Below are 135429 nucleotides of genomic sequence, written 5' to 3'. Positions count from 1 at the left end.
CTGAATGTCAATACAGGATCACCATGTTCATCATTAAACCATATCCCCAGGTGCCATATCCACACACATTTTTGAGCACTTCCAGGGGTGGTGACTGCACCACTTCTCTGGGCAGCTCATTCCAATGCTTTACAACCCTTTCTGTGAAGAAATATTTCCTAATATCTAATCTAGAGAATTTTGAAACTGAATTTTCAAATCTCACTATTCCATTCCAGGACAGTGTGATTTTGGGTCCAACTGCAGATTTTCTCACATGACAGAGCAGGACCTGGAGAAGCTGAGTGCTCAGGTTCAGGGTGAGTCCTCCAGCAAGGCAATGTCTGAGGATTTCCTTGGAGGGAGAATTGCTGCAGGGGGGTGTGAGGGGTTGTGTAGGCTGTGATCCCCTGCTGCCTGCATGGAGCCAGCCAAGCATGGATCCCTCCCTCCTGCTTCCCAGTGCTGTGTGAGCCTGGAAGTGCTGCAGTTTGTCATATGCTCCCTGCTCTTGAGCTGCTGGCACAGGCACAAACCTGGAGCTGAGCAGTGCTGTTACCACTTGGCAGCAAGAGTTTGGAGTGGCCTTTGTGAGCCCTCAGGGTTTTCTTCAGTCAGGGAATAAAAACTGTCAGCAGCAGAGGGCACTGGTACATCACGTCCCCTTAAATTTATGGATTTGATTTCCCCCCACCTTGCTGCTATTACCAGGGAACTGCTGCTTCCACCCGTGGGAAGAGCTGGTGGGAAGAGCTGTCCTGCTGTCGGGCTGTGAAAGGGGTCCTGGATCCAGAAACAGCCTCTGCTTGGGTGGCTTTGGATGGAAGTGAAGTGTGGGCAGAGGGTGGATGGCAGCTGCTCCCTGCTGGGAGTCTGCAGAGCACTTTTGAACTTTCTCATTCTGGAACTACCATTCTTGGAACTACTTTTCTTTTAGGGAAAAGAGGTGGTAGCTCTGTTTTCTTCATAGGAGTCATTACTTTAGTGGTTAAAGCAAGTCATAGAATCACAGACTGGGCTGGGTGGGAAGGGATCGTCTCACTCACTGTGAGCAAGGACACCTTCCACTAGACCAGGTTACTCCAAGCCCCATCCAGGCTGGCCTTGGACACTTCCAGGGAATGGGAGTGATGTGAGAACTTGTGGAATGGTTGAAATCTCCACTGGAGATGGTCTAATCCTTACCCTGCTGAAAGCAGGGTGAACTCAAGCAGGGTGCTCAGAGCCATGTTGTATTTTGAATATCTCAAGGCTGGAGTCTCTGTGGGTGACCTGATCTCTGTTTGACTAGGTTCATAATAAAAATGTGTAATTTTTAAAATATTTAAATAGAAAATCCTGACGGGAATTCCCATATTTTGCCCATTGTCTCTGTACTGGGGAGCCCAGCACTGGGTACAGCACCCAAATGTGGCCTCAGAGTGTGGAGCAGAGAAGAAGGATTCCTTCCCCAACCTGGTGTCCCAGTGTAGCCCAGCTTGGAGCAGCTCCCATGCCCACATCCTCGCTGGAGCCAGCTGCTGTTTTGCCAAGAGTCTGGCAAAGCCAGGCTGAAGTGTTGGAAGTGTGGGATGTGAGACGGGGGATGTGCGTGGGGTAGAGCCTCTCGTGGCCCTGGGAGGGATCCCATTTGGGGAGGAAGAGCTCAGGGGAGGCAGGGGGAGGCAGCATGGAGCTATTCCAGGCCCTGCTGAATCAGTGAGAGCCCCCGAGGTGACTCTGAATCCATCTCTGAGCACCACTGGCAGTCGATAAAGCCGTGGTGGGGCTGGAGCGCCTCAGCCCCTCCCAGAGTCACCTTCCAGCCAGAGCCTCTCCCTGAGCCCTCTCTGCTGGGCTCCCAAGGGACAGGCACAGGAACCTCCAGCATTTCCAGGCACTGGCTGCTCCTGCAGGAGAAGTGGGATCTCTCTGGAGCGGAGCAGGGAAGGCTGGCAGCTCCTCTGCGCTCGGGCAGCTTTCCTTGCCAATTACACTTGTTATTGAGTATTGACTTGTGGCAAATGGGTCGGTGTAAGTGCAGGATTGGCTGGTGAGAGCCAATTCCAGGGAGATTACTGGGAAACCTTGCATTTGTGTTCTGGAGTCAAACATTTCATTTACCAATTAGCCCTGAAGGAGCGATGGCCAGGGTACAGGGGGTGCTTGGTTGGAGAGCTCACTCCTGCTCACCTCTCTCATGGTGTGGCTTCGTGCATCATCACACAGACTCCAGCTCTGATGAGAGTTTGGAGGAATTTGATGCAGAGAAAGGCTCAGCAGGATTCGCTGTAGGAGAGGGACAGCCTGTAACAGACAGGATGGAAGGATCAGACACTGTCTGGTGAGTCATGGAGACTCCAGCACTCCTTCAGCTGCCAAGCACCCGTGTCTCAGGTGCTAGGGCTGAGGGTAGAGTTGAGGGCAAGCTTGTGTGTGGCAGGGTGTGTAATTCACACAGGATCTTCCATCAGTAATGTCCCACATGCATTCCCACAAAGTCTCAGGATCGCTGAGCCATGAGCCATCCCAAGCCACAGCCAGCAGGATTGGAGCAATCTGTACCAGGCTGCCTCTCACTGAAGCAGCTGGGAGATTTCGGCAGGTTTGGAGCCAGGGGTCATCAGGGATTTGAGATGAGCCAAAAGGCTGAAAGCTCCAGAGCCTTCCCAAGCCTGGGGTGACCATGCTGGGGGTGGCCAGGCTGCTGAGGGATGCTCTCCTGGTGGGCCCACAGTGCTGCTTAACCCCCCTTTCCTCAGCTCTGGTGCAGGCAAAGCCTTGTCTGACTTTTTTTTAACCCAGCTAAACTGTGATGGCACTTTTTTTATCATGTAAATATTGAACCTGTCGCTGAGTCCCTGTGAGTGTTTGGTGTTGGTAGCTCTGTGTCCGTGAACTCACTTTGATAACGAAGCATTTTTATCACAACCAAAGGAAACATGACATTGTCCTTAACATTTGGCCTTTTCAATGCTGGGAGTTCACCCTGCAGTTTGTGTAAGTTTTGTGGGTTAAGTAGGAAAATTTCTGGATGATTCCATGTTCTAGAACAGCTTGGAGCCTGGCCTACTTTGGCGTCAGCATCTCTGCACCCTGTAGAATATCCTCATCAAGAAGCAACAGTTTACACCTTCAGCAGGGAGGGAGCTCATATTCCCAGCTGTTCTCCCATCAAAGCATTAGCCTTCTGCATCTGCTGCATCATTCATCAGCCAGACACTTCCAGGCTGTCATTTTAAGTACAGTTGTGTCAGGAAAAGTCACTGTCAAATTGCCATCTCCTTGCTCAGAGTTATTGGCTCCCCGCTAATCCGTGTCCCTGGTGCAGGCAGGATCGACCTGGCTGGGCTCTGGTGACTCCAGCCAGCCAGGGCTGCGAGAGGAGGGCACAGCTGGTGAGTGTTTGCAGGATGTCCATGATGTTGAAAGGATGTGAGGGCCCCTGCTGGGATGGCTGGAGTCCACTGGTTTAACTGGGCAGGGAGCAGCAGAAGCGCTCACACTGGGCTGCAGGGCGGTCGCTTGTTTGGCTGCTCCGATTGCAGGGGCTCCTCAGACTCATCTCAGCCATGCTCTGGTGCTGCTCTTGTGCTCTGCAGGAGATGGGGTTCCACATCGTGCCAGGGAGGCAGCTGAGGGATTGCATCTCCTTGCTGGGTGGGATCTGAAGGATTTCCTGTGCATCTCCTTGCTGGGTGACCCGCCCATACTGCGGGTTCAATCTCTCACACAGCAATGCCTTTTTCAAGAAGAAAACCCATGAGGAGAGAAGATAAATGTGGACCCACTCTGGCATCATTAGAGATACTTCACGACTACAGATGCTCTTTTAATTGGCTGTAATTAGACTTGGGAGCAAACACCACAGTGAGGAGGAGGAGGAGAGAAGCACCTTCACACCTGTCAGGCTGCACGGCCACGTGTGGGGAGCAATGGCCTTTCAGAGCTGTTTCTTGGAATAGCTGTTGGCATTCAGGGAGTATTTCCAGTCTCAGGGTCTGTTTGGTGGTCCCTGGATGGGATGTGCGTGCTCCAGAGGGACGTGGACACCATCAAGGTGAGCAGAGCTGGAGAGTTGCCTGTCCCTGCTGCTGTATTTCTGAGCCTGAGGTTTGGAGTGCTCTGGAGCAGCAGCTCCTGGAGCTGTGAGAACAGCTGGATATCTTTCTCATGTGGGTACCTGGGGGACATTGGGACATTGCAAATCCAGAGTGGTTCCACAGCATCCAGTGAACTTTCCTGGCTGGGATCATGAGTTGTGGCTGCTCCATCCCTGGTGTGGTACCGTGGGGCTCCCTGTTCTGAACAGAGAAGCTTGGGCTGTTTGTGGTCTGTTCTCTGTTGGGGCTGGGAGTTGGATGAAGAGGAAATTGCAGTGGTACAGAGAGGTGGGAGAGATTCGCTCCATTTTCTTCCCTGCCTCATCAGAGCTTCTCACAGATGCTGCTTGTCTGTCCCCTTGCCAAGGTGGGACGTGCTCAGGAGATGGAAAAACATGGAACATAGGGAAAAAAGGTGCTCAAGGTTGTCAGATGAGTCTAACCCTGAGTGTGAGCAGTGCCCAGCTTCCCAAGCTGAGCTTCTTGCCTCCCCATCCCCCTACCTGGCCAGCTGGTTGGGTTGACCCCAGGTAGCTCTGCTGGGGCTTTGCTCCCTGGGAACAGCTGTGGGAGACTGGAACATTGCTGTCCCCATGCTCCTCGGTGGGTTCAGAGCAGCAGCCGGACATCAGGACCACAGCGGGCTTTCTGTGGTGGCACTGGGCACATCGTCACCCCGCCCAGCAGCAGCAGCTGAAAAGGCTGGATGACAAATTATCCATCTGGCTGCTCATTGTGTAGCACATCCCTGCCATCCTGATTTAGTATTCAACAGGCAGATGAATAATTGGTTGCCACCAGTAGGATGAAGTGATCCTTCACTCTGCCCAAGCACTATTAATTTCACACCCTGTCTGCAAAGGTATAATATTTTCCTTAAAACGTGTGACATGTGGTGGGTGGGTGTGGAGCAGGCTCCTGAGGGGCACAGCTGCAGGTGCCTTGATCCCTAAATGGGATCAGGGATCCCCCAGAAGGATAGATGAGCAGGGCTGAGGGAATGACATGCAGCTGCCTCTGCTTCCTTTTTATTGTCACCAGTGTTTGGTTTTCTGAGTTCCCTGTTCTGTTAGGTGGGAAGTTTCCACTAGGCTGGAGATGGGATCACAGGGAGTGTGTCCTCATCCCTGCTGTGCTGGCAGGAGTGTGGCTGTGTCAGGACTCCTGCTAGACCTGTTCAGCACCAGCTGCCTCCCTGCAGCTGGGGGGGACTGGGGAGCTTTGCTAACTGGGCAGCTGTGGGTTTGTGTGGTTCTGTGCCCTTCTCCCCAGGGTGTGCCTGTGGGCTTCTGCCCCACACAGCCCTTCCAGAGTGATTGGAGGGTTAAAATCTTGATTCAGTAAACAGCAGAGATTTCCTACTGGTTTCCTTCCTTGGTCCTAACCACGACGAGAAACAGAACAAGGAGTAATGGGTTCAGACTGAAAGAGGGGACATTTAGATTAGGTACAGATTGGACTCAAAGATCTCTCTTAAACCTGATTGATTCTGTAATTCTGTGATTTATGGAAGAAATCCTTCCCTTTGACAGGATGAGGCCCTGGAACAGGGTGCCCAGAGAAGCTGTGGCTGCCTCTGAACCCCTGGAAGTGTCCAAGGCTGGGTTGGACAGAGCTTGGAGCAGCCTGGGACAGTGGAAGGTGTCTCTGCCCATGGCAGCGTGTGGGACTGGATGGGCTTTGAGGTGACTTCCAACCAAACCATTCCATGGTTCTAAATTCAAGGACTGGTTCTCTCTGCCCTGGTTCTGCCCCTGGGCTGGTGACAGCTCTGCCTGGGCTGTGCAGGGGTTGGGGACACATCAGGCAGGGAGCTTCTTAACCTGCCCTGACAGCAGCTCTGGGATCTGTCTGCCGGCTGGAACACGCACCCGGAGCTGTTCAGACTCTCCTGGGCTGCCAAGGCTGCATCGATCCGGACACTGTCCCTGTCATTCCCACCTAACAGGGCAGGGGTGGCACAGTCACTGCTGCCAGCTGGAGGGACACGGCTCTGGAAATGGCTCAGTGCCAGCGGAGGCTGTGCCAGGCGAGGATGGGGGTGATCTGCCCCGGGGGGAGATGTCAGACTCTCCTCAGTGCCCAAACTGCCACCGTGCTGGTTTAGCTCTTGTCCCCTGCTCTGCCTGGCTGCAGCTGTCACCAGGGATGACTCCAAGCTTCAGATGGCAGGAGGGCAGAGGAGGAGGAGGGGCTGCCACAGGCATGGTGCACACTCTCCACCCTGTAAAACTGTGCAGGGTAATGAGCAGCAGGTTTAATGGAGTGAAAGGACAAGGGTCTGGTGGCCCTTTCATGGCCCTCCCTCTGATCCATCCCTCTCTGATCTCAATCTTTCTCTCAAGCAGGGGAGAAGAGGCTGAAGGAGCTGCAGAGGGAGGGAGCAGATATCCCACCTGGCACCATCGAGGACTGGCTGGACAAGAGAGCCCAAAGGCTGAGCACAGCTCAGAGTAACAGGTACTGGGGATCATCCACGTGTGCATGCACAGGGGGATCCCACAGGAGGGCTGGGATAGGGGAGGGTGCAGAGCATCAGAGGTCTCAACACCCCCAGCCAGCGCTCCTGAGGGCCACGTGTGGCTCCAGCCCTGCCTGCCCCATCAGGGATGTGTGCACAGGTGTCCCCATGTGCCAGGGGACACACTTTGAGAACAAGCCACAGCACAGGGGTGCCCCTTGCTCTCTGCAGAGTGCAGACACACCTGGAAGGACAGAGCTGATGCTGTGCTGGATCATTAATGCCCAGGGTTCAGTGTCAGGAGCCTGCTTTCATCTGTTGACAGCTCCCCCATCCCCTCCTGCCAGGGAGGGTGGAATTGGCTCCTCCTCACAGTATCCGTTTGGATTCGGGCGCCGGCTGTTTCCTCGCTCACCTGACTGTGCCGCAGGCTTAATGGGATGACATTTGGGCAGGTGCCAAATCTCTCTTCTGTTCTTTCTCTGTTTGTTCCTGTCCTCTCCGTGTTTGGACTGGGCAGGATCTTCCTTCTGGTGCTTGTCTGAGCTCGTTGCTCTGGGATTGTTCTGTCCCTCAGCTTGGCTGCCCTTGGCCTTGCAGAGGTGCCCACATTCCTGTCCCCTACACTTCACTTGCCCCATTTTGTTCGTCCTGCTTGTGAATCCCTGGAACTTGGGGTAGATCAGTTCTTACAGAAGATAGCCATGACTATTCCCAGTGGAATTTCCAGACCTTCAGAACTACTTGGTCATACCCAGAGGAATGTTCAGACCTTCAGGATTTGTTCCCTGCTGCCTCCATAGATGCACAGAACAAATTTCCAGGATTATTGCTCTTTTTCCAGCCTCCCTGTAGGCTCAGAAACCATCTGCTACAGGAATTAAACACCAACATTGGAACTTCACTTTCTCTCTCCAGCCTTGCCAACGCCTCTCCCGATCATCTCTGTGCTCCCCTTGTGCCCTCCAGGCCCTCATTTCATGGGATTGATTTTTCCAAAGGAAACATAGAGTGTGGTTTTCCATCAGAAAAGGGTCCAAGGCCTCAAAGTTTCTGAGGTGCCACAAGTTCCATGTGTGTGGAAGTGGGTAGAGGAGAGGGATCCCATTAACACCTTCAAAGTGGAAATATTCTTCACCTTGCTGGCCACTGGAGAATCCCTGTGGGACTGCCACTGAGAATGCTCCAGCTGTAGGTAAACCTTTGATAGAGCACTTGTAGCTCATGAGACCCCAGGGAGTTGAGTACCCAGGCAGCATCCTGCCTATTGATCAGTTCTGCTGCTCAGGAAACAGCTCATTAGGTGATGGCTCCACCTTGCAGCATTCCCTCTGCTCCATATCCACTGTGTGCCTGAGCCACAGTGCTGGGGGAATGACACCAAATATCCCTGCCCAGAGGGGCTGGTGTGTGTCCTTATGGTCCTGCCTCATCCTGGGCTCTGGAGAATGAATCCCAGCTGAGGGGATAAACCTTGAACCGAGTGACTTTGCTCTGTGTTGGTTGCCTGGAAAACGCTCCTGGAAAACTACTCCTGTAGTTGGCTCTCGGCCATGGCCCCGCAGGGAGAGGAGGGTGCTGCTTCTCCCCGGGGTTATGTAAAGGAGTTTGATTAGATTTCTTCTGGCATAACAATTAAAAAGATTCATCAGGATCAGAGGTAGAGGCCTGAGAAGCTGCAAGGCTGCTTGCTGTCAGGGCTTGTGTGAGAGAACAAATGAGCTTCCTGCACTTGGGAATTAATGGAAAAGGTACATTTCCCATAAATTTAAACGTGCCCCGGTCAAGCTGGAGGCAAGGGAGAGATGGTTCTTGCTCCTGCCCTTCTTCACCCCAGTATGGTGTTTGCAGCAGCCTCGACCAGTAAAACTGAGGAGAAGGGCAGGGACACAGTGATTCCCAGGCCATGGGGCGGGGGAAAAGCCTCTTCCCTCTGCTGAAGGGTCCTCTGGTGCACACACCCTGCTGGTTTGGCAGCTCCTCCATTTCCGAGGGGTCCTTGTCCTTTGGGAAGTGCACAGCTGGCTTGGGATTTGGGCTGCTTGGAAAGAAACATCTGCTGGTTTTGTTTGTTCTTCTTCCAACTCAGCTGTGTGAGGAGTGGGGATGGAGGGGCTGGGACCAGCCCTACTCCCAGCACCTGGCAGCTGTGCCTGCTGAGCCCCTCTTGGGGGGTCTGTGCTGCTCCCTCCACCCCAGACCCCCTCACCTCAGTGTTCCCACCTGAGTTTTCACTGGCACACACTGTGTTAGGCTGCCTGGATATGCTGGGAATGGTCACACAACCGTTCCACTGCTGGATTTGGGATGGAGGAGTGAATGAACCCATTTGGTGATAACCAAAACCTTCCTCTGCTGGCCCCTTCTCTTTGGGGGCTACTGAAGGGGCCACAGGGAAGCCCAGCCCCCTGGTCTAGGTGTCAGACTGACACACTGCTTCTCACCTCATCCCTTTCCATCTCCCCTCAGTGCTCTTCCCGAGAAACCAGCACCATTCCAGTACCCTCCGGGCTGGCCACCAGTGCAGGAGCTGCCCCCGTCCCTGCAGGCCCCCCCACCCGGGGGGTGGCCAGTGCCCCCCAACCTGCAGTGGGGCTGAGGCAGTGGCACCCCCAGAGCCTGGCTGGGGCTGGCTGCCTGCCTCTGCTCCAGGAAAAGGACAGGATTATTTATACACACTTTGATTTCAATAAACCCTCCTCCCGCCCATTGCAGCCTCTGTGTGTCGTGTTCCTGCTCGCCCGGCAGCCTCCCGTGGGCTGAGCTGCTCCCCTGGCTCTCTCCCTGCCTCTGGAGTGGGGATCTGTGCTCAGCAGAGCTCCAGCCCTGCACAGGGGCTGTCTGTTGTCACCTGGAGCCGACATTCCCCATTTCCTGGGTAGGATCCACCCCCTCAGGTCACTGCTGTCTGCTCTGCCTGCTCTCAGTCCAGCTCCATGCTGTGATCCAGGCTGGAGAAGGACCCAGGCTTTTAGAGCTGATATTTCATTTCCTCAGGTGTTTGTGCCATGTTTGTTCCTGATAAATTCAGGGTGTGACCCTACCTGAGTCCAGGTGCTGGAGCTCCCAAAGGAGAGCCTGGGGAGCTTCCCTCAGCCCTGCTCCTGCTGTGCTGGAGGTGAAGGGCAAGAGGGAAAATATCCCAGGGTTTCTCCCCAGTGAGAGTTTGAGTCATCTCTCCTTGCTGGTAAAGCGTGGGGTGAGGGAGGTCCTTGGCTGTCTCAGGAAGGGAGCAGGGCTGCAGCTCCAGGGGCAAGGGGGGATCCTGTCCAGCAGCATCCCGGGAGGCAGCTCTGGCAGCGGGTTTGTCCAGGAGGGCTGTGCCCGCTGCCAGAGCATTCCAGGTTTGGCTGGGCAGGGAGGTGGTGGGTCCAGATTCGTGAAGAGCACAGGCAGGAGCCAGCTGCCTGTGGCCAAATCCTGCCTGGATCGCTCCAGCAGGGCAGGGCTTCCACCTCGGGATGTGATGGCAAATTGTCACAGGAGCATCAGCACCATCCTGGGACGTGGCTCTGACAGGAGCGGGGACTGGATGTGACAGCAGCCTGGAAACAGCCTTGACTGGAGCCTGGATGAGCTCTAGGTTCAACTAGAGAATGTTTTTATCCTTCCAGGCAGGAGCCCTGGGCTTGCTGGAGAGCAGGACCACAGGGCTCAGACTCAGAGGATGCAGGATCAGCCCCGTGTCCTACCCTCACTTCCACATGCAGGACAGGTGGGTTAATAAGAGCACCCAGGCGGCTCCTCTTTGGGAATGGATGGGAATCCCTGGAACAAGGGAACCCTGCCCCCAAGGAAATGGGAAGTGGGGCTCCCCCAGGGGCTGTGAGATGCTCCAGAGTGGGAGCTGGGCCTGCTCTCTCCAAGCTTGGATGTGCTTCCCTATGCCCCAGCCTGGCCCAGGGGAAGAGTCCTGGGGAATGTTGAGGGACTCCACTGACTTGGGGGGACAGTGGCTGCTCTGCTGGTGGCAGCCAGGGCACAGTCCCAGACACCTTCCAAGGCCACTGCCACCAACAGATCAAGGAACTCCCACTCCAGTCTCTTCCATGGATTTTTTTACCCAGTCAACATCAAAATCCTACCCTGTTCCTCATGTTGATTGGAGGTGTGCTCTGGTCCTGGTGCATTTTCCAGCTGATCCGGGAGAGGTTGTTTTACCGAGCACTCCCAAACTTCGAGGCTCGCCAGATCCAGCTTAAATTATATAGAGTTCTCTGGGCAAGCTCTGGAACCCAACTGTAAATGAAAATTCTGGTGTAAAACACAACAGCTGCAGCCTTTCCATGCTCTTCCTTGCTCCCAAGGAGTTGAGCTGCTCTCAAAGCAGAAATTCCTGGTGAAGGCTGAAAGGGGAGAGCAGAAGCATTCCCTACTGAGCTCCAGCCTGTCTAGGGGGAGTGAGAGGGATTGACAGGGGTGTTTGTTAAAATTGGGGTTTTCCCACAAAAACTGCAGGATATGTGGCCGATGGGCCGAGCCCAGCATCACCCGCAGGATGTCAGGGATTCACGGAGCTGTGTAAATCCCGGGGGGTGGAGGAGGCTGGGAATTGCAGGGGTTTGTGTTCCAGGCAGTGGCAGGAGGTGTGACAATGCCGTGGATCACCGGGGTGGGACACAGCCGCCCTGGGCTCATCCGTGGGAAAAGGCTGCAGGAGGAGGACACCAAAGCAGGATGGGGCTTTGGCTCCTTCCCACAGGGATGGCTGGTACCCGATCCCAGGGGATGCTGCAGGCATGGACTCACTGTCCCCGGGGCGGGGTGGAGGAGCTGCTGCCCAATAGTGAAGCCCGAGCCAAAGTGCCTTTGCTGGAGCAAGAGCTGGAGTAATTTATCGGGAAGCTTTTAGGGAAATGAGCGGCTGCTGGGCCCCTGCCAAGCGCAGCCCCACTGGGCTCTGCCCGTGTCCTCTGGCAGCTCTTGCTGGGAGAGGGGGACGGGAACAGGAGTGGGAATGGGGACAGGATGTGGACTGGGGTGAGGACAGGACAGAGAGAGGGACGGAAAAAGGGTTGGAATGGGGGTAGGGATAGGGTCAAGGATGGGGACTGGCAGAGGGGAGAGGGGCAGGGATGGAAATAAGCATGGGAATGGGCATGGGGAGCAGTCAGGGATGAGGATGGGGATGGAGATGGGGATGGAGGTGGAGATGGGATGAGGATGGGACAGCATTAGGGATGGGGAGAGGAGAAAGGGACAGAGAGAGGAATGGAAATAATGACGGGAGTGGGACTGAGGATGGGGTTGTGGATGGAGACAGAGATTGGGACAAGGACAGGGATGGAGCTGAGCCCATCCCACACCTTGCAGTGCAAGAGAGAGAAACAACCATCACCAACTTCTTTGCTTCCTGTCCCAAACACTTCCCAGGGCTGTGGAATCGCAGCCCTGCAACCCCCGCTGGGTTTGCTGCCACTTCTGCTCCGTTGTCCCCGTGTCCAGGGAACCCGTGCAGGGTCCTGCTCCCTCCCACCTGCCCTCAACCGCGGCAGCCCCCACCTCCCAGCACATTCCCTTTGTTTTTCCCTTTCCTGGCAGTCCCTTAATTGAATTATCCCGGAGCATCTCTGTTGCAGCAGCCGCAGTGATCCGTCGCCGCTGCGGCAGAGCAGGGACGCGGCTGGGACCCCGCTCCTGCATCCCGCCTGCTCCGGGATCGGGAGCTGCCATTCCAAAGCTGCCCCAAGAAATCCGTTCTGCCGATTCCCATTAAAATTAATTGAGCAGCTTTGAAACGCTGAGCTTAGGGGATGGCGTTATTCCTTTTATCTAATTTTTTCTTTTATGTTATTGTATTTTCTGGCAAATTAAATTGTCTTTTTTTTTTTTCCCTTCTCTTCTGTTTATTCACAGTGTCTATAATAGACCTGGTTAAAAATAATATATATATACATATATATATATATACACACACACACATGTCTCCAGCACCACGTGGCTCCTTTGGAAATGCCAGTCCATAAAAAATCCAAACTTTCTGCGGGGAGATGGATGAAATTTCATTACAGATGCGGAGCCTCCCTCACTTTGCAAGGCAGCCGGAATGATTTCATTGCCATGGAGCACTTCCCATTTCCATTTCTCATTTGGACGTTCGCTTCAATTTGTTTGATAAATTAGAGAAGATCAAAAAAAGGCCCCACCCAAACCCCAAATTGATAAAACACCACCAATTCCTCTTAGCACCCCAAAAATGGGGTGTTCCCCCCGTGATGCTGCAGGGAATTCCCATGCTGGTGCAAGAAAATGTGTTTTCCCCATGGGAGCAGCCAGGGAGGTGAAGGTGGGGATGTCCCAGCCCCGATGTCCTGGGATGAGCTCCTCCAGCCCCATTCCCAGTGGGAAGTGCTCCATAATGGGGGAGCAGCAGCTTTGCCTGATTCTCTCCCTGCCCCAAGCACTTCCCATTTTTATTTATTCCTTTAATCTCTTTGCCATTAAAAATGTATCGCTGGGGGCTTGGGGAGGACGATCCGTTCAGTGGCAATGGGCTCCCACAGCGCACACAGACGTGAGGCCGTGAGATTCCCCATGTCCCTCAGCTTGGGTCAGGCCCCAAAGTGGTGTAAATCAGGAGTAACAGTGGTTACACGAGTGGTGTAAATCAGGAGTAACAGTGGTTACACGAGTGGTGTAAATCAGGAGTAACAGTGGTTACACGAGTGGTGTAAATCAGGAGTAACAGTGGTTACATGAGTGGTGTAAATCAGGAGTAACAGTGGTTACACAAGTGGTGTAAATCAGGAGTAACAGTGGTTACACGAGTGGTGTAAATCAGGAGTAACAATGGTTACACGAGTGGTGTAAATCAGGAGTAACAGTGGTTACATGAGTGGTGTAAATCAGGAGTAACGGTGGTTACACGAGTGGTGTAAATCAGGAGTAACAGTGGTTACACAAGTGGTGTAAATCAGGAGTAACAGTGGTTACACGAGTGGTGTAAATCAGGAGTAACAATGGTTACACGAGTGGTGTAAATCAGGAGTAACAGTGGTTACACGAGTGGTGTAAATCAGGAGTAACAGTGGTTACATGAGTGGTGTAAATCAGGAGTAACAGTGGTTACACAAGTGGTGTAAATCAGGAGTAACAGTGGTTACACGAGTGGTGTAAATCAGGAGTAACAATGGTTACACGAGTGGTGTAAATCAGGAGTAATAGTGGTTACACGAGGGGTGTGAATCAGGAGTAACAGAGTGCTCCCTGCCACCAGCCTTGGGGCAGGATCCCCAGCTTGGTCTGGGAACCGTGGCCCTGTGGAGGCTCTCTGAGTGCCCCAGACAGATCTGGTTCCTGCTGGAATTACTGTTAATCCAGGTGAAAGCACTTCTGGGAAGGGGCTTGGGCCGAGCGCCCTCCTTGCCAAGGCAAAGGGACATGAAACATTCATCAAACCCAATATAAAATATCAGAGGCATGGAGAGGGGGATAAAACCACCGGGATCCATGGGAAAAGGCAGGACCTATAGCAGGATCCACAGCCAGAGTGGGGTGGGGGATGTGGGAGCTGCTGGGAAGGAGCCAGATCCCACTGGCCCCGAGTTTAGGGATGCTCCAGCCCCCGGAATCCTGTGGGTCTCAGCCCCCCAAAGCAGTGCCCACCTCCCGTGCCAGGAGGACTCAGCAGCACCCATTGGTGCTCCCAGAGTCCCACCCCATCACCCTCCACCCCAGCATCTCCAGGAGCCCCCGCAGCCCAGAGCGCTTCAGAAATACCAGTTTTATTTCAGATCGGAAACAACCAACCAGGAAGAACAAAAAAAAACAAAACAAAAAAACAAAACCAAAAACAAAACCACCACCCCAAAACCCCCAAAAACTCCAAAGAATGAGAAACGGCCCCAAATCCGAACCAGTCCGTGCCCAGGTGGGTGCTACATACAGGCTGGGGGGTTCCGGGGCGTGCGGGGCTCCCCGGCCTCGGGGTCGCTCCGGCTCTTCCCAAGGGGGGTCGGCTCAAAGTGCATCAAGCAGGAGGTCAGGAACGTCCCCGCACCGGGCAGGTGGGGAAACCGAGGCACGGCACGGGGCCGGGGGACAGGGAGGGGCTTTGGGGGGGAGGGTAGAATCCAGCCCTTGGCAGCCAAGTCCATGCAAACGCTCCCGGCTCTAGGAACCATCTCAGGCGCGTGTATTGCTTAGGGGATGATTTGGTTTATCCTAAATATGAGCTCTAACGCTAGATCGGAGAATCCGACGGGATCCGCCGCGGGAGGGGCTCACGGGGCTCCATGCACGTCACATGCACTCACGGGTCGGTTTGTGTCTGGCGAGGGGGGGTCGGTGTCGGTACCAGAGTCTCCTGCGAACAGCAGCGACCGCAGCGCCCGGCACGGCGGGGCCCCGGCGCGGCTCTGTCCCCTCGGCTGTCCCCCCTCCCGGGGGGGTCACGTCTCTGGGCCACACATGGATGTACATTGAGATATTTATAGATATTTATAGGTGTCTCCTCCTCGCTGGCGCTGCGGGTCCCCGGCGGCGGGGGCACCCCGTTACTTCATCCCGCTGCGCAGCACCTGGTTGGCGGCGATGAGCATCACGCTGATGATGAAGGCGATGGCGAAGGCGCAGATGAGGCTCTTCCGCACGCAGGTCTGGCGGATCTGCTGGCTGGAGCAGGCTGGGGGTGGGACAGACACCGCGTTACCCCAACCCCCAACACTCTCTCCTGGTACCGGGGGTAACCGGTGCTATCCCCGTGCTTTGGGATCCCCGGGGGGGGTTTGGCATTCCCGGTGCCCGGCACTCACTCTCCACGTCGACGGGGCACTCCTCGGCCGTGCCCATGTGGCTCTCCTCCTCCGTCATGATGATGTTCTCGATGTCCTTCATGGACAGGTGCTCGCAGAAGGTGTCGTACAGCAGCCGCTTCAGCTCGTCCACCGTCAGCTTCTGCATGTCACACTGCCGGGGACCGGGGGGCTCGGGGTGACCCCATGGCCGGCAGCACAGGGGGCTTCGGGGTCCCCCAGAACCTTTGGATGTGGTGGTTTGGGTGGATCACCCTGGAATTGTCTGGGAAAGGCCTGGTGTCCTGGTGACCCCCAGCAGAGCGAGGTTCATCCCAGCCCTCATCCTAACCCTGACTCCAACCTGAACCCTGACCCTAAACCTAGCCCTAACTCCCTTAAACCAGTGCTGATCCTGAGCCTGACCCCAAGGCTTATACTAACCCTAAATTGGTGCCTGAGCCTGATCTTGACCCTAAACTTGACCCTAACCCTAATCTTAAACCTAATCCTGACTCTTAAACCAGCTATAACCTCGTCCTTGACCGAGAGCCTGACTTTCACCCTCAACCCAACCCCAGTTCCAGCCTTGACCCTCATGCTGTCCCTGATCCCAACCCCAACCTTGGTCCTGACCCTGAGCCTTCCTTGGTGCTCTCGATGCAGGTTCTGGGGAGCTGCTCCTGGGAGGGGCCTGGGGGTGTCCCTGCCCTCCCCTGGATCTGGGGGTGTCCCTCCATTCCCATGGGGCTGGGGGTGTCCCTCCATTCCCCTGGGGCTGGGGATGTCCCTCCATTCCCCTGGGGCTGGGGATGTCCCTCCATTCCCATGGATCTGGGGGTGTCCCTACATTCCCATGGATCTGGGGGTGTCCCTCCATTCCCATGGATCTGGGGGTGTCCCTCCATTCCCCTGGGGCTGGGGGTGTCCCTCCATTCCCCTGGGGCTGGGGGTGTCCCTGCCCTCCCCTGGGGCTGGGAGTGTCCCTCCATTCCCATGGATCTGGGGGTGTCTCTCCATTCCCATGGATCTGGGGCTGTCCCTCCATTCCCGTGGGGCTGGGGGTGTCCCTACATTCCCATGGATCTGGGGGTGTCCCTCCATTCCCGTGGGGCTGGGGGTGTCCCTCCATTCCCATGGATCTGGGGGTGTCCCTACCTTCCAGAAGACGGTGTCGAAGTCGGTGCCGTGGAACTTCTCCGGGATGCCCGAGGTGGAGAGCTTGGGCCCCAGTAATGTCACAAACTCCTCAAAGTCCACCTGCCCGTCACCTGTGGGACACAGGGGTGGCTGTCACCCCCTGTCTGGGCACATGGGACACTCCCCCTCCCAGAAGGGGCCCCATGGATGGTCACAGACCCCCAAAACCAGTTGGGAACCCCAAGATCAGCTGGGAACCTCCAGCAAATTTAGGGAACTTCCAGCTTTGGCCAGGATGCCCAACATTGGATGGGATCCCCAATGCCAGCCAGGACCCCAGGGCCAACTGGGGACACCCTAAGACCACTTATTCCCCCCACAATGTGACGTGGGACCCCAGTGCTGGCTGGAGAAACCAAACATCATCCAGGACACGAGTGTGAGCTGGACCCCATTCCAGCTGCGACCTCGGTGCCACCTGGAGGCCTCCCGGGGCTACCTGGGAACCACAAATGTTGGCTGAGGACCCCCAAAACCACACAGGGCCTCCAACACTGGGTGGGGACCTCCAACAAAGTTTGGTGTCCCCAACACCAGCTGGGATGGCAACACTGGCTGGGGTCCCCAGTGCTGGCTGGGACTCTCACTGCCATGTAGGGACCCCCAGTGCCATTTGGGTCCCCTTCCAGTGGGACCTGGGGACACCCAGTGTCACCTGGAGCCCCCAGGAAAGGTCAGGGAAGCCAAACACTGTCCAGGAACCCCAGTTCCAGCAGGGACCCCAGTTCCAGCAGGGACCCCAGTTCCAGCAGGGACCCCGGTGGTGGCCCTGGCCCCGGGGGTGTTTGGTGGCCGATGTGGCCGTGTCCCCTGGCAGTGGGGGACGCTGGCCTGGGGCTGTCAGGGCAGCACTAACGATGAGTAATGAGGGGAGCGGCGCCTTGGCAGCGCTGCCGGAAAGGCTTTTAAATGGGGAAAAAAGGAAAAGCAATAAATTAAGGAGCTCTTTCCGGTCCTGATGGGCGATGGAGGGGTGGGGACAGGGTCACGGTGGCAGCGAGTGCTGGAGGGTGATGGGTGCTGAGGACACGAGCCAGGGTGCAGGATCCACCCCTGGCTGCGGGATCCAGCCTCGGCACAGCAGACCCAGCAGGTTCAGCGATCCCACACGCATCCAGGATCCTTAAATCTTCCCAAACAAAGCTGCAGTGGCCATGATGATGATGATGATGATGATGATGATGATGAATGAGGGGAAGGCTCCAGCAGGAGGCAGAGCCTGGGTCAGGCTCATCCCACATCCCGCGTGGTGTCCGGCATGTGGGGTGGAAATAAGGAATTGCGTCTTTCTCCCAGGTGGGGGTGCCGTGCCTGTCCCCAGCCCGGCTTGCTGGGGTCCTACCGTCCATGTCGAGGCGCTGGATGATGACCTCCAGCTCCACCTCGTTGGGCATGTACCCCAGGGAGCGCATGGCCGTGCCCAGCTCCTGCTTGGAGATGAACCCGTTGCCATCGCGGTCGAACACCTTGAAGGCTTCCCGGATCTCTGTGGGGGGAGCAGGAATGAATCCGGCTGAGCTTCCTGCTCCAGCACCCACAGAACGCCTGTGGGGATCCCACCTGCCCCATGGACACCCAGCCTCACCCAAAGGGTCCGACCTCCCCAAGAGACCCCGAATATCTGCTCCAATTCCAGTCACCCGCTCGCTGCACCCACCCTGCCCGTGCTACTGCCCCAGCCCAAACCGCGGCGTTCTGCCCTAAAAACACATCCCGAGTGTGCCCGAGCTTGGGGTGCCACCAGCCGGGCGCTGAGGCTGGGGACATCCCCACCGTGCTGCAGCATCCATCTGCATTCCTGAGGATCCACGGGGGCTGGGGCTGCCCCATCCCAGCGTCCCGGGACCTCGGGGTGGGGTTGTGCCCCAGCCAGTGCTGTTTGGGTGGGTCTGTGCCCCCATCCTGGGCTCCAGGGCTGGGTGCTGGAGCTGGGCCACGCTTCATCCCCCCAAAAAATTCCCAGATCTTGATGAAATTGCTGCAGTGTTCAGCCCTGTCTGGTGCAGAGGAGGATGGGAGTGGGAGGTTTGGGGGTTTCTGGCTCAAAATGAACCCTGGGATGTGGGAGATGATCCCTGCAGGGTGGCAGGAAAAGGCCGCGGGGAAACTGAGGCACAGCCTGAGTCCATTGACTCCATCCCATCTCCTGCTGCACGCAGGACTCTGCTCCTTTTCGGGGCAGTTTCTGGCTTTCTGATGCCACCTGATGTGCGAAGCTGGAACCAGGCTGATGGGAAAGAAGGAGCAGGGAATTTGCACTGCAGGACAGTGGGAAGCCAGACCAGAATATTGGTGCCTCTTCCTTCTCCATGTGGCTGCCAGTGAGATTCGTGCTGGAGGATCCCAGAAGGAGAAACGGGCTGGGAACTTTGGGTTTGGGGGAAAAAGCCCACACTGGGTCACGGTACTGCCCCAAGTGCTTGGGAACATCCCTGCCTGGATGGTGTCACACGGGTGACATCCTTAAGGTGTTTTTGGGGAGTTTTGTGAGATTTTGGCCTGTCAGTCTGAACTTCTCCATGGTCAGTGTCCCTTCCTGGACAGGGATATTCTCCGGCTTCTCCCTGTGCTCCTGGGGGGCCTCACTACACTCCTAAATTCATCCTTCAAGGATGCTCATCCCAGTGAGCTCCAAGGTGGCTCCTCACCAGATGGTTGGGGGTGTTGGGGGTGTTGGGGAACAGGCAGGGAAATGTCCTGGCAGTGGCCAGAGTGGGGTCCTGGCTGGCCACTGAGCACCCCCTGCCCCAGCTGCACCCCGAGGCTGCTCAGCCCCAGTGTGAAGCCAGGTCTGGATGTCACCGGTGTCCCCCAAACCAGGGGGGCAGAGGGAGGCAGGAGCACCTTGTGGGGTCCCCCTGGAGCTCCCAGCACTGCCATCGACCCCCACTGGGTGCTGAGGGGCACGGCACTGGGAGAACTGGGACAGCAGCAGGGACACGGGGACACCATGGAGGGGTGTGAGCACAGACAGACACACGGACAGACACACGGACACAGAGACACAGACACAGACACATGGACACATGGACAGAGACACAGAGACATGGACACAGGGACAGACAGACACACAGACACAGACATAGACACACACACATGGACAGACACATGGACACACACACACACACACACACAGACACTCAGACACACACACACACATACACAGAGACACACAGACACACACACAGACAGACACAGACACACAGACACAGACACAAACACACACACAGACACACACACACAAACACACACACAGAGCACACACACACACACACACACAGAGCACACACACACACACACAGCACACACACAGTGCACACACACACACACAGAGCACACACACACACACACAGTGCACACACACACACAGTGCACACACACACACACACACACACAGTGCACACACACAGTGCACACACACACACAGTGCACACACACACAGAGTGCACACACACACACACACAGAGTGCACACACACACAGTGCACACACACACACAGTGCACACACACACAGAGTGCACACACACACAGTGCACACACACACACAGTGCACACACACACACAGTGCACACACACACACACACACACATACAGTGCACACACACACACACAGGTGCACTCACAACCCCCTTGCAGTGGTGTGCATGTGCACGGATGCAGCGCACACTGACACCTTGCAGGGCTGCTGCACCTGTGTGCACACCCAGACACCTCACACAGATGCACCTGTGCATGGGCACCAGCACACGAACACCTTGCACCAGGTACCTGCACACACACACTTCCCTTGCGGTGGTGCTGCGCTTGTGCACACGCATGGATGCGCACAACCACGATGCAGAGGTGCTGCACCTGTGTGTGCACACACCAACACCCGGCACAGCTGCATTTGTGTGTGTGCTCACACTCACAGATGCACACACAACCCCCTGCAGTGACACCCCTGTGCCCCCCCTTGCAGCAGTGCTGCACTTGTGTGCACACACACGGACACGCACAACCACGTCCTGGTGACACCGCGCTTGTGCACACAGACACAGAAAACATGCACAGCTGCACTCGTGTGTGCACACAGACACACCAAACGTGCACAGCTGCACTCGTGTGTGCACACAGACACAACCCCACTGCAACAAAGCTGTGCTTGTGCTTGCACACACACACACACACACGCACACACACACACACACACACACACCAGGTTGCAGCCATGCTGTACTTTGCACAGGCACACAAACACCCTCTGCAGCAGGGCTGTGCGTACGAGCCCGTCCTGCTGTGACGCTGTGCGTGTGCACACTCACACAAACACCTCCTGCAGCGAGGCTGTGCATGGGCACACACACGTGCTGCAGTGACACAAACACTGGCACACACACACGGTGACACTGCCACACGCACACGGTGACACTGTCACACACACACGGTGACACTGGCACACACACACGGTGACACTGGCACTGGCACACACACAGAGCCACCCTGCAGCGAGGCCGTGCATGTGCATACAGATGTGTGAGCGCCCAGATGTGCGAGCACCCAGATGTGCGAGCACCCCGCAGCAGGGTGTGCAGGGGTGTGCCAGGGCTGTGCACACACACACGGCCCCTGCAGTGAGGCTGTGACAGGCACGTCAATGCACACGCACACCCTGCAGAGCTGCACACGCACACACACAGCCCTTGCACACCGGAGCGAGCGCCTGCTCGGGGCTCACGGATGGATTTTGGGGTTCCCCTCACCCTGCCTCAGTTTCCCCACGGGGATGCCGAGGGCTCCGGGTTTGGTGCTGGGCCAAAGGTGCTCTCCCCAGGCAGAGGGCGGACGTGTGTGGGGTCACTGCCCGTGCCTCAGTTTCCCCTCTGGTGCCGGGTCTGGAGCCGGGGGTGCTGCACCCCTTTCCCCCAGGTTCCCCAGGGACACCCCAAACCCGGACACCGCCAGTGCCCGTCCCGCCACCCCGGCAAACTTTTGGGGTGGAAAAAGCCATTCCGGTCGCAGCGAGCTGAGCTCGGCCCCTCTCATCGCACGGGTGGGCAGAGCCCCGCCGGCCGCTCCTCCCGGCCGGAGTCCGGTGACACCGGGACTGCGTGGAGCTGCCGTGACCCGGGCTGTGACACGGGTGACAGCCACCCCTCGGGTCCCCCGCGCCACCAGCCATTGTCATATTATGACAGCGGGGAGGGGGTGACCCCCCCCGCGCCGCGGAGGGGAAACCGGTCCCCCGCCACTACCGCTGGTCCCTGCTGTGTCATATTGCCACAAGCGGGGGGCCGGGACCCCCGCACGCCTCCCCGCTTCAGCTTTCCTTCTTCCCCTCCTCCTTCTCCTCCTCCTCCTCCTTCTCCATCCATCCGCATCCCGCTCGCCCTCAGCTTCCCCACGGCGCCGGGGGAACGCGCACCCCGGCTCCCCCACAGCCGCATCCCACGGGATGGACTTCCCAGTCCCCCCAAACACCCCGCAATCCCATGGGATGTCCCCCTGATCGCCCCCGATCCTCCCGCTCCCCCGCAGCCCCCCAAACCCGCTCACCCTCCAGCTCATCCTCGGGGATCTCCACGGGGCGCTGCTCAGCGAGGATGTTGGGGACGGTGTAGATCCCCCGGTACATCAACGCCGCCGTCACCGGGTGGAAAGGCATCTTCGGGGCTCCCCAAAACCCAAAGTTTAAACCCAAATCTCGTCGGGTAGAGGGGGGGCTCCCCCCGGGCGGTACCGCCGGACGCTAAACACAAGTTGCCGGTACCCGCCGCCCCCCGCCCGGTACCCACCGGCCAGGGGGGGCCGGGGCGGGCGGGCGCTCCCCGTCCTCCGGGGCCGGCGGCGGGACGGGGCTGGCGGCCGAGCCCCTCAGCGTGGAGTCAGGGCGCGGGGGGGCTCCGCTGGGGGCGGCCCGCTTCCCCCGCGCACATGCCCTCCCGAAGTGGAAGCGGGAGGTGAAAGCATCCAAGCCCCGGTTAAATCCCGGTGGAAGCGGCGGCGGCGGGGGGGACGGGGCTGGCCATGCCGCTCGGGGCTCCCCCTCCGCCCGGAGACCCCCCCCCACCTCCGCCCGGGGCCCCCCTTCCGCCGGGCCCGGGCCGCTCACAGCCCCCGGGGAGCCGCTGCCACCGGGCCACGCTCCCCGGTGGGGCCCGGCATGGCGGGGCCGAGGCTGAAGGCGGCCTCTTCGTCTTCCTCCTCCCTCCTCCTCTTCCTCTTCTTCCTCCCCGCCAAGTGTCCCGGGCAGGCCGGGGCTCGCTGCCGCCGCGGTTCAGCCCCCGCCGCGCACCCGCCGCCCCCCCGCCGCCGCCGGCAGCCGGAGCATCCTCGGCCCCGGCCCCGGGAAGCGGCGGCGGAATCCGGGGAGCGGCGGCGCCGGGCGGGTTTTGAACGGTCCCGCCCGGGAAATGGGGCTGGGGGCGGGGGGGAGGTGGGGCCTCCCCCCGGGGGGCGGCGAGGGGGGGCAGTGCGGCAGTGACGGGGGAGCGTCCCGGGCCGCAGGGAGGGGGAGTGGGAGGTGCTGGTGCCGCGGGGGGTGTTCGGGAGACACCGGGGGTCGGCAGGCAGGGCTGGGGGTCCCTGTGGCACCCTCTGTCCCGGCAGGTGTCACCCCGGGGTCCCCACACGCAGCACCCCATGCCCAGGGAATTGTCACCCCGAGGTCCCTGCGCACCCCAAGCTGCCACCGCCTCCGGGTCCCTGCACACGGTGCCCTGCTCGTGGGGCAGTCACGGTCCCAGGGTCCCTACAGGTTTCTGGGACTGTCACCATCCCGAGAGGCCATCCCCTGGATGTGGCACCCCAAACGCAGACAGTCGTCACCGTCAGGTCCCTGCGCGTGGCATCCCATGCCCGGGCAGTTGTCACCTCTGTGTCCCCACACTTGGCACCCCTGGCTGCCACCGCCCCAAAGCCCCTGCGCGGTCACCCTGGGCCAGCCGTCACCGCGATATCCCCGCGGTGCTGCGGGGTGACAGGGACCCCACGGCCAGACCTCCTGCTCCCACCGCGGGGAGAAAATGACCCATGGAAGCGGCAGGAGCGGGGCCAGGAGCGGAACCTTCCACCCGTCACCTTTTCCAATCTCCTTTTTGCCCCCAACCTTGGTCACATTTTTCACCTCTGTTTCTCACTTGGACGTTGATTGATCGCAGCTCCTGTGCCAGGGCAGGTCCCCATCGTGCCACGTCCCCACGGCATCCGTGTCCCTGTGACATCCCTGCGCTCAGGCAAGGAACGCTCCCAGCCCCGGGCACATCCCCGCTCCCAAATCCCGCTGTCCACCTGCCCTGGGCTGGGCTGTCCCAGCAGACCGTGGGTCACTGGGAGATGGGGGATCAGTGTCCCCTGTGCCCGGGTGGCATCTCTGGAGGTGGGGACGGTGGCACGGGGAGGCCGCCAAGGCTCCTGCTCCGCACATTTGGAGGTGCCGTGGTGGGAGGGAAGGGTCTGGGGGCCGGAGGAACGCGATTCCCAGAGCTGGAGCAGGGTGGGAGAGAGAAAAGGGGAACAGTCGGCACCTTCCAGCTTCTCACCGGACACCAAGGATGCCTCAGAGCGATGGGGAAACTGAGGCACAGCTGGACAAGCTCCAGATGTGCCTCTCATTTTGGCACTGTCACAAGAACCCCAAAAATCTTGGAATAGGATTCCTGCTGCTCCAAACAACTGCTTCTCTAAGCCCCCGCTCGCCTCCTGCAGTCGCAGGACACGTGCTCAGCCTCATCCAATTCACCGCTGCCGGGAATTTTGGGGCTGCTCCAACCCCGGTGTGCGGAACCTCCACCGGCCCCGGAGCATCAGCCAGGACCCGGCTCCCAGAGCCCAGCGCTGCCTCCCGACCGCTGCCGCTGCAGCCGCCCTTGGCTTTAACCAGCTGGGGTCCCCTTTAAGCTATTTTTTAGTTGGCAGAAATTTCCCTCTCTGGCAGCGGAAAAACGCCACGGCCACGCTCCGGAGAGGGGATTTCAGGGAGGAGCAAATCCCGATGCTGTGGGGTCTCAGCTCCCAGGGCAGGGTCGTTGCCCCCGCGGAGTCCTGGCTTGGGGGTGGATTTTTCCAACTCCGCTAAAATTCCCTCCTCCCCTGGAGCTCGGGATGGGGCACAGGGATCTGTCTCCAGGGTCTGATACTGCGGTTGAGATCCCAGCACTCCAAGGGGGAAGTGCTGATAATAACAAGTGGCTTTTTGGGAGAAACAACCTCCAAAAAAGCAAAGTCTGATTAAAAATCTCCTCCCTTTTTCTTTAACAGATCAATTTGCTCCTCGATGTTAACGAAGTTCCCTCCCAATTAATTCTCCAGAGGCCCTGGGGTGGAAACTCATTAATTTGTCACCACCCGAATCCCAGCAGGAATAACAGGGCCAATTTCTGGGCTTTTCCCCTCAAATCCCCAGCGGAGCTCCCTGTGCAGCCGCAGGGAAGTGTTGGAGCCTCCTTCCCCAGGGATGGGGCCGCCGGTGATCCCGGCTCCCGCTCCCCGGGGATGGGGGTGGGCGGGCGGGAGGAAAATGAAGCGGTTTAATTGCATTTAAAAACCCTGACTGGGTTTTTGTTCATCAGGGATCCCCTCTGGAGCTTTCCCGGAGCTCAGCTCAGCCGCACTGCTCTTCCTCACGGGATGAAGGCTGGGATGAGCCGTGCTGCCTCTGCCCCACGGTCCCTGTGCTGAATTCCCTCCCTGATTTTATGGGAGAAGCTCTGGAGTTTCCTCAGCGCTCAGTCCTAAGACGATGGGGGGGAGGCCAGAGATTCCAGTTTAAATCCCAGCCCCGGTCTCTGGGATGTTGGGAATGTTCCTCTCCACAATTCCCTCTTTATCTCAGCCGGGGCTCGGGCCAGTCTTGCCAGTGGGTCAGTGCCATCCCTCCCCTCTGTCCCTTTGTCCCTCTGGAGACAGCAGCATTTTCCCAACACTCCCAGGTGTTTTCCTAATTAGCTGATCCCACTAATGAGGCAGGAGAAGCTCGATCCAGGCCTGGTGTTCTGTGGTTCATTTGCAGTTTCAGAGCGATCTCACTGTCAAGGGCCCCTGCTCTGCGTTCACATCCCAACATCAACATCCTCATTTCTTTCAGGAATTTGAGGGGATGGAAAGGAAAAGGACTGAAGTGGCTCTGGCACAGGGATGAGACTGATTAATGTGAGCTTTAATTAGTCTGCTTCTTATTTATCCTTCCCGTGGCAGCGCTGAGGGGCTCCCCCCTGCCCCCCTCCCAGCCGAGGCTCCTGCGCTCCTTCCTGCCCTGAGGGATGGGATGGGAATGGGATGGGAATGGAATTGGGATTGGGATGGGATTGGGATGAGGTGGGATGGGATGAAGTAGGAATGGCAGGAGGACGAGCATTGGGATGGGATGGGGATGGAATGGAGGGAGATGGGGATGAGAATGGGATAAGATGAGGATGAGGATTGGGATGGGGATGACACAGGGACAGGGATAGAGATGGGATCATGATGGGGACAGGGCTGGAAATGGGATGGGATGAAATGGGGATGAGGATGGGATAGGGATCCCTCACAGGAATGGAAGGGGGAGGGATGGGATGGGGATGGGATTGGAGAAGGGATGGGGATGTCCCAAAGCCATGGGAAAGCTGACAGGGATGAGGAAACCTCATGGACGGTACAAACCTGTGCTGGGTGCTCTCAAATCCCTCAGGACAGCCCCAGGGACCTCCTGCCAGCCCGAGGGAGCTGGGATGGGCATTGGCACCACAGCGTCCCCCGGGCACTCCCCGGGCACCGGGAGGGGACCTGAGCGCCCCGGGGGTGTCGTTGTGACATTTTAAAGTCGCTGGCACCGAGCTCTCCGAGGCGCTGGAGGCATCAATCTCCCGGGGCCGGGCTGTCAGGTGGGTATTTAGCGAAATGTTTCCTAAATGAACGCTTGATGGGAGAAGAGGGATGGCTGCAATGTTCCGAGCCACAAGGTTATCCCGGCCGCCGGCTGCCAGCTCCCGGTGCCCGCTGGAAAGCCGGGAAGGGCAGCGGGGAGAGCCTCAGGGGAGGGGTCAGGAGCCTCCTCCCAGCGCGGCCGGGACTGTTCCACACTCAGAGCAAATCCCACCCGAAATGGGGAAACACCGGGCACAGCTCCAGGCAGCTGCAGAGGGCGGGGAGGGAAGGGGGAACGGGAAAAGCTCGGAGAGCTCTGCTGAATTTGGGTTCTGAAGGGGGGGAAGAATTCTGCCAGGAAAGGAGGCAAGAATTCTGCTTAGAGGGAATTTTTCTTTGTGGAAAAATGGCAAAAATTGAGATTGAGATGAGGCTGTTCTTAGCACCCCTCCAAGGGGATGCAGCCCAGGATGCTGAGCCCAGGTGACTCCGCTTGCTCCTGCCAGGAGATGGAGCAGGAAACAACTCCCGGAGATCTCAGTCAAAGGCCCATTAACAGCATCAGAACCGATGTTCTGGACAGTACAGCCCGCCCAGGGAGGAAACCAGAGCACGGGGAGGGATCTGGCGTTTGCCAAAGGGGAAGGTGGTGGCTCCTGGAGGGAATTTTGCCTCCGGAGCACCGGGCCTGGCTCTGCTCCCATCCCGCTGCTGGTGCAGAGCCCATGGAGTCTCTCCAGGATGCCGTGACCTGTTGCAGTGGGGTGTCCTGTGCTGCCAGGATCCGGTGGTACCCAGTGCCAGGGTGGGCAGAAAGGGGCAGCAGGCACATCCCTGCAGGGCGGTGACAATGCCCAGTGTCCCTGTGGCCGAGCAGAAGGTGATGGCAGTGGCACTCCAGCATTCCTGCTCCGCGTCTGAGCCCAGGGCCGGGATGGCAGCACCCCCTGCCTGGCCCTGCATCCCACCACGATCCCACACCCACCACACCTCACCCAAAACCCCACACCCGGCTCCAGGGATTCACCCCCTGCTCGCTGGGGGCTGGAGCAGCTCCACATCCATTTGATTCCACAGCATCCATATTTTATCCCTTCCCGGGGCTGAGTGGGCAGCTCAGGTCCCAGCCAGGGGTTCCGGCTCTGCAGCTGTGGCTTCCCTGCACAATAAATCCCTGATTAACCCGGCAAAACACCCGCAGCTTGCCAGGTCTCCGTGGGGAGCGGGGTGGCCCTGGGTGCCCAGCCCCTTCGAGGCTGCCTCTCCCCTCCCTTCTCCCTCTTAAATTCATTTCCCTCCCCTTTTTTTCTCCCTGGAAGACAAAGGTGGAGAGGCACAGCCGGCGGCGCTGTGCCAGCCCTCCCGGGGATGGTGGGGATGGGGATGGATGGGGATGGATGATGGATGGATGGATGGATGGATGGATGATGGATGATGGATGGATGATGGATGGATGGATGGATGGATGATGGATGGATGGATGATGGATGGATGGATGGATGATGGATGGATGGATGGATGGATGGATGGATGGATGATGGATGGATGGATGATGGATGGATGGATGGATGATGGATGGATGATGGATGGATGATGGATGGATGATGGATGATGGATGATGGATGGATGATGGATGGATGATGGATGGATGATGGATGGATGGATGGATGGACGATGGATGGATGATGGATGGATGGATGGATGGATGGATGGATGGATGGATGATGGATGGATGGATGGATGGATGGATGGATGGATGGATGGATGGATGGGGATGGATGGATGGATGGATGATGGATGGATGGATGATGGATGGATGATGGATGGATGATGGATGATGGATGGATGGATGGATGATGGATGATGGATGGATGGATGATGGATGGATGGATGGATGGATGGATGGATGGATGGATGGATGGATGGATGGGGATGGTGGGGATGGATGGAGACAGCCACTGGCCACTGTCAATCGAGGGGGAATGAGGTCCCCATGTCCTCAAGGCACTGTCTGAAGGGAGCAGGATCCATCTGGATGTGACCTCCGGGAACCTTCCCAGACCTGAGGTGCCCTGAGCAGCCCGGGATGTCTGGGGGCAGGGCTGGGGTGTCCCATGGGCTGCTCCCCCAGTTCCCACCCCGATGAGGGTGGGCAGAGGGTGACCCTGCAGAGCCACAACCCTGGGGTGCCCTGGTCCCCCCAGCTCCAGCCCATCCTTGTGGTGGCCCTTGGCCAGGTGCCACCGTGCCACGCTGTGTCCTCGTGCTCCCACCCTTCCCTCGTGCTCCCACCCCCCAGCACGGGCAGGAGCCCCCCAGCCCTTTGCCAGGTCCCCACAGTGACCCCCTCCCTTGTCCCCCAAGGTCCCCAGGGCCGGGCAGCACCCCGGGGTGCAGGAGCACAGAGGGAGGGAGGGAGGGATGGAGCAGCAGCCCATGGTGGTGGGGAGGCCACACCAGCAGCCCCTGGGCTGCACAGGCCATCCCTGCCTCAGTTTCCCCACTCACCCCCTCTACCCATTCCAAGCTCTTTTCCTGAAGGAGCTGCTGGCCAAAGCTGTGCACGTTTTGGGTGGGCCCTGAACGAGCACCCTGACACCCCTCCAGGGCTGCTGGCCCCAGACTTGCCACCCACAGGTCACCCTGTGTCCCCTCTGTCCCTTTCATCCCCAGCTCTCAACATTTTATTCTATTTCTGAGAGTAATTAAAAATAGAAGTTTCAGAAGTTTAGAAGTGAAATAATGTGAGCTGAGGAGACTTTGGGAACCCCAGAGTGAGGAACTGCTGCCAAAGCACTCAGGTGCGGCCTGGGATTGGCCAAATCCCCAATTTCCTTCCTCAGGAGCCTGTGGCTGAGGAAGGGGCTGGGAGAGGTGCATGGCAAAGGCTTTTTGATGCTTTCTTTTCCTTGAGCAAAGGCAGCTCACCCCAATCCACACCCACCGCTCCTGTAGAGTTCAGTTTGCTAAAAAGGGAAAAAATCGGGGTGAAACTTCCTTTGACAGGAGAGAAATGGTCTGGGATGTACCAGGGAGGGCGGGCAGGGAGATGGCACCGGGCTGGGAGTGAGAGGCAACACTGGGGGCATGCAGAACTCTGAGTGTGCAAGGCTGGGAGTGTGCAAGGCAAGGCTGGGAGTGTGCAAGGCAAGGCTGGGAGTGTGCAGTGCTTTGTGCAGAGCCCCTGGGAGCAGCAGGGATCCCTCTGCCAGAGGTGGATCCATGCTGGATCCATACCTGGCTTCATCTGGTGTATCTTCAGTGCATCCATCCCAGCCCATCCATCCCTGCACATCCATCCCTCCACATCCATCCCTGCACATCCATCCCTGCACATCCATCCCAGCCCATCCATCCCTGCACATCCATCCCTGCACATCCATCCCTGCACATCCATCCCTGCACATCCATCCCTGCACATCCATCCCTGCCCATCCATCCCTGCCCATCCATCCCTGCACATCCATCCCTGCCCATCCATCCCTGCCCATCCATCCCTGCACATCCATCCCAGCCCATCCATCCCTCCACATCCATCCCTGCACATCCATCCCTCCACATCCATCCCTGCACATCCATCCCCTATGCATTCCCAGTTTCTCCCCCTGCCCTGCTGTCCTGTGCTGGGAGAAGCTCTCCTGGATGGATTTCAGGATGCAGGCGGTGCAGGTGACACACCAGTTGAATTCCTGTCGCTGGAGGCCGCGTGGGAAATCAGGTCACCCTCCACATCCCTCACCGGCTGCTTTCAGCCTCCCCAAAATTCCCGTGGGTATCCCACTGGCATCCCTCTGCCAAAAGAAACCCCCTCCCACCCCCTCAGCCCTGCTTAAAACAACAAAAAGCGGAAAACATCCCCCAGCCGGCCCGCGGGGACGAGCTCCGGTGGGAGCTGCGGTGAATCCCCCGGGATTTTGCTGCCCGGGAGCGCAAGAGAAGCGAATCCATCGCCGATCCCGGCGGGGCCGGCGGGGCCGGGAACAGCCCCGGGGGTCGCGGCTCCCTGGGCTGGGCCGGTTTCATCAGTGATTAATTATAAAATTGAGGTCAATGCAGCACATCCTTTATTTATTCCAGGCAGGACGGGATCAGGAAGCGTCAGGGACGGCAAACAAGGGGCTCAGCCCCTCTGGGCACTCCAAAGCTCTCTTCCCTCAAGGAGGGATGAGAAGAGCCCCGAGGGATCCGGGACAGGGGGACCCTGGAGCCCTCCCGATCCCACGGGAGCTGCCGGAGGGATCCCAGCACTGCAGCTGTGCTTCCCATTAATCCCGGCACCGCCAACTGCGGCAGCCGCGCTCGGAGCAGTTTTTCCCAAAGAAAAATCAGCAAAGAAGCCTCAGCTCCCCTCTTAGTGCTGTGAATTTTTATTAAAACAGGAGAAAACAGTTATTCCTTCGGAGTACAACAGTCCAGGGAATGGGAAAGCGGCTGTGCCAGGCCACAGCCATCCGAACCGCAGCCACGTGCGGGGAATCGATCCCAGGCTTTCAATAAACGGGCTTGGGATGGGATTCACTCCACGCCAAGCCCCGGCTGAGCTTCTGCTGTGGCTGTGGGGCAGGTGAGGAATTGGGGGTCCTGAGGGGATGTGAGGGATCCCCGGGGCAGCACCGGCTTTGCTGGAGGGTAAACGCTGCTGGAAGAGGATTCCAGCTGAAAGGTGCACAGGATTTGGGATGGAGACTGGAAGGGGAGGTCAGGGCATCCCTGTTCCCCCCGCGGGGGGGTCAGAGCAAAGGCACCCGCGATGGGACAGGCAGGAGCAGGCAGCCCCGGGCCCAGCCCGGCATTCCCGGGCGGCTCCGAGGGGCTGGGATGCCCCGGGACCCAGGGAAAGCCCAGCCCGGAGCCCCTGGATCCCCCCAGCCTGAAGCTGCCCAGCTTGGTCACAGTTTGCAGGAACAATAAGGTTTCATTTGGTTGGCACTAGCTGTCCTCCCGCTCCCTGTTCCCAGCAGGGAGGAGGAGGAAGAGGAGGAGCCCTTCCTCCCACCTCCTGTCCCCAGGGAAGCAGCCCAGGATCCCCCCAGCCCCAGGTCCCTGTCCTCCCACTCCCTGCTCCTCTCCCACCGCAGCTGGGAGAGCCAGCACGACGTTCCTGATTTACAGCACTCCACTGGAACATGCTCGGGATCCTAATGGAGCTCCCGGCACCGCCGCCTGCTCGGGGCTCCGGAGCCCAGCAGAGCATCCAGGGCCGGCACCTGGAGCTCCAGACCGGCACAGGGGGCTCCAGAGCCGGCAGGAGAAGGCAATCCAGAGGGGTGACAACACCTCCCAGCAGAGGGAGACCCTCGGGCACACTCCTCTCTTGGCTGCCAGGGTGGGAAGGCACGGCCACAGCCTCGACCCCGGCTCCAGGGAAAAGCCTGGAGGGCCGAGCCTGGAAGCAATGCTAGAAAAATAAGGAAAAAAAGCTGGAAACCCAAGGAAAACGAAGTGTCAGGAGGAGGATGAGCGGCTGCTAAGCTAGAGAACATCACACAGTCCGTGGGCAGCCAGCCCCGAGTCCGTGGGTGTGCAGGGAGGCTGGAGCAGCCGGCGGGGTCCGGGGTGATCCCCGGCTGGGCAGAGCCCTTGGGAAGCAGCAGCGGTGCGGAGCAGTTGTTTCCTAGAGCTCCTCGAAGAAGGCCACACGGGACTTGGTGCTCTGCAGGGTGAGCTGGAAGAGAGCAGAGTGGGATCAGGGGGTACCCCAACCTCCCACAGGGCACCCCCAGGAGGGAGCTGCTGCCTGAATCCCTCCGAAAATGCCAGGGAGTGTCGAAGCCCAGGGGTTGCAGAAGCCGGGGTCGTGCAGCCCCCACCAGAGCAAGCACAGCCCGAGGGAAAGCAGGGGAGAGGCTCCATCAGGGTCACTGGCAGGGCTGAGGCTTCCAGGATGTGGAACATGTGGGAAGCTGGATCCAAGGAGCCAGTCCTGGGACCCCTGACAAGGACGTAGAGGGGGTCTTGGGAAGCTGCAGGAGAAACACCTCAGTGAGCTGAGGGAGAACTCAGCACTCTGACAGCCACCGGACACGTGTCCCCTCTGTCACCAAATGTCCTCTCCAGGCTCACATCCAACCCCATCCCACCACGTGTGAGCCATGCAGCCACCCTGGGACCTCACCTCATCCCACCCCGCTCCATCTGCTGTGCCAGAGGACAGAGCTGGAGAGCCCTCACTCCCAGGACTGTCCTTGCAGGCTCTGCAGGACTCAGAAACCCTTGGAAAGCTTTCCACAGCCATCCCAAAAATAATTCCCTACGGAGCAGCCGTGAGCCCATTTCCTAACGGGCCAAAGAAGATAAAAGAAATCCTCAGTGGCAGGGAAGAAATCCCAGGATTTACAGACAAGCACTCAGCAGAGTGCAGCGGGAGAGGTGCCACCTTCCAGGCAGCTGCTGGATCACCAGGAGTTTGCCAAAGCAGCCGGCTGATTGCCAGGGCTTCGTTTCAGCTGGATTAAGCACGGTGCCTTCCGCCGGGAATGCCGGTTTTGCTGAAACAGGAATCCTGGGATCACCCTACACTGAGTTAAGCCCCTCAATGGAGCTGTCAGGCACTTCTCCCCCTCCCTGCTTCTCCCCCATGGCTTTTCCTCAGTAATTCCTTCACAGCTCTAATGGCAGTCGGAAAAAAATCTGTATTGCAGAGGAAATTTCTGCAAGGGCTTAACAATCTTTCTTGGCAGCAGCTCCCAGGCCAGGGCTGGCTCTCCTCCTCCTCAGCATCCCCCTGGCTGCTCCAGTGTCCCCTCCCGAGCTGCCTGGAAGGTGGGTGAGGTGGGACAGGGATTCTGTGTGCTACAGGCAGCGTTCTTCCTCTCTAAGGCTGGAGAGGGGGGAAAAAAAGGAGCAGAGAGCCCCAGGCTGCTGCCACACCCACTGCTGGGGCCATCTGACACCGTTCCTGAGTGTGCCAGTGCCTAAAGGGGTCCAAAACAGCTGGGGAAGACACCTGGGACAAGACCTGGAGCAACAGGGTAAGGGGGAATGGCTTTCCACTGCCAGAGGACAGGGATGGATGGGATATTGGGCAGGAATTGTTCCCTGGCAGGGTGGGCAGGCCCTGGCACAGGGTGCCCAGAGCAGCTGGGGCTGCCCCTGGATCCCTGGCAGTGCCCAAGGGATGCTGGATGGGGTTTGGATCAGCCTGGGACAGTGGGAGGTTTCCCTGCCATGGGAGTGGCACTGGATGGGTTTTAAGGTCCCTTCCAATGGGGACCAGGACCAGGATTGGGGCTGCCCAGCAGCTCCAGGCAGCTGCCCCCTCACATCCCACTGCAGCCAGGCACTGGAATCACCCCAGAGGAAATCAGGGCTGCTCTTCAGTGTGCCCTGACTCTTCACTGCCTGTGCCAGGTGGGAAAACTCTCCCCTGCCCTTTTTCCTTCTTTTACTGCTGTTTTCCTCACTGTGGGGTGCAGGCAGGGCTGTCCTTGCTCCCGCTGGGAGCACCACACAGAACAGTCCGGAGGGATGCGCTGGGGGAAGATGGGAAGAGCCGAGGGGAGCTCCAGGACTGTCCTGACCCATCCCAGCGGGAGCCTTGGGGGATGTGGGAGCACTGGGCACGGGGAACTCTCTGCAGGGAAATCCCACTCCCTCAATTGGTTTTCCTTTCTTTTCTGCACTGGGATGTGAGAGCAAAGAGGAGAGCACCACCCTGTGCTGGCCTCTCCATCATCTGCTGGGGGGAAAGCCTCAAACACCTCCAAGAACTCTCCGCAGTCTCCGCATCCCCTTTTCCTGGCCAGGCAAGGAGAAATAAATATCCCTCCCCGTAGCGTAACGCTGTGCAGGGTGATTAAGAGGGAGTTACATCCTCGTCAGTGCGGAGAAAAGGAAAAAAAAATTGATTTACAAGCAGTATTATGATAATCTCCTTCCTGCAGGAGGGGAGGGTGGGCTCCCGATGCTCTACCAGAGCCATCAAGGAAAATTTAGAGGGAGAGAGAGGCAGTGCAATTAAGCGGCCTGAGCTCAAATGAATCAAGATCTGAGGAAGGGAGAGAGGGAAGAGTCCTGCTCCCTGCATCGGGGCTCCTCTGAGCCTGCTGCTACCCAGGGCTGCCGGACTGATTTGATTTAGGAAACACAAACAAACCAAAGCAACCCAATAAGTGGCTGGCAGGCACAGGCGGTTTGGAGCAGGTAACCCAATAACTGCAGGCACAGCACTGCTGGGGCTGGGCAAACCCAATCCAGGGAAATCCCCAAGGTTCCTGCAAGCCCCTGGAGCCGGGGCCGTCCCCATGCACCAGGGAGGGGAAAGGGCTGCAACTCACACCAAGCTGCCCCCAAGCCTCCCCCAGCAGGGAGAGGTTTAGGATGTCTCATTTCCTTGCTGTTTCCTTGTTTATGCTGCAGTATGGCCAGGCTGCAGGAGATGGGGACCCTCACCCTGTGCTATGCCAAGATGTTTTCCTGCTGTTGGGAAGATCCACAGCCCTTGCTAATCATCATCCAGTGCTCCACACTAAATCCCCTTTATTCCCCACTCGCTGCCCTGGTGCCTTTCTCCATCCCTGCCCGCTCCCCAGGCCCACTGGCCAGGTGGACTTTTCAATTCCCACTGTTACTTTTGAACCCAAACCCTATTTTCCTGTGATTCTTCCCATTTCCCTCCCCGCTCCTCTCTCACTCCCACGCTGCCGTTTATTCTCTCCTGAGCACAACTGTCCCCCAGCCCCCGACGCTTTGATGAGCCCATTTGAAAGGAGAAGATGACGCTCCATGTGAAGGAAACGCTTTTCAAAGGCTGCCACAGAAATAGCTGATAGGCCTGACGTTTCCTACTTTCCTCTTGTTCCTTGTAAACAAGGGAAAGAGGCTGCCGTGTCCCAGTTTAACTGCCTGGGAGTTTCACTTCCCAGCTCCGAGGAGAACCGGGAAGAAAATGAACTTGGAAGGGATGTGGTCTGTCACATGTGGGGTGTGTGGGCAACATCCACGTGGGATGAGCCTCCATCTCCTCCTGCACTTTGAAAAGGTGTTCCCAGAGCTGCTCTGCCCACTGGGTACCTCCTGGCTCCCAGGTGCCAGGCTGAGTGAGAAGCTGGCAGCCTCACTCATCTGTTCCAACCTCACAGCTCCCAGAGAAATGGGAAATGCCGGTGCTGCTGCTCCTGGGAAGTCCCTCGCTGGTGGTGTGCCCGTTCTGCCTTCCCTGTGCAGCTGGAGCTGGGTTATACAGCCCTGCAGGAGACTTCAGAGCACCTCCTCCCTGTCCCAGGATCCACAGGGCAGGATGGCAGCTCAGCCTGCTCTGTCCCACCCAGGCTCCTTCCTTTTGTCCTTCCCAGAGCATTCCTTGTGCTGGTCCCTTCTCTCTGCAAGGGGCACATCCTCCCTTTCTCAACAAACCACTAGAGCAAAACAGACCTATTCCAGGGAATCTGCAGTTCCAGAAGGGGAGATGAGGAGGGGAGTCCCCAGGAAGTGACAGGGACCCCACAGGAATTGTGAAGTCCTCAAGGGACAGTGAGTGAGTCAGTGTCAGTGATCCCTAGCACGCTGCTCACCCAGTGCAGGTGGAAAATAGAGGAGGTGTCTGCCCCAGCGCCAGCCTCCCAAAATCCTTCCACCTGTCCAGATGATGAAGGAGCCTCCTGACATTTGGGGGTGGCACATCCTGTCTGCCTGATGAGACACTCAGGCAGCAGTGCCATCACCAGCCACCAGTGTCCTCACAAGGACAGACCACAGCCTGTCCCAAAGGTGGCAGGAGGGAAGACAAGGCTGCAGAAGTTCCTCTGGCTCTGCCCCACTCACCCTTCTGTGCTTCCAGCTGGGAACTGTTCATTGCCTAAATCCAAAGGGGACCTTCAAGTTCATCCCAATCCACCCCCTGCCATGGGCAGTGACACCTTCCACTATCCCAGGCTGCTCCAAGCCCCATCCAGCCTGGCCTTGGACACTGCCAGGGATCCAGGGGCAGCCCCAGCTGCTCTGGGCACCCTGTGCCAGGGCCTGCCCACCCTGCCAGGGAACAATTCCTGCCCAATATCCCATCCATTTCTGCCCTCTGGCAGTGGGAGCCATTCCCTGTGTCCTGTCCCTCCATCCCTTGTCCCCAGTCCCTCTCCAGCTCTCATTTAGGTACTGGGAGGGGCTCTGACATCTCCCTGGAGCCTTCTCCAGCCTGAACACCCTCAGCTCAGACCTCAAAGCATCTCCACAATGATCATTATCCAAGCCAAGGGCAAACACTGCACCACATCCAGGATCAGAGCCAGCAGGATCTGCATGGTCCCCACGGGCCTCACAAGTGATCTCCTGGGATTGAGCTCAAGCCCTGGAGAAGCTGCTCTCAGCCACGTGAGAGCCTGGCAGGAGAGGCCAAGGCTGCCTGTGGAAGGACCAGAGGCTCAACGACAAAGCTGCTTGTCTGGGAACAGGCGTGGAGATTTGCTCCTTGCCTGGATACTTCAAAGGGCTTAAATCCCAGTAAATAAGCATGACTGTGCAAGAAGAAAGCAAGTGGAATCAAAGACCTGATTGTGTTTTAGCAGCCTGTCCTAGGAGCTTTCCTGCAGCAGAAGAGATGAGGAAGAAGTGAGTTTTTCACCCTCTACCACAGCCTAAGTGACAAACCCTCCTGAATCAGAGCCAGCTGGAGCCACAACACCAGCCCACGGCAGGGAGCTACGGAGAAGGGAGAGCAGCTTCCAGATGAGGTGTCTGTGCTGTGCCCACAGAGCTCATAAAAAGGGATTAGCATGTTAACCACGTAATTAAACATGAAAAACTTAGCAGGCGCCTTCAAAGGCAGGCACCAAACCCCAGAGGTCACACTGCAGCGCGCGCTGTGCAGCTGCTTTAATTATGGGGGCTCCTCCTGGGCACTGGAGCGCTCCCAGCTGCTGCAAGAGTCTTCCCACAAACTGCCAGGGCTCCATTTCACCTCCTTGTGCTGGAGATTTCCACAAGTGGATGGATTTCACCCCAAATTTACCTGCCATGGAGCTCTTCAAGCCCGGTGGGACTGGTTTCATCCATGGCCAGTCTGTCTGGAGACATCCAACACCTCCCCCAAGGTGGCCCAGATCTGCAGGGTCATCCCTTTTAGCCTCTTCCCCATGGAAGTGCTCAACAATGATTTTTGTTTTTGGGGAACACCTGCAGCTCCCCAGAGCTGGCACAAACCCCAAGCTCCAGGGATTTACAGCCCCTGGAATGGCTGGTGCAGTGAAGAGCATCACGGCCCTGTGCTAAGTTCTCCTGGGTAAAACAACCTCCTGCCTCTGCTCCCAAGCTCCAGAAGTGCTGGGGAATTGCTCAATCTTTTCCAAAAGCATTTCCCACCAGCTCTGTCATCCGTGAGTGTGGTATCCCAGTACCTCCCTGAGTGCCACCAACTCCAAGCTCCTGAAAGCCTGTGACTGTGCAAGAACCTCGCCCCAGGGCAGAGCAGGAAAGCTTCCCCAAACTCATCCTCCCAAAGGAGGGAGTGCTCAGCACATACAGCCTGTGGATCAAGGGCAAATCCTTGGAGGAAAGCAGGCTCCAGGAATAAGAGATGTGGCATTTACAGGGCAGGACCCCGCGGGCAGGAGGAGGTGAGGGACAGGCAGAGGCAGTGCAGGGAGAAGGACAACTCCTATCCCCAGGTGTGCTGGTGACCTTCCCCTGGCACAAGAGCCACCTGCAGACACCAGCTGTCCTCAATTCTCTGCTCTACCTTCCTGGGATGCTTCTCAAACAGGCAGAGCATCCTCGTGCTGCTCCGCTCCGAGACGGAGCTGTGCATTTTTAGCCTGTTTTGACAGTGTTGGCAGCACTGATGGGGTTTGGCTGTTTGTTTGGGGTATTTTTTTCTACATCCCGAATTGCTTTCTGCAACAAACAAGGGGGGAAGGTGCTGGTTTACTTCATTAAAGGAATCTTCAAAGGCTGCCCTGCACCTTCGATAGATTCCCAACTACCGGTGCAAAAACAGGCGCGCTGAATTATTTAAGTGCCTCTACCTGAACTCCTCCTCTGAGGTTGCCAACTCAACTTCTGCCAAGAATGAAGCTTCCCAGAACAGAGGATCAGGTGTAGGAACAAATGCAGGGAGGCTGGGAGTGCTCCTGAGGGTGGGAGAGCCGGGCTGGACAGGTGACCACGGTCCCGCTGGAGCGCAGGCAAGCTCATGCACGGGTTAGTGCCACAGCCAGATCCCAGCACCCCCACACAGAGTACCTTGGAAAAACCTACTTGGAATTCTCAAATGCAGATAGGTCTTCTGCCCTGGGCTTGAGGCTAAACCAGCAAAATAAAACGAACAACAAATAATAATAATAATCCTTGTATGTGTGATACAAGGGCAGGTGATTTTTGGGATCTTAGGGCTTGCCTGGAGCAATCAGCAGCTCCTGGGTGAGGCAGAGGGTTGGTGCCATTGAAGTATTGCTGGACTGATATCCCATTCCCAGTGCCCTGTGTTTCCTTGCCTTCACCACGGCAAAGACAAAAGCCCTGCTGACCTCCCTGAGCAGAGCAGGCTGTAATTTCCCTCTGATGTCTCCACTAACAGTCTATTATTTGGGAACCTTTGCTCCTTGTTGAGATGCAGCAGCCGGGCAGCCCCTGCTGCCTTCGGAAGGGAGGGGACAGGACAAGACTCCATCTTCAAAGGGAGGCAAGTGATGGCACCGTGACAAGCCCTGACAGACATGGAAATGATGGCCCAGCCACCCTCTTTAAGGAAGACAAATGGGACCATCAGATCTCTACGAACTCCTTCTGTCAGAAGTGAAAATTTAGCAGTTTCTGTTTAAACCAAGAACTTGGAACACAGAGACAAATCCTACCAAAACCTACTGGGAGCAGAAACGCCTCCAGATTCTACAATGACAAAAGGGGTTGTGAAGATTTTTATTTTCTCTGCTCTAGTGTGACAGGAACCTGAATAGCTCCAGGCCAGCACGGGGAAACTGGTGAGTGAGCCCCGCTAGATTCATTTTCCTGCCCCAATTCAGTGATCACAAACTCCCAGCCATGAAAGTTGGCAAGAACTGATATTTCCAAATCCTTTCAGATATAACTCTTAGCTGGGAGTAGTAAAGAGAGCAGGATTTGTTTTTCAAGCCTGCAGTTGTTACCACAGCCTGCATCCCATGCATTTCCGAATCCTTCCCGAGGACAGCTGCTAGCAGAAAACCAGCCAGGAAAAAGCCTTTGCAGGGAGAAAAGCCTTTGCAGGTGAGTGGGGCTGACCACCACCATCCAAATCCATTGAGGATGTGCCCCCAGCCCCTCGTTACAGAGCCCAGCACTGAGGCAAAGGGAACAGATGGGGTGTAGAAATAAAGAAGTGGGTTTGTTGTGAGATTTCAGGTGAGCCCCGGGTCAGCAGACCCAGGCAGCCTCAATTTTTGGCTGAAGTTCCTCGTGTCAGCCCCATTTCAGGAGGCAGGCGGCTCCAGGGAGCAGAGGTCTCACACCCCCTGCCAGCAAAGGCTTTGCTGTTAGTGACTGAAGCTGCACTACAGGTTTCTCTAGAGAGATTAAAAGAGAGCAAGAGCTTTTGGCTTTTTCCACTGAGAGCTCCTAAGCCAGGACTATTTCTGCCCTCATTATTCACCAGCCAAGCTCAGTGCTCGCAGGGAACGGCTGCAATAGGCAGGGAGGGCTTTTCCTGTTCACTAGGGATGCAGAGTCCCTCCAACAACATCCTTGTACAGTTTCTAAGGTTCAGCAAGACCTTCAGCCCTGGAGACCTTCACATCCCTTCCCACAGCACTGGAGAGACCAGGCTGGGAAAGGACAGCAGGTCCACCAAAAGCTGGAATTCTCTGACCAGAGCTAAGCAGCTGGGGAAGAAAGCCTAGATCAAACAATTTTATTACCAAAAGCAGGGCGACTTTAGGGTTCTTTTTAAAGAGTTTCATCAGGGGAGATACAAACTGGGACCCTCTGATACCTTTTTAATAGTGTTGTGCTTGCTGTTTCCCCGGCTGGAGTTCTCATTGTGCAAAATATCCAGAGCTGTCTCTCTCTCCTTGAGCTTCAGTGCCTCAATTTCTGTCTTCAGCTCGTTGAGCTGCTCCTGCAGGTGCTTGCTCTTCTCCATGTACTCCACCCTAACACACACACAGAACAGCCCTGGGTTAGCACTGACCAGCTGCATGTGCTGATGTGACACCTGATAACAGAATTATAACAGAAACAGCTCTTCTTCATTATTTTTAGCATGTGGAACTGATAATATCAGTTTATAGCACACAGTGAGCTACTCAGAGCAATTATTTGTTCCTTACTGAAGGGGGCCCAAACAGCCAACCCAGCAATAAAAGTGTAAGTTACATTATTATACAAAATTAACCCCAAGCTGGGTGGTATTTTAAGTCTCCCAATTTGCAAGTGAAGCTGAAAGAGGTTTACAACACACAGTGGTTTAAGCAGCTACTCAGGAGAGCTCTACATCCCTGCACCCCTTCCCAAACCTGCTCCACAACCCAAATACACAAATTTTTCCATGAGGAAGGACCCTGATGTACTGACTTGTCACGTTTTAGAGGGATTTAGCTGGTAAACTGTGTGGGAGAAAGTGCTGTCCCCAAAATATCAGGTATCTTGTAGACACAGAGCATCCCTGGCAGAGAGAAAGTCTCCCCCCCAGATAAAAAAAAAAGAAAGAAAAGTAAAAAGCCAACCCCCAAAGCCAGCTATTCCCAGGAATAGCAGTTCATATAGTTCATCCTGAACTGCCTTCCACAATGAAAAATCAACTGGAAAAATCACCCCATGAGTTTTGTACCTGTGATTAACCCCCTGAGGCAGGTCAGAGGGCCAGCAGGGTAATAGGAATCCTTTCCAGTGCCAAAATTTGTAGAGGTTTATCCCAGCACCCGAGGAAAGAGAACAGCCCCAGAGAAGACAGGAAAAGCATCCTATTGCTTTCAGCATTTGGCAGAGACAGCTCTCCCTGCTCAGGAGAGCAGGATGACCTAGATAGCAACCTGGGTACAGAACCGGGAATTATCCTGTTATTTTCAGCTTCTATCTTTTTCCTTTTGGCTTTGGGAAAAGTTTGTAAAAGTTCTTAATCTCCTGTCTGAAGGTCTGTGATTTCATAGATGGGAGAGGGCACCGAGCAGAGGCAAACCAAAGCACCCTCTGGGATCCAGGGGTGTGTCATTCCAGCCTCGGGAAGTTTTGGCCAGAGTGGGATGACAGAGCCATTGTGGCTTTGATCTACGACCCAATCGATGAACAAAGCACATCATTACTACAGAGATTAAAATCTGATCTGCTTTGATTTCTGCTCAATTGGTAATTTCAATGGCTACACTTACACCCTCAGGACAACACAAGATCAAAGCTCATAATCACATCCAAACTTGCTGGCAAACACTTTTTATCCAGGAACTTGACACAAATTCCAAGGAAAAGGGGTTCAAGCCCTAGGGCAGGACCTTAACACACCCTGGCTATCAGCACATTCCCTGGACACCTCCAGCTCAGGCCTCCAGCACTCAGCCTGCTGTTAACTCTTTCCAACACTGTGGGCAATTCCAGCCTGAGCAGGAGCCAGGAATCCCACACAGAGAGGAACTCCCTGGAGCAGGGCCCTGAGCTCACCTGTGAGCAGGTGGCAGGGACAGGTCTGTGACACCAGATCCCCACCAGGGAAAGGCTCAGCCAGGACAAACACAGAATTGTTCAGTTTGGGAAAGCCTTCTGAGGTTACCATGTCCAACCATTCTCCAGCACTGCCAAGGCCACCACTGCCCCATGTCCCCAAGTGCCACATCCACAGGGCTGTTCAACCCCTCCAGGGATGGGATCCACCCCTGCCCTGGGCAGCTGTGCCAGGCTGGACAGCTCTTTCCATGAATGTTCTCTGATATCAACCCTGAGCCTCCCCTGGCCCAGCCTGAGGCCGTTCCCTCTCCTCCTGTCCCTGTTCCCTGGGAGCAGAGCCCGACCCTCCCCGGCTGTCCCCTCCTGGCAGGGAGTTGTGCAGAGCCAGAAGGGCCCCCTGAGCCTCCTTTTCTCCAGGCTGAGCCCCTTTCCCAGCTCCCTCAGCCGCTCCTGGGGCTCCAGCCCCTTCCCCAGCTCCGTTCCCTGCCCTGGACACGCTGCAGCCCCTCCAGGTCTCTCTTGTCAGGAGGGTCCCAGAGCTGCCCCAGCACTGGAGGTGCCCCAGCAGGGCCAGCACAGGGGACGGGCCCTGCCCTGCTCCTGCTGCCCCCCAGGGCTGGGACAGCCCCGCTGCCCTTGGCCACACCTGGGCACTCCTGGCTCATGTCCAGCACAAATCCCAGCCCAGCCCTGACTGGATGTGTGCCACGTACTTCTCCTTCTCGATTTCCATGGACAGCCTCTTCATGTCTGTATCCTTGAAGTCGAAGGAGAGGCTCTCGCTGATGAGGTTGAAGCTTGGCAGGTCAGTGGGCAGTGCTGTGGTACTTGAGTTCATGGACTGCCGAAGAGAGAGTACAAATTAATCACTCTGGGCCACACAAGCGTCACTACAGCGAATGTTCTGCAATGCTGACATAAAATCAGAGCAACACTTGAGCCCAGAGTCCTGAGCACCAGATCAGCCTGGAGACCCCCTTCCTTCATTCACAATTTGCTCCTCAATTCAAAGCCATTGCTCCTCCAGGACTCTTTGCAGCCCTAAAGAGGAGACAAAACAACACCTGCCTTCAAAATCTATTGACAAAACTTGGTATAATCAAGGCTTTATCATTGCTGTGTCCCTTTAAGTTGGACAGAAGTTGCCTTTTGGGAGCCATCTCTCCGCTATTTAACATTCAATCAGGTTTATAAAGTTCAAGCTGTGAGCAGGGACAATGTAAGACCCCATGTGACAGCAGAGTGCTGCATTCCACAGCTCCCCAAAGCCTGAGCAAAGACCAATGTGACCCCAGGGATGCCATTCCAGCAAGGTCCATGGAGATGCACCGGTATATTATCTCCTCAGTAATTTACAGCTCCAAAGGTTTAGAAAGCACTTCTAGATTCAGCTGGAAATGGAGATAACACAGCAAATGACTCCTGAAACACCTGAGCAAGGATTTGGGACTTTCTTCCTCCTGCAAAATGCTTTGCTATCCCCCAGTGACACACACTGCCAGGCCCTCAGATTTTATCTTCTCCTAAAAAATGACCCTTCTTCCTCTCAGTCAAAAATTCTGTCACACCTCTAACAAATGGGCTCATTAGGAGGAGAGGAAAAGCCTGCTGGAGTCATGGCTCTACTCCTGCAGCAGGCGGGATGAGGTGGCAAACAGGGCACACGTCAAGGGTGGCACAGCGGCATCAGATGGGGCTGAGTCACAACTGCTGCCAGCCCTGCTCTGGGATATGAGAAATCCAGCCCGGCATCCCAAAAATCCCCCACCTCCCTCCTGGATGCTCCTTCTTGCTTTAAGGGATTCCTGTAAGGAAAACAATGTGCCCAAAGCTAGAAATGCACTGCTGGGTACCTGATCTAACCAACAAGAGTTTGAGCTTCCACTGGCTCTTTCATTCCCTCATTTCTCCTATTTGGGATACTCCAGGCACTGTTTTCAGTTAGCTCCTCTTCAGCAAGACCTGCAAACACTGGGTTGACAGATTTACTCTGCACAATAACCTGCCTCTTCCCTCACCACCAGCCTGGAATTCACAAACAGCCAGGAATCCTTCCCAGCTCGGACAAATCTGAGAGGGACAACATTTCATCGACCGGCGAAGCTGGAACACAAACACCTCGTACAAGCATAAACAAGGGGTACCTCAAACTGCACCTGGCCTGGCTGGAGCCTTCCAGGTGAGTTAAGACCCACATGACAAGGAAACCCAACTCCTTCCTCCCCCTTTGCTGCCAGCACGGAACAAAGCCGCATTAATTCTGGAGCAGGTGCTGGAAGGGACAGCTCAGTACCTAAATTCCAGTCTCGAAGGAAAGGGGACAGGTCTGCCAAAGCACTTAACTGATTTAAATACTTGCATCCCATTGACATTCAAGTCCCTTCCCTGTAAGGCACACAGGCATTCCCAAAGCCCTTCCCATGTGAGGTTCTCCCGTTCCTCCAAGCCAGCCTGCTGGCCTTCAAACAACCTTTAGCTTGTTTTTTTTCAGAACAAGCTTTGTTGGGTTTTGTTTTTAAAAACTCCCAACAGCAGCAGTAACACTTGAGCAGGAATTTCAGTTGCTGCAGCCATTAAGGCCTGAGCCAATTTATCAGGGTTGCTACAGCCACTACTTCCTTCTCATGCCTCGGCACTGCTCTGCCATGGAGCAAGGGAAAAATCGGTGGAGAAGTCAGAGAGCAGCAGGAGTGAGGAAAAGTATGGAAAAAGCAGAGAGTGAGCAGGTACAGGGCTCTCAAAGGCATGGGCTTGGTATCTGGAGCAAAGCATTTAACAGAATCATGGAATGGTTTGGGTGGGAAGGGACCTTAAAGCTCATCCAGTGCCACCCCCTGCCCTGGGCAGGGACACCTCCCACCATCCCAGGCTGCTCCAAGCCCTGTCCAGCCTGGCCTTGGGCACTGCCAGGGATCCAGGGGCAGCCCCAGCTGCTCTGGGCACCCTGTGCCAGGGCCTGCCCACCCTGCCAGGGAGCAATTCCTGTCCAATATCCCATCCATCCCTGCCCTCTGGCAGTGGGAAGCCATTCCCTGTGTCCTGTCCCTCCATCCCTTGTCCCCAGTCCCTCTCCAGCTCTCCTGGAGCCCCTTTAGGCCCTGCAAGGGGCTCTGAGGTGTCCCTGGAGCCTTCTATTCTCCAGGTGAGCACCCCCAGCTCTCCCAGCCTGGCTCCAGAGCAGAGGGGCTCCCTCCAGCAGCTCCAGGTCCTTCCTGTGCTGGGATCCCAGATCTGGAGGCAGCTCTGCAGGTGGGGTCTCACCTGAGCAGGGCAGAGGGGCAGAATTCCTGCTGCACATTCCCTGCCATTTGCAATAATCCTGGGCAGCTCTTGCAGCAGCTGCTGTTATTTCTAATCCAGAGCCACGGGGTGATAAAAGGGACAGGGAGCTTTTTCCATATGTGTTTCCTCACCTGGAACCAACTGCACAGCCCTGTTCCTGCATCACAGCAATTTCCTGCTGTTAACACAGGCAAGCACCAGGCTGGCAGCAGTCATCCCTTGGATCCCTCTGGAATACAGAGCGAGACAGAGGGACCTGTAGGGAGCACAGAGCAGGTCAGGAGGTTTCCCCTGCAGAGAAAACTCCTCCTGGTGCTGCCACTGCCTTTATTTTGCTGCTCAGGAATTTGGGCAAGCCCAAACCAGCCACTTACAGCTCCCACAGGTTCAGAGAGGAGGTGATTGACTTTATCTGGCACCTGAAGGGCACTGAGGGAGGCAAAGAGCTGCGGACAGGTCCGTAAGGAATGAGTTGTTCTCCAAGCCCTGACAGCCTGAGACTCAGATCCACATCTCACTTCTCTAGCAGTGACATCATAAAAGCAGCCTGGGCTTCAAGGACTAAAAAGACACTGAAACAAGCTTTAAAGAACCAGGACTGGAGACTGGAAAGTTGAAAAATAGATGTATTTAACTGTTTCTTTTGCCTTTTCTGCAGCACAGAGTTAGGTCAGGGATTGGACTCGATCTCTTAAGGGACTTTTTCAACCTAAATGATTCTACATCCATCCACTCCCTCTTTCCTCTCTTGCCCTTGTGAAGTCCTGCTGAGCTCCCAGTGTCAGGGGACAACACAGCACAAGTCTGGGACCATGGAAAAGAGCAAGCCCAATGTTACACCCTCATTCAGAAAGAGAAAAGCTGGAATCCTGCACCTTTCATCAGAGCTGAGGAACTCAAGTCTCCCAAAACCAGCTTTCAGGTTTTTTTTTTCCATATGCTGGCAATCTATGGAAGTGTAACAGAGGATGGAAGAGCCCAGCAAAGTGTTTTCACCTGGGTATGGACATGCCAGTCACACCAGCCTCCTCCTGACCTTGGGAAACAACAGCCTCCATGGTGTGACCATGTCTGTGCAGCACAGCCCTCATCCCAGGGCAGGGAGAAGGGCAGGAGGAGCAGCAGCTGCCTGAGGGGACCCTGCCACTGAAATGGGGAGGAAAAAAGCATTTCCCTTCCCACCAGGCACCGGTAACCGTGTCCAGAAGGCCAGGGCTCTTTGGGAAGGCAGAGGACATAGCCCCATGTGCCTGGAAGTGGCAGCTGGAGGGGTGGAGTTGAGCTCCACACAATTCCAAACATTCCCCTAATGAAGCTCTCATTCCTCGGGAACAGAGAGCAGAACCATCCAGCTGGTCCCCTGCACAGGGATTTCAGTACAAGGGCTTCGAGCTGGGGCTCTGCTGCTTTCACTAAGGATGGACATGGCAACACGAGGGAATATGGATGTGGAAGAGCTGCCCAAATTCCACACTGGCTGGTGTAGCCACGCAGTAGAGTTCCAGTGAGGACACACGTCTCCCTGCACACAAGTTAAAGCCAGAATTAAGGAGCTGGTGCATCCCAGAATTCTAGTGACTTGTAAAAGAAGGAGCACTCCAAAGCTGGGCTTTATCCAGCACTCACTTGACTGAGTGTCCCAGAACTGAGAGCACCTGATTATTTTCCATCACTGTTATTTTTAAGAGCTTCCAAATATTCTTGCAGTGAACTCCAGGGAATCGGGATGGAAAGTTGCTTCATCTCAACCCCCCTCCAATCTGCTCCTATAAAGTTTCAAGAGAAAGGGGGAAGGAGCCTGCAGGTACAAATTCAAACAGTGCTGGCATGTCCATAACTCCCACATCAAGCCTATTCCTGATGCTCTTCCCCTTCCCCCAGGCCAGGAAGGAACAGGTGTGAGCTGCAGGGATAGGGGCACCTGATGGGGTTTGCAGGCACAATTAGGGAAGCACAGGAAAAGAACTGCCAGGCAAGACAGAGCAATGGTCATCTAGTCTGGCTTTTCAGTGTCCAGCAGGAACCAGGACCAGATGCTTCAGAGGAAGGTGTGAAATCCTCTTAATGGACAATTATGGAATAATCTCCCTTCAAGTAAGCTTTTTTCCAGCACATAAAAGCCCAGTTTATGCCCAAAGAATGAATTTACAGGTTCTGAACAGTGTTTATCCCACCTAACAAGAAAAATGACATCTTTAACCCTATTTTAAAGGTTATTGCTAAGCTGGTGCACTCCACACGTGCTGGCAAAGTGGCTCTGACATGGCTGCTAAATTGGTTTAAAATTTGCTGCTTTAATTTCACCAGCAGCTCCTTTGCTCTCGTAGCAAGAGGTGGGTGGAAAAAAAAAAAAAGAGCATAGTGAAGTTCTGCTGGATGAGATGCAGGGATGAAAAGGGCAAGCTCTGCTCAGCACTGCTCAGGATTTCTGAGCAGCAATGAGACAGCTCAGCTCCCTTCCATGGCTGGGATGGAGAAGGAGGCTGCTCCAGACTACACAGGAGGGCAGGGAACTGGGAATTACAACACAGATCTCTCTTACTGTGTAGGAAGACTTGCTGGTGATCTCCAAGAGCTTCTGCTTCGCCCTGCGTTCCGACTCACGAGCCTCCTGCAGGTCCTGCTTGAGCTGATCAGCCTCCTTTGCCCTGTAAAGACCAACAGCAAACAGCAAATATCAGACTGGAGCCAGAAGGAAGGAGAGGATGGAGAAGCAGGATCACAGTGTGGAACAGGCAAGAAGAGATGGAGAAGGATGAGCTCATCTGAGCAGAAGGGCTCTCACACAGAGAGGGGTAATCAGCTGGAAGGAAACAAGGCTGATCTTTTACTTGCTCGCTGCCACATTCACTGTGGGACCAGGGCTTGGGTATCAGGAGGGTGAAAACACCAGTTTTAACAAGGAGCAAAGTCTCTGTTCAAGGCTAACCTGGAACAGAACTCACGGCTGGAAAGGAGAACTGAACAATTGAGAGGTAAGTAGAGGAGTAAGGAGAGAACAGGGAATGCAGATCTACCATCCAGAGGAAGAACAACCCCCAAGTGTTATTAACGGTGTTAAATACTTCAGGGAATGCAGGGGAGGGTTGCACAAGGCACCCAAAAGCAGAGCTGGCTTTTGGAGAGGGAAACCAGCTGAGCCAAAGGGCCATCTGGTCATTTGGACACACGTGGGAAGCTGAGGGAGGATAACTCAGAGGGGTAACTTGAAAGGGGTGGGAAGCAGAGCAGAAGCAGCTGCAAGATTGTACCCTCTGACCTCCTCTCTGACTCCTCGGCCATTTTCAGTGCCAACATCTCTGCCTCGAGCACTTTCTGCTCCATCAGCCTCTTCTCCTCCTCGGTCCGGATGGCCGTGGCCTTGATGCGCTGCATCTCCTGCTCAGCCTCGGCCGCCTTCTGAGCCAGGAGCTTGGCCTCCTCCTCTGTGATCTGCGCCTTCTCCGCCAGCAAATCCGCCGTCTCCTCCGACCTCATCTGACAATTCCGGGACACAAAGCCATTAAGCACAGCCAATGCCTCCCCAAATGTGCCCACAGCCCCCGGAGCAGGGCCCCAAGCTGCTCGCTCCGACATGCTCCATAGAATCCCTCCCTTCCATGAAAGCCTGCAGCCGTCTGCCGCCAAGGCTGGGATGTGCCCAGGCTCTGTCCCAAATCATCCTCTTTGTGTTCCTCCCAAGCAGCCCAGCAGGATGAAATAGCTCCATCCAGCCTGCTGCTCACTGGCCACTGGCAGCACTTTGGGAGCAGTCTTAGGGCAGTCATAGAGCGCTTCCAAAAACGCTTCCGCAGTGGAAAGAGTGAGGAGCAGCTGCAGTGCTCGGGAAACGGCCTCCCAGGGACCTACCAGAGCCTCGTTGGCCATCGTTGCCTCCTCCTTCAGCTGCATCAACCTCCTCTCCAGCTCATCCCTGGTCCTCTCAGCCTCTTCTCTCATTTGCTTCTCTCGTGCCAGGCACTGTCGTTCCATCTGGGAAAAGGGATTGGGGAAAGCGAGGACAAAAACACACATAAGGAAGGTTCTCCATGGATGAGAAAGAGCCGCAGGTGAGGTCAGAGCACTGCTGCCTCCTCTCTGCTTGGTGACAGAACATCCCTGGGCTGGGGTGACACAATCAAAGAACAGAATCATGGGATCACTTAGGTTGGAAAAGACCTCCGAGATCATCAAGTCCAACTGTTCCCCCAGCACAGCCAAGGCCACCCCTAACCCATGTCCCCAAGTGCCACATCCACACATTCTTTTAACCCTTCCAGGGATGGTGGTTCCACCACTGCCCTGGGCAGGCTGTTTGATGCTCCCTTGAGAAGCGCCAGTCCTGAGACAATCGCCACCCTCTGCTGTCACTCACAGCATGGCCACAGGAGCTGCCTGCAGGATGAAGTCCCCAGACAGTGCCCTCCTAGGCTGAGTCACAGGGCAGACCAGGACAAGTGGGTCTCAAGATCTCCATCTTAACTCTCTGGAGTTTCTTACAGCAGGACTGGGCTTAAGGACAGTCTGAGGGCATCCCCCAAACACTGCAGCACGTGGCAGGAGGCTGAAGGACAAGGATAGCTGCTCCTTTTGATCAGATATCCAACCCAGCATCCTGGAACCTTCACTTCCATTACTTCAGAGGGAGGTCACACAGAGTGCAACCAGCTCTGGCAATTCCTGGATACAACAAACCCTCTCTGTTTGCAGAGAACAGCAACACTTCTCCAGGAGGGGAAGATCCAAGCCACCAGGATCTGCCAGCTCTTCCCAGATGCTGGGAGGGTTGTTGTGCCCAGGGACTGCCTCTTCACTAGCCAAGAGCCCAAGGGAGCCATTGGGCTAATTAACACACTGAGTTTAATCCCTCCAATCCCACAGGGATGGGGCATTATAAATATCCACGCTGCAGCCAGGACAGGAGACCTGCTGGGTTTAATAAGGGAAGGAAGTGAGACAAGCCACATTTCTCCGCTCCTTGGACACCAGCTGTGCTCTGAAAGCGGGACGCCCACTGTTCCAACCGTTCTGCTTCCTTCTATTAAAGGTTCCCCTCATTAATTATCATTATGATCTGCATCCCGCTCAGGACTTCCATTAACAAGAATTCCTGATCTAAAAGGACCATCTGATATCAGTTAACGACTGTGGATGCTGGGAAGCAGGGAGCAGAGCAGACAGCAAAGTGGCTCACTCAGGACAGGGCAGCCAGCCCACACAGGAGCTTGACCTTTCCCATGGAGCCCAAGTGCTCTGGATTTGGGAGCTCACATGAAGCTGTAAGCCACTGCTCCCTCCCAGAGCCCTCACCTCTTTCAGCAGCTCAAATAAGCACAGGATCTTGGATGTGGGGTTATTCAAACACATCAAAAACTCACAGATTGTAAAACTTAAAGATTCATGGAATCGCTAAGGTTGGAAAAGCCCTCTAAGCCCAAGCCCAACCATTATCCCAGCACCACTGTGAACACCACAAAACCATATCCTGAAGTGCCACATCACTTTTGGACTCTTGCAGGGACGATGATTTCACCATTTCCCTGGGCAGCCCATTCCAATGCCTGAGGCTGTCAGCACTCGGACACCGTGCTGCTCCTTCCAAGGACCTTCTGCTCCACTAAGAACATGGCTCAGTGAACATGGTGGTGGAGGGATGATGGTTGGAGGCCTCAGAGTGCTTTTCCAATCTAATTAGTTCTATAGTGCCAACTCCTTACTGACCAGAGGAATTCCTGTAGGAAGCACAAAGTCCTTCCCTCTTCCCCAGTGGAGCTTGTGGTGACTCAAGTCCAGACCCCTCGTGCCACCCCATGAGGTTAAAATGCTTCAGGGGGTGCCTGAAGGACAAGTCACATCCCACCTCCAGCCCAGCTGAGCACCTCAATAGCACACAAGCACCTTGGGAGGTGCATGAAGCACAATTTACATCCCATTTCCCGGCCAGCTGAGCACCTCAGCATCACACAAACACCAAGAGGGGCCTGAAAAACAAGTCATGTCCTACCTACAGCGCAGCTGAGCACCTCAGCACCACACAAGGACTGAGAGAGGTGCCTGAAGGACAAACCATGTCCCATTTCCAGGCCAGCTGAGCACCTCCACCCCACACAAACACCTCTGTGGCCACACTCAAACCCAGAAACACCCAGACCCATGAGCACAAGCCCCTGCTGGGTGCAGCAACTGTTCTGGCTTCTCCTGCTTCTCTCTAGTGGCTTCCCTGCCAAAGGGCCATTTATATTCCAAGCACCAGTGCTCAGATTAGCTGTGTGGGTTTCAGTGAGTAGAAAAGGTCTACGAGCAGAAAACAATGATTCATACAATTCAATTTGCTGATCTCTGCTCGTGGGCTCCACGCCGCTGCCTCCGCCGCGCCGTGCCGGCCGCCCGGGCTGACCCACAGCACGGAGAGAGGCCAGCGTGGAATTAGCATTCCAGGCTGCACAGCCAGGAATGCCAGCGTGCATTCCATCACCCTGCAATTAGAAATGAGGCAAAGAGCTACAGCAGAGCACAGCTCCCCCTCACAGCTCCTGATTTATCAACCGTCCCACCACACATCTTGCCACGCACTTGCAGACACCCAGGGCAGCTCTTCACTCCTGTCCTCTCAGTTTTGTTCCCAAATTGGGGGCTGTACTCAGGCTGCCACCAACCTGCAGAGCCAAGCTAGATGACTGGAGAGCTGGGAGCAGGCTACTAAAAAATGTTCAGCTGGACCTTCCCTCAAAGCTGCTCTGATGTCTTTCCAGGGACCTGTCCTTCCCAAGCCCATCTGCATTTCTGATTTTGGCTCACTGCTTATGGACGTGCGGCTCACCTGCTTCCTGGCCTTCTCCTCCCTGGCCTGTGCTTTCATCTGCTGCACCTCCAACGAGTCTGCCTTCCTCCTCCTCATGAAGAGGTCGTGGTTCCCAATGCACAGCTGAAGAATCTGTTCCAGTCAGGGGTGAAGAGCGGAGAGAAACAGCTGTACATGTGATGGCAGCGAGGTGGTTTGTATTCTTGACACACAAAAACACTAGAATTGCTTTGATTTGGTGCTTGTTAGTGCTTCCACCCACTGAGCTCCAACCCTGCGAGCTCTCACAGCTGTAGGAGGGGCAGGGAGCCAGGTCCCACACCAAACACCAGCTCCTGGGTATAGCAGCTCATTGCAGAGCCCAATTTTCTGTGCCTCCAGCACAGCACGGGTGTTGTTTTACACCCATCCTAAAAAGGCAAGAGGCCAAATAATGAAATAAAAATTTCTACAGCTCTGCCCAGTTCCCTGGTTCTCATTGCCCCCTTTCTTTAGGCTCAAGATGAACTTGCACCTTCTCCCCAGTGTATGTTTAAGGCACTGAGATTAAAAAATAAATTAAAAGGAAAAAAAAAGGAAAACCACTTTCCACTCAGACAAACAGAAAGCTTATCAAAAACTTGTTTGGGCATCTCCAGATACCTTTTCTGAAGGGATTTGAGCCCCAGTGTGGTTCTCTCTCTGGTAAGGACCAGGGAGGTGGCAGTGCTAGAGGAGGGTTAGCACAAGGTGGGCACACAGAGGAGCGAAAAGATTTTTTTGGCAATAAAAGCAGGATTCTAAATTTGGATTCTTTTCTAAAGGACTGATTTACATGTGCTTCTTCCATTTCATGAAATCACAGAGTCATGGAGAGGTTTGTGTTGGAAGAGACCTTCAGGATCATCCAGTGCCACCCCCTGCCATGGGCAGGGACAGCTTCCACTATCCCAGGCTGCTCCAAGCCCTGTCCAACCTGGCCTGGAACACTTCCAGGGATCCAGGGGCAGCCACAGCCCAGGTCACAAACGGCTTCTCTGAAGATTTCAGCACTATGAACCTGATGATGCAGGGAATGAAGACACCCCATTTCCTATGGAACACGAAGCACAGCCAACAACCAGGACACCAAAGGTCCCTGTGCAACCTAACAACGGATCCAAATCCAGAGCATCAGCTAAAGCTGGTCTCCAACATGGACAGCTCAATGCAGCCCATCCTTGCCCAAGGAGAGTGTCCACAGAGGGGGAAAAGCCAGGACTCTGGTAAAGGTGCCTCCCAAAACAGGGAAGCTACGACACAGGGCAGAATGGGAAAGTTCCACATGGGAAGAAGGAGGAACTGAGCAAAGCTGGGAGTTGTATTTACCAAGTGCTTCCACTATTTAGGTCAGCTGAAAGCCAAGAGCTCCAAAAGGGAGCAGAAAAACAGGGGAGGGGAGAGGTTCTGTGGAGCAGCTTGTCTCGAGTCTCCCCCTTCCCTCCTTCAGTGAGCAGTAACATCTACACCCCACCACAAGCACACAGCAGCAGCTCCCTCTCAAAGGAAAAGCCCCAAAAGCTCGTTGTCTCACACTCCCTGCAGAACCCACTGCTGCAGGCAGTAAAAAAAGACTGTCTGTGCACTTACCAGCTTATTCACACGCAGCTTTGATGAATTGAATTTAAAAACATCAATCTTTTTGTCCAATGGCTTAATCGTAAACTGAAAAGGAAAAAATAAAGAGGGAGAGAGTTATCAGAGAGTGGTGCATTTAATAAAAACTCAGCTATAAAATTCTTCCTGAAAGCTCTGGCTCAGAGCAGGTCAGCAGGGTCAGACACACGGCTCAGAGCCGGCCCCATGGCTCCGAGCCAAGCAAGAGGACTCGCATCAAAAGCAGCCAAGGAGACAACTGTTCCTCCTGTCAGGAAAACATGGGGGCCACAGGAGCTGGTGTCCTCTGCAGAGAACACTGCAGAGGTGGGGGTTCAGTTCAGCACCTCCCCAGGCAAGGTGCTGCTCTCCTGGGAGCTGTGGGGAACATAGAAACCACAGCAGGAACTCAGGAATTTCCTCCAAAGGGAGGAAGAACCAGCTCAGCTGGAACCACAGAATCATTAAGGTTGGAAAAGCCCCCCAGGATCATAAAATTCAAGTGTCAACCCAACAGCACCATGTTCACCCTCAAACAATGTCCCCAGGGGCCACACCCACAACTTGCCTTGGCAGTCTGGGCCAGGGTTTGCCAGCTCTTCACATTAATGAAGACATTTTCCCTAACAACCAACTTAAACCTTCCCTGGAACAAATTGAGGCTGTTTTATCTCATCCTGTCGCTTGTTATCTGGGAGAAGAGCCCGACTCCCACCTGGCTGCGCTCTCCTGTCAGGGAGTTAAAAGGGCAGGAGAGCTGGATCAGGAACACAGCGAGGAGCTGCTGCCCCTCCCACTGACACCTCCACTCACAAGAGCTCCCCAGAAGAATTTTCCATGCATTTTCTTCTCCAGAACTCAGCTGTGTCCTAAGACATCCCCACCATTCAAACTGTTATTCCCTGGCTCTAACCTGTATTTACACTCCGTGTGCCAACCAACCAGCTCTGCCCATGGCCTGGCCTCACCCTCTCCAAAGCTCTCCCACAGCAGCTCTCTTGAGAGGCCAGTGGTGGCACAAATCCCTCAAGGGCTTTGGTAATGCAGCCCTTGGATGGAGAGAAGGCTCTGCACTATCAAAAGGGTACTTGAAGAGATGGAGTGCTCTGCAAGATGGCATTTTTTAGGAGACATGCACATATTCCATCACTCCCCCACACGCTACAGAAATAACGGGCTGAGGAGCTGGAGCAGACAGAGTGTGTCCATTAGAGTGGGAGATCTGTCAATGCACGGCCCTGCCTGCAAAGGGCCCTGCCCTGGCACTGTCTCGCTCTGGCAGTTTAAGAGCCAATCTTTTAAGACTTTCACAAAAGCAGACGTGCATGAACATCCCTGGATTTGGGCTCCAGCAGAGCCCCCAGCAGTCACTGAGAGCAGCAGCAGGAATGTGCTGGGAGAGGAGTTTCAGCTCTGTGTGAACAGTCAATCTTTGTTTAGGAGGGATAACCCCCAGTGTGGTGTCAGCAGAGCTGCTGTCCCCAGCTATTGGCCCTGTTTGTATCAGGTCAGACCTGCTCGTGGGCACCTGATTACACAAATGATTGAGCTGATGGAAAGGATCCGTCCTTCCCCTGGAGAGAGCTCTGCTACATTCCTGTGGCAAGGCTTGTTCATGGAGGGGTCAGTCCCTGGATTCTGGGGAGCTCCCACTGCACTGTCACAGGCAGGGAAGCTCTGGAAGTCACTCAGTGCTGTGCTTTTTGCAGTCTTGAAGCTCTTTAAGGGGTAAAGCAAGTGGAGACAATTCCAGCACGGATTTACTGCTTATAAAACTTCACAAGACATGCAATAAACGCAGCTGATGAGAAACCTTTAGCTGCTCCCCTGATCAATATCATGTTTAGATTAGAAAACCATTTTTAATTAAGAAGTTAATTCTCTTCCTTACCATGAAGGCAGCTGGTTTCTTTGAGCAGTTCTCTCAGACTTACAATGGAGCTGCTCAGTTCCATCTCCTCAGCCAATTGCACTTCTGTTCTCAATTAGGTTTGGGGGCCAACAATCCCAAAGACCCATATTTAGACTCTAGATTTAAAAAATAACTATCCAACAGCAGGCTTAAATTGCTCAACTTCCTAAAAAGATTCCAGCTGCTATGCCAAGCCCAGCAGCCTGAAACCCAAGATGATGTAATGAGATGGCAAGAGCTCTTCTCCCCAGGAATACATCTCCCTGTATTCCATAATACAGACTATATCCACAGTAATAAATTCCATAATATATGCAGTAAAGAAGAGATTTTAACTTCTGAACTCTGGTATTTGGGCTAAGCACATCAACAGCAATTTTGGGTTTTTGAAAAGATTATTACATAGAAGGTTTGAAACCAAAGAGAAGAACCAGCTCCCCAGTGACCCCTTGCACGCCCACTCCCGCACAATTTCAGGAAGGCTTGGATTAAGGTTTCAACTGGAGGAGTTGAGCTGCCCTTAGCTAAGCTGGTGAGAGCAAGCACAGCAGAGACAGAAGCCAAGAGAAATAATTTTAAATCCCAGTTGTGTTCTTACTGCTCTCAGGGAGGAGGTGAGACACATCCATACCTCTTTATCACTGTAGGAGATATTCCGGATCTCGTTCCACGGGAAGGAGATTTTAGGGGTCAACCTGTTGTCCGGGTCATAAATGTGAAGACCCAAGGCATCAACTCCAAGGAGCAGCTCTGTGCCCTTTTTATTCTGCAGGAGGAAAGGCAAGCACAGAAATTACAGGGAGGGTCAGACATGAACCGCTGTTGCCTCCTCAGTCAGCCCTGAGCAGTGACCCAGCTCTGGGTACCAGGAGCTGCTGCCTCCCCTCAGCACAGCTGGGGTCTCCAAATGCCACCTCCCAGCTCTCCTGGTTCTCCAGGATAAAGAGATTCCCCTGGCAGGAAAACAGAACCCCCAACCCACTCAACTCACCCTGATGGCGAAGTAGTTCACACCATACATCTCCAGGTCCTGGGCTATCTTCAGATACTCCATTTCAGCTTCATCTCTGTCAGGCAGGAACAGTGTTTGGGAGGATCAGAGAGGGACATGTCTGCTCCTGCTGATCCTAAGCACTCACCAGGCTTTAAAGCCTGGACTGTCTCTATCACACAGGTCAATCCTGTCTTTGCTGGCAGGATCAATAAAGTCCAAGAGCAAATCCCACTCTGCAGTTGCCAGCATCTGAGTGGCTGCTGAGATGTAGCACTCCAGGCCTGGCTTTGTTCACCTCCCAATCCCTTCAGCATAAATAGGAAATCCCTGGCTGGGATGCCACTGTTTCAGATCCATGGCTTTAGGTTTATCTCCCAAAAGGAGTATTTTTCCACCTGAGGCAGCCATATAGTTTGAATCCCTATTTCTTCTCCCAGCCCCAGAAGCCCCCTGATTCCTGATGCAGGTGAGTCTTTACTTTGCATCATTCCTAAATCCTCCTGAGGGCCCTGACAGTGACCAGGGGACAGCAGGACACAAGCAGAGCCATCAACAAAAGCTCTGAGCTCTTCCTGAGGCTGCTGCAGAGACGTGCTGGGATTAACCTGCTGGCAGAGCTCTTCCAGTGCCTGTCCAAGCTCCCCAAAGCCTGGTGACTCTCCAGGGGAGGGAACTGGCCCTGACCCAGCCCAGCAGCACAGGCTCACCTCGCTCTGCCCCGGTGCTCTGCGTACCAGGCTGTTATCCTTTCCTCCCACATCTCTGGAGTCATCTGGTACAGGTTTATTACCTGGGATAGGTGGGAGACAGAGACCAGGTCACAGTGCTGCTCCTGGCTCAGCAAGAAAGCCAGAAATACCAAGACAGGTCCCAGCAGCATGTCCAACCTCAGGATAGCTTAAACACCAGCTCTCCGACTCTGCTGAGCTCCTTACCCGCTTGGGAAGCAATTCCTCCTGTGCCAGGAAGCCTCTCTTGTGGACGTTGGGATCGTAGTCGCCGTACTGGGGAGAAGCACAGACACAGTGCCCACACCACGTGAGCAACAAGGGCAAGTGAAACTCTTCACCCTCTCACACCCAGCCCTGAGAGACAGCAAACATGGCCTGCTCACCCCTTCGCCCCACCAGCACAGAACCTGCTGCTCTCTAAGGTGAATAACCTGGGTTTGTCATTTCATTGCTAATAGAAACAAAGAGCTTCCTTCTACTACTTCCAGCAGAGCTGGGAGCAGAACAAAGCTTCCCACCATCACAGAATCACTAAGGTTGGAAAAGGTCTCCAAGATCAAGTCCAGCCTGTGACTGAACACCTCTGAGGTCCCCAAGTGCCACATGTGCTCAGTTTTTGAACATTTCCAGGGATAGTGACTCCACCACTTCCCACAATTTCATCACCAGGTCCTCCATCAGTCCAGCTGGATGGTTGTCTATTTTATTCTCATTATCATGCCCTAACTAATATTTCCCCCAGTGCACGGCAAGACTCTATAGCTGAGAGGTCCTTGCAGTTCCACAGGTAGTGGAACAAGGAAATAAGACATGGAGAAAGACCTGTCCCTGAAAATTGATGGATAGTAGTGATCCAGGTTAGGCAGATGGCAGTTCCTCTGTCGCTGCTCACCACACTAATGAATAAATATCAAAAAAATTAGAGGAGTTTGATAGATTCCTCTCAGGCAGGTGGTGGCTCTTCTGTCAGAGGGTCTGTTGCTCAACTGGGTCATGGAATCCAATTCAGATTTGTTAAGTGCATCCACTAATTACTGGTATTTGTTTAGATTTACATCTCTTTGAGCAGCATATAAAGTGAGTGAGAAAGAAAACTGCTTATTAACAGATTGAAGAGCCGCGTGTCCCTGCGGTGCATGTGAAAATGAATTTACCTCCTGCACGGCCTCAGAGGGCAAGAGAATGCCGGAAAACGGCTCCTCCAACAACCCAGCAAGTTCAGGGGGAGAGGAACAAAGCATGTGAGGCACATGACACAGGAGTGCTGTGACTTTCACTCACCTGGCAACCAGGACTTCTGCAGTGATAGAGGTGACAGTCCCTGACTGCCCGAGACACAGCGCTGTTTGCTCAAGACACTCATTTTGCAAGTCAGGCAGCCCTTCCCTCCCTGCTTTTCTGAGCAGCCTTAGCTCAGGAAGTGAAAAATGGTGACAATCTTTAAACACAAGACCAAGAGGCACCCAGTGGTCATGCAACAAGTCAGGAGGCTTTTCCTCTCAGCCTCCTTTTCGTGCCAGGACGGTCACATCGTCCACCGAAACCAGAGCTCAGCATCAAAAGTCTACACACATCCCACCTCTGCGCTTGGGAGACAACACGTGGGGATTAAAGACACAAATATTGATTTGGAGCCGATGCAGATGCTAAGGGAGCATGTAACAACAACCAACACTGACTCAGACTTCAATTAATAGAACAAAACCAGCCCGGATTTCATCCGGAGCGGCGGCAACTCTGTCTTCCAAGGTCTTGGAGCTCCTCAGGATGCAGCATTTTGCAGGAACACGGCCCCTGAGACCCCCTCAAAAGGAAGCAGCACTAAAAACGTGGCACTGGCGAAGGAAGCAACTCAAATAACTTTGGACAGGCAGCAAGTAAATCATTTTTAGGTGATGAAAATAATAGCAAATAGGATTAACATGATTATTTTCTGTTGTGATCTTCTGTGGAGATCCAAGACGAAGTACAGATGATGTGACTTTTCATGTGCTAGAAAATACTGCCGTGTCCCAGAGGAATATTTGTACTGAGAGGGGAGTCTGGATGAGAACATTAATTATTCACAAGTCAAAAATCAACAAATGGCTTAAGTATTGCAGATTTTGTTGGCTCAAATGATTTTGCAAACGTACTTTCTAAAGGCCTTTTCAATTAAATCATTACTTTTAAACTGTCATGGAATTTCAGCTCTTGTTAATTGAACTGTATGATTAATATTCATGGCTGGGCATGGAATTGCCTTTACCACATTCATACGCCTGGCTTAGATTGTTGGATAAACACAGGCACGCTCAGCTACAAATTAACACCAAGTATTGCTTGTTTGGGGGAAAAACAATAATAATTAAAGAGCTGTTTGCTGTGCTACAAGATGTGAAGTGCTGAGAGCGTTGCAGCACGGCAGCGACCTGCATTTAAGGGGCAAAAAATAGAAGAACCTCCTGGATGTTCCCATTTTTTTTTCAGTTGATCCCACGTCTTTCTCAGCTATTTAAAACCTGAACCACCTCCAACCTCTGAAAGCCATGTGGGTGGTTTGAACAAGGCTGGAGGGGAAAGCACATAGTAATTCCCCAAATGAACACAACGAGAGAGAAATAAATAAGCTGTTATTTTTATGACCCCCCTGCTTCCTTTGCTGTCTCACGTTGGTGTGGATGGACCAGCAGCACCTGGCTGTCAATAAGTGGCTGCTGGATGCACACACACTGCTGTGTCTGGCTATTATGCCCCTAATCATGCAAATCAGCACGTTATTAGTGAAATTACTGCACTCTCTGCCTGCTTTCTTATCACCATTATCCTATTTAACTGGAAGGAGATGACCTGCAACATCTTTCTTCCCAGTTCCCTATCAAAGGTGTGCTTTGAGCAATTTGCCTTTGCTGGGAGTGAAAGCGGAAGGGGAATCCCAGGCTGGAAGGGCAGCAAGGAAAGGGATGTCTGAAGAAAAGCCCCTTAGTGAAGAGCAGAAAAGTCATCCCTGCTCCACCTTCTCCTGATCTCAGCAGGGCCAGGACTGCTCTGACTCCATGTGACCTTCTCCCAATGCCCCAGGACATTCAAGGTGCCAAGGGGACAAAGGGGATGGCACAATCCACCTGCACCAAGTGACAGCCTGTTCCTGAGCACATCAGCAGGAGCTGGCCCAGACAGGAGGTAACAGAGCTCGGTATTTACCCAACGTTTATTCATTCTGGCAGCCAGAAAAGTCATTCCCTATGTATCCTCAGCTCAGGTCAACAGAAAGAAAGCCAAGGAAGTGTTTACTCATGTACTCTAATAAGAGTGATGAATGCTTCACACAAACGGAAACATTTCTAAAAGCAACTTTTCTTTGCCCAGCTGATGAGTCTCTTGAACAAAACATCAATACTCTGATTATGAGGAGAAAGCACCAATTTCTAGTAAATTCCAATACCATCAAAGAACATGGCACCCAGGGCTCTACTCAGAGTGTGGACTGAAGGGAAATGAAGGAAATGAGGAAAATTACATGGCAATAGGGAAAAAACAACCTGGATCAAGTCTGAACCAGGACTGGGCCTGGATTGGGACCTCTCTTCTGGCAACAGGCCAAACCCCTTCTACTGCACTGCCAGCAGAGCTGGTCCCACAGAGCTGCTCCTCCTAAACCTCTCCATAGCCACGTTCCTCATGGACTGGAGCAAGCTGGACTTGTCAGACTCAGGGCACGGGCACCTGCCTGCAGTCCTGAGAGCCAAAGCCTCTCAAAACCCACCCAGAATCAGAAACAACAGGAGCTGCAGAGACAACATGGCTGGGCTGTGCTCAGACTGCAGTTGCTCCTCTCCCTCCCAAAACAGGATCTTTGCACACACAAATTGCAGCTGAGCTCCGGGAGCTGTTAATTGAGCAGCAGCAGCAGCTCAAGTTGTGAACACACAATTATGAGAAATTATGTCCTGACTGCAAGAATGTCCCTGCCACTGAACCCTGGGCTGCTCCCTCCATGCCAGGAGTCTCTGCCCTAGGCAAGTTGTCCAAGGCTGCACACCCCAAACTGGAAAAGAGGGTCCTCTGGAATAAATCCTCAGCAATACACACCCACTCTGGGCCCAGAGCAGAATACAGCAGAGCAACAAGGGGAACTCAATGAACACTGACTTTTCCCTATGTCTGGTGAGGCCAAACACCCAAGGTCAAACCCAAGATTAAGGAAGAAGCCAGGAAAAGCCCTTTCACAGTGAAATAATATGGATGTGGCAGCTCTAGCACTGAAATAAAGTCATTATCAAGATAAGTATTCTGGAGGAGCATTGGAGCTGGGAGTCCCACGGCTGGCTTGCCTCTGGCTACACTGGCAAAAGCAGGGAGGAGATCCAAAAAACCTCAGGCTCAGGGAATTCACCTGCTCCAGAAGTAAGCCACACTCAAGCTGGCTCTGCAGCTCATGAACTGAGCATTTGCTAAAGAATCCTGGAAAGAGAAAGCAAAAACCCATCCAATGTGTGGAGGCAGCCAGGAACCAGCCATGTGGAGAAGGCAGCAGTGCTGGTGTAGCCCCCTCACTTCCCAAGCTTTCACAGCTTTCCCTTGTCTTCCCTTTCTCCAGGAAGTGGCTCCACCACAAAGCACCTGGATCAACACTACCCCAGCAGGCCCCTGGAGCACCCCTTGGTGCCTACCTTGGCTTGGACAGCGTAAGAGGCCAGCAGGACAGAGGCTTCGGGAGGACAGAAGATCTTCTCATCCAAAATCTGCTTCTTCACCTGCACACAGAGCAGCAAAGGACAGATAACACACATTTAGTGGAGCACAGCAGAGCATGACTGTCACAGCAGATGGCTGCAGTTTGTTTTAACTTGAGCTGTCAACCACACAGAGTTAACAATTTTCCTAACACTAATCACAGTCCATAACCAGGAAATCTCTGGCGGCTCAGAAGGGCTCAGGCTTTCACAGACCACCTTTCCCAGACACGTTGGTGAGAAGAGCTAAATTTATATGTGGAAAATGACAGCAGCTCTATCCTGTTGCTAAAGGCAAGGGGGGGGGGAAACCTTGCATGTAAACACAGCGATAAAACCTCTTAAGGCACAAGCTACGGATTGATAGGACATCCAGCCACGCTGCTAAATAAAAGAGCAGCTTGCAGCCGAGTCTCCTGAGCACTGCAAGCTTTGCTCTGGGACATTCAGGCCTCATTGTGAGTCAGTGCTCACCTGTGCTGGAGGCCAATTCCTTGGATCCCAGCACGGAGAGCTGTGGGTCACCTCCATGGCAGAGCTTTTAGCAGCAGGCAGAGCCCCGCGTGCGCTCCCGGGAGAGCCAACGTGCAGCTCCCCAAAGCCACAGCTTTACCTCCCTGCCTTCTGTGCATTAAAAAATTAAACCTGTCATGTTCTATATTTTTTGGGTTGGCACACTTAATTTTCCTGATTAAAGATAGGGGAAAAAAAAATTCAAAAAGCCTACGATTTCCTGGGAGGCTTAAATGGATTGTCAGAGATGCAGGAACATCAATTTGAATTTTTATCGTGCTTTGAGTCCTCAAAGTTGGGTACAACATAATCACAGCAGATATTCTGCTGCATCAAGATAAAAAACAGGAGAGTTTACAAGCTTAGATGTGCTCCTGTTTCCCAAATGCATTCAGGAGCCCAGGCTCCTCTCCACACTGAAATCCCAGCAGCAAAGTCATGGTCTGCATTTAGAAAATGCAGCTTGAATGGCTTTTCCTCCCCGATTTTCCTTCTCAAAGATGCCAACAACGTTTTTCCTCACCGTGGATAAAGCTCCTGGCAAATGAGGCATTCAGAAATAACCCTACAGAGACACCAGTGCACGAGACAGAGCTCAGAAATTAACAAGAATACTTTGCATTTAGAACGCTTTTGGCTCTAGAGAAAAAAGATGGACTTTGGAAGAGTGAGGAGCATCAAGACGCTGCCGAGCTCGCTTGGAAAGGGCAGGACACCCTACAGGCTACAGAGGTATTCCCAAATCTTGGTTATCTTAACTTTGGCGTAAGAAACATAAAAATGAGTGACTTTTTAAAAATTTTTGCAATTTATCTTCAAATTAACAGCCACAGAGCAGCTGAAATATCCCTGTGAATACCTGAGGGTCTGACTAGGAGGGCTCTATTCCCTGTAAGTATGCTTGACACTACCCTTCCAAGGAAAAATGTGTCAGAAAATGGATTTTGTGGCAGAAAATTGATCATGCCTCTGAAAGAGAGCTCCTGTGATAGCAGCTCCTTGTTACCAGCCATGCAGCATTGCCACATCATCAGCTGAACTAATTTCTCAGGACACAAAGTTTTGTAGAGTAATTTAAATAAAAAAAAATCCAACCAAGATGTGTTCACCAGTTTCCAAATGCTTAACTGAAGGGCAGGAATTCCTGGGGCAGATGAGACTGTGAGGTTTCCCCTTCTCTGTTTTTCCATCAGAGATCTGAGCTGCTGGGATGCTCTGCTCCAGTCACCTGGAGGCTGTTTAGTGAGAAGTGAGGAAGGGAACTCTGCTGTACAGCCTGGGAACAGGCTGGCTGCACTCTGCTCTCCAGGATGAAACTCCCCTGCTCCACACAACGATGCCATCACGTCCAAAGGCAGCTGCCACCCCTCAGCACAGCTCATCCCACACCCTGCAGAGGGACACGAGCCCTTGGCTGACAGGTCCGTGTCTCTGAGCCACCACCCATGGATATTATGGATCACCTCATCATTCTTGGCTGCCAGTTCAGAGGTCTGCCAGTCTGGGCAGACTGCTTTCTCCACAAAAAAAACATCCTTCACCTATTTTAGGAAGTTTTTGTTGCTGAAGACAAGTCCCTTTAGACAGGTGTGAACAAAAGGATGTGGAGCACACTCTGCTGACCAACTCTCTGAGCCTGGGACCTTCTGCTCATCCTGGCCCCCTCTTCCTCAGATTGGATAGCAGTATATTAACTCCTACCTGCAGGAAGAACAAGTGCTGGGTGATTTCCTGGACCAACTCCTCCTCTGCATTCTCAGGATAAAATTTGGCCAGGAAGTGAAAGGTTTTGGGCTCCTCTGTGGGGACATCATGATCCAGGACCTGTGGGATACAAAAGCCATTTGGTTTCTTCAAGACAAGACCCAGCTCCCTTCTGTTCAGATCAGCACATCTTCTGTCAGACACTTTTAGACATCTAGAACAGACCTAAATAGTTCAGACATCGTAGTTAAAAAAAGAAAACAAACATTTCTGACACTCCTAATGATGCAAGGGAACAAAAAAAGGCAGAAACAAACAGCATGAGAAATGAGACAGTGAAGGTTGATCCTGATCTGCCACGTGCTCGTTGCTTCTCCTGATCCTTGCGGAATGATCTTGGATCCTGCTGTGCCACCACTCGACTTTCTCCTTGTTTCCCTGCACTGAGTTTATTTCAGTGGTATTTCTCACCACCTTTCTCTGGTACTGCCCAGTTAAATGTTGGTTTAAAACCTCAGCATGAGAGGTGAGACACCCAGACCTCCCTCAGTGTCCATGACCATCTGGCTGTAGTGTCACATCCTCTGGATGTGAACATCTGACACCTCCAAAACCCACCCCTCAAAGATTTGGGAAGCATTTTCTCCCTTATCCCCCATCTCTTTTTCACTCTGGTTTTCCCACTCCCAAGCTCTCTGTATTTCTCAACAACAAAACAAGAGGCAACTCCACTTTTCTGCTGATGATTTTTTGTTCAGAGTTTTAGGTTCCATTTGCTTTGCAGTCATCCTGAAGTGCAGCACCCCAGCATGGGTCTGTCCCAAAATGTCTCCAAGAGATTCAGTGTGCACAGATGCTGGGATGGGGCATCACTGCCAGCTTTTCCCAGTCTGACACCCTGAGAGCCACGGAGATGGGATTTAAGTACATCTATCCCAGTTCACCCACCACACAACCTCAGGCATTCAAAAACACAAGAGAGGACGTTCTCCTTTGTCACCCCACACAATCTCTCAAGGGAAATATCCCTTTCCATTGCAAGGGCTTGGAATGAGATGAACTTCAGGGTCCCTTCCAACCCAAACTGTTCTGGGATTTTGTGAACTTTGGTTCCAACCTTCTTGTCCATTTTGAGCCAGGCCACCGTGTCCTTGATGGTGTACTGCAGCCCGAAGAACCAGGTTTCCCGCAGTCCCAGTGTCCTGCACACCAGATCAAACAGGTCCTTCCCTTTCCACTTCACCTGCCAGAGAGCAAACAGGAGGCAGAGTTATAAAGATGGATTTCAGAACTAGTCTCTGTTCAATCAAATGCACTGTTTTCACCTCACAAGGTCAACTTTAACCCCCCTGCAAATGCATTTGGTACTGATGTGAAAACACCCTAACAAGGCAGACATTATCTCCTTCCATCTGATCTCATCTGCAGATCACCAGCTCCTCCCTCAGTAGGAAACTGAGATGTAATTTTCCCCCTATTCCAAAAAGCCCCTGTTTCTCACCCTGGGAAACTAAGGGCTCATTTAGGCTGCTGCTGAGCTCAGGTTTAGGCTCCTGACGTGTTTAGGTTTTTATTGTTGCCAGCAGGGAATAAAAATCCCTTTGAACTGCCCCTTGGTGGCTTTAACGTGTCTCCCTACAGGCTCAGGGATTCAGAGAGAGGAGCCACAAAATCAGCAGTGACACAACCCCTGCACGGAGCACGTGCATCCAGAGCCACCGACCCTGCACGGATAGAAGGGAAAGAGAGCCCCAAAATCCCCACCATTACCACTGAAGTCAGCGTTTCTCTGGGAGCACATTTTGATAGAGTCAAACTGCATTTTCTGCTGAAAATGGTGGTGACAAAAGCAGCCAAGGAGCAGAGAAAATTGGTTGCTCAAGGACCGTGTCCTTCGAGCAATCCTGAAGCTGCATCCATGATGCTACTGAAGTTTGCTCATAAAACCGGGAGGTGTTTGGATGCAGAGAGGTGAAGAGGGATATAAACCACATGAATCTAATATGCCAAAGCCACTTTGGTCTTCCATCTGCACACTGAAAACAATTGCTGGACCGAGACATATGGCCATTACTCCAAAGCCCTTGGGCAAACAGATCTTGAGCACTCTCTTGTCACTACAACTCAATCCTGGTGCCACCTGGACACATCAATATTAACGCCGGGGCCGCTCCTGCTGTCACCCACTGCCGCCTTGTGGGCACAGCCAGGCCCAGCTCAGCCAAGCTGTGCCTTTCAGAGATGATTCTGTCACTGCTCTCCCCCTTCCCAGAGAGCGCAGACACACACGCTGACAGTCCCGGAATAGGACAAAGCCGACGCCACCCTCCCAAAAAACACCACCCCCGGACCACTCGCCGTGATTCGGATCGGGCGCTGTCAACACCTCAGGGTCAAAACGCCAGGAGCAGCAAGTTTGGCAGTGCTGTAATTATAACCCCCCTAATTTCACACATTTCACTATCCTCCAGCCCCCGGGATGGGCTCCAGCTCGGCACAGGATGGCTCAGACTGCAGATCTTTTTCTGACTATGATTTTAAGTGGGAGGTTAATTCGTGGGCTCAGACAAAACAGAGTGAGGCCCGTTAAAAGAGCTATTTGGTACCATTTTTGCAGGCACATAAAAGCAGGCTGCCAGCAAAAGGCTATTTCTTCATTAAACTGCTTTGTATAAAGCATTATGGGCTGTTTTTGCTTTCTCTAAGACCGTATTTCAGTCTCAGCACAGCAGTGCCGGCACCAAACCTTCCCAGGACGGGCTCCTGCCTGCTGCTGATGGCAGCGCCAGGACATCGCTCCACATCCCATGGGATCAGTGTGTTAAACCTGGAATTTCCACCGGCTGTGACTCCTCATCAAACCTCAGGTACCCAAACTGTGCTTAAGAGCTGACAGGACCCAAAGGTTTGCTCTCAAAACACAAACCACGAGCTTGTTTTGAAGAGCAGCACTGAGGATTAAAGCAGGAGCTTTGTGCAGTTTTCAGCCTGGCATTTTTAACTTGGTGATGGGAATTTGGAATAGTTTGGGTGGGAAGGGACCTTAAAGCTCATCCAGGTCCAGCCCCTCCATGGGCAGGGACACCTTCCACTATCCCAGGTTGCTCCAAGCCCTGTCCAGCCTCACCTTGGAAACTTCCTGGGATTCAGGGGCAGCCACAGCTTCTCTGGGCACCCTGTGCCAGGGTCTCACAGCTGGATTTCTTCCTGACACCTAACCTAAACTCTCCCCTTTTAATTTAAAACCATTCCCCTTTCCCCCTGTCATTATCTGCCTGCATTAAAAACTCTCCTTTTTTTACAAGCCCCCCTTTAAGGGACTGTATTTTAAGTGAGGCTTCTGCTGCTGCATTTTACACCAGCACTTTGTCACCACGAATTTCTGTGGTGGCAGGAATAGACATTTAACATTCCTGCACAATGCTCAAGACTCCAGCTATAACAGAGCACAGATCCTCCCCAACTGCACTGAATTACCTTCATTAAATATATCAATGATCAGCAGCCACCTTTATTCCAACAGACATGATTTCCCTCCACACCTCGGTACTTAAAATAACGATCTGCATTCAAGTGGCATCTTCTGACAGCTGAACTCCAAGCGCTTTACAGACATCCAGGACCTCAGCCCTCCTCACTCATACTTTACAGGCTTTGTATCATTAACTGCCACATTCTGTGGTTGTAAACTACTAAAATACAAAGCCCCTCCAGGGCATGAGGGGATGGACAGAGCTGCTGTCCAGAGAGCCTGGGGGACAGCCAGGACAGGCTGGCCACTCCCATCCACCCTGTGTCCATCACTCCATTCCCTGCACGGCACTCAAGTGACACCTGAAGCACAAAGATGATTTTACAAGCCGTTCTGAGCTCCTGAAAACAAAACTAAGGAGCACAGAGCAGAAAAAACCCTTCTCAGCCATATGCTGGGATGGCTGGCACGATGCTGTAACAAAGCTCCATCTCCCAGCAAAAAGCTACATCATGATAATCTCAATGTGACCGTGAGGACAGAGTGGGATGCGTCACTCCAGCATCCTGCCTGTGCTGCAGGCATCACCTCTGACATTTGCAGCTCCTTTCCCATTAGCAGGATCACAGCACGGGTGGCTGCAGGAATTCAGGAGTCACCGAAGAGACACGGGAATGAGGTGCTTTATAAACAGGCTGTTACTCCACAGAGCTGTTTGTGTTCTTTACTAAGTACAGAGCGGTTACAATCTATCAGCAAAGCATTTTAAATTAACAGCACTAAACACTTAAAACTCTGCAGCCAGTGGCTAGAACAGCGTATTTCCAGTCTAGATTATTGGCATCATCTTTTTCTCTGGCGGAGACGGCGCATTTGGCATCTATTAACAGGGTTTGCATTATTTATTAACCTGCACCAGGAGTCATTTCCAACTCACAGGCAACTGCGCGATTTATTTCGGAGCACAACCTCTCTGTCAAGTTTCACAACTGCTCCTCAGCTTCCGACGCGATAAAGCAGCTCTAAAAATGAGCAGAAGGGTTGTCTGGTCCCCTCATCAGCTGGTGACAAGGAGGGAGGGCAAGCCAGGGAATGGAGATGTTCTGGGAGGTTTAGGTGCAGATCAGGGCAAGGTTCTTCCCCCAGAGGTGCTGGCACTGCCCAGGCTCCCCAGGGAATGGGCACGGCCCCGAGGCTGCCAGAGCTCCAGGAGCGTTTGGACAGCGCTGCCAGGGTGGGGTTGTTGAGGGTGTCTGTGCCAGGAGTGGGACTCAATGGTCTTTGTGGGTCCCTTCAAACCCAGGACATTCCAGGATCCTAAGAAATGGGCAGCAAGGGACAAGGGGGTGCAACAATCCTGCATTGGGAGGGTTGAGCGAGGGGTCTACACAGCAAAGAGATTCCCAAAACGTTGTCAGGCTGATGCTTTTCTTTCAACAATGTCAAATGTGGCACACGGGAGGCAAGAGGGATGGGTTTAATATTTAGGTTCCTCACACAAGAGGCTCTCCTGGGACAACAGGGAAGGGCCCAGGCGCCAGGGGACAGAACCTGGCTCTGCTCAGGGGATACAGAAGATGTCACCTTCTCATCACAAACACAAACCCCTGGAGCTTCAGCTCTTCCTGGGATCAAGGTGGGCAATAAGGGCACAAGTGAGCAGGGGACACCAAGGCTCAGCTGCTTCCCAGGGAAACCCACGGCAGTGGGTCCTGCACCCCCCACCCATGGGACAAGGTTAAGGCACAACCTTGCAGAAATTACTCACATTTACAGAGTATTTTACTGCACCAATTTATCCATAAATAAAACAGAAAATGGCTTTTTGCTTTGCAGATAATTTTATTAGGTGTTAGCTCTGCGCTAAGGATGGAAAGAGAGGCAAGAGCCCCTGCTGTGACACAACAGCCAAAGGACTGCTGGGAAAAGGGGACCAAGCCCCAGGAAAAAGTGCTCAGAGTGAAGTTATTCCTGTTTAGAATGAAATTTTAACGAGAGAACACGACACCACTGAAACAGGGATGGAGAGGGAAGAAAGGAGAGAGCTGGGCCTGAGCAGAGCATTGCTCCACCGACCACCTGGGAATGAGGAAATGGATGTAGACTGCAGCTATTCCAAACCCCTGTCCCACAGGAGATGCACAAACCACCCACCCGCAACAGTTTACAACTGAAATGGAGATGATTTTGAGACTGCAGACCACGCTTATTTCTCCTTCTGGACCTCAGTGATAACCAGAGTACCACAGACAACCATTTATTTAGATTTAAAACCTATTTGGAGCAAACAGGGGATCAAAAATGTAATATTCGTCAATTTTGTTTTAAATAAAGTGATGTCAAATATTTTCAATTGCCACTTACTGAGTCACAAGGCAGGGCTGTAAAAGTTATTTTTATTTACTAATGCTACACGACAACTCGATAACGAGCTTTTAATTAAAACCTATTTCTGTTAACCACTGAGGAGGCCAAAAACGCGCCCAGGCATGAGGATGCAGATGGTGCAGCCAAGCACGTTCCGTGGTGTCTGCCCGAGACAGAGACGGAGCAGGAATGCCGAGGACAGGCGGCTGTGACCAGACAGAGCCTGGGGAGAGGCAGGGGACAGCAACTGGTGACAATGTGCCCTTTGCCCTGCTCAGGTGAGACCCCACCTGCAGAGCTGCCCCAGCCCTGGGGCCCTGCACAGGAGGGACCTGGAGCTGCTGGAGAGACTCCAGAGGAGGCCACGGAGCTGCTCCAAGGGCTGGAGCCAGGCTGGGAGAGCTGGGGGTGCTCACCTGGAGAACAGAAGGCTCCAGGGACACCTCAGAGCCCCTTCCAGGGCCTAAAGGGGCTCCAGGAGAGCTGGAGAGGGACTGGGGACAAGGGATGGAGGGACAGGACACAGGGAATGGCTCCCACTGCCAGAGGGCAGAGATAGATGGAATATTGGGAAGAAATTGTTCCCTGTAAGCACTGATTGAAGCTGTGGCTGTCCCCGGATCCCTGGAAGTGTCCAAGGCCATGTTGGAGGGGGCTTGGAGCAGCCTGGGATAGCAGAATGTGTCCATGCCCATGGCAGAAGATGGAACTGGATGAGTTTTAAGGTCTCTTTCAACCCAAACCATGCCATGATTCCATGTGCCAAAGTCTCACCTCACCCTGTAAGTTGGGCTCACACAGATGAAGAGTTACAGGATCAAGCAGCAGCTCAGTGCAGAGTAAGAAGCTCCAAGAGGACAAAAGGAGGATTTGGACCCTGCAGGGAGCTCTGCTGAGAACACACAGAGCTGTAACATCGGCCAGAGCTGTCTCTGTGCTGCATTTACACATCTGCAGCACAACACTGCTCCCTGCCCCGGGAAGGAACAGCCTCAAGCCCTCCCTCCGTGCAGGAGCTGATTGCTGATCCACACGGGGTGTTTCAGCCTGGCCTGACCTGCTCTGATGGGCCCTTACACCCTGCTGAGCTCTGAGCATGGACAGCTCAGCCAGGCAGGAGACGGAAAGCCAGCAGCTCACCTCGGGGTGATGCCAGGTAAATGCCTCTCTTCCCATTTCCAGGGCTGTGGGATTCCCTACCAGTGCTGCCTCCCAGCTTCAAGGAGATTGTTCCCAGGGCTGCTTCCCTGTTCAAGTACCTTTAATTTCAAAAACCATCTACTTGAAAGACACTGTACAAAGGGAAAAAAAAAAAAAAAAAAAAAAGGTATTAAAGAGCATCAAAACTGGAGTCCACACACCAAAAGAGAAAGATTTACTGTCCCAAATGCCCTCCCTCCTTCCCCTCTGCATCAACACACCTCTGGATTAATTAACAGAGTTTGGGGATTGACAGCAGTTTTGAACAGTCTTTGGAGAGAAGTAACAGAAGTTTCCAACTGGCTTGGAAGAGGCTGTGATGGGAACAGGGGATCCAGGGAACTTTTCAGGTGCAGTGTGAGGCACTAATGCCAAAGAGGATCCACGTCCATAAATCACAAGCACACACACACACAGAACCACACAGAATTACTAGGTTGGAAGAGACCTTTAAGATCATCGAGTCCAACCCATGCCCAGGAGAATGAACTGCACCAAGCAAGACATCTCTAAAACATTAACTCCCAAATGTCACTGGTGTGAATCAGAAATTCTGAGGTTTTGGGGCACAAACCCCTCCAAGATATGAGTGAGGAAACAGCCATTACCTGCTGTGTCTCAGATTCAAAGTGAGCAGCACATGCTCCTGAGTGCTGGCAAAAGATCAGGACACAAGGGCACATGGAGGAACCAAACACTGACTTGACAGCTGGTATCCCAAGAATTTATTTGGGATCATGTTGTAGCTGAGGGGATTATTTATCTCAGCTTTTAAAAATCACTGTTTCTGCACACAGACTGGTCTTTTCCTGTTAAATTTGTGCATGCTCACAGAAATTTTGCAGCATCAAGAGGTCACTGCCCCTACCAGCATCACGAGCTGCTGCCTGAAACTGGGAATGTATGGATCTTTATAAGCCCCCTTCCAAGTATCCTGCAATGCAGAAGGAAGCCAAGGGTATTCTGCTCCCTGATTTCCTCCTCCTGCCTTTTTATTTTGGTGCAGTGACTGGACACAGCTCAAAACTCAGCTCAGATTTACCGCACCAGCTCTTCCTCAAAAACTCATTTCCACCCAGATTTCCACCACCAAATCCTCGGTTGTTCCTGTTCCAGGGGATGAGCTTTGCAGCTCAGCTACACAAGTCCCTGTGTCTGGTGACAAAGGGACAGCACTCAGCTGCATGTGGCCGAAATCAGGACTCTTCTACTTACAAGGGCTTTACATCCAACTGGCTCTGCACCGAGTGGGGCACTGGGCTAAAATAAAGCTCTCTTCCAACCAGGATTATCCTCTGGACAGAGAGGAACAGCTTAAGCACTGAAGCAATAACAGGATGCATGTTTAGACGAGCAAATACATCAGCACAAACCTGCCTCTTCTCGCTGCTTGAACACTTAAGCTGTTTCTCCAGGCTGGCTGTGAAGCTTTTCCCGTTCATTTTTAAGATGCCAAAGGATTAAGGCTGGGAAGCAGCTGGGCAATGAGCTGCACCTTGATGGAGTGACCATCCCTGCAGGATTCATGTCCAAGATCACAAACATAACAGAAAGTGAAAAACACACCCTTCAGAAAGCGGCCATGGCTCTGAGATGAAGAGACACTAATGGGGCTGAGCACTGCAAGAGGAAGAAATTGGCAAAGACACCCACGAGGCCAAAGGAAAGATGAAGGGGTTCTCCCATCAGCCAGGGAACTTGGTTCTGAGAGGGAAAAAACTACACATGGGAGAGGGTGAGACCAACCTGACACCAGCTGCACCACAGCTCTGTCATCCCACCAGAGATGTGAGATAAACAGTGCTTTGGGTGTGGACTCAAAAATACCATGGGGTTTTCATTATTGAATAACTCATGGAATGGTTTGGGTTAGAAGGGAACTTAAAGTCTACCTTGCCATTCCAGGTGGTTCCAAGTCCCATCCAGCCTGGCCTTGGGCACTTCCAGGGATCCAGGGGCAGCCACAGCTTCTCTGGGCACCCTGTGCCAGGGCCTGCCCACCCTCACAGGGAAGAGGCTTCCACAAGGCTGTCCAAGGTTCTCAGGAAGGTGAGGCAGCTGGGGCTGCTTTAGCACAGGCATTCAAGAGCTATGCAAATGTCTACCCTTCCTCCAGATGTTATCAATTAATTAGGTACAGCTCAAACCTCCAAGATGGAAGTAACAAAAGGAAGACACTCGCTTCGTGCCTCCAAGATTTCCCCAAACAAATTTAAAGTCTTTAAAGTGAAACCCCAACCGTGATTATTAATCTCCATCACTGTGTTAGAAAGATTAAGATTTCATTTCTAGGAATTATTTTAGATTTAGGCTCAATTTAGAGACATCAACTGCAGAATAAACAGATGCAAAGCAGGTTTAATCCCTTAAAATGCACAGCTGGGGATTTCTAGGGAGCAGACTGAAAAATTAACACTGAGAAAGAGAGTAAGTCTCCAGCAGCTACAGCTGGGTCATGGAATCATGGAATATCCTGAGCTGGGAGGAACCCCCAGGGATCACAGAAGACCAACTCCAGACATCCAACAGATCAGCAGCTCTGTCCCTGTCAGCACGAGGTACCACTCACAGGCCACAAAAACACATCTTGAGAATTCCCAAACTGCAGGATTTCCACTGTACCTCCTTCCACTGATCCTCTCAAGTGTTTGTGAGGCAGATTTCTCTCTCCCAGCCTCCTGCTGGGGTCAGCAGCTCTCCTTCCTGGCCAAAGACACCTCAAAGCACAGAGATAGCTGAGTAAACAGTGCTGATTGCTCTTCTCCTGGCAAACCTTGGGATAGCTGCTGGATTCCTTCAGGGAGGAGCACAGTCTTTCCCAAAAATTGACTCTCCCACCCCACTGGCTCTCAGGAGGGCAGAGACTCCACCCCTGGCTCCAGGACTCACTGTGGGTGTAGAGCAAGCCAAGCCCTTCCCTGGGCCACCTTCCCAACCCCAGTGACTCAAGGTGTGTCTGATCCCTCTGTCCACGGATGTTTTTGCAGAGTCAGCAAAACAAGGAGCTTTCCCCAGAGCCTCCCAAGTGTGACACAAAAACAGGGACAGAGATCCAGCCAGGGAGTTGGACTGCTCAGACAGAGCTTGGATAAAACTCACACCTCAAACTGGGCTGCCCTGGGCTTGGAGCAAGCCCAGGAGGCCACGGAGCTGCTCCAAGGGCTGGAGCCAGGCTGGGAGAGCTGGGGGTGCTCACCTGGAGAACAGAAGGCTCCAGGGACACCTCAGAGCCCCTTCCAGGGCCTAAAGGGGCTCCAGGAGAGCTGGAGAGGGACTGGGGACAAGGGATGGAGGGACAGGACACAGGGAATGGCTCCCACTGCCAGAGGGCAGGGATGGATGGGATATTGGGCAGGAATTGTTCCCTGGCAGGGTGGGCAGGCCCTGGCACAGGGTGCCCAGAGCAGCTGGGGCTGCCCCTGGATCCCTGGCAGTGCCCAAGGCCAGGCTGGACATCGGGGCTTGGAGCAGCCTGGGACAGTGGGAGGTGTCCCTGCCATGGCAGGGGTGGGACTGGATGAGCTTTAAGGTCCCTTCCCACCCAAACCATTCTGTGATTCCATGAAAAGCTCACTCCTCACCTGCAAGGTGTGAAACAGCCCCATCATCCACCTGCACCCATCCATCCCCTGCTCCAATATTCCGTGCTGAAGGATGAGGCCTGAATTCCCTCTGCATCCCCCCAGCACCAGCTCCAACACAACCCAGGAGCCCCCAGCAGGGCCACACTCAGCTCCTGAGCTCCTTCCAGCTGCAGAAATTTCTCTGCAGCAACAAGTTCTTTTGGCAGGAACCTCCTGGAAAAGTCAGCTGGAGATTAACCAATTCCACAGTCAAATCCCACAGGAGTGCTGCCTCACCACTGCACAAACCCCCCTGATCCCAGCGGGAAATGACACCCAGCCACACCACTGAAATTAAGAATTATTTACTTTCCATCATCAGTTACTGCTGCAGCCTCGGGAAACCAGGAGAAACAGAGCCAGGACTTTCACACTCTGCTGGAAGTGGGAAGCTCACACAGCTGCCTAAGAGCAAATCCTTAATCCCTAGGAAAAGCAGGAAGTTCTTCAGGGCTGAGAGGAGATTTCCAGAGCAAGGAAATCATTGATGACAAACACCCCTCGGCTGCAGGGCACTGGGATTCCATCAGGGCTTGGGTCAGGAAATATAAACTATTAAATGAAGAGGTTGGAGTGGGGTTTCAATGTTTGTGTGGCCAACCCCTCTGGATCAGCTGAAAAAGCAGAGCAGATCCCAGGGTTTGGCAGCAACGCCCTGGGAGAAGGTTTTACAAGTTCCAAGGGCCCCAAAAAGGGAAATCATCACAGAAAAGCCAGACCCAGCCCCCTGGAGCATCCCTCAACCTCATGGTGAGCTAAGAGCTCAGGAAAATGCCAAAATTCTGTCCTTAGGTATTGGTGGAGCATTTGGGAGTTGGATTCCTGTGGATTCAAGCCTTGACACTGAGATTCCTCAAGCCCTGTGACAGCCACAGTGTAGTGGTGGCTTGGGCTGGGAGGGCAGGGTAGCACTGGATAAGAGCCCAAATGAAGCTGGGTTGTAATGGGAATAAAGCTGAATTATAACCAGGATAAAAGTGAATTACACCCAGAATGAAGCTGAATTATAGCCAAAGTATAGGATGAATTATAACCAGAATAATGCCAAATTGTACCCAGAATGAGACTGAATTATAACCGGAAGGAAGCCAAATTATAACCCAAATAAAGCTAAATTACACCTGAAGATTAATTACTGCCAGAATAAAGCTGAATTATAACCAAAGTATAAACTGAATTATAACCAGAATAATGCCAAATTATACCCAGGATAAAGCCAAATTATATCCAGAAAAAAAGGCCAATTTATGACTAAAACAATGCTGAATTACATACATAATAAGGATTAATTATAACCAAAATAAAGGCAAACTATAACCAGGATACAGCAGAATTAGACACACAATAACACTGAATTACAACCAACACAAAGCCAAGTTATCACCAAACAAAAGCCAAATTACACCGATTCATAACCAAAGCAAAGGTGAATTGCAACCAAAGAAAAGCCGAATTATAACCAGAATAATGTACAATTATAACCAAAATCACACGGGATCCCACCAGGATAACGCTGATTTATAACCAAAACAAGGCTGTGCCGCTGCTGGCCCAGGGCAGGCCCCGGGAACCGGGGAGGTTCGGGGGGTCCGGGGGGGGGTCCGGGCCCCTCAGGGAGTGTGGGGGTGTTTGGGGGGGCCCGTCCCCCCTCAGCGGGACCCCCGTGCCCCGCGCCCACGCGGGCCGTCACCTCGCAGCTGAACTCCATCTCGGCGTCCATGGTGGCGATGCGCACGGTGAAGGTCTTGGGCTGTTTGCGTTTGAGGGAGCTGAAGCTCATGCGGGACGCGATGGCCCCGGCCATGGCGGCGCGGCGCGGTCAGCGCGGCGGCGGCGCCATGGCGGCCTGGCCCCGCCCCTCCGCCGCGCCATTGGCCGCTCCACGCGCTGTGCCCGCCCCCCCAGCGCTCCACAGCCAATAGAAAGATCTGTGGTGGAGAGGCGGGAGCACAGACAACTGTGATTGGGTAGAAAGGACGTCACTCAAGAGAAGGAGCGGGGTGAGGCGGGGCCATTCGGCGAGGTGTGAGGCGGCCATAGGGCGTGACGGTGCCGCCCCCTGGCGGCGGGCGGAGCGCGCTGCAGGCGCGAGCGTGGGAGGGGCGGGCACCGGGACCTGGCGTGGGGACAGGGGGACACGGGGATATGGGGACACGGGGACACGGGGACAGGGGGACACGGGGACAGGGGGACACGGGGACACGGAGACAGGGGGACACGGGGACAGGGGGACACGGGGACAGGGGGACACGGGGGACATGGGGACACGGGGACACGGGGACACGGGGACACGGGGACAGGGGGACACGGGGACATGGGGACACGGGGACACGGGGACACGGGGACAGGGGGACACGGGGGACAGGGGGACACGAGGACACGGAGACAGGGGGACACGGGGACAGGGGGACAGGGGGACACGGAGACAGGGGGACACGAGGACACGGAGACAGGGGGACACGGGGACAGGGGGACACGGGGACAGGGGGACAGGGGGACACGGGGACACGGGGACACGGGGAGAGGGGGACACGGGGACAGGGGGACAGGGGACACGGGGACAGGGAGACACGGGGACAGGGGGACACGGGGACACGGGGACAGGGGGACACGGGGACACGGGGACACGGGACATGGGGACACGGGGACAGGGGGACACGGGGACAGGGGGACAAGGGGACACGGGGGACACGGGGACAGGGGGACACGGGGACGGGGGACACGGAGACAGGGGGACACGGGGACACGGGGACACGGGGACACGGAGACAGGGGGACAGGGGGACACGGGGACAGGGGGACACGGAGACAGGGGGACACGGGGACACGGGGACAGGGGGACACGAGGACAGGGGGACACGGGGACACGGGGACACGGGGGACACGGAGACAGGGGGACACGGGGACAGGGGGACACGGGGACAGGGGGACACGGAGACAGGGGGACACGGGAACACGGGGACACGGAGACAGGGGGACACGGGGACACGGAGACAGGGGGACACGAGGACACGGAGACAGGGGGACACGGGGACACGGAGACAGGGGGACAGGGGGACACGGGGACACGGAGACAGGGGGACAGGGGGACACGGGGACAGGGGGACACGGGGACAGGGGGACACGGGGACATGGGGACACGGGGACAGGGGGACACGGGGACAGGGGGACAGGGGGACAGGGGGACACGGGGACACGGGGAGAGGGGGACACGGAGACAGGGGGACACGGGGACAGGGGGACACAGGGACACGGAGACAGGGAGACATGGGGACAAGGGGACACGGGACATGGGGACACGGGGACATGGGGACACGGGGACACGGGGACACGGGGACAGGGGGACACGGGGGACAGGGGGACACGAGGACACGGAGACAGGGGGACACGGGGACAGGGGGACAGGGGGACACGGAGACAGGGGGACACGAGGACACGGAGACAGGGGGACACGGGGACAGGGGGATACGGGGACAGGGGGACAGGGGGACAGGGGGACACGGGGACACGGGGGACAGAGGGACAGGGGGACACGGGAACACGGGGGACACGGGGACAGGGGGACACGGGGACACGGGGACAGGGGGACACGGGGACAGGGGGACACGGGGACAGGGGGACAAGGGGACACGGGGGACAGAGGGACAGGGGGACACGGGAACACGGGGGACACGGGGACAGGGGGACACGGGGGACAGGGGGACACGAGGACACGGAGACAGGGGGACACGGGGACAGGGGGACACGGGGACAGGGGGACACGGGGACACGGGGACAGGGGGACACGGGGACAGAGGGACACGGGGACAGGGGGACACGGGGGACACGGGGACAGGGGGACACGGGGACACGGGGACAGGGGAACAGGGGGACACGGGGACACGGGGGACACTGGGGACAGGGGAACATGGGGACACGGGGACATCAGGACATGGGGACACGGGAGGCCGGGAGGGTGTCAGGGGACCCTGGTGTGTCCGGGATCCCCGGGGTCAGTGGAGTGTCCGGGGTCTGTGGGGGGTCCCCGGGATGTCTGGGATCCATGAAGGGTCAGGAGTCCGTGGGGTGTCAGGGATCCCTGTGATGTGCGGGGTTTGTGGGTCCCTGAGGTCCTTGGGGTGACCCCGTGTCGCGGGTGTCCGCAGTGCCGTGGGTGTCCCCGCAGGACGGGGCTCCCCGGGTGACACGGGACACGCGGTGCTGTCCCCTCGGTGGCTCCCGGGGGGACCCGGCTGTCCGGGCTCGTGGGTGGGGGCAGAGACTGGGACCAGAGCCCGGGGCGGGCGGGGACACGGGGCAGGACCGGGAGTGGGACTGGGATTGGGATTGGGACTGGGACTGGGACCAGCGCGGGGCAACGGGACGGGACTGGCTCAAATACCGGGACACGGGACGGGACTGGGAGCAGAACCAGCTGCGGTATCGGAACCGGGACCGTCACTGGGATGATGGGACCGGGACTGGGACCCGCCACCAGGGCAAGGGGACGGGACCACGACCCGGATCGGTGTGGGATAGCAGGCTGAGAGCTGGGACGAGCACGGGGGAACGAAACAGAAACTGGGACCCGCTCAGAGCTCCTGGGACGGAAACGGAGCTCAGCACGGGAATAACGGGAAGGACTGGGATCAGTTCGGGGTAACTGGGACGGGAACTGGGACCAGCGAGGGAATAACGGGAGGGACTGGGATCAGTTCGGGGTAACTGGGACGGGAACTGGGACCAGCGCGGGAATAACGGGAGGGAGTGGGATCAGTTCAGGGTTACTGGGACAGGAACTGGGACCAGCACGGGGACTACGGGGTGAGAATTAGGGCGGAGGGGTTGAGGGATACCGGGACGGAAACTGGGACCTTCACCGGGATAACGAGACGAGGACTGGGACCAGTTCGGAGTTACTGGGATAAGAACTGAGACCAGTTCAGGGTTACTGGAACAGAAACCGGGACCAGCACAGGGGGGCGGGGCGGACCTGAATCCAGCAGGAGCAGGAGGGGGAAGGGAGCAGAGGGAGCCGAGAACCTCCCCGACACCCCCGGGGGGACCCAGGCGTCCGGGAGAGGCCCCCGCCCCCGCAGAGGGAAGAACGGCGCCTCTGTCCCCGCGGGGACAATGGGGACATTGACGGGGATCCCCCGCTGCCCCCGCAGGACCCCCCATGGCAGAAAGCGATGACCCTGCCCGCCGGGACCCCGCCCCCGCTGGCCCCCGCACCCAGGTGGGCGAAGGGGGTGGGGGACATTAGGGGGAAACTGGGGGGCTATGGGGGTTGTAGGGCTTGGGGACGGAGGGTTGGGGAACTTTGGGCACCCGAGGAAGCTCGAGGGGGGCATGTGGAGCACTGGGGTGTACGCGGGAGCCCAAGACCCCATAGGGACTTATGGGGCACGAGGGGGGAGCTCTGGGCAGCTGCGGGGGCATTGTGGGGTACAAAGGTAAATTGGGGTGGGAGGGCTGGTAGACACCCTGGCGGCCTGGGGGGGCTGCAGGGGTGCTGGGGGGGCTTTCCTTGGCCCCTCGCCGTGGGTGACACCCCCTGCCCAGCCCTGCCGGCCCGTGCCGAGGGTCCACGCCTTTGGAAAGGGGGAGCAGGCGCTGCGGAGGGACCCCCGCACGCCCCCCGCCATGCAGGGCTGGCTGCACAAGCAGGTGAGGCAGGGGGCTCGGGGAGGGCTGGCGAGGGGGCTCAGGGGCTGTGTTGGGTTTGAGGTGCGGGATTCCGGGAGGTTTGTGGGTTTTGGAGGGATCTGGGGCGGTGGGGAGGGGCTGGAGGGTTGGGAGGGTCTGGAGTGTCAGGGGGTCATGGGGGTGGATATGGGGATTAGGGGGGAAATCAGAGGGAGATGGGGGGAGGGGCGGTTCAGTGGGTGGTGAGGGAGGGTTATGGGGTTTGGGAAGATCAGAGACACTCGGTCGGACCGGGCAGTGTGGGTGGTTATGGGGATGGAAGAGGGGTTATGGGGTTTGGGGGGCATGGCAGGGAGTCCTGTGGGGTTGAGGAGGTTGGGGGGCATCGGGAGGGACTGAGGGGTCTGTGGGGTCAGCACAGGGTCCCGTGGGGGGATGGGCTGTGGGGGCTCAGCCCCCGTTCCCCCCCCCTCCGCTTCTCAGGACAGCTCGGGGCTGCGGCTCTGGAAGCGCCGCTGGTTTGTACTGGTGGATCTCTGCCTCTACTACTACCGGGGTGAGGGGGGCAAGGGCGTCTGGAGACACCCGGAGGGCGTGGGGACCTGAGGGTGAGGGGACTTGGGTGACCTGGCGTCCCTGGGGGGTCAGGTCAGTGATCTCGGGGTGTCCCTGGGTCACTGAGGGTCCCCGCGGGGCTCAGGGTTCCCGGGATGTTGGGCAGTCCTTGGAGAACCAGAATCCCGGGGGACTGGGGGGTCCCTGGGGTGTTGGAGGTCCCTGGGGCGGTCAGGCATCCCCCGGGGATTGGGGGTCTCTGGAGCGTTGGGAATTCCTGGCGATTGGGTGTCTCTGGATGGATCAGGGATTCTGGCAGGATCGGGGGTCCCTGAGGCACTGGAGGTCCCCGGGGACTTGAAGAGGTCCTTGGTGGGTTTCTAAGGTCTGAGGGGCCCGAGAAGGTTTGGGGGCATCCGATGGGACTCAGAGGAGGTCCCCGGCATCCCCGCGATGGGACTGGAGATCTCGGGGTGCAGATGGTGCCTCTGGTGCCCTCCATGGTGACCCTCCTCTCCCCCCAGACAGCAGCGAGCAGCAAGTGCGGGGCGGCCTCCCCCTGCCGGGCTACGAGATCCGCGTCCTGCCCCCCGCCCCCCGCGCCCCCCGAGCCCCCCGGTTCCTCTTCACGGTCAGCCCCGGCTCCCTGGATCCCCGGATCCGGGGGTGCCCTGGCGGGGAGGGACGGGACCGGGACGCCTGAGCCTGATTTACCAAGGATCCCCCATTCCCAGGCTGAGCATCCCGGGATGCGGACGTACTGCCTGGGGGCTGAGACCGCCGAGGAGCTGCAGGCCTGGGTGTGCGCCCTGCGCCGGGGGGCATCGCCCCTGCCCGGGTGAGCGGGGAACGGGGGGCACCGGGAACCGGGGCCCACGGGGAGGGCACAAAGAGGGCCGGGGATTCGAGGGGTTTGGGGGATCCCAGGCGGCAGGAGGAGGTTGGGCAGTTTGGGGAGGGAGAGAGGGGGTTGGAGGAATCCGGGGAAGGGGTCACAGAGGGTTTGTGAGGGGTCACAGAGCGTTTGGCGGGGTCTTGGGGTCAGTTAACCCTTTAACTCCTGTTTTCTCCCCCTTTCCCAGCTCCAGCCGCTCCCTGTCCCAGCAGACACTCCGGGAACCCCGGGGTGCGGATCCTCCCTCGCCCCCATTGCCCACGCACTCCCCAGGTGAAGGGTTCGGGGGCCCACCCGTGCCCCATCCTTGCTACCCCCCAGTTCCCCCACTGCCCCACACCGAGGTGAGATCTGGGGGGAGTGCGGGGGGGAGAATCTGGAACGGCTACTGAATAGGGGAAAACATGAGGCGGGCGAGTACTGGGGTGATTGTTGCAGATCTGTGTGCTGAGGGGGGTTATGGGGCAGAGCGGGGGGACTGAGATGTCGGAGGGGGTTATGGGGCAAAATGGGGGGGCTGTGGGGCAGGAGGAACTGTGGGGCAGAGGAGGGGCCATCGGCCTAGTGGGGGGTCTCTGGGGCAGAGAGAAGAGGCAATGGGGCAGGAGCGGCTCTGGGGACGCCGCGGGTCCGGTCGGAGCAGCGCTCCCTGTGCCCTCCCTCAGGTGCCCCCAGCCCACGAGGAGCTCCCGGCGCGGGGATGTCCCCCCAGGGCCGGGGACACGCCGGAGGGGCCGCGGGGACCCCCCGAGCCCGCGCCCGCAGGTGAGCCCCGGCCACGCCCCGGCCACGCCCCGGCCACGCCCATCTGTCGCGCGCCCCCGCCCATTCTGACCCCGCCCCCTCAGGGAGGAGCCCGAGGAAGCCCCGCCCCCCTGGAGCCGCGCCGCAGCCCCCGCCGGAGCGAGCCAGCGGGACCAATCAGCCACCGGCCCCTCCAGCCGCCTCTTCTGATTGGCTTTCGAGCGCCGCCGGGCCCGCGGGCACCGCCCCCGCGCCGCCGTCCAATGAGGCGTCGCGGTGGCGGTGGGCGGGGGCGGGTGGGCGTGGCCGGGCGCTCGAAGGTGTGGGCGGGCGGCCAATCAGAATCACGCTGCTGCAGGCCAGCTTCTGAGGGGGCGTGGCCGGGCCGAGGGGGCGGGGCCCGGTGGGCACGCGCGGCGCGCGGCCCCGTCCCGGTGCGGAAGATGGCGGCGGGAGCGCGCGGCGGGAGCGCGGCGCTGCGGCGGCTGCGGGGCGGGGGCGCGGGCGCGGCCCCGCGGGGCGCGCGGTGAGTGGGGGACCCCCGGGCGGGGACCCCTGGAACCCCCGCCCTGAGAGCCCCCGCGGCATCCCCGGATCCCTCATCCTCCCCGGACCCTGCGTACACCCCGCATCTCCCCCGCAGGGGACACCCCGCATCCTTCCCCCGGACCCTGCGGCTCCCCCGGACCCCGCATCCCCCCTGCTCCCCGCATTCCCCGGGGCGGAGACCCCCACCTCTGAGCCCTTGAGGCCCAGATCTCCCCCGCTCGTCTCATCCCCCGGGCGGGGACCCCCGCACCCCGCTCCCCTGAGCCCTCCCATTTCCCCCCCGGACCCCGCATTCCCCCCGGACTGCGCATCCCCCCGGGCCGGGATCCCCGTATCCCCTCTCCGGAGACCCCTGATCCCCACTCTGTCCCCCGCATCCCTCCCGCTCCCCGTATGGCTCTGGGAGGGGACCTCCGCACCCCGCTCCCCTGGGCTTCCCAATCTTCCCCCCGGACCCCGCATCCTCCCCGGACTCCGGACCCTGCTTCTCCCGGGTTGGGACATCCACACCCCGCTACCCTGATCCCCCCCTGGACCCTTCATCCCCTCCGGACCCCGCATCCCCCCGCTTCCCGCATCCCCCCGGGTGGGGACCCCGCATCTCCCACCCCCGAGCCCCCTGAGCCCTCCCGGACCCCGCGGCCCTCCCGGAGCCCGGGGGCGGCCCCCAGAGTGGCCCCACGGTCGTTGCCTCGCTGGGGACAAAGGTCTGGCCGCAGCTCGGAGCCGGAGCCGAGGGGCCCCGTTCCCCCCCCCGCCACTGTGCTGGGGGGGGGAGCCCGACCTTCTCCGGGGCACCGGAGCCACCCCCGGGGCTGGGGGGAACACGCTGGGGGGCTGCTCCCATCGCCCCATGTCCCTTGCCCGTGAAAGGGGCACTGGGGCAGCCCCTGGGTTGGGGATCCCGTGCGGGGGTGCCCCCATTGCCCCATGTCCCCTTGCCCGGGTCACCGTCACCGCAGTGGCCATTGGGGCTGAGGGGGCTCCCATGGGGGCTGCCCCCCTTGTCCCACAGCCCCACACCTGTGTCCTTGCTCTGTTGGGCAGCACGGCCAAAACCCCTCTGGGTTCAGGGGGACAGACTGGACCTGGGGACAGAGCCAGCCCAGAGCTGGGACAGGGCTCCCGGTATGAACCGAGTGGAATCCATTGAAGTCCCTGGGAGAGGGGATCCCTGGGAGCCGGACAACGGAGGCAGCTGTCCCCAGGACTGGCAGTGGGGCCTCTGGATCCTGTTTTGCCATCCAGCCTGGTCATTCCTGGTCATTCCTGGTCATTCCCAGTGTCTCCCCTGCCCCGCTGTCCCACAGGGGGTACTCCAGGGAGGCCGAGGGAAGCTGGTTCCGCTCCCTCTTCGTGCACAAGGTGGATCCCCGCAAGGACGCGCATTCCAACCTCCTCTCCAAGAAGGAGACCAGCAACCTCTACAAGATCCAGTGTGAGTGCTGCTGCCGGGAGGAAGGCAGGCACGGATGGGGTGTGCCCCTCATCCATTGGAACCCCCATTCCCGGATCCTTCTCCCCTTCCCAGCCCCTCTCTCCTGTCCCTGCAGTTCACAATGTGAAGCCGGAATGCCTGGAAGCCTACAACAAGCTGACGTGAGCACTCTGAGGGGGCTTCCCAGCACCCCAGCGGGATGTTCTGGAATGAGAGGGGTGGGAGAGCTCGTGCAGAGCTCCTGAGTGAATCAGTGTCCCTGATCTGTGCCTCAGTTTCCCTCCCTGTGAAATGGATGCATCCCCCAGGCTGCACCAGATCCTGTTTGGGCAAACCCTGGGAGAGCAAAGAGGAGCACTGGGAGGGTTTTGGGGTGCTGCCACCCACCCCACTGCCCCCTTCTGTGCCCCCACAGAGAGGAGGTGCTGCCCAAGCTCCACTCAGACCCCGACTACCCCTGTGACCTGGTGGGCAACTGGAACACGTGGTATGGCGAGCAGGACCAGGCAGGTGAGGGCAGGCAGCAACTCCTGGAATGTGGCAGACATTTGTGCCTCTGCTGCCAAAGGCAGAGATTTTGGTGGGATTTTGGGGTGCTGCTCCCCTTCCCCACCCCAAAACCCTCTTTGTAGTGCACCTGTGGCGCTTCTCGGGCGGGTACCCGGCGCTCATGGACTGCATGAACAAGCTCAGGCAGAACAAGGTACCACCAGCGGGGTGGGGGCGAGACCCCTGTGCCCAACACCCCCGGCCCGCCCCGAAACCCCCGGCTGGGGCTGTCCCCAGGAGTACCTGGACTTCCGCAAGGAGAGGAGCCGGATGCTGCTGTCCCGCAGGAACCAGCTGCTCCTGGAATTCAGCTTCTGGAATGAGCCCCAGCCCCGCCAGGGACCAAACATCTATGAGCTGAGGACCTACAAGCTGAAGGTGGGGATCAGCCTGTGCCTCATAGGGGGTCTTCAGGCTGACATACCCCAGGTTTTGGGGGAACCCCCCCAAAATTCCTCCTTCCTGGATGAGGAGACTCCAAGCCAGGTGAGCAGGGGGCTTCTGACTGGTTTTTACCCCCCTGTTTCCAGCCAGGGACCATGATCGAGTGGGGCAACAATTGGTAAGCCACTGGTTTCCCAGCATGGAGGGATCCAAGGTGGGAAAAGCTTCCTCTGGAGAAGGGGGGACCCCTGGGGGGGCAGGCCCCCCATGTGTCCCCTGCTTTGTGCAGGGCTCGGGCCATTAAGTACCGCCAGGAGAACCAGGAGGCAGTCGGGGGGTTCTTCTCCCAGATCGGGGAGCTCTATGTGGTGCATCACCTCTGGGGTAAGGGGTGTCACCCCTGGGGGACCCCCGGCCTGGGGGCTGGGCTGGGGGGCTCAGGGTGCCAGCCCCATCCTCTCCCCACAGCCTACAGGAATCTGCAGTCCCGGGAGGAGACGAGGAATGCGGCCTGGAGGAAGAGGGGCTGGGATGAGAATGTTTATTACACTGGTGAGTGGGACCCCCACCCGCTTTGGGGACCCCCTGCCTGTGCTGGGGACCCCCTGCCCTCACCTCTCTCTCCTTTCCTTCCCCAGTCCCGCTGATCCGGACCATGGAATCACGGATAATGATTCCCCTGAAGATCTCCCCCCTGCAGTGATTGGGGGCCCCCGGACTCCCCGCCCTGCCCTGGCCCTGCTGGGGAAGGGCTGGGGAGGTTCTGCTCCCTCTGGCTCCCAGCTCTCTCCCCCATCCCATTTTGGGGTGCCCTGGGGGATTGAGAGCAGAGAGGGGAAGATGGGAGCCCCCCATCCTGCGGTGGGTCCCCAGGATGGTGCTGCTGGGGGGGCTGGGCAGGCTGTAGAGGGGCCTTAATTGCTCCTGATGAGCCCAGCCGGTGCCTTTGCTGCCAATTAAATATTTAATATGCTAAAGCCTGGACCCCTCTCGGGGTGGGGAGGGCACTACTGGGGGTGCTTGGTGTGACCCCCAGGCTGGTGCCACCCATGGGTCTGCCCTGCCCCACGTGCTGGATGCTTCCTGCACCATAGGATCTCCACCCATGGGTGCTGTGATATACTGAGGGACTCCCCAAAACCCCAGTGTACCCCCAGTGCTATTGGGGCCCCCTTGACAAACCCATGGATACCCCCAAGTGCCATCAGGGACCCCGTCCGATGTCTCTGGATCCCCCAGTACCACTGGGCACCCCAGGCCAGGGCCCAACCCAGCCCATGGATACCCCCCCATGCTGTTGGGGACCTCATCCCAAGCCCCTGAAACCCTCCAGTGGTACAGTGAACACCATCCCATGACCCTCCAAGCCTATGGATGCTCCCAGGGCCCCTTGGGACCTCTTGCCATGCCTTTTCGAGCCCACAGATCTCCCCGGTACCACCGGAGACACCATCTCAAGGCCCCCCCAAGCCCATGGATCCTCCCACCATCATCAATGACTCCATCCTGTGTCCCTCCCAAGCCCCTGTGTGCCCCCCACCCCATTGGGGATCCCTCAGTGCCATCAGGGACCCCATCTCATGCCCCCTCCGACCAATGGATACCCCCAGTGTCACTGGGGACCCCATCCCAAGCCCATGGACACCCATCAGTGCTTCTGGGACCCCTAACCAAGCTCCCCCTATTCCTGTGGGTGCCTTTCTGTACCAGGAGCCCCCCACATCCCACCAGTGCCCCCAGTGTGGTCTCACCCCCAGGGTTGCCCTTCCCCTCCCGCCCCCTTTGATTAAGCCACGCCCCCTTCGCGCTGGCCACGCCCCCCGCAGAAGCCACGCCCCCCCTGCTGGGTCCTCCAGGGTGTGGGATCCGCTAGGGGGCGGCCGTGGCAGTGGCAGCCTCGCCGCCGCTCCGCGCCGCGCTTTGTTGTCCCGTGACGTCACTTCCGGGAGGCGCGGAAGCGAGGGCGCGGTGAGTGCCGGGGGTGAGGCGGGACCCCGGGAGGGGATGGAGGAGGCAGCCCCGGGCCCCTGGGGAGGGACGGAGGGTCCGTGGCCGCTGTGCTAGGGGCTCAGTAGGAGTGGAGGGTCCTGGTCTGGAGGGGGGAAGGCTCCGTGCTGGGGGGTAGGGGGAGCTCTGAGGCCTCGGGCCCTGTATGCTGGGGTTTGGGGGGCTCTGGAGGAGCGGGGAGTCCCCAGCGTGAGGGTCTGGGGGGTCTCTGAAGGAGTGAAGGGTTCTGGGCCCGATGTGCTGGGCTCTGGGAGATCTGGAGAGGTGCAGGGTCCCGGATCCGGGGGGCTCGGAGGAGCGGACAGCCCGGGATAGATGTGGGGGGATCTGGGGTGCTCTGGAGGAGCGAAGGGTCCCGGATCTGTGGGTCTGGGGGCTGCGGTGAGGCAGAAGCCGCAATCCCGCTGTGCTGGAGCCTGGGGGCTCAGGGGCAGTGCAGCCCCCGAGGCCGGGAGGGACTGAGCGCTCGGGCCGGGGTCCCAAGGGAGCTCAGCGGGTGCGGGGGGTCCGGGGGGGCTGTGCTGGAGCGGAGACCCCGGGCCCGCTGGGCTGGGGGGGCTCAGAGCTGGGCTTGGGGGGCTGGGAGGGAGTGGGAGGTGCAGGATGGAGGGAGGCACGGGGGACACTGCAGGACTGGTGGGGGGAGCCCCAATCCGAGCAGGTTTGGCCCCCACGGACTCCCCCTGTGCCCCTCCCCAGCCCTGCCGGCAGCACCATGTCCTCCGAGTCCAGCAAGAAGAGGAAGCCCAAGGTGATCCGCACAGACGGGGTCCCAGCCGAGGGCAAGCGGGGCAAGGGCGACACAGACCAGGTACAGACCTGCCCAGGGACCCTCCCACACCCCTCTGTGCTGGCCTGGCTTTCCCTGCTGGAAAACAGTGCCCAGAGAAGCTGTGGCTGCCCCGTCCTGGCAGTGTCCAAGGCCAGGTTGGACGGGGCTTGCAGAAAACTGGGACAGTGGAAGATGTCCCTGCCCATGGGACTGGATGGGCTTTAAAGTCCCTTCCCACCCAATCCATTCTGGAATTCCATGAATTGTGAGACCCTCAGCTTCCAATGCCTCTTAAAGTCCTGCTGTGAATTCCTAAACCTGCTTCCATCTCTTTCAGGAGACACAAACACTCCTCTGGAGAGTAAGCACAAAGCTGGAAGATCCCTCAGGGATTTGCATGGTGCCTTCAAAGCCTCCCGTGAGCAGCAGGATAGTGTAGGATCAGCCAGAGCGGGGAGTGGGGAGGAGGAATCACCTTTCTGGTCTATCTTCTGTGGTCATGTAGATCATGGAATATCCTGAGTTGGAAGGGATCCACAAGGATCCTCCTGTCTGACTCCTGGCCCTGCACAGGACACCTCAACGGCGTCAGTTCAAATTCACAATAAAAGCCAGCCTGAAATTGCCAGGTGTTTTAGTGACTGGTGGGTTTGGGGTTGTTGGAATGAGTCCTCTCCCTGTGTAAAGCCATGGGATTCATGGGCAGAGCCAGAAATGGCAGCTTGTCCCCCAGAGCCCTTTCCAGAGGGAGGGATGAGCCACGGGAGGTGTTTCTGCCTTGGCAGGATGTCAGGTACTACAGCGAGGAGAGCGAGGTGGATCTGCGCGACCCCATCAAGGACTACGAGCTCTACAGGGAGACCTGCCAGGAGCTCCAGAGGCTCATGGCAGAGATCCAGGAGCTGAAGAGCCGGGGCATCAAGGAAAACGTGAGGAAAGGCCTCCATGTGTGGTGTAACGTGTTTGTCGTTTGGTGTTTCCCCGTTAATCCCAGAGGAAAGGCAGCAGGAGCTGTGATGTCTCCTGGGCAGAGTCAGGGAGAGGGAGCAGCCTCTCTTTCCCAAGCTGCTGGGGAGGGAATTGAGCCCCTGGAAATGGAACAGCTTCCCTTGTCCAAGGCTGCTGGGGCAGGGAATTGAGCTCTGGAAATGGAACATTTCCCTTGTCTTGGGCTCCTGGAGCAGGGTTTTTACTCTGGAAATAGAATAGCCTCCGTTGTCCCAGGCTCCTGGGACATGTCAGGTGCTTCAGGCTGAACCACCTCTGTTCCTACTGCTGAGGAAAATGACTGGAGTGATTCTTGGAGGGGCCTGGACCCCAGTTATTCCCAGCAGTGCCCTGTGATGTGGCAGCAGGAGGCTCCCTCAGAACCCCAGTGCCATAAATGTGCCCCCATGGCAAAGCGTGGAGCCCCTTTTGTGGCAGGAATTCCCTGCAAAGATGGTGCCAGCCATCCCTCCTGCTTCCAACCCCTCTCCTGCCCCTCAGGCCTCCGAGATCGACGAGCGGCGCGTCCAGAGCTGCGTCCACTTCATGACCCTGAAGAAGCTGAACCGCCTGGCTCACATCCGGCTGAAGAAGGGCAGGGACCAGACCCACGAGGTACCCAGGAGGGGCTGGGAGTGAGGAATGCAGCTTGGCATTTAGTGGGGTCAGAGATGGGGGGAGTCCTGCCTGTTCTGTGTGTGTGCTGTGAGGAGTTACCCCTCAGCCAGGTTGTGGGGTTTGAGTTGAGGGATTGTTGGGAGGCTCCGATCCTGATGGACTTCTGCTGATGCAGGGCAGCTGTAATTATGTAAATAATGAAGGAGCAGTCTCTGCTTTTTGTCTCATGTATAGTGGGAGGTCAGAAAACTCTGTTTTGAGGGTCTGGGACTGTGCAGGTGTATAAATGGGTGGATGATTGGCCTGGAGGCTCTATACCCAGAGTTCCCAGAGAGGGGACTCTGTGTGCCCCAGCAAATGAGCCCTGTCCTGTGCCTTGGCTTTGAAATGTACTGGAAAGAGCAGGATCAGTCTCATGTCACAATCCTTTGCTTCTCCAGCCCTTAAAAATGTCATTCTTCCCCCCCCAAATTGTTGCATACCCCAAAACCTGCTGTCCCAAGCTGATGTAGTGATGGGGTGTTGGTGACACCTTTGGGGTGTCTTTCCTTCTCCATCCCTGCTCTGTGTCCGTGTTTCAGGCGAAGCAGAAGGTGGATGCCTATCACCTGCAGCTCCAGAACCTGCTCTACGAGGTGATGCACCTGCAGAAAGAGATCACCAAGTGCCTGGAGTTCAAGTGAGTGTGGCCAGGGAGCAGAGGGAGTACTGGTGTGTCTGGGAGGGGTGGGTGATTCCCGTGTTTGGGAGCTCTTCCCACGTTCCCCTAGTTCACTGTGGGAGCAGAGTGGGTGCTCCAGGTGTTCTGTAATCAGGGAATGGTTTGGGTGGGAATGCTCATCCAGTGCCACCCCCTGGCATGGCCAGGGACACCTCCCACTGTCCCAGGCTGCTCCAAGCTGTCCAACCTGGCCTTGGGCACTGCCAGGGATCCAGGGGCAGCCCCAGCTGCTCTGGGCACCCTGTGCCAGGGCCTGCCCACCCTGCCAAGGAACAATTCCTGTCCAATATCCCATCCATCCCTGCCCTCTGGCTATTGGAATCCACTTCCTCTTGTCCTGTCACTCCAGGCTTTTATCCAGAGTTTCTTTCCAGCTCTCCAGGAGCCCCCTTAGGCACAGACAGTGGAGAAGAGTTCAGCTCACTGATGGTGGTGGCTCAGGAGCAGAGGGGAATTGGGGCAGGAAGCACCAGTGGGATGCTCTTCTGTGGGACACGTTGGGCACTTTTTCCTGGTCTGATCCATGTGTCCTGGCAGATCCAAACATGAGGAGATCGAGCTGGTGAGCCTGGAGGAGTTCTACAAAGAGGCCCCCCCTGAAATCAGCCGCCCTGCCATCACCCTGACCGAGCCCCACCAGCAGACCCTGGCCCGCCTGGACTGGGAGCTGGAGCAGCGCAAGAGGTGGGTCAGTGGTGTTCCCATCCACTCCCAGCTGGAGTTCTGGGTGCTCCAGGGATCTGGGCAGACACCCAGAGCTGCTGGGAGAGCCAGTGTAGGGATGAAGTTTTTCACAGCCTCTTGGATCAGTGTGGAACAGGCATTTATTGTGCGGCTGGCAGATTCCCTCTGTGCAGAGCTGGGCTTGCTGGGATCCTTGTTCCATAGGTCAGGGAGTTCTCTGCCACTGCCTGATGATCCAAGGAGAAAAGGGAGCCCATCCTGGCTGGAGCTGCTGCCATTCCATGCCATGGTGTGGAGCTGCCAACCATGGCACAGCCCCATGTCCTGCTGCTGGCGTCACTGCTGTCCCAGGGCTCAGCTGCTCCCTGACTCTTGCCCCCTGGGAAAAGCAAGCATGACACAGCATTCCTGTGTTTGGGTAACATCCAGGCAGTGTCCAGGAACACCTTCTGGAAAGATCAGTTGGAACATGCTGGTTGGTGCTGCCTGAGGGCAGCTCAGCAGGGCAGACAGTGAGAGGTGCTGGGTGCCTCCAACCCCTCATGCTTCATTTTTCCCAGATCCTTTCCCTAAAACTTGGCTGGAAGGCACAGCCAGGATCCTCCAGCTGGCTCTGCCTGTGGCACAAGAGGGTTGTGCTTAAAAATGATGATTGCAGACCTCATGGAGACCCTCAGCTGCACATTAAATTGCTGAGAAGCCTTGGAATTCCCAGTCCTCACTGTGGTGTCTAAGGAATGCTCTTGTCCATCTCCAGTCACTGCTGAGGTGGGATATGGCCTGTTCAGCTGCTCAGGAGCAGATGCCAGTGGTGCTTTGGGCATTTTCTGATGTTATTGGGGTTGTCCATGATTGATGTTGGTGTTTTCAGCTGTGCAACCCCATTGAATTGGCTTTGGATTCCTCTCCACCTTGTGTGAGGTGCCTCTGGAGTGGTTTCAGTAGCTCTATTTTGGGAAGATGTGTGAACACTGGAGCTCACTGGAGCATGTGTAGGAGCCTGTTGGGATGTGCATTCACACTCACAAATACAGTTTTGCTTGGAAACAATCCAAGTTCTGCACAGTCAGGTCTGTTCCCCCTTGGAGGACCCTTGTCCTGAGCAGGTCACTTCCACACCCAGATTCCCTGTTCCTGCTGGGAAAGGGCTTGCAGTCAACAGCAATAAGGAGATTTGCTGTGCTCTCCCTAAACACGAGTGCATCCAGGGCTCAGAGCATCGTGGTGGGCTTGCATTTTCCTGGGCTTTCTCTACTGAACCTTGTCTGTGTGACATGAAGTGACTCTGGAGATAGGAAGTGACAAAGTCTCTCAGGGAGCTTGGAGGGGTTGTGGCTGCTGGCAGCAGAGCTGCTGTGGGAGCAGATCTCCTGAGGGAAGATCCAGTTCCCCTCCATGGAGCACAGCACGAGGCTGAGCTTCACCTTTTCCTTGTTTGTTTTCCATCTCCAGTCAGTTCCTTCCTGCCTCCACTCGCCCGTGGCTTTAGGAGCTCTGTGTTTGCCTCGTGTCTGAGTTCTCCTGGTTCCCTGTGTCAGGGCAGGAATGCTGACAGGTTAATCCAGGGTGGGTGAATCTCAGCAGGTTTAGAGCTGTGGCTGTGGTGTGTGGCAGTGACAGAATTCCCACCCCTAGGCTGGCAGAGAAGTACAAGGAGTGTCTGACCAGCAAGGAGAAGATCCTGAAGGAGATCGAGGTGAAGAAGGAATATCTGAGCAGCCTCCAGCCTCGACTCAACAGCATCATGCAGGTACCTGAGCCCTGCAGGAGGTCACAGTCCGAGGGGCAGCTCCTGGGCTGCTTTGGGTTCTGAGATGTTTCATTCCCACTCGGGGTGGGCGAGGGGCAGATCCTGAGTCTCCTTCTTTATTTATGCGGCAATTCCTGCAGAGCTGCAGCTGCAGGAGCTGCTAAATGGGCCTTTCCCTGGAGAGCCCCACGCAGTTCCAGCCCCCTGTGACTGCCTTGGGAGGGAAGAACAGGAGGAGGAACTGGGTTATTTCCAGATCCAAAACTTTCCCAGCAGAGGCAGCTGCCAGCCCTTTCCTGGGACTCTCCATGTTTAACCCTGCACCACCGCTGCTGGGCTGGCTTCATCTCCTGTTCTCTCAGGGTGAGGAGGATGAGCTGTTCCCTTCCCAGTGATGAAGGCTCTTCCTGTCATTCCCCAGGCCTCCCTGCCTGTCCAGGAGTACCTGTTCATGCCCTTTGACCAGGCTCACAAGCAGTACGAGACCGCCCGGCACCTCCCGCCGCCTCTCTACGTCCTCTTCGTCCAAGCCAGCGCCTACGGACAGGCCTGTGGTGAGCACCGAGGGGCAATGCCCCCCACAGGCCACATTTCACTCCTGCCTGCAGCAATCACCACTTTTTGGGGATCTTTCCCTGCTGTCTGCTCTGCTGTTGGATTCTGCTGAGCGCAGAGCAGCGGGGTGGCCCCACGGCGCAGTGAGGCAGCAGCATTTGAAACCTTGTTTGCTCAGCTGCCTCGCTGGAAGAAGTGCTTGGGAAGCTCCCTTCCCACCCCTTCCCCCCTTCCCAAGGTCAGCAGGGATGTCCTTGCAGCCTGTGAGCTGTCACAACTTCCCCAGAGCTGTGACCCCCTGCCTTGTGCCACCTATGGGGGACCTCAGGCCTTGTAGAGGCCATTCCCACAGCTGACCTGGAAACCTTCATCCCCTCAGGAAGCTTTGTATTTTATGGGGATTTCTGGAGCCTCCCTGAGTTGGGAGAGATTTCCTGGATGAGATCAGGAATCCCACTGGCCTGTGCACACCTGTGCAGATGCAGCCATGGTGTCACCACTCCTCAGTCCCTGCTTGTCCCAGCCAGACCCCAACGTCTCTTGGCTCTTAATAAAGATTTGGCCCTTACGATTTCCAGGGAGAGTCCCTCAAAATCCAGCATTTTCCATCCTCTCACACCATCCTGCCCAGGAGATCCAGCTCAATGGTGGCCTCCCAGAACCTTCCAGGCTCTTCCCACTGGCCTTTTACTGGAGCTTCCTTCACCAGGAATCAGGAGGTTTTGGGGCAGGGCTGCTCTGCCCACTGTCTTTGCAGCAGGAATGGGGTTCCTAACACAGTTTTTCTGTCTCCTCTGAAGATAAGAAGCTGGTGGTGGCCATTGAAGGGAGTGTGGAGGAAGCCAAGGCCCTTTATAAGCCACCTGAGGACTCGCAGGGTGAGTTTTGGTGTTGCCCTGGGGACTTGTTCCTATGTGTCTGCAGCTCTTGGGATCCTGCTTTTGTTGGGAGAGGGGGTCAGGGGGAGCCATGGGCTTGGAAAAATCCCTGCTGGTGCTGCTGGTGGTGGGAGAGCTGAGCCCTGGGCAGTCCCTGCTGACACCCCTCTCTCTGTGCACAGATGATGAGAGCGATTCCGACGCAGAGGAGGAGCAAACCACGGTAAGGGACAGCTCTGTCCCCACTGGGTCCTCTCCCAGCACTGCATCAGGGGAGGTACTGGGAGAGCTGGGGCTGGGAACTGCCCCTTTACGCTGTGAGTGTGTGTGGAAGTGCAGCGATGTCAAATCCTGACCTTTCTTGGGAGGAGGGAGCTGCCATTTCCAGTTGGTGTCCCAAATGCAGGAGCAGCCAGGGTACAGAGCTGCTCCTCTCGTGTCCCATCCCGCCCTGCAGCTCTCCGGCTGGAGCTGCTCCACTTTGTATAAATAGCCTGAGGGCAGGGAGCTGGTGTCCAACAGGGAGGGATTCGTGTCCATCCTGTGCCAAAAGCATTCTCTGCACCAGGGCTTGTTCAGCACTCCTTGGAGGAAGTGTTTCTCCTACAGATAATTCCTGCTGGATGCTGAGGACAGGCTGGAGGTGCTGGTTGCTCCCAGCAGCAAAGCCTGAAGGGGCTCTGGGTCTCCACTCCCACCACCCAGCAGCAGAGCCAAGTGCATGGAGCTGTTCTGTGGGGAAGGGTAAAGGGAAGGGAGCAGATCTGGGGAAGGGGCTGGAGCCCCAGGAGCGGCTGAGGGAGCTGGGAAAGGGGCTCAGCCTGGAGAAAAGGAGGCTCAGGGGGCCCTTCTGGCTCTGCACAACTCCCTGCCAGGAGGGGACAGCCGGGGAGGGTCGGGCTCTGCTCCCAGGGAACAGGGACAGGAGGAGAGGAGAGTTTGCCAGAGGAGGATTTTGGGAAAATTCCCTCACTGAAAGAGCTGTCCAGCCTGGCACAGCTGCCCAGGGCAGGGGTGGATCCCCATCCCTGGAGGGATTGAACAGCCCTGTGGATGTGGCACTTGGGGACATGGGGCACTGGTGGCTTTGGCAGTGCTGCAGGAGCAGTTGGACTTGATGCTCTCAGAGGGCTTTTCAAACCCAAAGGATTCGGTGATTCTGGGTTCTGCCTCTTGCAGTGGGAAAGCTTTTGGGCCAGCAGGTCATTGGCTTTGTCTCCCAGGAGTGGAGACATTCCTTGGAGCTGAAGGAATGACAGGAACTGGAGCTGAGTGAGGGTTTCCTGCTCCTGTCCCTCCCCAGGGCAGCTGTGGCTGTGCTGCTGGGGGATTTTGGAACTGGACTGGAGGGAAAGAGCTGTGGGCTGGGGAGGTCCATGGGTTGGTGAGGAGCAGGAGAAGGCTCTGACAGCTGTTTTGCCCCCCCAGAAGCGGCGCAGGCCCACCCTGGGCGTGCAGCTGGATGACAAACGCAAGGAGATGCTGAAGAGACACCCCTTGTCAGTCACCCTCGACCTGAAGTGCAAAGGTGAGGGGCTCTGAGGTGTGCCAGCAGCTCAGGGACTGACCCCAGCAGCACCCTGGGGACCTTGGGGGGAGCTGAAAGTGTGGAGGGGTTTCTCTGAACTGGAGAAGGCACCAATGTCACCCCTTCTGTGTGGGCAGATGAGAACGTGCTTCACCTGACCTTCCACTACCTGATGAACCTCAACATCATGACAGTGAAAGCCAAGGTGACCACTGCCATGGAGATGACCACAGCCATCAGTGCTGGGTAAGGAGAGTGCTGTGGGCAGCAAGCCTGGAGCTCATCAGGCAGTGATTCCATGGGATCCAGGAGCCCTGCAGAGCCTGGAGCTCATCAGGCAGTGATTCCATGGGATCCAGGAGCCCTGCAGAGCCTGGAGCCCATCAGGCAGTGATTCCATGGGATCCAGGAGCCCTGCAGAGCCTGGAGCCCATCAGGCAGTGATTCCATGGGGTTTGGGAGCCCTGCAGAGCCTGGAGCTCATCAGGCAGTGATTCCATGGGGTTTGGGAGCCCTGCAGAGCCTGGAGCTCATCAGGCAGTGATTCCATGGGATCCAGGAGCCCTGCAGAGCCTGGAGCTCATCAGGCACTGATTCCATGGGGTTTGGGAGCCCTGCAGAGCCTGGAGCTCATCAGGCAGTGATTCCATGGGGTTTGGGAGCCCTGCAGAGCCTGGAGCTCATCAGGCAGTGATTCCATGGGATCCAGGAGCCCTGCAGAGCCTGGAGCTCATCAGGCAGTGATTCCATGGGGTTTGGGAGCCCTGCAGAGCCTGGAGCTCATCAGGCAGTGATTCCATGGGATCCAGGAGCCCTGCAGAGCCTGGAGCCCATCAGGCAGTGATTCCATGGGATCCAGGAGCCCTGCAGAGCCTGGAGCTCATCAGGCAGTGATTCCATGGGATCCAGGAGCCCTGCAGAGCCTGGAGCCCATCAGGCAGTGATTCCATGGGATCCAGGAGCCCTGCAGAGCCTGGAGCCCATCAGGCAGTGATTCCATGGGGTCCAGGAACCCTACACAGCCCAAAGCTCATCAGGCAGGGGCCCCTCTTCCCCCGTGGGTCCAGGAGTCCTGCACAGCCCAAGCACCTTCCTCCCCCTCTCCTCAGCCATGACAAGCCAGAGTCAGGGAGTTTGGGAATGTCTCAGCAGTTCCAGAGCTGTCAGGAACTGGGGAAAAGCCTGTCCTGCTGACACTTTCAGCCTCCCTCCCACGGGCAGAGCCTGGCAGCTCCCTCACCTGACTGCTGCTGAGGTCACCTTGTCCTGAGCTCCAGAGATGCAGCTGCCTCTCCCAGTGCTCCCCAGAGCCTGCTGGAGCCTGATTGGTGTGAGGAAAAGCTGAAGTGGCATCTTTGGGAGCCTGCCCAGGGAGCTCCCACCAGCTGCCAGCTCTCTGGTGGCTCTCCCTGCGACAGGAGGTGCCTGAGGAAGAGGGAGGTGGGAGAGGCTGGTCTGGGCTTGCCTGGGAGCAAGTGCTGCCTCCCAGCCTGTCCCATATGCAGCCTCCTCATCCTGTTGGGTTTCTCTTCTTGCTGCAGACACCCCAAACCCTCTGTGACAGTGGCTGGAGATCCTGTGCAGGGCATTCCCTCACTCCTGCTTCCTCTGGCCGTGTTACCTCAAACCAGGGAGGCTGTGCCTTGAGCCAGACCCCAAATCCTACACAGCCTCTTGTGCTTGGTTGGTCTTGTGTGTACAGTCAGACATGAGGAATTTTATGGCACTGGAGGGAACAGCTTCCTGGATGAGCAGGAGCTGGTGCCCTGTGATTTCCATCTTCTTCCAGGCAGGGAGGAGACAGCTCTCCTTTTGGAGTGGAGTTATGGGAGAGTCATTCTGGTCTTGAACTCACAAAGCTCATAATCCCCTTCTCTGGGCTTGAAGCCTGTTCATGGAGGAGTGAAGAGCCCAGACTGCTGCTGATTGACCTCTCCCCTCTTTCTGCCAGGGACCTGCTCTCCCCAGACTCCCTCCTCAACTGCCTCTATCCAGGGGACCACGGGAGGAAAACGCCCAACCCGGCCAACCAGTTCCAGTTTGATAAAGTGGGGTGAGTGTCACCCAGGCCATTGCCATTAGATCCTTGCTCCAGCACAGCAAATCCTCCCTGGCTTGATGTGACCCTTCCTCATTGTCCCCACAGCATCCTGACCCTGAGTGACTACATGACAGAGCTGGGACACCCCTACGTGTGGGTGCAGAAGCTGGGTGGCCTGCATTTCCCCAAGGATCAGCCTCAGGCATGGCACAAACCCCTCCTCTCTCCCCCACGACACTGGGCTGAGATTTAGGGTCCTGTCAGTCCCTCTTCTGGCACCAGCTGCTCCCAAACCATGGCTGGGACAGGCTGAGCTGGGCTGGCTGTGTGTGGGGGCCATGCTGATGTATTTCATGTCACACTTGATAGTCCAAGCCCTTTTTGTGACACTGAACACTGGGAGCCTGTCCCTGTGGGGGTGTGGCTCCTGGCCTGACATCCCTCCTGCCCACAGCACACGGTGGCTGCTGACAATTCCCTGAGTGCCAGCCACATGGAGCTGACGGTGAAGCTGCTCCGGAGCCGCCTGCAGTCCCGCCTGGCCCTGCACAAGCAGTTTGCATCCCTGGGTGAGTGCTGGGCTCCCCACCCTTCCCTGGGGCCAGCACTGCAGTGACAGGGTCCTGCCCATTCCTTGGGGCCAGCACTGCAGTGGCAGGGTCCTGCCCATTCCTTGGGGACAGGGGTGCAGTGGCAGGGTCCTGATGCAGGGAAGCATCTCTTCCCTGCTCAGCCAGGTGCCATGGTCCTGAATCCCAGTTATTCCAAGCTGCTGCCCGTCTTCAGCCAGGACCTGAACTGGGAGGGAGAGTGGAACAGCAGCAATCACAGGAGAGGAGACATCAGCTGGCTGATGTCACCTCTGGTGGGTGGCAGTGCCACCCTCAGCATTCTCAGTTGTTCCCTCAGCCCTTGGAATGAAGGGACTGCCCATTTTGGGTGCCAGAGGAAGGTTCTGCCCCTTCAGTACCCAGCACCTCTTTGGGAATGGCCATGCCAGCGCTGGGAAGTGGTTTGGGATGTGGTGGGAGGTGAACTGCACACCATGCATGTTGTGTGCCTGCCAAGCAGCCCGGGGGTCCAGTGGGATCACGAGCCAGGAATGAAGTGGGGTTGCAGGCCAGGGATCCAGTGGGGCTGCAGGCCAGGGATCCAGTGGGGCTGCAGGATGCTGTGGGATCCCGTGGGATCCTATGCTGGGCACTTGATGGAGCTGCTGAAGGACAACATCATCCCCAGGTCCTGCTTTGGGAGTGTCCCCACTGCAGGATGGTGACAGAGCTGTGTCCCCAGCCCTGCCCTGCTCAGGGGCCCTGTCCTTGCTTTCAGAGCACGGTGTTGTGCCGGTGTCCAGCGAGTGCCAGCAGCTCTTCCCAACCAAAATCGTCTCACGCCTGGTGAAGTGGACTGCCATTCCCTACGAGGATTATGCTGTAAGTGCTGAGCACGAGGCTGAATCCTTCCCTTCCAGCTCCCACATGGCACTGCAGCCATCATTCCTCCTCCTCTTTAGGAGCTGCCCTACACTAAGGATGTGATAGAGGCTGGCTTGGCTGAAGACACTCACCTCTATTACATGGCCCTGATAGAGAGGGGAACAGGTGGGCACTTTTCCTTCCCTTGGGAATTCCCAATCCCCATCCCAGGGCAGCTTTTGGGAGTCTTCATGGATATCCACCTGGAGGCCCTGTGAGTGACACCTTTTCCCTGCTCAGCCAAGCTCCAGGCGGCTGTGGTGCTGAATCCTGGTTATTCCACGCTGCCTCCTGTCTTCAGCCTGTGCCTGAACTGGAAGGGAGAGCGGAACAGCAGCAACGACGACAACATTCGGGTACTGTGGGCTGGGGACTGGATTTTTGGGGGTGTCCCCAGCACTTCTGAGTCTGTAAAAAGGGAGTGTTGGGGTGAGCTGGTGGCTGGACCCACCTGGGAATGTGGAGCAGAGCTCCAAGCCCGTGCCAACCTCATCCCTGTTTTCCAGGCCATGGAAAGGGAGGTCAATGTCTACTACAAGGAGCTGTGGGGGCCCAAACCTGGCTACCAGCTCCTCACCAACCAGCTGCAGCGCCTGTGCATGGTGCTGGACGTGTACCTGGAGACAGAGCCCCACGATCCCAGCGTGGAGGGGCCCAAGGAGTTCCCCCAGGAGAAGATGTGTCTGCGCCTGGTCAGGTGGGAGCTGCCTGGGGACTGAGGCTGCTGGCAGGGACTCTGGTGGTGGCATTGCTGTTCTGTGGAGCCCCTCTAGAAGCCTGTCCTAGAGGGATCTGCCCCCACAGCAGGGCAGTAGCCCAGGATTTGATTTCCTGTGGGTGCCATGGAATGTTCCTGTTCCCCGTGGGTCACAGTCTCTCCCTCTTCTCTTCCAGGGGTCCCCTGCGCCTGAAACCCTTCAAGTTCAACTACCCCCAGGGGTTCTTCAGCCATCGCTGAGCAGCCCTGGGTATCGTTCTGGGATGGGAATCCTTCACTCTGTGGGAGGAGTGTCCCCATCCTGACATTTCTGCTCCTTTTACAATATTTTGGGTTTTGTTTGAAGGTTTTGTAGTCAAAGGGATTAAACTGAGCTAAAGAAAAAAATGTGTGGGTTCCTTGTCTGTGCAGAGGGCTGGGATGAGAGACCTGTGAGGGCTGCAGCAAGCCCTGTGTCCCATCCCTGGGCTCTGACAACCTTTCCAGGGACACTCCCTGCCTCCTGACATCCCTCCCCACCACAGGCACTGGGGAGCTGAGATGGCTAAAAACTGAGGTGGCTAAAAATAGTCCTTTTCCAGAGCCCGCACTGCAGCCCCAGCCTGTCCTTGCCAGTTGGCTGCCATCCCACTTGGCATAATCCCTGCATCCCGGGGGGCTTCTCTGCTCCTTGTGCTTGGAGGGGAGCAGAGCGGGGTCCTGGGAGAGGCAGGATGAGGGTTGGGACATCTCAGCATCCCAGCTTGGCATCAGGGAGTTGGGATGTGCCCCCTCCCTGGCACTGCTGAGTGGGGGTTCCATCCCCTCTCCCAAAATCACTGTCCCTCCTTCCTCCCAGGCTCTCTGTGTCTCCCCTGGGAGTGATTTGTCCCCCAGGAGGGCTGGCAGCCCCTCTGCTGCTCCCCCCAGCCCCTGCCCTCGGTGCAGTGCTGCAGTGCCAGGCTGTGCCGCAGCCCTTGGGTTAAACCAGGCTCTCCCAGCCCCTCGGGAGCCACGCTTTAAAAAAAGAAGGAAGGGGAAAAACACACTGAAATACTTTGGGAAGCGCAGCAGGGCTGCCCCTTTCCATCCTCAGGACACAGGGTCCTCTGTGCCTGCTGTGGGCTGTGTTTCCCCTCTGGAAATGTCACCCAGCCCTGGGTGACAGATCCCAGCCCTGCATTCCCACCTTCCCTCCCTGTCTTCTCCCCAGCACAAGCCAGCAGAGCCAGGGTGTTTCCGTAAGCACTTTTATTTGGTTATTGCACAGAAAGCAAAGATCAGTGGGCTGAGGTTCCTGGTGCACCGTGTGTGTCTGTGAGCATTCCAGCAGCTCCCAGCCTCTCCCAGCTCTGCCCAGAGGGACTGTCACCCCCCAGGGCAGGGCAGGACCCTGCCAGCCCCCCCCAAGCAGCTACAGCTCTGCATTGCACTCATCCATCCATTGCACATACATTAAATAAATGCACTTAAGAGGAGAAGGGCGGTGGGGCTCCCCTGGGGGTCCCTCCTCTTCTCCTGGGTTATAATTCAAGTGTTTAAATGTGGCGCTCGGCGAGTATCACGTTCTGCGAGGGAAGCAGTCGCCCACCCGAGGGGCTCTCACGGACCTATTGCTAAGGGAAAGCCTGGCCTGGGGGTCCCTGGGGTCCCACCCCGGGCCCAGCCATCGCAGGGAGCGGAGCAGCTCCCGTGCCCGGAGGTGCCTTGGGCGCCTGGGACTCTTCCATCACTTCTTCCCTGGCTCTGGGGCTGTGCCCTCCTTGCTGGAGGGAGCCTCAACTTTGGGGGGTTCCTTACTGGCTTTGGGCTCATCTTTGGGTTTTGCTTTAGCTTTGGCTTCCTCCACTTTCTTGGGTTCCTCTGCCTTCTCCTTCTTGGGCTCCTCCACTTTCTTGGGCTCCTCCACCTTCTCCTTCTTGGCCTCCTCTGCCTTCTCCTTCTTGGCCTCCTCCACCTTCTCCTTCTTTGGTTCTTCTACTTTCTTCTTGGGCTCCTCCACCTTCTCCTCAGCCTTTGGCTTCTCAGCCTCCTTGCTGGCTGCTTTGCTGACCTCCTGCTGAGGTTTTGCTGGAGCCTCCTCGGCTTTTCCCTCTTCAGCGGGTTTGGGGCTTGGCTTGGTCTCTTTGGCCTGTGGAGCTGGAGGCTCTGGCACAGCAGCCGCCTTCTCTTTGGGTTTCTCCTCTGCCTTGGCCAGGACTTCCTTCTTGGGAGCTTCCTCCTTCTTACCCTCCTTGGGCTTGGAGGGAGCCTTCACCTCCTTGGGCTGCTCCTCCTTGGCGGGGGCCTTTGGCTCCTTCGGAGCAGGGCTCGGCTCCTTGGCTGGGGCCACTTCCTTCTGCGGAGACTTGGCCTCCTCCTTCACAGGAGATTTGACTTTCTCTGGGGACTTCACAGCTGGGGGCTTGGCCTCCTCCTTTGAGGGGGTTGGGGGCTTCTCTGGGGACTTCACAGCCGGGGGCTTGGCCTCCTCCTTTGAGGGGGTTGGGGGCTTCTCTGGGGACTTCACAGCCGGGGGCTTGGCCTCCTCCTTTGAGGGGGTTGGGGGCTTCTCTGGGGACTTCACAGCTGGGGGCTTGGCCTCCTCCTTTGAGGGGGTTGGGGGCTTCTCTGGGGATTTGACAGATGGGGGTTTGGCTTCTTCTTTTGAGGGAGTTGCCGGTGGCTCTGGAGATTTCACAGACGGGCTCTTGGCCTCTTCTTTAGAGGGGGCCGGGGGTTTCTCCGGGGACTTTACAGTTGGGGTCTTGGCCTCCTCTTTTGAGGGGGGTGTGGGTTTCTCTGGGGATTTCACTGTTGGGGTCTTGGCCTCATCCTTTGAGGGAGGTGCAGGTTTCTCTGGGGACTTCACTGTCGGGGTCTTGGCCTCCTCTTTTGAGGGTGTTGGTGGCTTTTCAGGGGATTTGACAGCTGGAGTCTTGGCTTCCTCCTTTGAGGGGGTTGGGGGTTTCTCTGGGGACTTCACAGCCGGGCTCTTTGCCTCCTCTTTTGAGGGGGTTGCAGGTTTTTCTGGGGATTTCACAACTGGGGTCTTGGCCCCTTCCTTGGAGGGGGTCGGGGGCTTTTCAGGGGACTTGACTGCTGGGGTCTTGGGCTCCTCCTTTGCGGGGGACTCAGGTTTCTCTGGGGTCTTGGCCTCCTCCTTTGTGGGGGACTCGGGTTTCTCTGGGGTCTTGGCCTCCTCCTTTGTGGGGGACTCGGGTTTCTCTGGGGACTTGGCCTTTTCTTCACCCTCTTCTTCAGCTTTCTCCTCTTCTTCTTCCTCCCCCTCCTCCTTCTCTTCAGCTTTTTCCTCTTCAGCCTCTTTCTCAGCCTCCTCCTCCTCTGTGACCTCCTCAGTCACCTGGATTTCCTCTGTCTGCTCCTCCACAATCACCGTCTCCTTCTCTGATTTTTCCACCACCTTGATCTTCTCCTCGCTCTTCACCTTGATGCTGGTGGTGATGCTGGGGGGCTTGGGGACCACCTCGGGGTAGGAGAGCATGCCAATGCCAGTCTCCAGCCGATATTCCTCCCCTTCCAGGAGCTTTCTGCCAGGGAGAGATCAGAGCAGGGCACTCAGTGACGGCTTCTCATCCCCTCCCGTGACCGGGAGCTACCAGCAATGTCCTGCAGCTCTGTCCCCCTCCCTGCTCCATCCTGGATGATCCTCCTGCTCCTGTGGCCTGGGATGAGCAGCTTTCCTTTCCCTTCCCTCCACACACCACTGAGTCACCCAACTGGACATTACCCACCATGGCTTTGGAGCCACCAAAAAGAGCCCTGGTGCTAACAAGGGACCTTGAGCAGACCTGTCTGAGACCCCCCACACCTTCCCCTGCCCCCCCCTGTACCTGTAGGCAGCAATTTCGATGTCCAGGGCCATTTTGACATTGAGCAGATCCTGGTACTCCCGGAGCTGAGCTGCCATCTCCCACTTGGTGTTCCTCAGCTCGCTGTCAAGCTGCTGGATGGTTTCCTGTGGACAGACAGAGCAATAACTGGGGAGAGGGGGACACATGGCACAGTCCCCAGGAGCAGGGGGACACAGAGCACCCCTAAAGGGTCCCCTGGTCTCCAGCACCAGCAGAGAGGAGGAGTCTGCAGCCGCCTCCTCCTGCAGACACACAGGGAAGGGGACACAGCCAGGGGTGGTGCCAGGGTGTCCAGTCACTTTGGGGGACCTGGCAGGAGCCCTGCACACCCTGAGCAAGGAGCTGCCCTCCAGCTGAGCCCCTCCCAGCACTCCCTCCAGCAGGGACAAGCTGTGGGAATGCTCCCAGGACTTGGGTGAGTCCAGTGGAAATTGAACTGCAGCTGGAGGCTGATGGGGACAGCACTTCAGTCCAAGGCCACCAAGGCAGCCCTCACTTCCCAGGTTTGGGGGACAGGATGTTTGGACGCACTTCCATGATGTTTGTAACCATCCTCAGGCAGCTTAGTGCCAGGCAGAGCTGTGGGGCAGCTCCAGGGGTGCTGAGAGCCACAAGAGCCCAGACACCAGCTCTGACTCTGGGTTCCTGATCCCTGTGGGCTGGGCCAGGCCAGCTCTGACACTGCCCCGAGCATTTGCCACAACAACTTCACATCCCTGAAGCCAAAATCCCAGCACTGCTCCTCCCCAGCCTGGGCTGCTGCCCACTGCGCCACGGTACCTGGTAGGACAGGACATCTGCATGATGGCGCTCCTCCGAGTCCTGCCTCTGCCTCTCCAGCGACTCCTGGGTCCCTTTGAGGGCTTCCAGCTCGGTGGTCTTGGCCTGGAGCTGCCGGCGGTACTCGGAGATCTCCTCCTGGGCCAAGCGCATGGCATCCGTGTTCACCTTGGCCACCTCCGAGAGCTTGTCCAGCCTCACTGCAATGGAAAAGAGAAGCTGCAGGGCGGGAGGGAAGGAGGCTGAAGCCTCCCCTCCTTGGGGAAACTCAAACCTGTCCATGCCACACATCCCTGTCCTCTGCAGAGCTGTCCCAGGCTCCCTGAGCGCTCTGCCTTCCCCACCTCTCGCTCCAGCTCTGCCGGGAGGTGAAGGAGGACGGGCAAGACGAGCTCGGGGGTGTTTCTGCCATCCTGGACTTCACCCAGTGCAGATCCTCGCTGCAGCCCCCGCCTCCCTTCAGCTGTGTCACAGCCCCCTGCCCCACGGCGCTGCCTCCCTGCCGCATCCCAGACACGCCAACCCCGGCCCGGGGCGGGGGGGTTTTGCCGCAGCGCCCTGCGGACACCCCAGGGGACGAGGAGGGGCAGAGAATGAGGGGACAGGAACGGGGATCAGCGATCCTGCGGCTCCCGAGCAGCCCCAGCCCCGCGGGACGGGCTCCCCTGGCTCGGCGCTGCCGCTGCCCGCGGTGCTGAACCGCCGCTGTCCCCGGTGCTGGAGCCGCCCCGCGCAACCGGGGGGCTCTGCCCGCGGTGCCGACCCCACCCCGCGCCCCCCGGGCCGTAGCGTCCCCTCCACCCCCTCCAGGAAGGGCCCGTCCCTGCCCTCCCCTCCCGCCTCAGGGATGCGGTACCGCCCCCCCAGCACTGCAAAGCCCCGGCCTCACCCCGGCTGAGAGGGACCAGCACAACACCCTGCAGCATCGGGGGGGCCGGCACCCCTAAAACTTGCGGGGTGCAGGGCCGGTGATGCTGGAATCCTCCTCGAAACTCACTGCGGGACAGAGGGGGGTTCGGGCAGCGCTCCCGCAGGTACTGGAGGTGATGGTGGCAGGGGTGGGGTCACCCTGAAGCCCTCCCAGGGCGCTGGATATCGGGGGGTCCCTGCACACTCCTGGGGGGGGGCACTAATGCCCACCCCAACACAATATATGGGGGGTCCCTGCACCCTCTGGGGTATCCCAACACCCTCCAGGAGCACAGTAGAGGTGGGAGGGGTCCCTGCACCTCCCGGGGTGGGGGCAGCCTAACACGATATAGAAAGCGGGGGGTCCCCGCATCCCTGGGGACTCCCTCGCTCCCCTTGCTCCAACCGCATCCCGGGGGGCGGCAGCCCAGGGTACATCCCCGGGGAGGTACGGGGATGCTGCGGACGCGTTTGGCGGCCACACCCTCACGCTCACCGCGGAACCACTCCTCGGCCTGCAGGGTGCTGCGGGCGGCCGTGCCCTCCAGCTGTGCGCGCAGGTCTCGGAGAGCGGCGGTCACTCCGGGCCGCAGGGACGCGGGGGGCTCCGCGGGCAGCTCGGGGCGCGCCCCGCGCAGCAGCGCTCCCACCTCGGCTCGGTGCTGCCTCCGCAGCTGCTCCGCCTCCTCCCGCAGGGCCCGGGCTCGCTCCTCCAGCGGCGCCCGCGCCCGCTCCTCCTGCGCCGAGCGCTGCGCCAGCCCGCGGGCCGCCGCCTCCAGCTCCGAGCGCTGCCGAGCCTCGTCCTCCAGCCTTCCCCGCAGCGCCGCCACGTCCTCGGCCAGGCGCGCCCGCTCCAGCCGCAGCTGCCCCTTCTCGGCGCCCAGGCGCAGCACGGTGCCCCGCATGTCCCGCAGCTCCCGGGCGTACAGCTCGCCCATGGCCGAGCGCCCCGCCTGCTGCTGCCGCAGCGCCGCCGCCTCGGCCGCCAGCGCCCGGTTCTGCTGCTCCAGCGCCCGCACCCGCTCGATGTAGCCGGCGAAGCGGTCGTTCAGCACCTGCAGCAGCTCCTTCTCGTTGCGCGCCCGCGGTTCGCCGTTCAGCGAGTCCAGGCTCTCGGTGGAGGATGCGGCCGCGCTGCCGCCGCCGCCCCCCGCGCCCCGCGCCCGTCCCACCACCGGGGCCGGCCACGAGTAGAAACCGCTGGAGGCGGCGGAGCGCGGGGGAGCTCGGCCCGGCTCCTTGCGGAGCCCCCCCGGGGGGCCCAGCAGCGTCTCCAGCATCAGGCTCATGGCGACCCCCGCCCTCGCTGCGGCACCGGCGCGGCCGCAGAGCTTTATAGCGCTCGGGGCGGCCGCTCCGCCCCGCCACCGGCGGCGGGGGTGGCACCGGCACCGGCACCGGCACCGCCCCGCGCCGCCGCCGCAGCCCCGCGGGTGCGGGGGGACCCCGCTGCCACGCCCAGGTGGGGAGCGGGAGCCGCACCAGAAAGGAGCGGATTCCCCCTGGCAGGAGAACGGGGACTCTGGGGCACGGCGGGATCCGGGAGGAGAAAACAGGAGCACCGGGAAGGGAGTGGAGAGCTCCCGAAGGGAGCACGGGACCCCCCGGGCAAGATAACGGGACCCCTGGGACGGGAGGAGGGTGCTCCTCAAGGGAGAACACATCCCTCGGGCAGGGAGCAGGACCGCTGGGAATAGGGAATGGAAGCTCCGGGAAGGGAGCAGGGACAACCCAGGACAGAGTGGGAAGTGGAGAGCCCCTGAAGCGAGCATAGATCCTTCGAGCAGAGAGGGGGATAAGAGGAATAGACGGTGGGATCTCCGGAAAGGGAGGTGGGACCTGTGAAAACAGGGCGAGGACCCCATGGAAAGGGAGTGGGGAGCCCCCTGATGTGACTGTGGATTCCCTGGGCAGAGAGAGGAACACCTGGGAATAGAGCAGGATCCCCAGGAATAGAGTGGGACTCTGGGAAGGGAGCTGGGAGCACCCGGTACAGAGCAGGTCCCCACCCTGGCGTGAAGAAGAAAGGGGGGACCCCCGGCTGGCACAGACACCCCCTCCGAGGGTGGGATGCCAGGGCAGCGACCCTGGGGTGGGGCCCTCACTCTGTGTCCCCCCGGGATCAGGCATTGACCGGGGCTGGGGGGGGGTGGGTGCTGGGAGGGTCCCCTGGGGACCAGGGCAGGGAGGGGATGGGAGGGCTGGGTCTGCCAGCCCAGCTGGGATGGGGATGGGGATTACAGGGAATGGGGATGGGGATGGGGATTACAGGGGATGGGGATGGGGATGGGGATGGGGATGGGGATGGGGATGGGGATGGGGATGGGGATGCGGATGGGGATGGGATGGGATGGGATGGGATGGGATGGGATGGGATGGGATGGGATGGGATGGGATGGGATGGGATGGGGATGGAGATGGAGATGGAGATGGAGATGGAGATGGGAATGGAGATGGAGATGGGGATGGGGATGGGGATGGGGATGAGGTAGGGGGATGTGACCCCCCCCAAAGCCCTTGGAACCTGGGAATGCACAGACCACCCAGCCAATCAGCACTTGTGTACCATCTCACCAATCAGCACTCGGGTACCATCCCACCAATCAGCACTCGGTACCATCCCACCAATCACCACTCAAAGAGAGCCCGGCCAGTCAGCCCATATGAACCAGTGGCCAATCAGCAGTCACAGACCGCCCAGCCAATCAGCACACACGGAACTCAACATGTGGACAGGTACTGACAGCTCAGCCAATCAGCAGCCAGGCCCAGTGATCTCAGCCAATCAACACACAGGTCTCTAGATCCCAGCCAATCAGCAGCCAGCCCCATAATCATTGCTCCAGCCAATCAGCAGACGGGAGCACAGATCCCAGCCAATCAGCAGGCAGGTCCATAGATCCCAGGAGCAGCCATGGTGTCCCTGCTGTCCCATCCCTCATCCCACAGAAGTCCCGGAAGCAGCTCCAGAGCATCCAGGAGGGAGAGGGAGGCTGAGCACCCCCAGCCTCGGCCAGGCCGCTGGTGACGTCCTTGGGAAGGGCTGGGACAGGGGACAGCAGGCGCTGGCCACCCCTGAGCAGCTCTGTGCCCGCCCTGCTCCCGCTCCCGGCCATTCCCCACCAGCCTGGGGCCATGGGGGGCCCGTGGGTGGGGGACGGGCGGTGCCCCACAGCTCCTGGCCACCCTATGGGCCCCCAGGAGTGGGGACACCCAGCTGGGAAAGGGGGACACACCAGGAGAGTGTGACCCTGTCCCCCACACCCTGCGTGACCTCCGTTCCCAAGTCTTGCCCTCTCCTCTCTCTCCAAGCCCTTTTCCCCCTGTTTCCATCCCAACCCCTGGGGTGTCCCCTGTCTCCATATCTCTCTGGTCCATCCCACAACCCATCCCCTGTCCCCATCCTCTGTCCCCATCCTCTGTCCCCATCCCTGTCCCCATCCCTGTCCCCATCCCTGTCCCCATCCCCTGTCCCCATCCCCTGTCCCCATCCTCTGTCCCCATCTTATGCCCCTATCCCTATCCCTTTCCCTATCCCCTTCCCTATGCCTGTGCCCATCCCTCTCCTCATCCCCTGTCCTCTTCCCTGTGCCCATACCTATCCCCATCCCCGTCCCCACCTTATGTCCCTGCCCCCTATTCCCATCCCACGTCCCTATGGCCATTCCCTGTTCCCATTCCCTGTCCCCATCCCGTGTTCCCCATCCCATGTCCCTGTTCCCATTCCCTGTTCCTATGCCCTGTCCCCCTTGACCCTCTCCCTGCCCCATTCCCTGTTCCCATGTCCCTGCCCCATTCCCTGTTCCCATTCCCTGTTCCCATGTCCCTGCCCCATGTCCCTGTTCCCATTCCCTGTTCCCATTCCCTGCCCCATTCCCTGTTCCCATGTCCCTGCCCCATTCCCTGTTCCCATTCCCTGCCCCACTCCCTGTTCCTATGTCCCTGTTCCCATGTCCCGGTCCCATGTCCCTGTTCCCATGTCCCTGCCCCATTCCCTGTTCCCATTCCCTGTTCCCATGTCCCTGCCCCATTCCCTGTTCCCATGTCCCTGCCCCACTCCCTGCCCCATTCCCTGTTCCCATTCCCTGTTCCCATGTCCCTGCCCCATTCCCTGTTCCCATTCCCTGCCCCACTCCCTGTTCCCATTCCCTGTTCCCATGTCCCTGCCCCACTCCCTGTTCCCTGTCCCGGTCCCGCTCCCGTTCCCAGCCCCGCCCCTCCCGCCCTGGCCCCGCCCCTGGCCCCGCCCCCGGCGCTGGCCCCGCCCCGCCCCGGAAGCGCTCCCCGCTGCTCAGTTCCGGTGGCGGCGGCGGCGGCGGCAGGTACGGAACGGAGCGGAGCGGAGCGGGCCGGGCCGGGGGCTGAGCCGGGGGCTGAGCCGGGACCCGCAGCTGCTCCTGCTCCGGGCGCCCTTCCCCGAGCTCCGCCCGTGAGCACCGGGGACGGGCCCCCCCCGGGTTCGCGCCGCGTCCTCCCGGGCCCCTCCCGCGGCCCGACCTGAGCTGAGGCTCCTCCCTGCCCCTCCGGCACCGGCCCCGCTGGGACCCCGGCCCGGCATCCCCGGGATGCGTCCTCCTGCCTCGGGCTGTGTCCCCGCTGTGACCCCGTGTCCCGGGCTGTGTCCCCCTCGCACCCCGCAGCCTCCCCCGTGTCCCAGCGCTGCCCTCCCGGATCCATCCCGGGGATCGGCCCGGGCTCTGCTCCCCTCCCCAGCGCCCCGGGCACCGTGTCCTGGCCACAGCCAGAGCCCCACGGGCACCGTGTCCCGGCCACAGCCAGAGCCCCACGGGCACCGTGTCCCGGCCACAGCCAGAGCCCCACGGGCACCGTGTCCGGGCCACAGCCAGAGCCCCACGGGCACCGTGTCCCGGCCACAGCCAGAGCCCCAGCCCCACGGGCACCGTGTCCCGGCCACAGCCAGAGCCCCACGGGCACCGTGTCCTGGCCACAGCCAGAGCCCCACGGGCACCGTGTCCTGGCCATAGCCAGAGCCCCACGGGCACCGTGTCCCGGCCACAGCCCCAGCCCCACGGGCACCGTGTCCTGGCCATAGCCAGAGCCCCACGGGCACCGTGTCCTGGCCATAGCCAGAGCCCCACGGGCACCGTGTCCTGGCCATAGCCAGAGCCCCACGGGCACCGTGTCCCGGCCACAGCCAGAGCCCCCGAGCTGGGGACACGACCCTCTGCAAGGGCTGGGGGACACGGGGTCACCCCTTCAGCCCCCTCAAGGCACGGCACATCCATGGGGACAGCTCTTGGCTCTGTGAGGAATAATCTGGGAAGTGGGCATGGAGCAGAGAGGGAGGCAGCGGGGCTGATACCCTGTGCTCACTGCCTCCTCCTTGGAGACTTTAGGCCCCAAACTGGATAAAGAGGAGGTGTGAGGCAGCTCCAGCCTGAAGGAGCCGTGTTGGAGGCGTTGCTGTTGTTGCAGGTGTTTTGTGGAGTTTCCCAGAGCTGTGACACCTGTTGGGGTCCCATCCCCAGCAGCAGTGGGGGCTCAGGGGGGGTTTTGTCTCCGCTCTCTCCTGGGCTGGCAGAAAATGGGATAAGCCTTGGGTGAGCAGTTGGATTGATGTGGTTTGTGGCTCCCACATCCATTTGTTGGGTCACACTGCCAGGCTGAACAGGCTTTGGGACTCCAAGGGGCTTTCCAGAGGTGTTGGGCCGTGCTTGGATCCAGCCAGGCTGGGAATTGCATGGCAGGTGGTGTCCACACTGCAGAACCTGGCTTTCCCAGGAGGAGAACATCCCCTCTGCCATGGGAACCTGATGCTGTGACCAGAACAAGGTCCTTGGTGTCCCTGAGGACGCCCAGCCAGGGTTTGGGGGCAGCCCCTGTGGGTGCCATCCCTGTTCAAGGTGATTAAAAATCCCCCCAGCTCTGAGAGCACGGTGCTGTGGGCTCTGTGGCAGTGGGATCCTGGCAGTGTGTGCTGCAGGGGACACCTCAGGATTGTCCTTTTCCCTGGAGTTTATTCCCCAGTTATTGGTTGATGGGATGTATTGGTTGCAGCTCATTTGCTGGTGCCACTGCTTTGGATCTGCCATGATTTTGGTAGGAGTTTGGCTCCTGCCCCTGAGTTATCCAAGGGTTTTGATGGAGATGGAGCCTTTTGGAATGCCCATGGATTGGTCAGGAACAGATTTGTGAGAGGATGTGGATGGTCCTGGTTGGGAAGCAGAGGAATCACAGCCCTGTGCTGCTGCAGGGCCGAGTTGGAGCAAAGACTGGCTCCAGTTAGGCCAGACAGAGGAAAAATATCTTACTGGGGACTGGGAATGTGTGTGTGGCTGGTGTGAGCCCTGGGGGTTTGTGGCAGCCTGGCAGAGGTGGATGAGCACAGGGATGGGAGCGTGTTCCCATTCTGTAGGATGGGAAACACTGCTGTGAGTAAGGAGGGAAAGAACTGGGGTCAGCACAGGGCTCTTTAGCTGTTGGGTTGTGGATCCCCAGCCTCTGCTTCTCTTCTTCCACCCTGGAGAGTTTATTTCCCTTGGCTGGTGTTTGTGGCAGCTCCTGGGGTTTGTCCATAGGGCAGGGATGTGCTTGGAGCTGTGGGGAGCCATCACCACCTCACCCTGCCTGGCCTGTGCAGTGCCCTGGAACTCCAGCAGGGCACAGTTATGTGATTCCCTTGGCTCCAGTTACTCATTAATTTTTTAGAGTCTTATTTTCCCTAATTATGCCCCCTTGGCCCTCAGGTGCTTCATTTCCAGCTGAGGTGTTTGTTTGTGGGAGTTGCCTTTCCCCACTGACCTCCAGCTGCCCCTCTGTTTTCCAGGTGAGCCCTTTCCTAGGACCTTGCCCTTTGAGTTTCTCCTCTCCCTGGCTTTAATTGCCAGCCTGTCCCCCTGAACAGCAGGAATGTGTGTGCAGGGATGAACCCTTTCCCCTTTCCCCTTTCCCCTTTCCCCTTTCCCCTTTCCCCTTTCCCCTTTCCCCTTTCCCCTTTCCCCTTTCCCCTTTCCCCTTTCCCCTTTCCCCTTTCCCCTTTCCCCTTTCCCCTTTCCCCTTTCCCCTTTCCCCTTTCCCCTTTCCCCTTTCCCCTTTCCCCTTTCCCCTTTCCCTCCCCTCCTGTCAGGCTGGGCAGATCAGAACTCTGGCTGGGCTGTCAGAGGGTTTAGAAAGAGCTGGGAGCTGTGGTGGGCTGGGATAAGTGTGGATTTGGGATGTCTGGGCCATGGGTTAAAGGCTTCATCCCAGCCCTGTGGGTCTGTGTTGGTGGAAGCTGAAAGTGAGTCCAGAGGAGGCCACGGAGCTGCTCCAAGGGCTGGAGCCAGGCTGGGAGAGCTGGGGGTGCTCACCTGGAGAGGAGAAGCTCCAGGGACACCTCAGAGCCCCTTCCAGGACCTAAAGGGACTCCAGGAGAGCTGGAGAGGGACTGGGGACAAGGGATGGAGGGACAGGACACAGGGAATGGCTTCCCACTGCCAGAGGACAGGGATGGATGGGATATTGGGCAGGAATTGTTCCCTGTGAGGGTGGGCAGGCCCTGGCACAGGGTGCCCAGAGCAGCTGGGGCTGCCCCTGGATCCCTGGAAATGTTCCAGGCCAGGTTGGGCAGGACTTGGAGGCACCTGGGATTAGTGGGAGGTGTCCCTGCCCATGGCAGGAGTGGGACTGGATGGGCTTTAGGGTCCCTTCCCACCCAAACCATTCCATGTTGAAAGTCTCTGGCCAGCAGCATCTCCACCTTCAAGGATGGAGGAATTGTCCTAAAACAGGGTGATAAAAGTAGCAGAAGAAATGAGTTTTTCTCCACTCTCCATGAGAGGAAATATTGGCATTGGTGTCATTCCCAGGAACCCACTGGCAGCACCCACCTCGGTGGGAAGCCCAGTGATGTGTTTGTTGTTTTATTTTGGGTTTAGGAGCCTCTTATTTTCCCAGAGTAGCTGAATTTGGGAGGTGCTGGTGTGGCAGGGGGAAAAATGGGGTGGCTCAGCTCTGCCATGACCCTGACCTGGGGGCTTGAGAATCTCAGGAGAGCATCCTTGGTTTGTGTGGAGCTGTAGAATTTGAGTGTGAATAGAATCAGGGATAAAAAGCTTTGGGTTTATGTCACTCCCAAAACCTGTCCCAAAACCAGACCTGAGGAGCCCAGACTGGGTGTGTGGGAGCTCTGGAGCTCCTCTCCAGCAGCTTCCAGATCATTATGGACACTTAACCCTTGAATCCTGTTTTCCAGACCAGCTTAAAACAAGTTTGGCATGAAGATGGGGTAAAATCTGAGCCACCACAAGGTCAGGGGTGGTCGGGATCCTTTACTTTGCTGCTTGCATCCCGCTTTTTGTGAGTGAGGAGCTGCTCCACTCAGCCCCTCACTGTGAGATCAGCGTGGAAAGGAGCTGGGTGGGAGGGAGTTGCTGGAGCTGAGGGAGCAAACACCTTCTCTGAGCTCTCAGCTCTGCAGCACACGTTGGCATCCTCCAAAGCAGAGCCCAGCAGCAGCGCTGGCCCCTGCCCAAGGGCTGAGCTGGGGGAATTCACCTGCGGCGCTCGCGTCCCGCGCTGGCAGCCGGCCCTGCCTCGTCACCCTGGCACGGCCTGGGGGACACACAGGGTGCAGGGTGCTGAGCACTGAGCTTTGGCAGGTGTTTGGATCCCCTCATCACCCTGCTCCAGGCCCTGCCAGGAGGGTTGTGTCGGTGTGAGGAGCGAGGGGTGCACCTTCATTCCCGAGCTGGAGGAGCCTCTTTCCTTCCTGGAGCTGCTGCAGGGGCTTAAAGGAGTGGGGAGGATGGGTGGCTGTCTCAGCCTCTGGAATCAGTGGGGTTCTGAGTGCCTGAAGCACACCTTGGGGGGGTTGTGGATGGGAAAACCACAGGCTGTGCTTTCCCTGGCTGTGGGAGAGCGGGAAGCTGCAGGGAAGTGGCCGGTGTGATTCACGTCTCACAGCTGCCTGCAGAAATTCCCTGCTCGCCTTCAAGTTTGCTTTCCAGGCACTTCTGCAGAGCAGGGCTGAGTCCGAGCCAGGTCCTGGAATCAGAGGGACTGCAGTGAATCCTCTTTCTTTCCTTCCTCGCTGTCTGGCAGGACAGGATCTGCAGTGAGGTGCAGAGAGCTGCGGTGCAGCCCGGAGCTCCCGCTGTTCCCTGGAGAGCCATCGACTTAGTGGGATAAAAAAGGCTCTGAATCAATCCCAGGTAACTGAGGCAGGGAGGAGTGTCCTGTCTCCCGAGGGGCAGGGCTGTGGGAGCGTGGTGACAGGCTTCCCCCTCTGGAATAGCACCAGGATCATGCCCCCAGAGCAGCCCCAAACCTGCACAAACTCCTTCCCTCTCCCTCCCTCCCAAACTGAGTGCTCAACCCCCAGATTTCATCCAGATTTTCTTTTTATCCCTGCTGGGGATCCCTCTCCAGCTTGGACAGGGAACAGAGGACACAGTTCCTCTGTGCTCCTGCTGCGTTTGGCTTTCAAGATGCTCATTTGCATTTTAAACCCATCCGCAAGCTCTTTTTTTTAATCTCTTTTTTTTTTTTTCCCACTTGGCTTTGCTTCCCGTATTCCTGCCCCTCCAAAACAGCAAGGCCACTGCAGGCTTTCAAGGACGAGCCTCTGGTTCCTTCCCTGTTGAAGGAAAGATGGGAAAACCAGAGCCATAAAAGCCAAATCCCCGCTGACCTTTCTGAAGGGCTGCACATCTCCTTCCTCAGCCTGCCAAGCCCTAAATCTGCCCTAAACTGCCTGAATTATATAATGGAGCCTCAAGTGCTGGGGGGAAGCCTCACACCCTTGGAATTTAAAGCAACCCTGCTGGAGCAGGGCTGGTTTCTGGAAGAGGCTCCCTTTGATCTGGCAGCTCTGTGCCTCTCGGCTGCGCTGTCCCGTTGAGCTGAGCCTCGGGGCTGGCTCAGTTCCTCTGTCCAGCCCAGAGCTGTTCCCTCTGGAGGTTCAGGGAGGGCTGGGCCTGAGTTTTCCTTAAGAAAGCATTTTTTGGATGAGGAGAGGTGAATCCAGGGGGGATCACTGAGCCCCTGCTGCCCGGCTCTCTGTGGGGTGGGATGAGCAAAGTCAGGGCTGCAGCTCTGGAATCCTCAGTGATTCCCTTCCTCCTTCACATCCTCTTTGGAGAACCAGCTGATTCCCCATCATCACAGAGCTGTGAGGTGCTCACCCTCCCTTAGGGATTGGGCTTTTCCTTGTGACTCTTCCCATGAGATCCCAAACTCCTTCCCTCCCCTGTTTTTTCCCTTCCTGGAGCTCTGTGTAACAATCCCTGCGAGGAAATTACCAACCCTGAACCTCTGTGCTCTGCCTCTCCTCCAGGGCCGTGCTGCTGGCTGGAGACCACCATGACGGACTCCAAGTACTTCACCACCACCAAGAAAGGTAAGGGAAGGAGCAGGAATATTCCAGTTGATCCCAAAATCACCACATCTGTATAAACCAGGTGGGGAGGGCTGGGAAGCTCCCGTGGGAACGCCCTGAGTCCCCGTGGGGTGCTGTGGCTGACACCCCACCCTGCTCCTTGCTCTGGAGCAGCTCCTGGGCTGTTGTGGGGTCAGGACACCTTGTCCCCAGCTCCCTGACCCCGGCCAGGGCTGGTGGCAGCTGCTGATCGGCTTTAGCAGCTCAGGAGCTCCCCTGGGCAGCGCTCGGGGCCTTAAGCGCTCTCCAGACCAAGGAATTAATGTGGAGAGAAGCCATGTGGAATCTTCCTCTTCAATCTGCCAGCCCAGGAGGGAATAAGGAGCTCAGTGTGGCTTCAGGAGGGCAGGAGATGGTGCCCTGGGGGGCTGAGGGGTTGCTGCCACGGGCAGGGAGGGATTTGGGAGCCACCCTGCCTCGTATGAGCTTGAGGAGCAGTGCCCAAAATCCATCTGCCATCATCCATGGGAAGGGCAGGGCCTCATGGGGCTGGGATAACCACCCCACAGCCAGAAATACCCTCTGGATAACCCCATCCAGTGCCCGTGGGGTGCTCCTGGCTCCTGCAGCATCTCCCTCCCCTGTGGGGCTGGAGGAACCACAGGGATTCAGCAGGAAGCTCATCTCCATTCCCATGGATGACAGCTGAGCCCCCAGAGCAGCCCCAGCCCCCGGGGAGGTGTTTGGGAAGGTAAATCCCTCTTTTCAGGGGTGGCAAAGGAACCCTGTCATGCTGCAGGTGGGAGCTGTGCTCACCCAGCACCCACTAATCCCTGAGCTCCCACTTTTCCCATTTTTCCAGGGGAGATATTTGAGCTGAAAGCTGAGCTGAACAGCGACAAGAAGGAGAAGAAGAAGGAGGCTGTGAAGAAGGTGATCGCGTCCATGACTGTGGGCAAGGATGTCAGGTGTGTGGTGGGGCTGCATCAAGGGATATCCTGAGCTGGAAGGGACCCATAAGGATCATCCAGTCCAGCTCCTGGCCCTGCACAGACCCCCCAACAATCCCTGTCCCTGGCAGCGCTGTCCAAACGCTCCTGGAGCTCTGGCAGCCTCGGGGCTGTGCCCATTCCCTGGGGAGCCTGGGCAGTGCCAGCACCTCTGGGGGTAGAACCTTGAAATTTATCCTAAACCTTTCCTTCATGCTGTTCTCCCATGTGCCCGAGCCAAACCCAGATGGCTTTTGGGTTCCCTTTTCCCCCTGTTGCTTCCAAGGGGGTTTCCATGCTGCTGTTCCCCTCGGGATTCACCCAGGTCTGCTCCTGGCTGCAGCTCTACCTCCTGGAGTGCAGTTTGTGGCCACGTGGCCACCTGGCAGGTGGGGGCTCTCCTGGATTTTGTTGTAATCTGGCTAAAAGAGGATTGGTCTGGCCGCCAGATCAGTTTGTTTGGATTATTCCCACTTCCTTTGTGTGTTACTAAAAACAAGCAGGACCCCCTCAGAGTCTTCCTGGTGCAGGGTTGGTGGCGGTGCCTGGATGCTGATAAACCCTTTGCAGCCTCTCCAGTCCAAAAGGTCAGGCAGCTGCTGTTCCTGCTTCCCTTTTTCCCTCTGGCTGAGCTGCATGTGGCTCCTTCCGTGCCTTTTCCTGCACAGACCTGTCCCAGCACAGGCAGCATCAGCAAATTGGTTTTCACGGTGCATTTGAGAGTAAATGGAGGGAAAACACACTCAGGGTTGGGAGAACTGGAGCATCCCTGGTTCCCAGAGCAGCAGCAGCAGCAGCAGCAGGGAGTGTCTGTCTTGGGACCAGTGTGGAAATGGCAGGAGCTTCCAGAACTTGAAGGGGCTTAAAAAAAGAGGGAGAACAGCTTTTTACATGGACAGATAATGACAGGCTTAAAGAGAGTGGCTTTAAACTAAAGGAGATTTAGATGGGATATTGGGCAGGAATTGTTCCCTGGGAGGGTGGGCAGGCCCTGGATCCCTGGCAGTGCCCAAGGCCAGGCTGGACAGGGCTTGGGGCAGCCTGGGACAGTGGAAGGTGGGGACAGTGCTTGATAAGCTTAAAGATCCCCTGATCCCCAGCCCATTCCATGATCCTGTGGCTGTGTCAGCCCATTTTCATGGTGTGTGCCTGTTTCAGGCTGCAGGGAAGCATTTGCTGAGTTCACTGCTCCCCAGGAGGTGCCAGCAAAGCCTGGTTTACCCTGGGGTGAGACCAGCCCAGGTGGGCAGCAGCTTTGCAAAGCCCAGTTGCCTGGATTTAGGGGGACCCTGGGTTTGATCCTGTCAGGGCTGGCTGGGTTTGCGGAGGTGGAAAAGCTCCCAGGAGCCTTGGGACATCTGTCAGGGTGGAATAACCCCTGTGTTAGCCCTGGGATCCTGCCTGCCTCCCCTGAGGTGGTTTAATTGTCTAATTGGTCTGTCTTTGGATGAAACAGCATCTCTGGTATCCCACAGCTCCAGGATGTTTGGGAAGGGCAAGCCCCAGCTCTGTGCAGGCACCTGATCCACCCCATTCCCCTCCATCCCAGCAGAGTATCCTGGTGCTCACGACTCACCCAGGGGAGTGGGGCTCTTCCTTTTGGCACCATCCTGTGGTGATGCATAAAATCCTGGAATATCCTGAGCTGGAAGAGATCCACAGGATCATCCAGTCCAGCTCCTGGCCCTGCACAGGACACTCCAACAACCCCACCCTGTGCCTGAGAGAATTGTCCAGCACCTTCTCCTGGGGTAGTGGATGTGCCCTGGAGTGGGGATGCAGCAGAGCCACGTGGGAAAGCTCAGTTTTGGTTCATCAAGGGCTGGTTTAGATACAGATCCATAAAAAAAAATCCACTGGGGATGGGCATGCCTGCTGCAGGATGAGCTCAGGTCATGGAATCACAAAATCATGGAATGGTTTGGGTGGGAAAGGGTCCTTAAAGCCCATCTAGTCCAACCCCCTGCCATGGGCAGAGAACCTTCCACTATCCCAGACTGTTCCAAACTCTGTCCAGCCTGGCCTTGGGCACTGCCAGGGATCCAGGGGCAGCCCCAGCTGCTCTGGGCACCCTGTGCAGGGAACAATTCCTGCCCAATATCCCATCCATCCCTGTCCTCTGGCAGTGGGAAGCCATTCCCTGTGTCCTGGAGTGCCAGGCCCTTGTTCCAAGCCCCTCTCCAGCTCTCCTGGAGCCCCTTTAGGCCCTGGAAGGGGCTCTGAGCTCTCTCTGGAGCCTTCTCCTCTCCAGGTGAACACCCCCAGCTCTCCCAGCCTGGCTCCTAGGAGAGAGGCCTGGCTTCTCCTGGCCTTAGGAGAGGGTTATCCATGGGAAGAGGATCCCAGTGTGGATCCTGCCCTCATGGAGCTCTCTGTGTTCCAGCGCTCTCTTCCCAGACGTGGTGAACTGCATGCAGACAGACAACCTGGAGCTGAAGAAGCTGGTCTACCTCTACCTGATGAACTATGCCAAGAGCCAGCCAGACATGGCCATCATGGCAGTGAACACCTTTGTGAAGGTGAGGGGACACAGGGGACACCACGTGCCAGTTCACCGCGCCAAGCTGCAAATCAGAGAGCGTGGGCAGCTTTCCAAAGCCTCTCCCTTCTGGAGGAGGGGCTCTCCAAGCTCTAGAAAACTGATTGAATTTGTCCAGTAATGCAGAAACCCAGTTTTTGGCAGCTGTCCTGTGCCACTCGCTCTGTCAGGGGTGTGGGCAGCTCCCGTGATCGAGAGCCATCATGTGAATTTATGCGCTGAGAAATCCCTCGTGATCTTCCCAACTTGTGTTGGAGCTGGGAACTGAGGAGTGTGTTAGAAACCAGGATATTGCCAAATCACTCAGTGAAAAGGCCTGGTGGGCCTGGGAGTTGAGGCTTTTTAGGGAGGATAAACCCCACATAATAATCTCGATATGTGTTTCCAGCCTCAGGTTAGGTTCAGGTACCTGCTGTAAGTGATGAGTGACAATCCTGCATGGATTGGGGAGTTCTGGGACTGAGGATTGGCAGTGTTGGAACTCAGTGGGTGCAGGACAAGAGAGAAACTTCTCTTGGGTGACTTGTCCTCGAGAGCAGAACACCAAAAACCTCAGAATTTAAACCCAAATCCTCCTGGAGGACCTGAACCCCCCTGCGAGTGAGGAGCGCAGGAGATGCACTCCCCTCTCCTCCCTGCAGGACTGTGAGGACCCAAACCCTCTGATCCGGGCTCTGGCTGTGAGGACCATGGGCTGCATCCGGGTGGACAAGATCACGGAATATCTGTGTGAGCCCCTGCGCAAGTGCCTCAAGGACGAGGATCCCTACGTGCGCAAGACGGCCGCCGTCTGCGTGGCCAAACTGCACGACATCAACGCCCAGCTGGTGGAGGACCAGGGCTTCCTGGACACCCTCAAGGATCTCATCTCTGACTCCAACCCCATGGTGATCCTTTTCTGCCTTCTCCACCTCCTCTTCATCCAAATGGCAGTCACCGCTCTCCCGTCATCTTCACACCCAGCTCCCTTTTCCCCACACCCTCTTTTTGGTGTTAAAAAACCACTTTTGGGGAGTTTTTGCTTCTCAGGACTGCAGGTTGTGTTCCCTGCCCTGTAACCCTGTGTTAGGGGTTTCTCCCATCCCTTGGCAGTTTGTTATTCCCCTGTTCCCCGTGGGAAGGAGGCTGCTCCAGCTGGCTCAGGGCAGAGGGGAGCTGGTGCTTGCTTCTGATACCACAGAGCCTGGTGGTGGATTTTGCCTCTGGTTTTCCTGGCAGCTGGACTTTGGCTTCCCTCCCTTCCCCCAGGCAGGGAGAACTTTAAAACCACCTTTCCCCAGGGTTTCTCTTCCCCCAGCCTTTCCTGCTTTTCCAGTTTTACCCTGGCTGTAGTGCTGAGCCCAGGAGCTGTGTGGAAAGCTCTGGGGCTCCTCAGAGCAGCCTGGGGAAGGGAGCTGGGCACGAGGCCAAGGCTGACTCCCATGGGAGACGTGGCGTGGGCGGTGGGAGCGTGCCGGTGGGGACGGCTCATCCATCCCCCTCAAACCTGCTGGAGGGAGGGAGAAGCCAGAGCCCAGATGTAGGTGGGATGTGAGGGGTTCGTAGTGAGGAGGCAGCTCATCCCCTCAGGCCACATTTGGTGTCACCAGTCCGTGTCCTGTCCCCCCTGGCAGGTTGTGGCCAACGCGGTGGCGGCGCTGTCGGAAATAGCGGAGTCACATCCCAGCAGCAACCTCCTGGACCTGAACCCCCAGTCCATCAACAAACTGCTCACAGCCCTCAACGAGTGCACTGAGTGGGGCCAGATCTTCATCCTGGACTGCCTGGCAAACTACATGCCCAAGGATGACCGGGAAGCACAGAGGTGAGGGGACTTGGCACTGCCCCTTCTCCTCTGAGGAGAGTCCTCATCCTCCTGACCCTGCTGCAGGAGGTGGGACAGCGGGCATCTGCTGGACCTGTGCCTTGGGCACAGCCATCTGGAGCCTGCCCTGCTCCTGTAGCGAGCCCTGGCACTGGGATTGTCCTCCTTGAGCTGCTCAAAATGTGGCTGCAGGGCACAACGGGCACCGGGGAGCCCCGAAACGGGGTCACCGCCAGAGGGTTCTGCAGGGCCTGGGGAATAACCTTCACTGGGGCATTCAGGAGCCAGCTCAGCCTCTTTGGGAATGTCCCAAGTGCTTCCTGCAAGACCTTCCTCTGTGCTGGCAGGAGTTTTTCAGCAGGAGGAAGGGCTGGGATCATTTCCTTTCTCTCCTGGCCTCGGCAGCATCTGCGAGCGGGTGACACCGCGGCTGTCCCACGCCAACTCTGCCGTGGTGCTGTCGGCCGTCAAGGTGCTGATGAAGTTCATGGAGATGCTGTCCAAGGACCTGGATTATTATGGCACTCTCCTGAAGAAGCTGGCCCCACCACTGGTCACTCTGCTGTCCGCAGAGCCCGAGCTGCAGTACGTGGCCCTCCGCAACATCAACCTCATCGTGCAGAAGAGGTGGGTGTTCAGGATTGTGCTTCAATCCCTCTGACTGCAGCACTGTCTCAACACATCCTGTAGGGTGTTTTCTTCTCTGTTATTTAAAATCCAAGGAGAGATGTGAAATCATGAAATGGTTTGGTTGGGAGGGATCATAAAGCTCATCTCATCCCACCCCCTGCCATGTGATGCCTTCCACTAGACCAGGTTCCTCCAAGGCCTGTCCAGCCTGGCCTTGAGTCAGTCAGGTGAGGGAATGAGCAGGGAGCTAAGCTGGCATCTCCATTTTCATGTATCCTTTAGTTTAATTTATTCTTTATTTGGGGCAGCAAAGGATGGCAAAGCCAGAAGCTGTGAGACTTTGGAGTAGTCACTCCATGTGTAGGGAGGGATTTTTGTGCTGGCAGCTGCTTTCTCCACAGTTGTCCTCTTTGAACAAGTGCTCAGAGTCCTTCTGTCCCTTTGCTGATCTAAAATCCTGGTGGGCAGGAGGTGGCTGAGGCCCCACACGTGTGCCTGGAGCAGGAGTGGCAGCTGCAGAGCCCCAGCCCAGTCAGATGATTTGTTCTCCTCCCAGTCAGCGCCGTGGTCGTCTCTTAAAAATAGCAGCAATTTCTGGGAGAAGTGGAAAGCAATTAGTGTCCCTGGGAGTGGGAATGTGGAAGGCAGCTTGGAGCTGGAGCTGGCCTAGCTCTTTCCCAGCTTAGAGAGAGGGTGAGCTGGTGAGAAAGGTCCAGCCTAGCCCTGGGGTCTGGATTTGTGTCCCTGCTCCCACTAAAATGTCCCTTCCAGCCTTGGCAGGACAGACGTCCCCCGTTGCCTCACGTCTGGCCCGTGTTTGTGACAAGGTTGTGCTGTCCCCTGCGTGCCAGCAAAGGGGAACCAAGGGACAGAATCCTGGGGGGGATAATCACGGTGACTTGGATTCCTTGGCATTGAACAGACCCCCAAAACCTTGGGATTGTGGTGGAAGGGAGTGCGTGTCCCCCCTAACGCTGCCTCTCGCTGCCCGCAGGCCCGAGATCCTGAAGCACGAGATGAAGGTGTTCTTTGTCAAGTACAACGACCCCATCTACGTCAAACTGGAGAAACTGGACATCATGATCCGCCTGGCCTCCCAGGCCAACATAGCTCAGGTCAGGAGCTGGGCTGGGACATCCAGGGCTGTCCAGATCCCAGCCCCAGCTCTGGGGATGCAGCTGGGAGCAGCTGTCCCCCCCAGCCTGCTCGTGCTGGGTGGCTGCCCCGCTCTCCTGGTGGCTTTGCCAGGCTCTCAGTGTGCTGTGCCATCCCTCAGGTGCTGGCAGAGCTGAAGGAATACGCCACGGAGGTGGATGTGGATTTTGTCAGGAAGGCGGTGAGAGCCATCGGCCGCTGTGCCATCAAGGTGGAGGTGAGGGCTGGCACACGGCGCGGCCCCGTGGCACCTCTGGGTGGGCAGGGCGGCACTTCCCAGCACGTGCTGGGCATCTCAGCCCAGGAATTTGCAAGTGGGGATGAGCCATGGTTGTTCCACAGGGATCAGTGGGGTGCCAGGAGGGTATTCCATCCCCTTGTCCTTTGCCACTGGAGCTGCTTTAGGATCCCTGCCTAAAACGGGGCCAGGAGTTCTGAATGCAGTGGGTGATACCAGTGGCTTGTTGGGGACCACAGTGGGACTGCAAGGGAGCTGATCCCTTCCTAAGGAGCTGGGAGGGAGCTGATCCCTTCCTGAGGAGCTGGGAGGGAGCTGATCCTTTCCCAGGGGGTTGGGAGGGAATCCATCCCTTCCTGAGGGGCTGGGAGGGAATCCATCCCTTCCTGAGGGGCTGAGAGGGAGCTGATCCCTTCCTGAGGGGCTGAGAGGGAGCTGATCCTTTCCCAGGGGGTTGGGAGGGAATCCATCCCTTCCTGAGGGGCTGCTCAAAGGCCTTGCTTCCCTGTGGGGATAATTTTCTGAAGGGGATTATTAAAAACCCCCCTGGAAAGCTGGCTCTGCATGGCTGGAATGCTCCCCATGGGGAGACAGGAGCCTGTGGGAATGTGCAGAGAGGATGAGGAGGAGCCACACCAGGATGTGAAGGGGAGACCACGCTCATGTGTCCCCCGTTGTGCTGTGGGTTGGATTTGGGGGGTTTTGGGTTGGATTTGGGGGGGATTAGGGGGAGTGGTGGGTTTGGGGTCACTGCCCAGGTGACCAAGTCCCCCTGGCAGCAATCGGCCGAGCGCTGTGTCAGCACCCTGCTGGACCTCATCCAGACCAAGGTCAACTACGTGGTGCAGGAGGCCATCGTGGTCATCAAGGACATCTTCCGCAAGTACCCCAACAAGTGCGTGGGGATTCTCTGGGATGGGGATTCCCTGGGATGGGGGGGATTCCCCGGGATGCTCCCGGTCCTACAGAGCTCTTCCCTCCCTGCTCTGTGCTTGGAAGGCCACAAACTCTGGGTGGGATGAAGCCCCCAGAGCCTGCCCCCAGCACGGGTGGCTTTGGGATTTTTTTGTCCCCAGCCCCAGGATCAGTCCATGGTGGCAGTCCCAGGTCCAGGCACGCAGAGAGGAGCTGCCAGGGATGTGCAGGTCCCTCTGTCAGCAGAATCCATCCCTGGCTCTCGGGCTGGCTCCTGGTGCTGGAACAAGGGCAGCAGGAGGAGAGGGGAGGGAATGTTCCAGCTGAGCCAGGATGAATAGGCAACTCCGTAATCAGGAAGTCGGGGACTAATAGTGGTAATAAATACTAATGAACTGAATTGGTAACGAGCAGAGCTCTGCAGGAATAGCCAGCAGCTCCGGAGAGGAGCGGATCAGACGAGCAGGGTTAATTTGGGAGCAGGGAATGTGCTTTGGGATCAGCGTGGGCACTGCCCGTGGGGCGAGGGGACAGCCCCAGGCAGGGTGGCCTTGGCCACAGTTCTGCTGTGGGCAGTGGGGCGTGGTTTGGAGCTGGGGTGGGTCGGGATTCGGGTCTCCTGCTCTTGGTGAGCTTTCTCCTGCTTTTTGTCCTCCCCTCGGGAAGGTACGAGAGCGTGATCGCCACGCTCTGCGAGAACCTGGATTCCCTGGATGAGCCCGAGGCCAGGGCTGCCATGATCTGGATCGTGGGGGAATACGCCGAGCGCATCGACAACGCCGACGAGCTGCTGGAGAGCTTCCTGGAGGGATTCCATGATGAGAGCACCCAGGTGTGCCAGGGGGACCTGCAGCCTCAGGGTGACACGGACACAGCTCCTGCCGAGCGCAGCAGGGGACGGTTTGCTCTGGAGGGATTGTTCCTGCGGGCGCTCGGAGCAGCCGTGTCCCACGGCAGGTTTGGGGGTAGGATGTGGTCCAGGCTTGGAGTAACCTGGGATGGTGGAAGGTGTTCCTGCCCATGGCAAGAGGGGGAGTGAAATGGGATCTGGGGTCCCTTCCAGCCCCAAGCTGTTCCATGGTTCTATGAAGTGCCACCATGGTGTTGTCCCAAGTGCCTTCCCTGTTCATGGTTGGGAGGCACCGAGCAGTCCCTGGTTATCCCACTGTGCCAGCACAGGATCTGCCTTTGCAGCTGGAAAATGAGCAGAGGGAGCAGTGCCTGCCCTGTCTCCCAGGGCAACTGAGGCCAGTTTGCCTGTGGAATTTTGGAAGGTTTCCATCTCAGAAAAACTCTGCAAAACACCGTGTAACCAAGTGACAGTGAACAGGGCAAAGTCTGTGAGTGCTGAGTGGCAAAGCCAGAGCAAAATCCCAGCTCCCTGAGAGGCTGGGAGGGACCAGCACAGGGGAATTCCTGCTGTTTATCCATGTGGAAGTCAGAGGATGCTCTGGCCCTGTGGGACCGTGTAACCTGCTGCAAGATCCTGCCCCATAATGCTGGGGTCAGCCTGTGTCTGGGGGTGTGGAAATGGGCTGGAAAATGTCACTGCCACTGACATGGTCACTGTGCCTTTGGTCCCTTGGAAGGCAGGTTTGGGTTAGGTCCTGGGGCAAATCCATGTGTTCCTGCACAAACCCAGTGTGACCTGTCTGTCTGTCTGTCTGTCCCCCACAGGTGCAGCTGCAGCTGCTGACGGCCATCGTGAAGCTGTTCCTGAAGAAGCCCACGGAGACACAGGAGTTGGTGCAGCAGGTGCTGAGCTTGGCCACACAGGTGGGTAACACCTGGGAGAGCTTCCCAGGGCTTCCCATCCCCCGGGGCAGTGGGAATGGCTTGGTCATGTGACAGCAGGCAGGTAATTGGAGCTTAATTCAGAGTGGTTTGGGGTGGGAGGAACCTTAAGGATCTTCTTGTTGCAGCCTGCAGGTGTCCCAGGCTGCTCCAAACCCCGTCCAGCCTGGCCTTGGGCACTGCCAGGGATCCAGGGGCAGCCCCAGCTGCTCTGGGCACCCTGTGCCAGGGCCTGCCCACCCTGCCAGGGAACAATTCCTGCCCAATATCCCATCCAGCCCTGCCCTCTGGCAGTGGGAGCCATTCCCTGTGTCCTGTCCCTCCATCCCTTGTCCCCAGTCCCTCTGGGAATGCTGACAGTCAAAAGCCTGGAGAGGTTGGACACTCCCATGGTTCAGGAGGCACCTTGTGGCCTCTTTGACCCCTGTGATCCCTCCTGGCAAGGCTTAGATGGGACAGCTCCGAGTAGCTCTGTAGTAGCCGCGGCTTCCCAATGGCTTCCCAAAGGACTCGGACAACCCCGACCTGCGGGATCGTGGCTACATCTACTGGCGCCTGCTCTCCACGGACCCCGTGGCCGCCAAGGAGGTGGTGCTGGCCGAGAAGCCGCTGATCTCGGAGGAGACGGATCTGATCGAGCCCACGCTGCTGGATGAGCTCATCTGCTACATCGGGACGCTGGCCTCGGTGTACCACAAACCCCCCAGCGCCTTCGTGGAGGGCAGCAGGGGCGTCACGCACAAGAGCTTGCTCCCACGGACGGGCTCGTGAGTGTTCCCGGGTCCCCACCCCAGGGCTGTGGATGGAGGGGTTGGATGTGGGGCTGCTGTGGGGCAGCACAGCCCCAAGGGAGGTTCTGGAGGAGCAGGGCTCTGGGTTCCACGCTGTCCTTAAAAAGGCGAAGGAGGGAAGTGGAAGGTGATCTCCATGAGAATGTGTTGGGAGCCAGGATGGGATGGAGGGTCCAGCTGGGCCAATTCCTGTCTGCAGTGGGACCCCCTGTCCCAGCTGGAGCTCCTCACCCTCTCCCATCTTTCCCATGCCATTTCCTTCAGGAATGAGAGTGTTGAGAGCCCGGACACAGCCCCGTCGGGGGGGCCGGCGGCGGATCAGCCCTCGGTGATCCCCACCCAGGGGGACCTGCTGGGGGACCTGCTGAACCTGGACCTGGGCCCCCCGGTCAGTGGGCCACCCATGGCCACAGCCCCCGTGCAGATGGGTGCCGTGGACCTCCTCGGGGGTGGCTTGGACATCCTGGTACGTCCCAGTTCCCTGCTCCTTCCCTGATTCCAGGCTGTCCTGTTGGCATCGTGCAGGGCTTGCTGGGCTGGGCTGGGCTGTCCTGGCATAGGACAGACTTGTCAGCCTGGGGACATCTGAGCTGGTCCTTTCCTGCAGTGGGTGAGGACAGAGGGCACTGCACCCTAATTTATCCTGTTGTTAATTAATCCTGCCCTGGGGTCCCACCCACCACTTCCCAGTGCCTTTTCTCTCGGTTGGCGTGGATGTTCCCACTCCATGTGCTGTGCTGCAGGAGCAGCTGCTCTTGGGGCCCCTCTCTGCCCCCCAGACTGCTGCAGGGCTGGGCCAGGATGTGCCCACTCCCTGCCTGTGGGGTGTCCCTGTGCCAGGAGAGCCGGAGGTGACAGCGTGTCCTCCTGGCAGTGCAGCCCAAGCAGAGGTTTGGCCTCGGGGTGTGGCAGGGTGGAAACCTCTCCCTGTGTGGGAACACCTGCCCTGTGGGTGCTGGAGATGGGCCAGGCTCCCTGAAGGAACAGAGTTTGGAGTTTCCTCCATGACTCATGAAATCCAGCAGATTTATCCCAAGGGGAGGCAGGGTTTTGTGACCCTGCAAGTGCTTCCCTGGCACTTTGTGGCTCACAGGGGTTGGTGATGGGCTGGCACTGAGGCTGGGAATGAGATCTGGCTCTGTCCCCTGGCTCCAGGACAGCCGTGGACAGACAGACAGACGTGTCAGGACTAACCTCTGTCCCCTCCTCCCTTTCTCTTCTCTCTCTCTCTTTTTGTCTCTTCTCTCCTGGCTTCTCTGCATGTGGCTGGCTCTTCTCTCCACCTTGTCTGCTTCTGCTTGGAGATGGGGGACGAGTCTGAAGGGGTATGGATCACCCTGTGCCAACCCTGCCTGCCCCTGCTGCCCCCCAAGCCCCAGGGACAGCTTGCTTCCCCCTGGGGACACCCATGGCCCCTCACAGCTCCTGCTCTGGGACCACTGGAGCATCCCAACCCCTCTCTGCCCCACACTGCTGCTTTCAGGGAGTGTCCAGAGGGGACATTTTGGGGAGCCCTGTGCCCCCAGCCCTGCCCCTGCTGATGCCCCTTTCTTCTCTTGCAGCTGCGCAGTGATGTGGGAGGCAGCCCTGCTGTGAGTGTGCTCTCACACCCAAACCCTCTCATTCTCTGCATCCTCCTCTTCATCCTCCTCTTCCTCCTCCTGTCCCCCTCCCCGTGGTGTCCCCTGTAACCCCTCCCCTGTCCCCACAGATGGGTGGCAGTGGCGGCACCTTCACCCCCGCTCCCAACACCGCGGCGCCCACAAACGTGGGGGCACCCCTTGGCACCGGCCTGGGTGACCTCTTCGACCTCACCGGAGGGGTGGGGACCCTCTCAGGATCCTACGTGGCCCCCAAAACGGTGAGTGGGGCAGGCAGGCTCGGGGCTGAGGGGGGCACAGACCCCCGTGCCCACCCCCCACAGCAGAGCCTCCCCTGGAGGAGGTGGGGGAGCACCAGAGGGTCTGTTTTGGGTGACACCCCAAGGGTTTCTTGTCTCCCTGAGCCAGGTGTGGCTCCCTGCCATGAAAGCCAAGGGGCTGGAGATCTCTGGCACCTTCAGCCGCCAGGTGGGCTCCATCTCCATGGACCTCGTGCTGACCAACAAAGCCCTGCAGGTCATGTCTGACTTCGCCATCCAGTTCAACCGCAACAGGTGAGTCCCACCTGGGCTGGGGTCTCCTGGGACCCCTGGGGATGCTGCCCGCAGCAGTTCTGTGTGGAAAGGGTGTGAGGAAGGAGCTGCAAGGGCTGGGAACAGCCTCTGGTGATGACCCTTCTCTCTCTGATGGCTGTGGTGGTGATGAGCATCAAACCAAAGCCTCTAAGAAGTTGGCTGAAGAGGCCGTTCCTCTGGGGTCTGATCATTTCCTGCTGTTTGTCCTGAGGAACTGGTGCTCCCTTTTTCCTCAGAGGCGCTGAGGGAATGCCATAAATGGATGCAGGAGGAATGGGGGTGATCTTGGGGTTTTTCCAGGGTGGGCAGGGCAGGAACCAGCCCGGTCCTGGACAGTGCCGGGGCAGCAAGGCGATTCCTGGGATGCCACTGGAGGAAGGCAGGGAGCACCAGGGCTGGATGGATAACACCCTGTGCCATCACCTGCTGTCCCCACCCTGACCCCCTGCCCCCCCTGGTGTCCCCCAGCTTCGGCCTGGCCCCAGCAGCTCCTCTGCAGGTGCACGCGCCTCTGGCTCCCAACCAGTCCGTGGAGATCTCCCTGCCCCTGAACACCGTGGGCTCCGTCATGAAGATGGACCCCCTCAACAACCTCCAGGTGGGGAACACGGGGGTGTCCCCTCCTGGGGAGCTGGGGATGGGCAGGGTCCCTTGGAGAATCCCCAGGGAGGTGTGGCAGCAGGAGCCAGCTGCTCTCTGCAGTGACACCTGGCTCCAGAGGGGTGGGATGGGACATTTTGGGAGCCTGCTGTGGGTTGGAGGTGTTGAAATCCCCGTGTCCTTCCACCCCAGGTGGCGGTGAAGAACAACATTGACGTCTTCTACTTCAGCACCCTGTACCCCCTGCACATCCTGTTCGTGGAGGATGGCAAGATGGGTGAGTTGTGTGACCATGGCTCCAGCCAGGTGTGCTCTGTCACCTTTCCCTAGGTGCCATCCCAGCCCCTGGAACCTTCTTGATCACATGGGCTGAGCCCCCAAAGGCAGGTGGCTGCCCTGGGCCTGCCCTTGGGGAGCTGCTGGAGGGGATGGAAGGGTGACATCCCTTTGTTCCATGTCCCCTGTGTCACCTTTGGGGGTGGCAGCTCCCTCAGTGCTGTTGTCCTCCCTCCCTGCAGAGAGGCAGATGTTCCTGGCCACTTGGAAGGACATTCCCAACGAGAATGAGACCCAGTTCCAGATCAAAGACTGTTCCCTCAATGCAGGTGGGTCCCACCCCTCGGAAGGACCTGGCTCAGGTCCTGTCCCCAAGTGTCACATCCATGTGGCTGTTAAATCCCTCCAGGGTGGGGACTCCAGCACTGCCCTGGGCCATCCTCACCCTCCTTTCCATGAGGAAATTTCCCCTAATGCCCAATCTAAGCCTCTTCCATGACAAGGAGGGGAGGAGATGGGGCAGGAGCAGGTCCAAGGGGAGCAGGGGGTCAGCCCAGCCCCTCAGCCCCTCTCTCCCATCCCAGATGCTGTGAGCAGCAAACTCCAAGGCAGCAACATCTTCACCGTTGCCAAGAGGAACGTGGAGGGCCAGGACATGCTCTACCAGTCCCTGAAGCTCACCAACGGCATCTGGGTGCTGGCAGAGCTCCGGATCCAGCCCAGCAATCCCAACTTCACGGTACATCCCATCCCAACCCCCCGGGGCAGCTCCCTGCCTTTCCCTGCCCCGAGCTGGGGGGCACATCCCTGCTGGTGGCACCTCCCCAGCTGCTGGAGGTGCTGGTGCCAGCCCCGCTGTCCCTCTCTCGTGGGGAGGGTGACACTGCTCCTGTGGGGACAGCTGAAGGACACAGAGGGCTCCCAACCCACCCAGCTCCATTAAACCCCATCCCCGGAGCATTCCCTGAGCAGGGATCTATCCACACCTCATCCATGAGCCATCCCAGTGTCCTGCTGTCCCTGTCCCCTCCCCACCTCGCTGCCAGCCTGTTCTCTCTGGGGTGGGACGAGCTGTGTCACCCTGACTCCTCTCTCTGTGTCTCCGTCCCCGCCGCCCGCCCGCCCTCGCCGGCCTGCCCGCTCTTGCAGGATCTGGAGGTTAGAGACTGCATTTTCCCTGGCTTTGGGCTCTCCCTGGCTGCTGCCTGGATGTTCCTTCCTCCCCCGATGTTTTTCCCTGCCCTGCCGGTCTCCTGCTGCCTCCTGCCTCTCCTTCCCAGCAGGGCAGGCACAAGGAGGGTTGGGATGTCCCAACAGCTACAGATCCTTATCCCAGGGGATTCTCCATGAACTATCAGTGCTTGAGGAGCTAATTGATTTTGGAATGATTTAATATTTAAGCAAACACCTGAAGGGGCTTGTTCCTCTTCAGAGAGGAGGATCTTTTTGGGGAACCCGTCACCCTGGAGCGCTAGGCACTGAATCCAATCCCAAAAGCTGGAGTGTTGCCCCTGCCTGTTCCCTGCCTGTGCTGCATGTGGATGGCTCTGCCCTGGGAGGGCTTGTAGGGGTTTAAGAACCTTTTTCCAGCTGAAATCAGGAGCTGGACTGTCCTGTGGGAGGGTGCTGCAGCATGCAGGGCTCTGCTTTGGGGCTGGTGGCTCTCCAGCACAGGATGGGATGCCATGACCCCGCTCTTCCCTCTCTCCCCACAGTTATCCCTGAAATGCCGAGCACCAGAGGTGTCCCAGTACATCTACCAGGCCTACGAGACCATCCTGAAGAACTGAGGTGCTGCTGCAGCCCCTCCTCCTCCTCCTCCTCTCCTCCCTTTCCCGCCCGAGGAAGCAGGGCCGGATCCGTGTGCATGTCCCCTTTCCTTCCTGCCCAGGATCCAGTCCCTGGGATTCTCCCTGTCCTGGTGGGGCTGGAGGGGGCAGGGGGCTGTCCCCAGTCCCTGCATCCCTGTAGCAATCTGTGTGTGAGCAATTCCGTGTCCTCCCAGCTGCTGATGCTCCCTCCAGATCCCGGTTTCACCCTCGGGCTGGGAGCTCCCAAAACTCCTGCTCCTGGCTCTCATGGAGTGGTCTCTGGTGGTGGGTTCAGCATTCCAAACCCTGGGAATAGCAGCTGGGGGGAGCCCAGAGTGCTGTGGGATTAGATGGCTCTGGCTGCAGATCCCCCTGGAGCTCTGGGATTTGGGGCTGGAGCAGGAGGGAAACAGCTTTGGCTCCTTCCCCCTCTCTCTGCCTCTCCCTGATTTTGTGAGCCCTTCACAGAGGCTCTCCTTCCCATGGGAGCCCTTCCCAAAGCTCCCAGAAGGGCTTGAGGATCCCAAATTTGAGGCTGTAATTAATGTGATGGTTAAAAAGGGCTTTCCCAGCCCCCTCCAGCACCTGCCACGGGGCTGGGAGGGCTCTGAGCCCCTGTCCCTCTGCCCAGCCCCACGGCTCCCTCTGCTCCCCCCAGCACCCCTGGGTGCTCCCCTGGGGGTCCCACTGCTCCTTTCCCCCCAAATCAAGCCATGGGTCCCCCCCTCCCTCGAAGCAGGAAATCTCTAATATATGAAAGATAAATATATTGTAACGTTCAGTGGTGTGAAGGGAATGTTGAACAGAGGGGACAGCGGCCCAGGGGGGCAGCGGGGTGGCCGTGGCCTGGTGACCCTGAGGGGACTCTGGAGCTTCCTGCCAGCCCTGCAGGGGCAGATAAACCTCAGTGGGGCCAGTGGCCTCTGGCACAGCAAGGCCTGACACAGCACAGGGGCTGGGGCTGTGGGCCAGGGACACTGGGCCTGTCACCCCTTGGGGACAGGATGGGCCTGGAGAGCTCTTGGCTCTGCTCCTGGAGCCTCTCAGGGATCCACCAAGGACAAGCTGGCCCTGCACCTCCTACAGGCTCTGGGTGCCCTGAGCCCCTCTGGGGGTTGGGGACATGCATGGGGTCCCCAGGAGGGGACCTGGTCCCTGGCAAGGATGGGCAGCACCACCGAGTCCTGCTCTGGGACACCCCACAAATCCCTGGAGCTGCTCTGGGACACCCCACAAAGCACTGGAGCTGCTCTGGGACACCCCACAAAGCACTGGAGCTGCTCTGGGACACCCCACAAATCCCTGGAGCTGCTCTGGGACACCCCACACAGCACTGGAGCTGCTCTGGGACACCCCACAAATCCCTGGAGCTGCTCTGGGACACCCCACAAATCCCTGGAGCTGCTCTGGGACACCCCACACAGCACTGGAGCTGCTCTGGGACACCCCACAAATCCCTGGAGCTGCTCTGGGACACCCCACACAGCACTGGAGCTGCTCTGGGACACCCCATGGGCCACCAGCACCACTCTGGGGCTGGACAGCAGCCCCACCCCAGAGGGAGGAGAAGCAGGGCGGGTGTGCAGGGACCACAGTGGACACCCTGCTCTGGAACCCCCAGTCACAGCAGGGTGGTCACCAGCAGCAAATCTGGTGACCAGAACCTGCCCAGCCCTCGGAGCGTGGCCGTGTCCCCCTGGGCCAGCAGCCCTGAGGTGAAGGTCCCCGGCCATGGGGCACTTGGGGCTCCAGGAATGGCTCTGGAGGGGTCCCAGTGGCTGCAGGACATTGGGGTGCAGCCTCACCTCAGCTCTTCACTGCTCCCACCCCTCCTGGGACCCCCAGGGCCTCCCCCCCTTGGGCAGGGGGGTCTGCATCCCCCTGGACAGATGAGCAGACAGGGTGGGCTCAGCTCCGTTGGTCTTTACTGGCTGGAGAGGACATGCAGGGCCACAGGGGTGGGGGCCACGGTGGCCTGGGCTGGGGACACAGCCCTGTCCCACCCCGGGGACATCAACACGAGCTGTGGCCAGTGCTGTGGCCAGCTGGGGGCTGGAGAGGGAGGAGTGACCCCCCTGCCCTGAAATAGGGATAGTGGTGACCAACCTGTCCCAAAGTCATCCCAGGGCTGGAGAGAAGAGAATGGAGAGATGAGAAAGTGGCCAAGGAGGTGATGACAAGAGGCCAAGAAGAAAAGAGGGGAGGGTCAAGAAGAGAAGATGATGAGGGACAAGGAGCTGAAGGCCAAGAGGGGAGGAGTAGGCAGCCCAAGAGAAGAGAGAGAAGATGAGATGAGGAGGATGACAAGAAATAGCAAGAAGAAGAGAAGACAAGAAAAGGTCAAGATGATGAAAACAAGTGAAGAATGAGAGATGAAGACCAAGAAGGGAAGAACAGAGTGCTCTCCAGCCCCGTTCCCAGGTGCCAGCTCTGCCCCTGCTCTGGAGCTGCTCCCCATGGCCTGGGGACACCCCTGGCACCCTCTGGGCCTGGCTGGGGGCTCCTTGCAGGTCCCACCCCAACGCCAACAGCCACCAAGTGAAGAGGTCCTGGCCACCCCAGCTCTGTGGCCATTGCCTGCCCGGGCACCTCCACACAGGAGCCACCTCAGTCCCCCGGCAGCAGCTCGGGGATGTCCCCAGGAGCCACCAGGAGCTGCCATGGCCATCGACCCCTCACGGCCACGCGTTCTCCTCCAGCCCCCCGCGCTCCCGCGGGTTCCAGGGGGGCTCCAGGAGGGAGGAGGGGACGCTCTGCAGAGCCCCCCAGGCCCTGGGGCTGCCGTTCGGGGCGCGCTGGGCGCCTGCCCCGTACCCCCGGGGCGTGGGGATCCGGGACGGTGCCTTGTGGGGCTGCGTGTCCAGCCGGGGCTTGGCCCAGGGCCGCGGCGGGGGCGCGGGGCTCTCCTCCATCTCCATCAGCTCGTCCTCCCCGGTGGCCCAGTCGGTGTCGGAGCCCGGGTTCCCCGCTGTCTCCCGGTTGTCCCAGGAGGCCGGGAAGCAGCAGCTCTCGTCGGAAGAGCTGGAGAAGGTGGAGCGGCGCCTCGCATCTGCCAGGGTGGGGTTGGAGGGCAGCGGGGGGCAGCCGCCGTTGCTCCCGTTGTTGTTCCCGTTGTTGCTCCCGTTGTTCCCGTTGTTGCTCCCGTTGTTGTTCCCGCTGTTGTTCCCGCTGTTGTTCCCGTTGTTCCCGCTGTTGTTCCCGTTGTTCCCATCGCCGTTCCCGCCCCGCCGCCCGTCCTCGGCGGGCAGCCCGTGCTTGGCGAAGACGTTCAGCGAGGACGACGAGGATGAGGAGGAGCAATAGGCCGAGTCAGCGGTGGCGGGGGGCCCGGGGGGAGCGCTCTCCGTGTCCCCCAGCTGCTCCAGCAGCCTCGTGTTGGCCAGGAATTCCTCCTCCAGCCGCTGGAACAGCCGCTGCTCCTGCCCGGGCTCCAGCCAGCGCGGGGCCCGCAGCCTCCTCGCCAGCTCCTCGGGGTCCCCGGGGCCGGGCCGGGGGTCGCGCCGCCCCCCGGAGCCCCCCGAGGGGCCGGTCCCGGCCGTGGGGGGCTCCGGCCGCGCCCACGAGTGCTGCCCGTCGGGCCGGCGGCGGATGAGCAGCAGCGGAGCGGGGCTGCGGGAGGAGCGGGGGGAGCCTCGGGGGGACGCGGGG

At 57.5% G+C, this 135429-nt stretch overlaps 8 protein-coding genes and 1 non-coding gene across 27 annotated transcripts in view; 5 read left to right on the top strand and 4 right to left on the bottom strand.

The window, feature by feature from the left end:
* The window catches only part of ZMAT5 (zinc finger matrin-type 5), a 14982-nt gene extending 5746 nt beyond the window's left edge, over positions 1–9236 (top strand). For 2 of the 5 annotated variants that reach the window (XR_009278939.1, XR_009278940.1), the window contains exons 4-7: positions 219–299; positions 6410–6521; positions 7441–7717; positions 8992–9126. Coding sequence is in view for 3 of the 5 variants with exons in the window: in XM_058851533.1 (XP_058707516.1) it covers positions 219–299; positions 6410–6521; positions 8992–9121 (323 nt within the window). In the remaining 2 variants the exon portion in view is untranslated. The other 3 variants (XM_058851534.1, XM_058851533.1, XM_058851535.1) reach the window with 3 other exon arrangements.
* A 4991-nt stretch (positions 9237–14227) lies between these two features.
* CABP7 (calcium binding protein 7) lies at positions 14228–22114 on the bottom strand. Its single transcript, XM_058851706.1, has 5 exons — positions 21990–22114; positions 17797–17940; positions 16413–16525; positions 15276–15429; positions 14228–15145 (listed from the first exon to the last, which is right to left on the bottom strand). The coding sequence occupies exons 1-5, from the start codon at positions 22096–22098 to the stop codon at positions 15018–15020; spliced, it is 648 nt and encodes a 215-aa protein (XP_058707689.1). The 5' UTR covers positions 22099–22114; the 3' UTR covers positions 14228–15017.
* An 8213-nt stretch (positions 22115–30327) lies between these two features.
* NF2 (NF2, moesin-ezrin-radixin like (MERLIN) tumor suppressor) lies at positions 30328–76744 on the bottom strand. 5 transcript variants are annotated; one of them, XM_058851419.1, is made up of 17 exons: positions 76439–76727; positions 65204–65329; positions 64084–64206; positions 61807–61890; positions 57359–57427; positions 57131–57213; positions 56421–56496; positions 56061–56195; positions 53512–53586; positions 51922–52035; positions 48972–49094; positions 48382–48599; positions 47665–47770; positions 42554–42681; positions 40177–40336; positions 38469–38513; positions 30328–31944 (listed from the first exon to the last, which is right to left on the bottom strand). In XM_058851419.1, exons 1-16 carry the CDS (start codon positions 76550–76552, stop codon positions 38478–38480), a joined length of 1770 nt encoding a protein of 589 aa, XP_058707402.1. In that variant the 5' UTR covers positions 76553–76727; the 3' UTR covers positions 30328–31944; positions 38469–38477. The 5 variants fall into 5 exon arrangements, with proteins under 5 accessions (XP_058707402.1, XP_058707405.1, XP_058707404.1 ...); XM_058851422.1 differs by lacking the exon at positions 38469–38513 and adding an exon at positions 71066–71217 and having other exon boundaries at positions 76439–76578; XM_058851421.1 differs by lacking the exons at positions 38469–38513; positions 76439–76727 and adding exons at positions 71066–71217; positions 72499–72740.
* Positions 76745–79491: 2747 nt separating this feature from the next.
* NIPSNAP1 (nipsnap homolog 1) lies at positions 79492–86466 on the top strand. Of its 3 annotated transcripts, none has more exons than XM_058851449.1 (18): positions 79492–79550; positions 79898–79965; positions 80292–80396; positions 80859–80931; positions 81459–81561; positions 81665–81768; positions 82013–82169; positions 82491–82590; positions 82674–83095; positions 84402–84556; positions 84672–84717; positions 84972–85066; positions 85189–85259; positions 85343–85483; positions 85636–85667; positions 85779–85873; positions 85958–86041; positions 86128–86466. In XM_058851449.1, exons 2-18 carry the CDS (start codon positions 79906–79908, stop codon positions 86190–86192), a joined length of 1908 nt encoding a protein of 635 aa, XP_058707432.1. In that variant the 5' UTR covers positions 79492–79550; positions 79898–79905; the 3' UTR covers positions 86193–86466. The 3 variants fall into 3 exon arrangements, with proteins under 3 accessions (XP_058707432.1, XP_058707433.1, XP_058707434.1); XM_058851450.1 differs by having other exon boundaries at positions 81455–81561; XM_058851451.1 differs by lacking the exon at positions 79492–79550 and having other exon boundaries at positions 84429–84556.
* An 876-nt stretch (positions 86467–87342) lies between these two features.
* Positions 87343–100610, top strand: THOC5 (THO complex subunit 5). Of its 7 annotated transcripts, none has more exons than XM_058851441.1 (21): positions 87343–87457; positions 88196–88307; positions 88606–88686; positions 89054–89197; positions 89757–89870; positions 90455–90552; positions 91132–91278; positions 92914–93028; positions 93450–93582; positions 94384–94461; positions 94644–94684; positions 95890–95989; positions 96127–96235; positions 97941–98042; positions 98136–98232; positions 98485–98599; positions 99360–99463; positions 99544–99631; positions 99746–99861; positions 100012–100202; positions 100400–100610. In XM_058851441.1, exons 2-21 carry the CDS (start codon positions 88212–88214, stop codon positions 100461–100463), a joined length of 2133 nt encoding a protein of 710 aa, XP_058707424.1. In that variant the 5' UTR covers positions 87343–87457; positions 88196–88211; the 3' UTR covers positions 100464–100610. The 7 variants fall into 7 exon arrangements, with proteins under 7 accessions (XP_058707424.1, XP_058707426.1, XP_058707428.1 ...); XM_058851443.1 differs by having other exon boundaries at positions 87344–87457; positions 88606–88629; XM_058851444.1 differs by having other exon boundaries at positions 87346–87457; positions 88196–88247.
* An 828-nt stretch (positions 100611–101438) lies between these two features.
* On the bottom strand, positions 101439–107041 carry NEFH (neurofilament heavy chain). Its single transcript, XM_058851114.1, has 4 exons — positions 106242–107041; positions 104837–105036; positions 104036–104160; positions 101439–103732 (listed from the first exon to the last, which is right to left on the bottom strand). Exons 1-4 carry the CDS (start codon positions 107032–107034, stop codon positions 101932–101934), a joined length of 2919 nt encoding a protein of 972 aa, XP_058707097.1. The 5' UTR covers positions 107035–107041; the 3' UTR covers positions 101439–101931.
* Positions 107042–110042: 3001 nt separating this feature from the next.
* AP1B1 (adaptor related protein complex 1 subunit beta 1) lies at positions 110043–132562 on the top strand. Of its 3 annotated transcripts, none has more exons than XM_058851115.1 (24): positions 110043–110067; positions 114788–114897; positions 116022–116084; positions 116926–117031; positions 119436–119571; positions 120233–120478; positions 121205–121395; positions 121801–122022; positions 123020–123140; positions 123302–123397; positions 124198–124313; positions 125000–125165; positions 126011–126109; positions 126635–126894; positions 127183–127384; positions 128223–128243; positions 128481–128510; positions 128630–128779; positions 128928–129073; positions 129563–129692; positions 129887–129971; positions 130213–130299; positions 130555–130709; positions 131686–132562. In XM_058851115.1, exons 3-24 carry the CDS (start codon positions 116048–116050, stop codon positions 131758–131760), a joined length of 2877 nt encoding a protein of 958 aa, XP_058707098.1. In that variant the 5' UTR covers positions 110043–110067; positions 114788–114897; positions 116022–116047; the 3' UTR covers positions 131761–132562. The 3 variants fall into 3 exon arrangements, with proteins under 3 accessions (XP_058707098.1, XP_058707100.1, XP_058707099.1); XM_058851116.1 differs by having other exon boundaries at positions 110045–110067; positions 114793–114897; XM_058851117.1 differs by lacking the exons at positions 128223–128243; positions 128481–128510 and having other exon boundaries at positions 110044–110067.
* Positions 129168–129272, top strand: LOC131585651 (small nucleolar RNA SNORD125). The gene has a single exon (XR_009279004.1). It is a non-coding gene; the product is annotated as a small nucleolar RNA SNORD125 (small nucleolar RNA).
* A 1127-nt stretch (positions 132563–133689) lies between the features above and the next one.
* Positions 133690–135429, bottom strand: part of GAS2L1 (growth arrest specific 2 like 1) — a 9636-nt gene continuing 7896 nt past the window's right edge. Inside the window, exon 6 of the mRNA XM_058851119.1 lies at positions 133690–135429. This exon is cut by the window's right edge and continues 138 nt beyond it. Within this exon, the coding sequence (XP_058707102.1) occupies positions 134457–135429 (973 nt within the window). The 3' untranslated portion in view covers positions 133690–134456.

This window comes from Poecile atricapillus, chromosome 16 (genome assembly GCF_030490865.1).
Source record: "Poecile atricapillus isolate bPoeAtr1 chromosome 16, bPoeAtr1.hap1, whole genome shotgun sequence".
NCBI classification, from domain to species: Eukaryota; Metazoa; Chordata; class Aves; order Passeriformes; family Paridae; genus Poecile; species Poecile atricapillus.
This window is presented reverse-complemented; position numbering and strand designations above follow the sequence as displayed.

Coding starts and splice junctions, on each gene's coding strand:
- THOC5 (XM_058851441.1), top strand. CDS start 88,212: ATGTCCTCCGAGTCCAGCAAGAAGAGGAAGCCCAAGGTGATCCGCACA. Junction 88,308..88,605: donor GCAAGGGCGACACAGACCAG/GTACAGACCTGC, acceptor CATCTCTTTCAG/GAGACACAAACACTCCTCTG. Junction 90,553..91,131: donor ACCAAGTGCCTGGAGTTCAA/GTGAGTGTGGCC, acceptor GTGTCCTGGCAG/ATCCAAACATGAGGAGATCG.
- AP1B1 (XM_058851115.1), top strand. CDS start 116,048: ATGACGGACTCCAAGTACTTCACCACCACCAAGAAAG. Junction 129,693..129,886: donor ACCCCCTCAACAACCTCCAG/GTGGGGAACACG, acceptor CTTCCACCCCAG/GTGGCGGTGAAGAACAACAT. Junction 129,972..130,212: donor CGTGGAGGATGGCAAGATGG/GTGAGTTGTGTG, acceptor CCCTCCCTGCAG/AGAGGCAGATGTTCCTGGCC.
- NEFH (XM_058851114.1), bottom strand. CDS start 107,034: ATGAGCCTGATGCTGGAGACGCTGCTGGGCCCCCCGGGGGGGCTCCGC. Junction 105,037..106,241: donor GGCCGAGGAGTGGTTCCGCG/GTGAGCGTGAGG, acceptor TTTCCATTGCAG/TGAGGCTGGACAAGCTCTCG. Junction 104,161..104,836: donor CAGATGTCCTGTCCTACCAG/GTACCGTGGCGC, acceptor GTCTGTCCACAG/GAAACCATCCAGCAGCTTGA.
- NIPSNAP1 (XM_058851449.1), top strand. CDS start 79,906: ATGGCAGAAAGCGATGACCCTGCCCGCCGGGACCCCGCCCCCGCTGGC. Junction 79,966..80,291: donor CCGCTGGCCCCCGCACCCAG/GTGGGCGAAGGG, acceptor CCCCCTGCCCAG/CCCTGCCGGCCCGTGCCGAG. Junction 81,769..82,012: donor GGGGCATCGCCCCTGCCCGG/GTGAGCGGGGAA, acceptor CCCCTTTCCCAG/CTCCAGCCGCTCCCTGTCCC.
- CABP7 (XM_058851706.1), bottom strand. CDS start 22,098: ATGCCTTTCCACCCGGTGACGGCGGCGTTGATGTACCGGGGGATCTAC. Junction 17,941..21,989: donor CCCCGAGGATGAGCTGGAGG/GTGAGCGGGTTT, acceptor CTCCCCCCACAG/AGATCCGGGAAGCCTTCAAG. Junction 16,526..17,796: donor CCAGCGCCTCGACATGGACG/GTAGGACCCCAG, acceptor TGTGTCCCACAG/GTGACGGGCAGGTGGACTTT.
- NF2 (XM_058851418.1), bottom strand. CDS start 76,552: ATGGCCGGGGCCATCGCGTCCCGCATGAGCTTCAGCTCCCTCAAACGC. Junction 57,428..61,806: donor CTTACGCTGTCCAAGCCAAG/GTAGGCACCAAG, acceptor GCTTCTCCCCAG/TACGGCGACTACGATCCCAA. Junction 42,682..47,664: donor CCAGCAAGTCTTCCTACACA/GTAAGAGAGATC, acceptor TCTCTTCGGCAG/TCCATGAACTCAAGTACCAC.